Raw genomic sequence first — 123,782 nt, 5'->3', positions numbered from 1 at the left:
AATAATCCCCGGATTCTGTGTCAAGTGTGGTCATGCAGGTGGGCGTGGCCTGGGCTACTCCAAGGATGAATGTGAGGGTCTGGCGGGGCCAATGGGCGGGCTGTGAGGCGGGGTCTTGTCGTAGGGTGGGCTCTCTGGCCTGGAGAGGCGGAGGACATCCGTGGTTGGGACCTAAGCCTCCCTGTGCGAGAGCAGCCTGAGACACCCCCGTGTAGCCGTCTCTGGCTCCTCCCTCTGCAGACCTATGGGAGCATTGAAACCTCTTTTGCGAAATGGCTGGTTCACTGCCACTTTGTAAACAGACTGTTACCACCTTATGCAGGAAGAGTAGAAAGAAATCCAGGGCTGGCGCGGTCATCTTGTCCCATTTCTGGAATGCTGGAGTAAAGAATAGAGCGCTTCGAGCTGAAAAAAGAAACCTAGGGCCTCGGCAGAGGGTCACCGTGGGGCAGACACTCCTCAGGACTCCACTTTGGTCCTGGGCCCCTTCAGACTGTCTGGATACTTAGGCCTTTGCTCCATATTTGGCATTAGTCACGCATAATTTCGGAAAATAGTTGAAATTTCCATGATTGAGAGCCTGTTCCTGAAGTCTCTCATGGCCTGATAGATTTCAAGATCAGGTCAGATTTGGCCGTTGCTCTCCCAGCTCTAATGCCAGTTAGTCTCCACTGTACTCCTAGGAGAGCACCCCTGGGAAGGTGAACTATTAAACAACACAGTCATTAGCATATTGATTCTCAACTCTATGGGCCCTTTGCCCTTGAGCAACTGAATGTTTTATTGAAGATGAAATATACATAAATGAAAAAGGTAAGGACTGGGTGCATTAGGTGCCAAATTCATAGAGACAATAAATGTCATTAGAGTTGTGATGGGAAAGAATTGGTTAGGAGAAGTAGATAAGGGGAAGAGCTTTTCTGTTGAAACAATCTCACAAACAACGCTGGAAAATTAGCAGTAAGCAAGATTTATTTGTAGAATTGTAAGCAAATCTGCTTGACTATTAAAAGAGAAATAACAGGACAGGTATTAAAGATCAGATAAAAGAAGTTGACATTTTCTTCCTGTTAGTTGCCAAAGAATAAAAAGGCCAATCAATGTGAGTAAACATACTGGGGGGGGGTGGCACCCTAAAATTTATTATTTGATATGACCTTTCTTTATGTCAAAATTTAAAAATGGACATGACTTTTAAACCATTAGTTCCATTCAGGATTTATCCCAAAGAAATCATCAGAGTTGTGAGCAAAAATGTAGAGTTTTGGAAAAAAATTTATATCCTATGTGTCTAGTGAAAGTATTAAGGATTTTATGGTAGGTGGTTTATGGAATGGAACTGTGTGCAACAAGCAGTGTAAAAGTTATCGATGTGGGAAAATATGGTACATCCCTAAGCAGAAAAAGCAGACTCCAAATCACTCTATACCTTAAGTCTTTTTTTAATTAAAACAAAAGTGATATACTGATACACATAAAAAGAGATTAGTTGGACATATACCCAAATTAATCAATAGTTGACAGGATTATAGATATTTCATATTCTTTGTGTTTTTCAGATTTCCATTTAATGCTGTTACAGTTGGAATCAGGTAAAATAAAATTACATCCAACCTATATTTCAACTGCTATTTTGCTCATAGAATGGTGGGGATAGAATCTGTATCACACAGAGTTAACATATGAGAGGATGGTGAGGAAGTGGCTATTCTCCCTATAAACCTCAAATGCTCCAGCTAGAATTACATAATTATATGTATATTTAAATAATTTTATATCTGAGATGTGTTATAAATATTTAGTATATCTCAGATATAAAATTTAGTACATCTAGAGAACTCAGGTCCAGCTGCTCACTGCTCAAAAATCAGTACTTAGAAAGACAAATGTTGGTAGAAAGAAAAGTTACTTTTAATCAGAATGCCAGCAGTCTGGGGATATGGTGGGCTATTGTCTGCAAAAACTAACTTTGAAGATTCTGCTCAGCTGTGAAAGTTTTAGAGGGAAAAGGGGAAGTAATCTCAGTTAATCATTGAGATAGGGGATGGGAGTTGTTGCCATCCCAGACTGTGTGCAGACTTGTTGTGCAGGCATGTCAACTTCTTGTGATTTTTTAGACGCTGCCTTGTTCCTACAGTTTGCGAGATTACTAAAAGGGAAACTGTCTTCTGTTATCTGTTGATTACTTATTCTCCTTTTCTACTTCTTTGATCTCGGAGAGAACCAACATATTAGGCAAGGTACTGTGTGATCAAGAGATTTGAAAAGTGTGCTGGGGGAGAGATGAGTATGGGGGTTGCTGGCTTAAGGTTAGAGACAAGACAAAATGGAACTCCTGAAGAGAGCTCTTTCCTGTAAGGAGCCCTTTCCTGCCAAAAGCTGCTTACAAATCCCCACTTATCAGAATATCATTCCATTTCTATAGGACTATGGGCAAAGGTCCATCTTCTGTAACTTCTTCATGCTGACATATGGCACTATATTCTTTGGGTAGAAAATGTTAACATGGATTTGTAGCGTCTCTTTACTGACAGATGTAGTTGTCTGTTTACTTAAATGGGCGGAACAAGCTACAATTATTTTGATGCCCATATAGATCATTGTGAGCAACAGTGTTAATCCCATTCTCTTAAGGCCAGTTCTTGGAATTGTGCTAGCCATGGATTCAGTGCTGCTCAAGATGGAGCAGTTTTTGTGATGGCTGCAGTCTGGTCATCATGCAGTTAGACTTTTTCCCTCTGGTGGCATGTGTAGTGTTTGTGAAGCAGCGCATGAAAGGTCATCAAACAGATTCTGTGACTCTACTGTCCTAATCACCAGCTACTTGAGCCTACTCTTTTGTGACTCAGAGAGGCCTAGGGGACTTCAGCTTTCCTACAAACAAGATACAGGGTTTGGGGAGCCCCACAGGATCCTGCTTAGCTCCAGTATAAACCATGAAATTTCCTCTTCCTCCCAGACCAACATAATTTTTTTGAATTCTTGGAAGAGCATATAAAATACAAAGTATGGATGTAATATATAAAATAAACACCCTAGGTAAAAAAGATCATACTGTATAGCACAGGGAAATATATGCAAGATCTTGTGGTAGCTCACAGCGAAAAAAAAATGTGACAATGAATATATGTATGTTCTTGTATAACTGAAAAATTGTGCTCTACACTGAAATTTGACATAACATTGTAAAATGACTATAACTCAATTAAAAAAGTTTAAAAAATAAATAAACACCTTAGTCTTTTGAAGTATAAAATCTATTATTTTCCATGAAAGGAAATGCGGTGAGGAGGAATTATCATTTCTGTTAATTCTTACAGTTGTGAAGAAGTGATATAACAGAAATGTTCTGCATCTCAAAGTTGACATTTATTTATGAAAACAAAGAATCTACTTCTTGTTCTCTGCAACTATATAAATAATATTATATATCAATTATATCATAATAAAGCTGAAAAAAATTTTCCCATCTATTTTTAGGCTTGAAAGTTAATTTTTTTTCCTCATAAGAGAATTTAAAAGCAAGGAAAGAAATATAGCTAGTTTTTGGTTTCCTGGTAACAGGTGTATTTTAGATTCAAGGATTGGGATTTTATAGGAGATCTCTTTCAGTCAGTGAAATTTCTGTACTGGGGGTTCATCAAATCATTTCAAATATAATTGAAAATGTTCACATAGGTTTCTTTAACTTACTCTGATTTAACCCAACTGAGGCTCCATTTGAAAGGTTCTGAGCCTTGTTCCCTCTTTTTCTGGACAAACTCCACGGGGCAGGGATCGAGTTTTCTTGCTGTGTCTCCCATGAGAAGACAAGTCTAGACCTATACTAGGTCCATAATAAATACTCATTAAATGTTGAATGACATAAATGGGTGTTGCCATCAAGCGCATTTTACATGTTTCTGCTGAATCTCCCCAAGTGTGGATGTACAAACGCTGGGAAAATTCTGAGAGATTTTGATTTTAATTATTTTAGCACTAGAAACAAAGTAGGATTTGTCTCTGAAAGAAACAAGCTACAACTGTCTGCACAGAAAACTTCTAAATCAGGCATGGCAAGCTGACCTGTGAGGGGGGGCTACTGTCTACCTATGAGCCTCGAGGTCATTTTAGTATCTGAGTTCAAAGGGAGAGTATTGACTGTGAACTTCCTAACATCCTGAGAGGAATAGAACTCAAGAGTTAAGGCTTTGAGTGAAGTAGGGGCTTAAACATTAGTGGTTCCTCCAACTCCCCTAAAGATCTTGTCAACTGCCAAGAGACAATGAGGAGACAATGGAGAATATGCTTGTTTGTAGACCAGGTTTGGAGCTATGTGGTCGCTCTCCTGTAGCTTTAGGAATGGTCATAGCGTGGAGGTAGGTGTCTGGGATGTCACTGAACAGAAGCCAACTTTGTTAAATAAAACAGTGTTAGATGATATTTTGCTGCCTAAATTGCTATATTTACATTTTTGCTTTTAGAGGCAGGGGTAGCAGCAGGAAGGGGCCTGTGAATGTTCTCAGAAGAGGCTTTCCCTGTCATGTTGGTATCCAGGTTAGGTATTTGTGAAAACCTGAAAGAGAATGGCCAGAGGATATTTAAGCCATCTTTTTGATGTTGGTCCTGGGAGCTCTGCCACCTTTACTTGCATCTCATAGGCACCTGCCAGACGGTTGACCTTCTTATTTAGCTATTATTTCAAGGGCATTACTGTGATATGCCACACCCAACACAGGGATTCTGAACCCAGCCAAGTATAGAAAGGAGGGCTTTTCTCAGAAGGCACAGGTATTCATTTTGTTTTCTCTTGGCTTTTGAAGGCTTTAAAAAGTAAATATATTACAAACCTTATTCTGCAGATAGGTTTGCAAAAATAAAATCTTTCATTCTTTCTCATTGTAATGGTAGAGACAGAAAAGTACATTTAAATATCATAGACTTAAACTAATTTACACCTCACACTTAAGTGTACAAAAAGACAAACAAGATAAAATTAGAATGTTAGCACTGAGAATGGCTTTGGAGATCAATTGGCCCAGCCCCTACTTTTTGGATGAAATATGTAAAGCCAGAGGTGAACAGAATTGCTCAATAATACAAGTTAAGTTGGGCAATATAGTATTTTACCCATAGTTAGTTGTAAAGAAAAAAATCTTTGCCTGCCATCTCAGTTCTTCAAGGTTCAAACCATTAGCTACTGTGGTTGCTCATGGACAGTGCATCCTGTGGGGAATTTAGGATGGAGAAAAACAGAAAGTATTCTGTACTTTGGATTTACAGGCCTCTGGACAGTTAAGAAACATATCTAAAGAAAACTATTAATGTCCGCAGATTCTTGCATTTTTCCTTTACATAGAAAAGCACTAAAATAATTAATTTGAAATACCTGTTCATTGTGATTAGCAGTAATCTTTTGAGGTTTGATTACAAGTTTTTTTTCCAGCAAAAAAATTTATGTGTAACCTGACTCTTCTTTTACCTCTTTAGAGCAGTTCCTCAGAGCTGAGAGGCTGTTTCCTGGGCTATAATTCTTGATAAGTTCCCCAAATAAAACTTAACTCACAACTTTCACCTTGTGACTTTTTCTTTCAGTGGACAGTACATAAATTATTACATAGTGTACTACTGCATAATTGGTATATATAGAGTTAGTGTGTACATAATTTATACATACGAATTTCCCATAGCTAACTGATGTTTTAAAAATCTCAGATTTCTTGCAGTTAAAAAGTCACAAGCATCAGATATTTTTAATCACAATGCTCATTGACATAATACATTCTGGGGGGAAAATAATTCAGAATTTTTTTCTTGTGTTGGGAAATTTTGATTCTAAGAATGGTCAATTCTCAAAGAATTAATTTCTAGTTATCCTTTATTTATTTATTTATTTTAACTTTTTTTTTTTGAGTTATAGTCATTTCACAATGTTGTGTCAAATTCCAGTGTAGAGCACAATTTTTCAGTTATACATGAAGATATATATACTCATTGTCACATCTTTTTTAGCTGTGAGCTGCCGTAAGATCTTGTATATATTTCCCTGTGCTATACAGTATAATCTTATTCATCTATTCTACATTTTGAAGTCCCAGTCTAGTTATCCTTCAATATTTACTTCTTTAGAAACCCAGCAAATAATAGAGATTGTTAAAGTTTCGACTAAGCAAAACCATTGAACAACTTTTCATATATTTGTGGGCTATTTGTCTTTCTTTTTTTGATGACTTAGGTATGTGTCCTTTGCCTGTATTTTGCAAGGGATTGGGAAGGTTGTCTTTGAATTTTTAAGTCTCAAGTAAGCCATTTACCCTTTGCCTGTGAATAGGTTGTATTTTTTTTTCTTTCATTTTTCAGTTGACTTAACTTATGCTGTTTTTTTGCCCTATCTTGTATGATTTTAAATTGAAATTTAAATTGATATCCAGTTCACTCTTGATATTTAAGGTAAATGTTGAAAAAATATACATTAAGCCCAGAATTATAAATCTATTGTCAAATATCCAGAAAGATTTGTGTTTTCTAGAGATCATTAGAGTGTCTGATAATATCATTCCAGATAAATTTTTGATCTACAGCCTTCAGAGATTATAGGGGCTCTTAATTAGAAAGTGTCTGTACATGCTTATTGTAGGGGAACCAAGTTTGTCACCTGAAAAGTGTCTTTTTGCCATGAAGATTAATTAGGCTGATTATTCTGAAGAAATAGAAGACTCAGGAAATTACCACCCTCTTAGCTGCTTAAAAAAATTTTAGGTAAAGTAACTGTTCCTGGAATAGAACTATCACCAGAGATATATACAAAGAATACAGGTTAAGCATGGTGGTGGAAACCACAAGGCCTAGAAATCAGAGTCCACTCTGTGTCCCATTGTCTCTGTATGGCCCAGTAAACATTTATCAAACATTTGTTTTTCTACTTCCATGTAAATTGCCTTCCTCCCCTTTAAAGTCCCAAACCACTACCCTCAACATCCTGTTTTGTCTTTGGCTGAACACAGTATTTAAGTTGAGGGCTTCAACCATTTTGGGAGTTACTCAGTTTTCCTAGGTTTCTTCCATGTATACATGTTATTAAACCTGTTTTGATTTTCTCCTGCTAATCTGTCTGATGTCAGTTTAATTCTTACGCCAGTCAGAATTTCTAGAGGGAAAATTTTTCTCCTTGACATTACTAACTTGATAAATTCTTAATAGCCATAGTTAGTTTTCTGTATTCTGAACTGATATAACAGTAAGCTAGTTACTTTTATAATAAAAATGATTCTGTTATTTAAATTTTAGTTCTTTTATACAGAACATAGGTCAAAGTGCTTTTGAAATAGACCTTAGAAAATATCCAAAGCTTGTTTTTTTCCAGATATTTCTCTTAAGTAGTCTTGACCCATCTCCTCTATAATTATTTAATGTCTTTTTAATAAATAGAAATGAATTTATTTTCTTTTGAAAAAGTGAAAACTGATATAGCATATATTTTACTCCAAACTATCTAAAATGAGTGAATTCTACTTGATAAAAAAGGAGATATTTAAGAAAGAAAAACCTCTGTGTGTAAAAAGAAACATAAAAAGAAAGATTAACAGAACATGAATTAAAATTTTAACAGTGGTTATCAATGGGTAGTAAAATTATAGACATTTGTTTTTCATATCTTCTCCCTGCATTTCACAAATTTGCCTTAATGAACCATTCCTATTATAAACATTTGAAAATAAAGAAAAATGACAAACTTGTAGACAGAAATCTTAGGCAACATTTTCTTCCTTTGAGTAATTGAGACTATTTATATATCCTAAGTGTAGTTTTCCCCTGACTAAATAATGGGTGCTTTCAGCACAAGAGAAGAGAGTGTAGGAATGACAGCAGTCCAACCAAGAGAAGGGTGCTTCTCTAGATACTGGAAGAGCTTCAGCATCTTCAAGTGCACATATTTGCATCTCTGTGAAGTCACTTCAAAGATTTTATGAGTTTCAGACCTTATTCTGTTGAAATGAATTGGCTCCTTTCCAAGGCAAGGTGTTTTCCAGCTTTATAATAACTTTGTCAAGGAAGGACTCTGAAATAACAGGATATTATTATTTAGATGACAGCATGGTTAGCAACTAAACCCCCAGAATTTATATGCTGATAATCGTGATGCTAGAATTTTACATAAATTACAGACTTAAAAGAAGCATTTACTGCCCTCTGCTGTGGCTGCTATGTTGGGCACAAGAAAGTATGGCATAAATTGATAAGAAAGAGATTAATAAGTAACTTGAGCTTTCCGCATTGCTTCATCAAAGGAAAAGTGTTCCTGGAGGTGAGCAACTAAATAAAAAAAAAACCTTGTTCTAGAAAACATACAGGCCACTTATAAAACACAGAATGATTCCTCTTTTCTGCAGGGTGGTTTTGTCAGAGGAAAGTAAACAGGAGCTGGTAGTTTGGAGGTGAGTCAGCTTCAGATAGCATGTCCTCCTCTCCCAATTACCATCAAGATTGAAAGAAGGTATCATATAGTCCAAGATATCAGAATGCTCCCTTGGCCACGCTGAGGCCTCTCCTATTTTGTAAGGACAGGATCACTGTCCTTCCACCAATGGACAAACCCTGATGAGGCTCATGAGCTCACCTGACACCCCTACATCCCTCATCATTGTTCTCCTCCTACCTCACAAGACTTCCCAACAGCACGTGTTACCTGCATCAGCTTTGAACACTCTTATGTCCTTCAACATGGGGCTGTGTCTTTGGAGTCTCTTCTTTACCTGTATTGCTCTCTCTGCCCCTGCATTTGGCCTGGGGACACAGGTTTTAAGCTTTGTACAGACTGCAACTCATATCCTGTCTACCATATGTTGCCACAAATAATTAACCTTTCTCCTGTAAAGTATTGTGGCCCAAACTCCAATTTTAAAAGGGAAATTTTAGACCAATTCATTAAGGAATGTCTACCTTTTTTTTCAAAAGGTGGTTAACGTTCAATGTGCACAAATTGAGATGCACCTTGTTTCAAGTGCTTGGGATCCACAAGAAAAAGAAAACCCTACTATTCTCAAAGGTTCATAGCATTATTCACAAAAATATAAAAGTGCTTTGAAAAAATAAAACAGTGCCTGTGCACAGCACTGTCAGTCATTCCAAATCATTGGAAACAACAGTAATCCAAGAAAACACAACAACAACAATGACGTTTCCATCTCCTGAAATATGTCCCAACTTCTTTGGTATCATATCAGTGATCCAACTAGTGCAATATTTGAATTTTACTTTCATTGGAGTCACTGAAAATGTTTTGAAGTCAGTGTATGTATTAGGTACCTGCTGTTTTCCTGATTTGTTTGCAGAGTTTGAGGATGAATACCACAAACTTCCTCGGGGTGTACATAGATGTGTGCTTCTTTCAACTGTATTTTATAGCTAATTGGCAGAGGGGAAAATAGAGAAAATATTTTAAATATATAACGTTTTAGTTTTGAAAGAAATTAGTAGCTTTTATTTTGAAAGTTAGGGTTTATTTGGTTCAAGTTTCTCAAATCTTTGCAAGATAGCTAAAAAGAAAAACATAAGCAAACCCCACATTTCAAGATTAAGGAAAAACTTGTATTCAAAAATAATAATAAAAATATTTCATACATTTGTCAGAAGGCCTTAAAGTGATCATAGACAGCATTCATCACAAGCAAAGCCTGTGTTAAGAGAAGTAGAAATTATTGTTTTCTCTATTTTACAGGGAAGGAAAATAAAGTTTAGACAGGATAGGTATCTTGCTGAGGAACACAGGTGTTCCTTACTGCAAAGCCCAGGGTCTTTACCTGGAGTGCGTCTCTGCCTCTTTGCGGATTATTTAATGAGCACTTCATTTTCTGTGAATGAGATGATGAGTCACACCATACCAGTTCCTTTAGGTTTCAGGTATGGGCTGGCGTTAGGGATTTAAGATTGGAACACAGATTGTTCACTCACTCCACACTTACCAGTGCTTCCTCATTCCTCAGGTAGTCTTTACCTTCTCATGGAAGTTAGCTGATGGCCTCACTTGAGACAAAGAGGAGACTGTGAGTCAGAGCAGAAGTTTCACAGCATGAGGAAGGGCAACACTGAGACTCATGCATGAGGAAGAGTAGAGGGTTGTACGGCCACGCGATACGGGCCTCCAAGGAGAAGAGACTAAGTGGTTCCATGACTAATGGCCTGAAAGTGGTCTTGGATGATGAGTGGTCCACGGGCTGTGAGAGGATGCAACCTTAGTGAGTATATGGTCAGGAAACGGTTGTGCTGTTGGTTGATGGCGGTTAATGTGAACAGAGGGTAATGCAGGGAGCCTTTCCAGAGAGTGGCCTTAATATCTTTGAACTCCCCGCATAATTCCAGTGAAGATTTAAGGTTTTATCTGACTGTGGACAAGGAGGCTTTCTGTATAGAAATGGGAATAGATTAGAAGCAGAAACAAGAGGCAAGGATTAATGGGCTCTGAAGGGAGGAGTCAGTATCATTCCTCAGTGATCAGTGTGTGAGTTATCTTGTTTAACATTTGTCACAAATGACTGATGTAGTGAATACACAGTAAAATATCAAATGTGCAGATAAGAACATTTTTTTAAAATAGTGAAATGTCAAGCCAGTGATGCTAAATCACAGAAGGAACTTGTGTGAGCATAAAAACTGTTACTAAATCTTAACACAGGCAGAGGCCCTTACAGGGATATTGTAATTCTCTTATAGGCTAATCACGCAAAATAGAGTGAAAAGGAGAGTTTGCATATTGTTCTCTAGAAAGATACTGGCTCATTGTACCAGAGTAGATAAAGACAAGTCTAATAAAATAGAGGGAGAAAAAAGAATTATTGAGAGAAAAAAATGAAATATTTCAGCCTTGTACACTATACAGTTCTGGATACTGAATTTCTGTGATACAGAATCAGATTCAGAAATAGCAAAGAAAATTATCAACAGAATATGTGAAAGGGTTCAAGATTTTAGATCAGCTGGTTGGGACGAAAGCCTTAACTCTTTACAACTTTCTACTGGTATGATTTAAGTAAGTCCCTGAATTTCTCTGCATCTGAGAGTCTTCTCTGCTTTGGATAATACCATTATTGGGCCTACATACTTCACGGAGTTGCTTTGAGGACCAAAGAAGACCATAAATGGTAAAGCATTTTGTAAACAACACGTTAGCTGTCGCTTTTCTTATTATTAATCTTGACTACCATACAAGAGGATATCAAAAATCATTAAGTAAAAATTATTCTGAGTGCCCCTAGATGGCGCCTGCCCACAAGGAGCTCATTATCCTGGAGTGTAGTACAGACCAAGAAGACGAGAAAATTTTAACACAGTGTGAGAAAGGAAAATACAGGGAGAGGCCAGAAATGACTAGATTTCTTGCAAGAAATTCTGCTGTGATATTCTGCTTTTTAAAAAGTTTATATTGACATCCTCTGTGAAATATCAGAACTTCAATTTCTGTAAGACTTCTTTAGGATAATGCATTTTCTGAGAATGTTTGCTATAGAAAACTGTTCATTTAAAGTTATAAAGTGTTTCTTGTAGAGTTTATGAAGCTTATAGCATTGATCTCATTGATTATGACCTCACTGATTTTGTTATAGTTAAATCAGCTGATACAAAAGCTGTGTATGTTCTCTTCCCAGTCAAAAATGTACCTTTAAGTCTTAATGCTTTTAAGTCTTCGCAGTTTAAAAAGTAAAGGTTTTTTTTTTTTTTTTTTTTTTTTTTTTTTAAGATGTACTGCTTTTTTTAAATGTCCATGCAAAACCTCAATTCTTCCACACTGGAGCCCATGGTACATGTGCCAGTGGCACACACTATCTACCTCCTAATGCCCTGAGAAGGGTCTGTGTATAGAGGTTGGAGTCTGAAATATTTAAGCAAAACTAGGATACCAGCATTCTCATCAACACCCTTATAAAAATTCCTTCCATATTTTCTCTCTTGCAAAATGCAAATCCTAAAATTCAAAGCTTTTTAGAAAAGTGTTCTTAGTATCATATATATATATATATTTTTTCTTTTAAAAAAATAATAGACCCCAAATGAAATCATTTGACTCAGACAAAGACTTAACTGCAATTTTGACCTTCTGCAGAAATGTAATCTCAACCAACCACTCTGAAATTTTCTGGTCAGCATCAATGAGGAAATCTTTCATGTAGGCCCTCTCCATCTCCAGAGGAAGAAAAGGCAATCAGCTTCATAAATCCTTGCTATCCACTGCCCCCCACCCCCCACAAAGAAGATGTCTTTTTTTAACAACGTTATTGTGGTAAGATTTCTGTACAGTAAACTACGCATAATTCAGATGTACAATTCAATGCATTTTGATAGATGTATACACCAATGAAACCACCACCACAATCAAGATAGTTAACGTTTCCATCACTCCCCTAGAGGTGCAAATTTCAAATTCCTAATTTATCCCTCCCTACCCCTTTTACCCACTGGTAACCATAAGTTCGTTCTCTATGTCTGAGTCTGTTTCTGTTTTGTAGATAAGTTTATTTGTGTCCGTTTTTTTCAGATTCCACATATAAGTAATACCATATGGTATTTTTTTTTCTCTTTCTGGCTTACTTCACTTAGAATGATGATCTCTAGGTCCATCCATGTTGCTGCAAGTGACATTATTTTATTCTTTTTTATGGCTGAGTAGTGTTCCATTGTATAAATATACCAAAACTTCTTTATCCAGTCATCTGTCTGTGGACATTTGAGTTGTTTCCATGTCTTGGCTATTGTAAATAGTGCTGCTGTGAACACTGGGGTGCATGTGTCTTTTTGAATTATATTTTCCTCTGGATATATGCCCAGAAGTGGGATTGCAGGATCATATCGTAAGCTTATCATTAGTTTTTTGAGGAGCCTCCATACTGTCCTCCATAGCAGCTGCACCAATCTACATTCCCACCAACAGTGTAGAAGGGTTCCTTTTTCTCTACACCCTCTCCAGCATTTATCATTTGTGGACTTTTCTCCATTGTATATTCTTGCTTCCTTTGTCCTAGGTTAATTGAGCATAACGGTGTGGGTTTATTTCTGTACTTTCTATCTTGTTCCATTGTGTCTGTGTTTGTGCAAGTACCATACTATTTTGATTACTGTAGCTTTGTATTATTGTCTGAAGTCAGGGAGTATGATTTTCCCAGCTCCATTCTCCTTTTGTAAGACAGTTTTGGCTATTTGGGGTCTTTTGTGTTATCATACAAATTTTAAGAGTTTTTGTTCTGGCTCTGTGAAAAATGTCATTGGTAATTTGGTAGGGATGGCACTGAATCGCTGTATTGCCTTGGGTAGTATGGCTATTTTAACAATATTGATTCTTCCAAATCCAAGAACATGGTATGTCTTTCCATCTGTTTATGTTGTCTTCAATTTCTTTCATCAATGTCCTATAGTTTTTAGAGTACAGGTCCTTTGCATCCTTGTGTAGGTTTAGTCCTAGGTATTTTATTCTTTTTGGTGCAATGGTAAATGATATTGTTCCCTTAATTTCTTTTCCTGCTATTTCATTGTTAGCATATAGAAATACAACTGATTTCTATGTATTAATTTTGTATCCTGAGATTTTACCAAATTCATTGCTGAGCTTTAGTCCTTTCCTGGTTGCTTATTTAGGGTCTTCTATGTATAGTATCATGCCATCTGTGAATAGTGACAGTTTTATTTCTTCTTTTCTGATTTGGATTCCCTTTATTACTTTTTCTTCTCTGATTGCTATGGCTAGGACTTTCAAAACTATGTTGAATAAAAGTGGTGAGAGTGGGCATCTTTGTCTTGTTCCTGATCTTAGAGGAAATGCTTTCAGCTTTTCACCATTAAGTATGTTTGTCATATAAGGCCTTTGTTATGTTGAGACCTGTTCCCCCTGTGCCCACTTTCTGGAGGGTTTTTATCATAAATGGATGTTGAATTTTATCAAAAGTATTTACATGCAATATATATTTGTTTTGTAGGTATTTTTTTCTTCTTTTGTTCTCTTTTCTTGTGGTTTGATGACTGTAAGGTTACATAGGTTTGTGGTTACAATGAGGTTTTGGCATAGAAGTTTATATATGTATATAATATGTTTTTATATATGTGTGTGTATATATATATATACATATATATATATATATAATCATGTGTGCATATATATACACACACACACATGATTATTTTAAGTTGCTGATTGCTTAATTTCAAATGCATTTTAGATACCTTGCATTTATTTGTACCCTTCTCCCCTCATGATTACTTTTCTTGTTTCTAGCTGTGGCCTTTTCTTTATTTTTACCTAGAGTAATTCCTTTAACATTTGTTGTAATACTGGTTTGGTGATGCTGAATTCCTTTAGCTTTTGTTTTTCTGTGAAGCTTTTGTTTTCTCCATCAAATCTGAATGGGAGCCTTGTTAGATAAAACATTCTTGGTTGTAAGTTTTTCCCTTTCATCACTAAATATATCATGCTACCCACTTCTGGCCTATAGAGCTTCTGCTGAAAAATCAGCTGAGAACCTTATGACAGTTCCCTTGTATGTTATTTGTTGCTTTCCTCTTGCTGATTTTAATATTTTCTCCTTATCCTCAATTTTTGTCAATTTGATTACTATGTGCCTTGGTGTGTTCCTCTTTGGATTAATCCTGTGTGGAACTCTCTGCACTTCCTGGACTTGGGTAACTGTTTCCTTTCCCAAGTTAGGGAAGTTTTCAGTTATTATCTCTTTTAATATTTTCTCAGGTCCTTTCTCCCTCTCTTCTCTTTCTGGGACCCCCTATAATGTGAATATTGTCCAAAAGTTCTCTTAAACTATCCTCATTTGTTTCTTTTTGCTTTTTTCTGTTCTGTAGCAGTGATTTCCACTAATCTGTCTTCTAGCTCACTGATCTGTTCTTCTGCATCATTTAGTCTATTCTTGGCTCCTTCTACTGTGTTATTCATTTCAGTGATTTTATTCTTCAACTCTATTTAAGTATTCTTTATATATTCCAACTTTTTGCTAAAAACTTTGCTCTGTGCATCTATACTCCTCTTGAGCTCTCTGAACATCTTCACCATCATTACTCTAAACTCTTTCTTTAATAGAGTGCTTATCTCCTCATCACTTATTTCTTCTTCTGGGATTTTTATCTTGTGCCTTGGCCAGGAAGATATTCCTCTGCTGCCTCATATTGTCTAACCATCTACTTGTATTTTTAGGTAGGATAGTTATATTTCTCGACCTTGGAGAAATGGCCCTCTATGGAAGATGTTCTATGTATCCCAGCAGTCAACTCCTCTCTTGTCACCCAAAAGCCAGGGTCCAGCTGGTCCTATGGTAGAGTCTGGCCTGCGCTTGTGGATTCTTTCAAGCTTTGAGATTTTTTTCCCCAAGCTTTGGGATTATTGTTTTCTTATTTCTGGTATCTGCTGCCTAGTGGATGAGGCTGGACTAGAGGTTTATGCAGGTTTCCTGGCAGGAGGAGACACTGCCTGTCCATTGCTGGGTGGAGATTGGTCTTGGTGGGTAGGACCATGTCTATGGGTATGTCTAGAGTCAGTTGAAGGCTCAGAAGTCTGCTGATGGGTGGGCCTGTGTTCCCACCCAGTAAGCTGTTTAGCCTGAAGCTTCCCTGGGCTTAAGTCTACAGGCTATTGGGTGGGACTAGATCTTGGTGCTAATGACCCAAGCAAGATGTCAGCCCCCAGGAAAGCTCATATAGATGAATGCTCCCCAAATGTCTGACACCAGCTTTTTTGTCCCCAGGGTGAGCCACAGCTTCCAAAACCAGCAGGCAGGTCTGGCCCAGGTTCCTATGAAGTCACTGTCTCTGCCCTTGGACACAGCATGCGTGAAATTCTGTGTGCAATTCCCAAGACAGTGAAGTCTCTGTTTCCCCCAGTCCTGTGGAGCTCGTGGGGTTAATCCCTACTGGCGTTCATAACCAGATGTTCTGTTGTCTTCTCCTCCCAATGCTGGAACCCCAGGCTGGGGAGCCTGATGTGGGGCTCAGAACTTTTACTCATGTGGGAGGGTCTCTGCAACTTAATTATTCTTTAGCTTGTGGTTCACCCACCTGGGGGTATGGGACCTGATTATATTGGAAACACATCCCTCCTACCATCCCACTGAGGTTCCCTCTTATGTTCCCATTTGAAGAGGATATTTTTTGCTAGGCTCCAGTCTTTTTTTTTTTTTTTTTTTTTCAGTGGTGGTTTAGCAGTCTTGGTTTTGTTGTAGTCATAAGGAGAGATGAGCTTGTGGTCTTACTACTCCACCATCTTGACCAGAAGTCGAAGATGTCTTGATTTTAAAATAATCTTTTTTTCCCTAATAGCTCCCTTACTCCACCATTCTACATATAAAACCCTTCTATTTGGACAACTCCTCTATGCACATTTCTAGTTGCTAAGTGGGATGCTGCCCAACTCATGAATCCTTAAGTGAAGCCAATTAGATCTTCAAATTAACCCAGTTGAATTTTGTTTTTTAACAGTGTGAATACTTTTCTGTGCATAATGTGTGTCATCAGCTTTCTTTATAAGAAATACCACATCTGTTTATGTAGTACTTTTTTTTTTTTTGAAATTTTCTTTGTTAAAAAAAAATAAACAGAAACATCAATTAGATAGAATCAAAAGACCAAAAAGAGGTGCTTTCCTGCCCTGGAAAGACAGCATAGGCCAACTGGAGGAAGAAAGATTCCTATTCCTTCTGGGCAAAGACTCAGCCAATGAAAAGCCAGGGACTCTTTGTTTACTAGAGCCCTTCTAACTTCCTTTTCCTCCCAAGAAAAGTGCTCTCTTTCTCTCGCCATGCAGGGACTTGCATGAGGCTCCCCATGGTTGCAGATCTTCAACTGCAATTCTCTGCAGAGCACAAATAAACTAATTTGGGTAGAAAAATAACCAGCAGTCTGTTTTAGGTCCACATCATTTACTTTTCTTTGGCTTCCAAGAAGAAACAAGTACAGTTATAAACAATTTCTAGGTGAATAAGGCTCTGCTTACCTCTTTTTGCGTTTTAGACTTATCCAGCAGGGAACAGTGATGGTTAAAATAAGGAGGATCACACCAAAGAATATGCCTAGGCAGTAAAACAAGGTAATTGAAGGCATGGAAAATATAACTTATACGTTTTAAGCTCTATCTTAATATCCAGTCCCACTACAGGTTTCCAATGAGTTTTTTTTTTTAATTTAACTATAAATTCTACTATTAAACACTACCCTACTCCTCCCCGCCCCTCCACACACAGGGTTATCTTTAAAATTTCCCCTCTGCTCCTGGTTTAATCTAGCACATTAGTCTTATTACCACAGGGTTATAAATAAGCAAGGAGACAGCCGTTTGTAACCTTTGCCCAGAACAAGCCCTGGAGCCCTGCACATGTCTCTTGTGTGAGGTACACAGCACAAACTATCCTATGCAATGGACTCTGCTGACTCTCTGAACTCGGTCACAAAGCTGTTCCTCTCACATAGGCAGATCACAGAAATAGGATCACAATATCGGTCTTTACAACTTTTAATGTGTGCAGATGGTCACAACCACCATCCTGAAGACTATTCCCAGTTTATAAGCCAAAGAGGAAGTTGCATTCTCCTGCCACATTTAAATAGGAAAAATGATTTTTTTTTTTTGGTAATAGTTCAAAGGTAGTATAGAAAGTTCGATAAAGGACACTCCCTCTATATGCATATAAGGATACCAATTTTGCCACATTGTGGCCCGAATTCATTATTATTTTCTTTCTAATTGAAATTGCAGTGTAAGATATTTTGATCTCTCTTTTTACATTTTACTTATTATAAGTGGATACCTACTGTTAAGGATGCTAGGGTTCCTCAGCAAACCCTTCATAAAACTTACCAACTATGAGACCATCATGTGTGCCTAAAAGGGAGACAAAAGCCACAAAAACATCAGTGTGGGACACAACATGATCAAACAGGAACTCTCAGCCAGTGACAATTCATCCTATTTTTTTTTCAATACACAGTCTAATTTTATTTTAACATAAAAAGTCATTGGTTTTACTCACACAAAATCATTTTGTGTACTTGGCAAAATCTGTTTTTTCTTTTTAACTTAATATTTTGTCATAAAAGTATAATTAGAGCAGAAAATTAATAAAACAGGACAAAAGAAAAATATCATCTATAGTCTTACTATCCTGAAATGTTTTGGTACTTTTTCTTCTGGTACATTTTCCCCATGCATCTAAGTTTTTATATAGCTATAGAATCTCTGTATCTATCTAATCTTTGAACGGCAGAATTAAGTGCTCAATCTATGTTAACTTTTACAACCCTTACTACCACCACAACCATCACTACTGCTACATGTATTGTAACACTATTAACCCTTCATTATGTTTTTTATGCATTTCTCATTTGTCTATTGCTTTCTTACTTTTCAAAAGTCTTAAGTCCTAAATCAAATTTGTTGGCTGTTTTTAGTTTTTTCTATCATATCAAAAACTTCAAAAAATATTTTTTCTAGCTGTTTTATATTTTTTTCTTTTTTTCTTTTAGTTTTCCTATGTTGCTTTTAAAACTTTGCTTTATTACATCTGATATTACATCTGATATTTATTATATCTGATAAAAGGAAAGGTTCTAAATTTTTTTCAATGCGATCTATATTATTTGATCATCTTTTTTCCCCTTGGATTGATTATATCTCAGTTATTATATTTTTTTTCTATAAAGTATTTATATTTTATTTATACTTTTATTTTACTAATATTTTTAGTTCCATTTTTAATAAAAATAAGCTAATTTTTGCTGGTGTAAAGTGATTTGTATATTGTGGCTTTCTATTTTAATATCTGGTAGGGTCAGTCCACCCGAAATATTCTGTCTCTTACAGCCACATTGTTAGAATACTCAAAAGGCATTCAATCAGTTAGTGAGTTTTTGCCAAAGGAATAAATGTAATTTGATATTAAGGGAGTGTCAAGTTTATAATTTAGAAATATTATTTGTGAGTGAGCTTAGTTAACATGTTTAAGCTATTAACTGCAAAAAAACCCCTGCATCTTGGACAATCTTGGTATTCTACCATATATTTTAAATAAGAGTCAAGAACAAATGGAGAGGGAAGCCTAGCACTAATTTAGATTAAGAAAGGTTACTCACTGTTAATTTTGCCCATCTGATTCTTTATGTGTACAAGTTTAAGGTTTAGGATTTTGTACTTTGCATCACCCTATAGTTGCCAGCAGAGGGCGACTCTTCTACAGAGCTCAGTGACACATAGCTTCTAAGTCACTATATCCAACTGTACTACGTTAAAATCCTGTAGCCTACACCAATGAGGGAGACCAACCAGCTAGTCTTTGCAGTTTTGAGGGTGCTCCCTGACTCATGCTGAAAACATTCTTGAAGGCCTGCTATGACACTAATGTGCTGCTAAATTTTAAGGCCCACAGGCTGTAATCAAATTATTACTGTACAATGCATTTAACAATAGAGTGATACGGACATAAAAGGTTCAGAGGGGGTCCTGAAGAGAGATGAATGGGTTGAGAAGTGCGAGGAGTAAAGCTTGCCTTATTCTCACTGCTAAGGATTTTGGGGGAACAATTAGGGGCTCTCATTGCACTCCTTAGCTCTTAGCACATGCCATAAACTTCCACATGCCACATTCAATGACAGTATGGATGAGTGAATGAACAGTGATCATGACTGGGAAGGATCTACATTCCTTGCAACTGCACATACGAGATGTACATATGGCCAGAGGAGGGTCCCATATGTCATCTTCCTGGCACTGGCTCCAGGGACTGCCTTCCAGAGTACATCCATCTTCGCACTCCAAAGTTACATTATCTCCATAGTGATAAACTTTTCTCATTTCCAGTTCCTTCTGGATTACATTCATAGTCTGTGGGAGGCTACATTTTACTTCTGGAATCAGAAAAATCAGAAGGAAATTGGTATTTTATTGTTAATTGTTAGCTGAAACTTTGACTTCAGCAAAGATGAGTCGTGGTTTTTTTTGTTTTGTTTTGTTTTTTGTTTTTAATTTTTTTCCTTGGAAAGAGGAGGTAATTAGGTTTATTTATTTAAATGAAGGTACTGGAGATTGAGTCCAGGACCTCATGCATGCTAGGTAGGCACTCTACCACTGAGCTATATCCTCCCCCTAGGTCATGTTTTCAGTAAAAGATTATTGATAACTTTCCCAAAACATCTAATGATTTAACATTCTCTGACTTTCACTTCGTATGTAAAGTGAGGGAATATGTATTTATTGCTTAAAATTATTTTTAATTGTTATACTCTAAATTATTGACAACTCTTTAATGGGAAAGCTGTGGAAAGATTAAGGATTTGGAAAACCATGTTCCAGGACTGGAGTCACTTGGATCACATTATAAGAAAATAGGAATACCATCTTAACTCTAGGTATACAACTAATACTTGCATTTTGCCCCAGAGTAAATGCATATTTCTGACTCATTTCTATACACAGAACCAAGAAATTAATAAATCATAAGTCTGGATTTAAAGTATTATTTCTCTACGTAATTTACTTTACCTTATTTAGCGTGTAAAAATTAATAAACAGAAACCTTAATTAAAGACTAGAGACCAGAAGGGGAGCTTTCACACCCTGCAATGATAGTAGAACTCAATGGGAAAAAGACTCCTTTCCTGGCAGCAAGTCAGCCAATGAAAAACCATGGATTCTTTGTTTTCTAGAGCCCTCCCAACTTCCTCTTCCCAACATAAAAGAGTCCTTCTTCTCTTGCTGTGTGAGGACTTGCATATGGCTCACCATGGTTGCAGACCCCACATTGCAATTCTCTGCTGATCCCAAATAAACTGCAATAAACCTCACACATATCAGAATGGCTAATATCAAAAAGATAACAAGAGGAGATCAAGATGGTGGAGTAGAAGGACATGGAACTCACCTCCTCCTACAAATACACCAAAAATACATCAACATGTGGAACAGTTCTCACAGTATATTACTGTGAGATACTACTGAATGCTGACAGAAGATCTCATACAACCAAAATTGCAAGAAATATTGCCACATAACCAGGTAAAGCAAAAGAGAGAGAGAAAAAAATTTAGGACATGATCTGCATCCCTGGGAGGGAATTGTGAAAGAGGAAAGTTTCCCTCACCCTGGGAACTTTGTTCACTGGCTGGGAGAGCAGCTAGGACAGAAAGGGAGCTTCAGAGGCTCAGAGGAGAGTGCAGCAACCAGCTTACAGCAGGCAGAACAGAGAGACACCAGCACAGAGGGTCCATCTCACCTTGCTGCCTTCCCCAGGCCAAGATGCATGTCTGCTGTTGTGTGGGGGCTGGGAGCTAAAACTCAAGCTTCAGTGCACAGACCCAGGGAGAGGACTGGTATTGGCTGTGTCCAGGGCAACCTGAAGGGTCTGGAGTGTGATCCAGACAGCAACCAGGGGTGTTCACAGGATGGAGCCTGGATAAGCCATAAAAGCCCCATTTTTAGCATACATGCAAAGGGAGAGGTAGGGCCTTAACATAGCAGCCATTTTGGTCACAGCAGGTGCAGCTCCACCCCTGTGAGCTCTGGGAGTGTACAAGTGCCAGTGGGTTGCTCATACACAGAGGTGGGGCTGAAATCTGAATAGATCCCTGGGGGCTGTATTACTCTGGAAGCAGGGCTGGAATCTGAGCCGTGTCCCAGTGCCTGTGCAATCCATGGATTTACTCACCACCAGTGACTTTGTAAGGTTCACACATGTGGGACAATTGAGCACATTACTGATGTTCTCATGGCTGGGACAGGTCCAGTGTTAGTGGCTGTGGGCTTTGCCAGCACCTGAATATGGAGGTGGGGCCAGGGTCTGGACTCATTCCAGAGCTCCCATGGTGGGTCCAGGTGTGTGACTATAGCAGTCCTGGTACCTGAGTTCAGTGGATCTGAGCTGGTGGTTTTGTGAGCACAGTGCCTGAGGGACATACTGGCTGATTGCCTGCTTTCCCATGGTTGAGGTGGGGCCGAAGGCAGTGTCAACAAGAGTGTACTTTGTGAGTCCACACAATGGGTGACAGGTGACACCACAGAGGGCACGTCACAATGGATAGCCCCTACAGAGGAACATTCAGTGGCTCCTCTCCCACTGCAAGTGCTCCAATCCACCTACCTCACATCTGCTCAGAAGCAGACCTGGGGCATCTACTCCAAAACCTTGGGAGCAGACCCTGCCCCTGACAGGGCTAAGACAACCACAGAGCAAAGAGGAAGCCCTGCTCAACATCAAGTGCAGGCTCTGACCACCACAATGCCAATCATAACCCCCATCAAGGGGATAACAACCAGTATGCGCTGAGGAAAGATGTGTCAGACATCCATATTAAAAACAGCCTTTGCACCAAAAATATTAGACTCATGTGACCACACAAGGATGTTCCCACATAAAAACAGCCTTTCAAGACCTCAGTAGATAACTGTTTCTCCTAAACTCATAGAGTCAGATAAATATAAGTTAAATGAAGAAGGAGGATCAAATAAAAGATCAAGAGAATTTCCCTGAAAGGACAAACAATGAAACAGACCTGTGCAGTCTACTGGATCCTAAGTTCAAAAAGGGGATGATAAAAATACAAGAGAAATTAAGAAAGGCTATTGATAGAAGTGCAGATTACTATAAAAAGGAACTAGAAACAATAAAGTGGAGCCAATTAAAATTAGGAAACTCATTTACTAAGATAAAAGCTGAGCTAAAGCAATAAATAGCAAACTGAATGATGCAGAAGAACAAATAAGTCATCTGGAAGATAGAATTATGGAAATTATCCAATCAGAACAGCAGACAGAAAGACAAACGAAAAATAGTGAAAGCAATATATAAAATCTATAGGATAATATAAGGTGTGCCAATCTACACATAATAGGGGTCTCAGAAGGAGAAGGAAGAGAAAAGGGGATCAAAAAATGTATTTGGAGAAATTATGACTGAAATTTTCTCAAACCTAAAGGAGGAAATAGATATCCAGGTACAAGAAGTCTAAAGAGTTCCAAACAAGATGAATCCAAACAGACCTACACCAAGGCATATTCTAATTAAAAATGGCAAAATTTAAAGATAAAGAGAGGATTCTAAAGGGAGCAAAAGAAAAGCAAAGAGTTAATTACAAGAGATACCCCATAAGTCTATCAGCTGATTTCTCTACAGAAATGTTGCAAGCCAGAAGGAAGTGGCAAGATATATTCAAAGTTCTGAAAGGGAGTAATAATCTAGGATACTCTACCCAGCAATATTATCATTTAGAATAGAAGGAGAGATAGAAAAAATTTCTCAGACAAGATAAAACTAAAAGAATACGGTAAAACGAAACCTATAACAAAACAAATATTGAAAGATCTTCTCTAAATAGAAAAGAAACAAGAGTTTATAGGAAAGAGAAAATCACAAATGGAAATGTGATGATAAGTACAATGAACAGCAAAAGAATAAACTTGAATATGTAAAAGATAACTTCAAAATCAAAAAAGTGGGGAAGGGGAGTAAGAAGATGTAGACTTTTTTAAAAGAATGTGTTTGAGCCTACATGACTAGCAGTCTAAATAAAGTTGATATAGTAATAGGCTAACATAATTGAGAAAAATCAAAAACATAGAAATAATTACAAAGACCAAAAAAAAAAAAAGAGAGAGAGAGTGAGAAAGAGAGAGAGAGAGCACACAAGCATACTACAAAAGAAAACTGTCAAATCTAAAAGGAAAAACAAAAAGACAAAGATAGGAACAAAAAAGAAATACAAAATGAACTGACAAATAAGGTTTAAAATGGCAATGAATACATATCTGTCAATAATTACCTTAAATGTCAATGGACTAAATGCTCCAATCAAAAGACACAGAGTAGCAGATTGGATAATGAAACAAGAGCCTACAATATGCTGCCTACAAGAAACCCACCTTAAGGTGAAGGACATAAATAGATTGAAAGTGAAGGGATGGAAAAAGATATTTCATGCAAACAGAAATGACAAGAAAGCAGGGGTAGCAATATTCATATCACACAAAATAGACTTTAAAACAAAAGCCATAACAAAAGATGAAAAAGGACACAATATAATGATCAAAGGAGCAATACAAGATGAGGATATTATACGTGTTAACATCTATGCACCCAATATAGGAGCACCTAAATACATAGAACAAATACTAACAGACATAAAGGGAAAAAAATGAAGACAATACAGTAATAGGATACTTTAACACCCCACTGACATCAATGACAGATCTTCCAGAAAGAAAATCAATAAGGCAATATAGATCTTAATTGACATAATAGAACTGTTAGACTTAATTGATATTTTCAAGACAATACATCAAAAACAAACAAAAATCTAAACCCAGAATACACATTCTTTTCAAGTGAATATGGAACATTCTCTATGACAGGTCACATACTAGGACACAAAACAAGTCTCAAAAAGTTTCAGAGGATAGAAATGAATTCAAGCATCTTTTCTGATCACAATGACATGAAACTGGAAATCAAACATAGAAAGATAAATAATAAAAAATTATATGGAGACTAAACAATCTGCTACTAAAAATCAATGGGTCAATGATGAAATCAAAAAGGAAATTAAAAAATACCTTGAGACAAACGACAATTAAAAAAATACAAAATCTGAGAGGAAGCAAAAGCAGTCCTTACAAGGAAGTTCATAGTGATACAAGCCCTCTTCAGAAAACAAGAAAAATCTCAACTAAACATCCTAACCTACAACCCAAAATAATTAGAAAAAGAAGAACAAACAAAACCTAAAGTCCTTAAGGAAATAATAAAGATTAGAAAATAAAAAATAGAGATTAAAAAATAGAGATTATCAATAAAATCAAGAGCTGGTTCTTTGAAAGGGTAAAAATTGACAAACCTCTGGCCAGGCTCACTACAAATAAAAAGAGAGGATCTAAATAAACAAAATAAGAAATGAAAGAGGATAAATAACAACCAATACTGCAGAAATATTAAAAAAAAAAGAGAGAGACTATGAACAATTATATAGCAACAGATTGGACAACCTAGAAGAAATGGACAAGTTTCTAGAAACAAACAGCCAACCAAAACTGAATCAAGAAGAAACAGATAATTTGAACAGACTGATCACTATAAGTGAAATAAAATCTGTAATTAAAAAAAAAAAACTTCCTGCAAACAAAAGTCCAGAAGCAGATGGCTTCACTGGGGAACTCTACCAAACATACAAAGAAGAACTCATACCAGTTCTTCTCAAACTTTTCCAAAAGATTGAAGAGGAGGGAACACTCCCAAAGTCATCCTCTGAAACCACCATCTCCCTAATACCAAAACCAGACAAACACTATCAAAAAAGAAAATTGCAAGTCAGTATCTTTGGGGAACATAGATGCAAAAATTCTCAACAAAATACTAGCAAATCAACCCCAACAACACATAAAAAAAGATCACACACCATGGACAAGTTGGATTCATCAGAGTCACAAGGATGATTGAACATATGCAAATCAACCAATGTAATACGTCACATCAACAAAAGAAAAGACAAAGAAGACATGATCATCTCAATAGATGTAGAAAAAGCATTTAACAAAATTCAACATCCATTCATGATAAAAACTCTTACCAAAGTGGGTGTAGAGGAAACATATCTCAACATAATAAAAGCTATTTATGACAAACCTACAATCAGCATAATACTCAATGGTGAAAAGTTGAAAGCCTTGCCACTAAAATCTGGAACAAGACAAGGATGCTCACTCTCACCACTTCTATTCAATATAGTATTGGATGTCCTACCATCACAATTAGAGAACAAAAGGAAATAAATGGGATCCAAGTTGGAAGAGAGAGGGTGAAACTGTCACTATATGCAGATGACATTATACTGTATATATATAACCCTAAAGGCTCCACACATAAAACTACTAGAGCTGATAAAAGAATTTGGAAGGTAGCAGGATACAGGATTAACATACAGAAATCAGTGGCATTTCTTTACACTAACAATGAAATATCAGAAAAGGAAAGTAAAGAAACAATGCAGTAAAGAGAGTCTCTTCAGCAAATGGTGTTGGGAAAACTGGACAGCTGCATGTAAATAAATAAAGTTAAAATACTCCCTCACACCATACACAAAAATAAACTCAAAATGGCTTAAAGAGTTAAACATAAGACAAAACACTATAAATCTCTTAGAAGAAAACAGACAAAACATTCTCTGACATATGTCATAGCAATGTTCTCTTAGGGCAGTCTATCCAGGCAATAGAAATAAAAGCAAAACTAAACAAATGGGAACTAATTAAACTTATAAGCTTTTACACAGCAAAGGAAACCATAAGCAAAATAAATAAATAAATAAATAAATAAATAAATAAATAAATAAATAAATAAGTAAGTAAGTAAGTAAGTAAGTAAGTAAGTAAGTAAGAAAACCTACAGAATGGGAGAAAATATTTGCAAAAGGTGAGACTGACAAGGGTTTAATTTCCAGAATATATAAACAACTCATGCAACTTAATAATTAAAAAAAAAAAAACAAACAAATCCATCCAAAAATGGGCAGAAGAACTAAACAAGGAATTCTCCAATGAAGACACACAAAAGGCCAATAGGCATATGAAAAAATGCTCAATATTGCTAATTATCAGAGAAATGCAAATCAAAGCTGCAATGAGGTATCACCTCACACCAGTCAGAATGGCCATCATTCAAAAGTTCACAAATAATAAGTGCTAGAGAGGATATGGAGAAAAGGGTACCCTTCTACATTGTTGGTGGGAATGCAGTTTGGTGCAGCCACTGTGGAAAACAGTATGGAGATTCCTCAAAAAACTAAAAATAGACTTATCATATAATCCAGCAATACCACTCCTGGGCACATATCCAGAGGGAACCTTAATTCGAAAAGATACATGCACCCCAATGTTCATAGCAGCACTATTTACAATAGCTAAGACATGGAAACAACCTAAATGTCCATTGACAGATGACTGGATAAAGAAGATGTGCTATATTTATACAATGGAATACTACTCAGCCATAAAAAATAATAAAATAGTGCAATTTGCAGCAACATGGATGGACCTGGAGATTGTCATTCTAAGTGATGTAAGCCAGAAAGAGAAAGAAAAAATACCATATGATATCACTTATATGTTGAACCTAAAAACAACAACAAAAAAAAAGACAAATGAACTTATTTACAAGACAGAAACAGACTCACAGACATGGAAAACAAACTTATGGTTACCAGGGTGGGTGGGGTGGGAAAGCATAAATTAAGAGTTCAAGATTTGCAGACACTAACTAACATATACATATATAAAGTAGATGAGAAACCAGCTCGTACTGTATAGCACCAGGAACTATATTCAATATCTTGTAGTAACTTATGGTGAAAAAGAATATGAAAATGAATATATGTATGTTCATGTATGACTGAAGCGTTATGCTGTACACCAGAAATTAACACACTGTAAACTGACTATACTTCAATAAAAATACATTAAAAAACAAGGATACCAACTACCTTTGCCATAGCAATCAAATGGGCTTCAGGCCCCCCTGATGTGTACAGAAAAAGAAGGCCTTTCCCACTGACGTGTAGTCTGGGTCACAAGTGTATCTGACTATCATCCCAGGAAGATATGGAGATGCATGTCCTTCAGTGTGGTGGCTATTGTGAATCTTGGGTGGATGTGGACAAGCTAAAAACAAGTTCACCCAAAACACAAGAAAAGATATTTAATTAAACTTAGAAGTATGAACATGCCAATACATCTAATAACATCTCTGTCTATTAGAACCACATGAAGACTCAAGACAGGAAGTTCCCAAGGCACTAAATGTTTGCTGATCAGTGGGAAGACCAATTTCCTAGAAGAAATACAGTCTCTCTTTACAGAGGATGGAGCTTGTGTGGATTATCACAGCCATAAATGAGCCTGATTCTCAGGTACTGCCATTTAAAGCCAGACTAATACGTGAAAGGAATGAGCTTACAGAGGTTAGGAGCACAACTTTACGCTCATCTTCTCCAGGGCATCCTGAGTTCCCTTGGCTAAAGGTGAGATGAAGGGTCAAGAAAATGTGTTCACAGGCTAGATCAGAACTCTTAGGAGTAACAGAAGGAGGATGAGTGCTCACATCAGATTTTCCTTAGTATTTCTACAGTATTGTCAATTCTGAAGTAAATTACTGACATCAACATGTGCTTCTTGCTCTGCACACCCATCCATCTAGTATAAAGACAACTAGTAAAAGAGATGGCAAACAGACTATTTTCTATGGTATTTAAGTGCTTTGAAAATATTCCCTATAAAATCTGGGCTTCACCGATTCTCCGCACTCTCTGCCCCCTCCTCTCCTCACCATCCCACACTCCTCACCCCAGAAGGAAGGGTCATCAGAATACTGACAATCTGGGGATGGTGGGCCACATCTGGAGCCATCTGTTATTCATCTGGTAGGCAATTCTGTCTCTGATATTCATAACAAAGCCATGTTCACAAGCAAAAATAACTTCACTATAGAAATATGGACGTTTCACGTAGGTATGCTAATCTTTCCAGGGTGTGGGGAAATGTGCACTGACCAGCAGGACCAGAATGTTCGCAGAGAGGGGCAGGGCCGCTCCAAACCCCATTCCCCTGACTGTCATTTGTGCAGCGAATGGTGCTCTCCCCAGTGAGGCTGAAGGTCTTCCCTCTCTCTGGGTGAGAGACACATGTGTAAGTTATTTCTTTTCCAAAAGGAAAGACTTCCAGAGATTTTCCTGTGTGGTTCCCGTTAAGAATAGCTGGAGGATTTGGACAAAAGATTTCTAGAAAGAACACAAAAGTTTTAGATTCCATTAGTTTTGATCAAAATAATTATAAAATAATTATGCCCTGTGGCTGTTGCATTGATATCCTGTTTTTTTTTTTTTTTTATGAGAACATAACCAAGTGGGACGGAATTTAAATATGTAAGGCTCGCTCTGAGAAGGAACTAACTTAGGTAAGACAAATTGCAGTTCATTATGAAAGTCCAAAGTTCCCTCCAGGTAGCTAAGTTTTTAATCTGTTTGGCAGTTAATTAATTAGGTGTTTTTCCAGTAGCCATTTTATTATCTAAGTTATGTCAGACATCAAAAGAGTCCTCAGTTGACAATGGGGTACATGATAGGCAAGGTTTGGCCCTCAAAGATTTGAAGGTCCAGGGAAATCTTGGTGAAGCTTATTAAAAGTGGACCATCATTTACAGCAGATGTAAATGTTTCTTGATGAGTCAAGACCTTATCATCTGTACCAATACCAAATATATAAGTATGTCATCAGAATACATAATTCCCAGAGGGCTCTTTATAGCCAGATTAAAGGGCTCCACAGAGACTTTTTCTTCTTGTTTTGTTTTTTAATTTCAGACTCTCAGCTTTCATTTCTTTCTGTCAATGTTTCTTTTTCTAACAGTTCCCTCCCTAAAACTGATTTGGTGCTTTTAATTTTAAATCAACTTAGGAAGAGATTTCAGAGCTTTTCAGAAATGTGTGTGTTAACAAAATGAGGGCCTCCAGACATCAGACAACGGTTGACTTCTCATACCTGGATTCTAATTACATGCTTGTTTTTCCAAAGTTTACTCATATATTTATTTTCAGCTTTAATGTCACAAGAAGGTTGAGCTTGCTGGATATCTGAGTTTAATACATATTTAATGTTCTTATAAAGTTCCACTGTAATCCCATAAAATGTTCAAATAGATTTCTTGTAAGGCATTTAAACAAAATCCAAAATAAAATGAACATTTTCCAAAAATCAGAGAAAGGGTATTTTAAAATAGTCTAGCCTTGCTTTAATAAACAGAGTAGGATAAATCAGTATTGTTTTGGTATATATAACACTTTAATGTAATTATCAGTTTCTGAATCTTTTTTTAAGTGGGTTTTATTGAAATTTATGGCACTTTACCTAATCATTTCAAATACTGACATACCTTCCGGCACTGTAGTAATTTATCATATAACTCTGTTTTCTTTTCTCTGTAACACATCACATTTTAACAAATTATTTATATATTTTATTTTATAATTTGTTAAAAGATTTATTTCCTTGTTCATTCTCTGCCTTTCCAAATACAAAATGAACTTCATCAGAACAGGGACAAGACTTCCCTACTCGACACTCTCCCCTCAGCCAAAGTCCTGGCACATGGGAAACCTTCCTCAGTAAATACTATGCAGTAAATAACAAGCTGAATAAATAGCTCAGGTATGTGAGGGGATTAAAGGACATAAACATTTAAGAGAGATTCTGCCCTGGTGATAAAACTGAAAAAATAAATGAGCAAGTAAATTTTGTTGTAACTTTTATGTCATCTACTATCTCCCTACATCTTCCCCACTAAATTCTACACCAGAATTGAACTAATTACTTACAGATTACTAAAACATGAACACATGATGTATAAGACCTGCTAGTCCTTTAAAAACTTCTTCCAACAAAGGACTATTTTTGCCAATAATTTAGTTAAATAAAGAACCAGACAGTAAGTGATTTCATGACACATGAAACACACTTGAAAAAAAAAAAAAATAAGGGAAGCTATCTAGGCTGCAGAGTTATTCTTTCTACTCACGTTCACACACAGGAGCAGTGCTGTTCCAAAAGCTTTTCACTCCAACCAAGGCACAATGACTAGTTGAGCTGCCTTTTAATCGAAACCTAAGGAAAAAAGGGGGTAGCAAATGTGTGAGCAATTCCCGTCTCTCCTTCACCTCTTCTCTGATGGGTGCTCAGTTTTCTCACTTCAGACTAACCATCATTTAGTTCTTAGGCTCAGGCCCAGTTAAAAGTCAGTTCATTAGGGACCTGAATTCAGTACTTGGCAGAAATTTAGAAGCCAAGTTATTCTAAAGAATCACAGTAGACTGTGATGAGCACAGCACTCAGAACTTGTACACTTAATAGTCAAACAGACATCATAGCCCAGTGTCACCCCAGAAGTCCCTGAACTCTGGGCTGGACTCTCCCCTGTGCTCTAGACTCACACCCCATCCCTCAGACAGCCCCCTGACACCCCTCTTATCCTCCTTAGTGGGTCGTGAGGAAGAACAGCTCCTGATCCGGGTGAGCAAAGCAGAGAACACCTGGAAAGAGACCTGGCATTGTTCTTGCCACTGCAGTTGTAATGGCCAGAAAGAGGCTCATGCAAGTCTCTGCCACCCTGGAATGACCGGATTATTATTGGATCCTGTTGTCCTTCTGAAATCTGCTGATCATTTCTGGGTGGTAGACTTTGTAAAGTCAAAGACTCCCTGGCAATTATTAAAATTAACTGCTGTATTGCCCAGTCTTGTTACCTCCCACAGACAGTGTACACTAACAAGAGTGCTAGAGCCACAGAAACAACTAATAATGTCACCTGAGACAATAACATTGGCCAACAGGACCCCAATGTCAGACACTCCTGATGCAAAAAGATATGACTGGATTCAAAGTACTTACCCATATACTACTATGAATTCCACTATTGATTAGTTTTTTACTTTCCTAAAACAACCCTTGCCTGATTTATCACATTGCAAACAATTTTTGTCCTACATGTCAAATTTTTTATTAGCAAATTTCCCACAGAAGTATATTTTTCTGCTTCCAAACAACTATCTTCCTGTTTACTTCAAGTTCCAACTGTGAATTCAAGGTCGGTGTCTACATTTATGTGCATACTCGACATTGAATTACATGTGCCATTTTCTTTATTTCCTAGTAGTGGTTCCCCTGAGTCTTGACACATTTCAAAACTGCTTAGAAGATAGTCTCCCCAGGTACTTCCACAGGTTAGCCTCTCTTTTTGGATTAATTCCTGAATCCAAGAGAGTCACTCTCCAGCATTGTGTCTCTAGTATCTGCTCTAGGTCACACTCACCCTTCATCACAAATGAAGGTCACTTTGGCCCCAATTTGGAAATTAGGTGGAAGGAGTACACGTCCATTAGGGAGTTGGTCCAAGAAGTCAGCACAAGATTTCACTGGGGAAAAAAAAAATAAGTGAGATGTCCAAGTAAGAGACAAAGAGATTGATCTGTAAACCAGACAAGAGTACAGGCACTTGCACACCCAGACGCTGCTGGGTTCCAGTTTCCTTGGACCTCTAATCTCTTATTCAGATATTAAATTTACTTGTGGCCTTGTATCTTACCAGTATAAAAATTTTTTTCCTACCTTGTTATTCAAACAGTTTATCTCTCCCTGACAATTTTTTTCCTGGTAGTTGGAGTAATTCATTATTTACTTCCCTACAAAGAATGGACTTTTCTTGCAAATACTCTTTGAAACATTTTCATGCCATTAACATTTTAGCAGATAATTAGGGATGACCTACAAGACCAACTCTTACATCCACCTATCTGAACATATTTAGCAAACACATTTATCTTATCTCTAAAATTGGGAAAAATAAAAGAACACCCTACAGATACTTTGATAAACGTGGGACTGCTCCAAGGCAGGGTTTATTCACGTTTGCAGACATCTTTGACACTGGACCACGTGAGGTTTGCTAGACACGTGATAGAGAATGAGTAACCTGCGGTACTCAGGGTGGCATTCATACTTTAAAGATGTCCCAATGGGAAACTCAGATTCATTGGTTGGGATTTTCAACTTGGCAAGCTCAAAAGGATCTGGGGTGGTACAGCGACCTAGAGACCAAGAAATCAAGAACATCAGAGTGAACAAAAAAATTCCCAATGCCATACTTATTTGTCTTTTTCTTGTTAGATTTGATGTCTGATCACAAGAAACTGTTAGTTTCGGAAAGATAATTTCTTTGTAACCTTTGGAGGGGAAATTCCACTAGCATGTGCCCATTAGAGATTATACTATCTGAAAAGGCTCGAAGTTTCACTGAGTATTTTCACCAGAAGTATGCTGCAGGTGCTGCGGTTGGTGCTACCTCAAAACATGAAGGCCATGACAATATACGTTAGGCCTTTGATGAGACTGATGAAATGAAATAGCAGCCTATAATGAAACAGAATATCAAAAGCCATACACACACACACACACACACACACACACACACACACACATACACATACACATAATTGAATCACTATGTTGTATAATAGGAATTAACACAATATTATGAAATGACTATACTTCAATTTTTAAAAAAATTAAAAATAACAACAACAACAAAAAACCCACATGTCACAACACATGAAAAACAAAAAAAGCTATTTTGGCATGTTTTGTTCTCCTGTCCTCTGCTTCTCTCCAAATCCTATAAAGACAGTATAACTTATATTAAGGTTGACAGATATTTACTTTCAATTCTTACATTTTGAAAATAAGTTTTTTTCTAATTCTGACTAGGACTAGAGCCATCACCCACTGACTCCCTCTCTTTTCACCAGCCCTCTAGAAGCTAAGAGCATCAGAGACTTGCTGATTGATGTTCATATATCTTAAAACACTTTATTAATGATTTGGCATTTAATTGGTTCAGAAGCACAAATAAACAGCACATTGTAATGACAGAAATTTGGAGTCTGGTTTAGATATTCTGAAGCCATTTGGAATGCGGGGCAGTGAGCACTGACCAAGAAGTTCACAGCGAGGGGCAGAGCTGCTCCAAATTCCGTTCCCGTGACCATCACTGGTGCAGCGGATGGTGCTCTCCCCAGTGAGGCTGAAGATCACCCCCGTCTCTGGGTGCGAGTCACACGTGTAAGTCACTTCTGTTCCAAAAGGAAAGACTTCCAGAGGGTTTCCTGTGTGTCTCCCGTTAAGGATGTCTGGAGGATTTGGACACAAAATTTCTGGAAAGAAGACAAAAGACTTAAGTTTCACTGAAGAGTCTCACCAGAGGTACGCTACAGACAGGGTGCTAAGGTTGGTGCTACCTAAAAACACGAAGGCTACGACAGCGTACATTCGGCTTTTGATGAGATGGACAAAATGAAATGAGATTTCAGGCTCAGGGTATTTTTTTAATGAAAAAGTACAAAAGAACTTGCTTATCCTGAATCTTTCAGATTTTTAAGTTTTCTGGATAATAGGAACTTGACACCTTTAATGAAGCAGTAAAAGTTTTGGTTTTACTACTGGTATGAAAGATTCAGGACAGGCAAAGAGCACAGATGAAGTCTGTCCTCCAAGGTGCGTACATTCTCGGGAAATATTTCTACAGAGTATTTCATGTGTACTAATCACCTTAAACAGACGAAATCTCTCCGTGATAGCTTATCAATGCTGATCATCAGTCTTGAGTATGACAACAGTGCTGTCACAATGAGTTGAAACAAATATGGTTCATTGTAAAAACTCTAAATGATTCACTGCTTTTTTTTTTAAATGCATAGATTTGTTTATGATTTATTATTTTTCCTTTACTTTCTGTTAGGCTTCAAATTGTTGCTTTTTTTCAGGGCTCTTCTTGGGGGTTTAAGAGAGTCATTTCCTCACTTCTAACTGGTGGTTCTAATGAGGCTTGGGATTTGGAAGGAGCTACTTAAACTAGAAAGAGTCGAGAAGAATAAGAGAAAGAGTGCAATCAATAACTGACCTGAAAGGCACGCCATTATGACAGCCATCTGTCATGTTACTTCAGTGACTGTGGAGTTTCTCAGGTAGCAAGGGTCTATACATGTTATGTTTTTTGTAAAGTTTTAGTATTAAAAAGCACCATCTGATGACTGAGCAGATTTCTAGCAACATGAATATTTTTAGTAAAATTTGATTGTTTAAGAATGTTTACAAATTCCAATCTTTAGGATCAAGAGATGAAGCAAATTCCTATCTTCTATTAAGGAACGGACAAACAGCTAGCTTAGGAGAAATCAGTGCAGGCATTGCATACAGAAAATTCATGTTTCAAAGAGGTTATTTCTGAATCTTTCAGCATAATTTATTGACATGCATATTTTGAGAGTTTAAAGACTCTTAAAATGCACCCTATCTAATGTTGCTTCTCACATCCTCCTCATTCCTGCATTGCTCTGATCTATCATCTCCACATTATTTAATTTGTTTTCTTTTGTCCATCTCCCCCTTGAGTATAAATAACATGGGCACAGGGAATACACTCATCCTGTTAACTACTATAACACCAGTGCCTAGAAGAACGTTAAGCACAGAGTATCTGCTCAATAAATGATTAAAGGAATGAATGTGTCTTATTTGTATATTAGAAAATATGTAAGAAAATTGTAGAATGATTGCACCTTGATGGCACAAAAAACAAAAGGAAAGATGGAAGGGATGAAGAAAAAAAGAAATTTTTCAAAGTTTTACATTCTCTAGTCTCTACTGAACTAGAGGCAAAATATGAGAAGATTTATCACAAAGCATGTAACATTCAAAATGACAGAGACTGATTAGACGGTTCCCAAAACACATGATGCACAACAAAATGCATCACAACAAATTAACTAACAGTAAAACGCTATGAAAATAAGCTACTGATAGCAATAATTCAGATTAGAAGATAGAAAAACCACAGCTTGGGAGGCCATGGGTCAAATTATCAAACAGACTACAGGGAGAGATTGGCATGAGGTGCCAGCCCCTCTACTCACGCTCACACACAGGAGCACTGCTGTTCCAAAGGCTTTCCATTCCAACCAAGACACAGTAACTAGCAGAACTGCCTTTTAACTGGAATCTAAGGAAGAAAATGGTAGTGGATAGGTGAGTTTCTCAGCCAAAATGCCATCCTGTTTGCCAAGATGTCAGCATTTGGAGGATCTGAAGCCAGTAGGTGACAGAGGTTTAGATGCCACATCAATCTGGGAAAGTCACAGCCTCCACTGAAGGAGAATGTCCTTAGCACAGTCTCTTGGTTACATAATACTGTAGTCCTAGGCTAAACTGAAGAAGGCTGCCATCTCCTACATCCAGGACCCAGACTCAGAGAAATCAATCTCTCCCTGGTCATTCCCTAATAAAGGTGACAAATGTGCTCAAAGTCACTATCAAAATGCAACAGCCTTCCAGTGCTGATGCTGGAATAGCAAGTAAAACAGCTCCCAGTATGGACTGGAAGAGCAGAGATTAACTGGAAGGAGAATAAAGATTGTTCTTTTGTGCCAACATTTAAGACACATTTGTGCAGAAGGCTCACAACAGCATGTTGGGCTATGGAAGTGTGACTCATCCAGAGGGGAAACAAAAGGAGATTGGAAAGGACTTTGGCAGGTAGTCATCCAAAACTCTCAATGTACGTTGGATCCTGATGGCTCCTAAATTTTCTTGGGTGCTTGTATTTCATGCCTGCCAAGGACTCTGTGGGTCATTTTGAGATCAGGTGCTTTGTTGCTCATTTTTGGAACTTCTCAGGGAGAGGTGTGCACAGTGTAAGGAGTCTGAGGTTCACATAAACAAGTTAATGATCTTACTGAAAACATTAACATCAGCCACCATGATCTCAGTTCAGAGCCCTTGGCCCATTACTAACCAGGTGACACAGGATTGGATTAAAAAATGCTTATTCATATACTTTCACTCCTATTACAAAATTCATTTTAGATGATTAATCTTTTTTCTGAAATAAGTATTAAATGATTTTAGTTATTTTAATAAGCTTTTTGTCATATATAAAACTTATTCTGGAACTCTTCAAATTTCTTATTTTGCTTTCCTGCTTGGAAAATATAATTTCTTCACTTTATGTATCATCTATATATACCCATAACTAGTAGTTTTATTGGTCTTTGAACCTACTATTTAATTTATGTCTCAGTTTTAACTTCATATATTATTGGTTCTACCTATTCATTACATTTCTTTCCTATATACACTCCCCAAATTTAGCATCCCTGAATGTTTCCCTTTTTTTAAGTCACACTAAACCTACCCTTTTTGAATAAACCTCAATTTCAGTGCCTGGGAGATCAGGCAACTTCACACTCACCCCTCATCACAAACGAAGGACAATTTTGCCCCAAGCTGGAGATTAAGTGGAGCTAGCACTTGGCCATTAGGGAGCTGGTCCAACAAGGCAGCACATGATTTGACTGGAGAAAAAGAAGAACATACAGACATAACACTGGCACATGGACAATAAAAACAAAAGCTAAAAATGTCAGAGTGGCTGAGCATGTAGGCACCTGCACACATGGGGGCTGCCGGGCTCCAGTCTCCCTGAGGCGTACAGCGCAGAGAAGCAGCCCCTCTGAGATCATAGCCGGGCTCACAGCTGTAGAACACTTCCTGCCCAGTGGAAAAGTCATCCTTGTCGTTGGGGCTGTGATGACCATGCAGGATTTGGGGAGGTGGCTGACATACTGGGAAAGAACAGTCAAGTACTTGTCAGTTATAGGGAAATATCTTTTCCTAAATTTCAGCTTTTCCAAGGAGTTAGAGGCTCATGATTAAAGAGGATCAGATATAACAAAGGAATTCCAGTGATAATCCAGAGCCCCCTTGTTTCCATGTGGAAGTTAAGAGTAGGGAAGAGGTATGGCCAACAACCTCACAGATAGTGAGGGGTAGGTGGTTAGAACCCAGTTATCCCACGACCAGCCCTAAAACACATTCTTAAGTTTATAGGCATGGGGTCCCTTCTTCCACTGCTGATTATCCAGCACAGAGTAATAAGTATTGGTGGGCTGCTACCCCACCCACCTATGTGCTGAAGTGGCAATCCAAGTTAAGCCTTTATCTTTCCAGTCATGAGAAGGTTTCCTGAGCCTAAATCTGTTAAAAAGATTTCCCCTTAACTCTTTGCTTGCACCTCTATGATCAAAGCGCAGTAACAATCCTTATTTATATCTCTTGTCTTTTGTCCTCCAGCTGCTCTGTCAGTGATTTTAAGAGACTGATGTGGGTGGGTGGAAAGGTTGTAAGCTCCATCCCTGTCCCTAGGTATCAGCCGCATTTACCCATCCACCCATAAGCCAGCTATTGTGGCATGAGAAGACAGGACTAGTCATCAAGAACAAATTCCACTACACAAGCCTGTCTGTGTAAGGAGAGGGCACATTTATTAGAGAGTGTGTGACTCAAGGAGTGGCTGCCTCCACTCATAGTCCTTTGGGTGTGTGCTCGGGTACCATCAGAACTCATCTGAATTTCAACCTAAGCTGTAGTTAATTAAAGATGTACAGACTTATAAATCAATGGAACCGTGTAGAAACTCTGGAAATAGACCCTTGCTCATATGGTCAATTAATACATGACAAAAGAGACAAGAATATACCATAGAGAAAACACGGTCTCTTCAATAAGTGGTGCAGGCAAAATTCGACAGCTACATGTAAAAGATTGAAATTAGAACTTTCTTTAATACCCTAAGCAAATATAAAATCTAAATGGATTAAAGACCTAAATGTAAGACTGGATACTGTAAAACTAGAGGAAAATATAGACAGATTACACTTTGACATAAATTCCAGCAATATTTTATTGATTATGTTTCCGAGAAAAATAAAATAGAAATATAAAAGCAATAATGAACAAATGGGACCTAATTAAATTTAAAACTTTTGCACAGCAGGAAAACCATAAGAAAGTGAAAGGACAACACACTGAATGGAAGAAAATATTTGCAAAGGAAGCGTTTGAAAAGGGATTAATTTCCAAGATACACAAACAGCTCATTCAGCTTAATATTAAGAAAAATCCAAATTCCTCATACAAAAAAATGGGCAGAAAACCTAAATAGACATTTCTCCAAAGAAGACATACTGATGGACAAGAGACATATGAAAAGACGCTCAACACCACTAATTATTAGAAAAATGCAAATCAAGTCTACAAGGAAGTACCATCTCACAACGGTCAGAATGCCCATCATCAAAAAGTCTTAAATAATAAATGCTGGAGAGGGTATGGAAAATAGGTAACCCTCCTACACTATTGGTGGAAATGCAAATTGGTGGAGCCACTTTGGAGAACACTATGGAGGTTTCTTGAAAAACTAAAGAGTTTTTAGAGTTACCATATGATCCAGTAATCCAACTCTGGGACAATTATCCACAGAAAACTCTAACTGGAAAAGACACATGCACCCGATGTTCACAGCGGTACTATTTACAATGGCCAAGACATGGAAGCAACCTAAATGTTCATCAACAGATGAACGGGTGAATCAGGAAGATGGGGTGAAATCTAACCAAGGAGGTGAAAGAATTATACACAGAAAACTATACACCATTGATGAATAAAATTAAAGAAGACTTTAAAAATGGAAAGATATCCCATGTTCCTGGATTGGAAGAATCAATACTGTTAAAATGGTCACACTACCCAAGGCAATCTACAGATTTAATGCAATCCCTATCAAATTACCTAGGACATATTTCACAGAACTAGAACAAATCATAATAAAATTTATATGGAACCACCAAAGACATAGAGTTGCCAAAGCATTACTGAAGAAAAAGAAAGAGGCTGGAGGAATAACTCTCCCAGACTTCAGACAATACTATAGAGCTACAGTCATCAAGACAGCATGGTATTGGTACAAACACAGACATATAGACCAATGGAACAAAACAGAGAGCCCAGAAATGAACCCACAAACTTTTGGTCAACCAATCTTTGACAAAGAAGGCAAGAATATATAATGGAATAAAGACAGTCTCTTCAGCAAATGGTGTTGGGAAAACTGGACAGCAGCATGTAAAACAATGAATCTAGAACACACCCTTACACCATACACAAAAATAAACTCAAATGCATCAAAGACTTAAACATAAGATACAATAAACCTCCTAGAAGAAAATATAGGCAAAATGTTATCTGACATACATCTCAAAAATGTTCTCCTAGAACAGGATACCTTAGCAATAGAAATAAAAGCAAGAATAAACAAATGGGACCTAATGAAACTTACAAGCTTCTGCACAGAAAAGGAAACCATAAGTGAAACAAAAGACAACCAACAGAATGGGAGAAAATTTTTGCAAATGAAACTGACAAAGGCTTGATCTCCAGAATATATAAGCAGCTCATATGACTTAATAAGAAACAAACAAACAACCCAATCCAAAAATGGGCAGAAGACCTAAACAAGCAATTCTCCAAGGAAGAAGTAGAAATGATCAATAGGCATATTAAAAAATGCTCAATATCACTAATTATCAGAGAAAGGCAAATGAAAACTACAATGAGGTATCACCTCACACCAGTCAGAATGGCCATCATTCAAAAGTCCATAAATGACAAATGCTGGAGAGGCTGTGGAGAAAAGGGAACCCTCCTACACTGCTGGTGGGAATGCAGTTTGGTACAGCCACTGTGGAGAACAGTATGGAGATTCCTGAAAAGAATAGTAATAGACTTACCATATGACCCAGGAATCCCGCTCCTGGGCATATGTCCAGAAGGAACCCTACTTCAAAATTACACCTGCACCCCAATGTTAATAGCAGCATCATTTACAATAGCCAAGATATGGGAACAGCTTAAATGTCCATCAACAGAAGACTGGATAAAGAAGAAGTGGTATATTTATAGAATGGATACTATTCAGCCGTAAAACCTGACAACATAATGCCATTTGCAGCAACATGGATGCTCCTGGAGAATGTCATTCTAAGTGAAGTAAGCCAGAAAGAGAAAGAAAAATACCATATGAGATCACTCATATGTGGAATCTAAAAAAGAAACAAACAAACAAAAAACCCATAAATACAAAAGAGAAACAGACTCATAGACATAGAATGCAAACTTGTGGTTGCCAAGGGGGTAGGCAGTGGGAAGGGATAGACTGGGATTTCAAAATGTAGAATAGATAAACAAGATTATACTGTATGGCACAGGGAAATATATACAAGATCTTATGGTAATCACAGAGAAAATAATGTGACAATGAATTATATATATGTTCATGTATAACTGAAAAATTGTGCTCTACACTGAAATTTGACACAAAATTGTAAAATGGTTATAAATCGATAAAAAATGTTAAAAAAAATATGGAGTGTACACACACACACACACACACACTCAGGAATATTACTCAGGCATAAAAAAGCATGAAAAATGCCATATGCAGCAACATGGATGGACCTAGGGATTATCATACTAAGAGTGAAGTAAAAGTCAGACAAAAAAAGAAAAATATCATGTGATATCACTTACATGTGTAATCCAAAAAAAAAAGAGATATAAATGAATTTATTGACAAAACATAAACAGACTCACAGACACAGAAACCAAATGTATGGTTACCAAAAAGAAAGGATGGGGCCAGTGAGGGATAAATTAGGACTTTGAGAGGAAAAGATAAACACCACTATATATAAAATAGATGAACAAAAGTGATCTACTGTATAGCACAGAAAACTATATTCAATATCTTTAATAACTTAAAATGGAAAAGAATCTGAAAAGAAATTATATGTGTATATATACATATATACACACATATATGTATGTATGTATAACTGAATCACTTCACTATACACCTGAAATTAATAAAACATTGCAAAACAACTATATTTTAATTTTTAAAAAGATGAAAGAAAAATCTGCTTGACTTTGAGCAAGAAAGTTTCACTTTCAGATTCCTAATAATAAATGTACGAGGTGGAGCAGAACAGACAACCTCTAAGAGCCTTGTCCCTATTCTGAGGCTATGCTATCTTTCTTCATATATTACTTTCTTTCTGTGATAAATGCTGATAAAAGTGTGGCAAGAAGCAGAGCATCCCGCCTCTGGATTGACACACTGCAGCCTGTTCCTGGGTAAGCCACTCAGTAGGACATAATTTAGATAATTTACTAAACCTCTGAAAAGCTAAACTAATTTCATTGTAACACGGATGTAAGAATCACACAATTTAAAGGCATGTGGTAAAGAGTAGACCAGATTACTACCAAGCTATCCAGAAAGTCCTCATCATTCTTCAGTATAACTGAGAGATATTGGAGTTGGTCTTGTGTCTAGAGAATTGGTCAGTAGGAGAGGCCCTAATGTCCCCTTCCTTGATGAATTAAATCTTGCTTCTCAAATGAAAGCACATACACACGAGTGCACACATCGGTACATGTGCACACATCCCTTTAATTTCATGCTGCCTCTCCCCAAATGTACTCACACCACTCACCACACATCCTTTTCCCCAGAACAAGCACTAATCTCCTCATCCTCCTACAACTCCCGTCATTTAGGGGCCCCTTCAAAGCCTCAGTCACTCACCCCTGGAGCAGCTGGGCAGCTCCGGCACCCACTGGTTTGGGGCTTGGCATTGAACAGTGGAGGGTCCTTTCATGGTAAAGCCAGGCTGACACATAAACCTCACCATTTCATGTAAAAAGAATAAGCTTCTGTTCTCAGATATCCTGATGCCGTTTTCAACTTCTGGAGGCGTGCACTTGTTAATAATGCAGCGAGGGGGAGGGCCGCTCCAGATGCCAACTTGATTGTCTTCGCTGGTGCAGTATATGGATGGCTCACCCACGAGGTCAAACAGATTGATCCCTCTCTCTCCAAGGTTGCAGCGGTAGGTCACCACTGTTCTGTATGGAAAATATTTTCTATTGGTGCTAATGAACCCTCCATTGGCGATGGCTGGAGGTGGTCCACAAAGAATACCTGGGAAAAAGGACAGCAAGTTAAAACTCCAATTTCTTAAAGATATATTCAGTTAGACTTTTGCTAACCACTTAGAAAAATGACCCAAATGGCAATATTCAGAAGACTTCTGCTCTTCTCTAATCTTTACTAACATACAGACGTCTGCTCACACAACTGCAGACTAGATAACCACAATATCATGACTCCTGCTCTTCTCAATTTGGGTTATTTCAATAAATGTACTCATATATTATACAGTCCATATACTTTTCATTATAAATGAGAATTTTTACATGTTACTGAACTCTTTTTTTTAAAATTCAATTCCCTCTCCGTTGAAGGCAGTTTAATTTTCAATTGGTTATTAATACAGTACTGCATACAAAATGGATTATCAAATACATAAAATCCAAACTGAAGCACAAGAAATGAAAAATAGAGCACAAGCATACAAAAATACACATGGCAAACAGTCACAGATTCAGAAGGAATAAAAATAGCTGAATATCTGTTTTATTCTGTGCTAATAAATTTGAAAATGAGGATACTAGAAATAAAGATATATTTTGCCAATATTGACTCAAGAAGAGGCAGCATATTGAAGAATCAGGAAAAATGTACTGAAAACGCTGCTAGTAACAAGATATGAAGCATAGGTCATTTTACAGGCAAATTTAATTTAATCTACAAGTAACAGATAACTGCTTGGCATTGAGATCATTCCAGAGAGTATAAAATATTTCTGTCTTTCTTGGCAGGTATACCTCAAAATACACATTTGTTTATTTTTACTTTTAAAGGTATATTTAAGAAGATGCATATTTCTTATGGAAAACTTATAAAAGACCTTTTAGCCCGTTGCTAGAAAGAACCACTGTTGACTACTTAATGTGTAATCTTTAATATACACACCTTCACTTAGTTTTTACTACAATATCTCTGTTTCTCGGTTTGCTGAGTAATATTTCAGAGCAATAATATATTATCTGATTTCATTTGGAAGAGTTCCATGCCTTGCCTATGCATTCAGGCATATTTTAATCTATTCTTTTAAACAGAACATATGCCTTATTCCTTTTAGCAGATGATTTCCAGAACAGTGTTCATAAAATGCTCCACATTTAGATTCTTTTGACTTTTTCACTTTCATAAATAATAACGTAGGTAACATCTGTACATCAATCCTTGCAAAAACCCATGGTGACTACTTTTTTTAGGAATAATTCAAACTGTAGAATTTCAGAATTAAAAGCATGCAACCCCTTAAGGTTTTTGATACATGTTGAGTACTGGCCTGTGAGAAAGTTTCTTACCACTAATTCTACCAGTTGGGTTGGAGAATGTAGACTTCTTCAGATTAGCACCAAACCCAGCGTTACAGCCTCTTTATGTTCTTTGTGAATTTGCAGCTGCTCCCTCCTCTAAGTGCCTCACAGTGTAGGAATCTCATAGCCCAAACAACTTGTAGGAAATATGGCCTGTCACTGTTCAGACAGAGAAGAAGAAAGCAGGGAGGGCCCAGGACTTGAACACATGACCTGGGAGTAAGAGTTGGCAGAGAAGACGCAGGACACCTTCACCAATGTTGTGCTCCTTTACTTCACTAAAGAGAGTCACCTTCAACTGGAAGGTGTTCAACCAACAAAGGGACATTTGGGACTATTCGAATTGAGTTCAACATGACTGTTTAAACTAAATAAAATAAATGATTCCCCAGGATAAGGAAAAACCAGGAGGAACCGGAAGCTTGAAACATCGTGAACACTTTGAAGGATATGAGTGTTTTCTTCAAATACCATCAGGAGGATCCCGTTGCCAAGAGGGATGAAATGTGTTCCTTGTAATTCTAGGGGGCAGCTCTAGGATTGACCACGGAATAAACGGGGAAAGAGATTTCAACTCACGTTCACAAACTGGTCGCCCCGTGTCCCACATGACAGAATCGCCTGAGATGATACATTCAGCAGATGAGTGACCAATGAGTCGATACCTAAAAGCAAAAAGGGGAAAGATCACTGTGCTCTACACATCCCATCAACTTGCTCAGCTCGCCTGCATGGCACAGCCGAAAGGCTCCAATCTGAGAGAAGTCCAGGGACGCGCCGAAACTCCATCCATTTTATCTGGCTTTCCTACATCTGTTTTTCTATCCTCTCACTATTGAAAGGAATATTGCCTTTCTAACTGCTCATGGCTCCCACTGCTTCTTAATTTCTTGTTTTCATTTCAGATTGAATCAAGTGCCAATATAAAACAATCCTTTTGTAGACCTATCTGTTTTCTTCTTAAAGTCTGTTTTTTCCCCTCATGTTTTGCCATTTAAATTTATTTTGCATATTCTTGATATACACATATATACACATATTGCGTATAAACCCCTTATGTAATTTTAGTTTAGGCATGTTTCTTGTGAATATGTCAAGATTGTGACACTTGATCCCATGTGGAAGCTTTTGTTTTTTGGCAGGGAGATTAAACTATCCACCTTTGCTGGCATAAATGATATATTTGATCTTGCTTTTGTCATCACTGCCTCCTTCATAATGTCCAATGGTAAGGATGTCTGCCCCAAACATACTAGGGCTTATTTCTGACAGAACAGACAGATATAATCTCTGTTACTGCTTTCCCTTCCCCCTCATTTGCTACATGAAACACAGCTGAACATCTTTTGGGTGCTCTAGTAATTTGGAAGCTAAACACCCAAGTATGTTCCTTTAAAAATTTCATTTCATATGTGTATGCTATATATATACACAATGGATGAATTTAAACCTGTTTTCTCAATTTTGGTGTTCAAATAAGTATAGTCTGCCCGTCTCCTCTGCAACAGAAGTCTAGCGTGTGTTCTTTTGCTTTTTCTCATTTTCTAGTTTATGGATATGTTTTATGACTTTAGAAATTGTTATTACATTATGATTACATAGAAAAGTTTTACTTGGTACTAATTCATTCTGTCATTATATTTAATTTTATTACTTTGTTAAAATACTTGATCATGTGTTTTTAAATTTGTTTTTGTCTTTTTTATTTTGGCCAATATTCTACCTCACTGGTATTTATCATTCTCCTTTTTTAAAAAATGCTCATACACTGCCTGAGTTTATCTTTTTCTGTTTCTCCATAACTATGCTTCCTGGAAGTATACAGGTGTGGTTTGGGGTCCTTGTTTATACTTGAATGTACATCTGGAGCCCCCTGACGTGACTACCAGATTGGCTTATGAGGAAATCTTCTGCAGTTTAGCCACGTGAAAGATCAATGTGATGTCAGCATAAATTAATTTATTATGTAGGTTTTTTAAATAACTTTATTAATTTGCTTTCTGGATTCTTGAAGTTTTTTGTTTTTGTTATTATTATCTCTGAAATACGGAAGGACATTCCCTAGTGATGGGAATGCTAAGGGCTTATTGTTTCCCCTTCTGCAATTTTTGTTACATGGAATTTGAATCCTTGTACTTTTTCACACATATCTTCTCTTTCTCCTTTTCTACTGAATTCTGGAAGAATTTGATTAATTTTTCTTCTTACATTCTCTTTTAATTCTCTGCAATATTCAGTGTGTTTATCACAAATATTTTTAGTTTGACAATTGTGGTTTAAATTCATGTGAAAACATTCTCAATTTCCTAACTAGTTTCATAGAAGCAGTGTGCAACTGGATCTGGTTAAATAAATAAACAGGAGATTGTTTTAAAAGTGCCACCTATTTCTTGAAAGGAATTCTATTTTGTAAGTGGAAATTCCTTCTCATTCTTCATATTGATTCTTATTACCTTAATTTCCTATAACATACCATAAACTTGATGATTTTCTGTTCTGTACCATTTAAGTGTTCACCCATGTTCAGTATTACAGGATAAACAGGGAACAGTAATTAAATTACAGATTGCACTTAGAAATGTTCAGAGCAGTGACAAGTATATAGATTTACTCTAAATTTACTTTGTCACCTTATAGGTACTACCCTCTGTAAGGCCTTGTTTGGCAAATATGCTGAAGGCACAAGTTTCTTTTCCGTGTTTATCATGGCAGTCCACATTTGTCCTGTATTCTCTAACTGGCTCAGATGCTACAATGGGTGAGAGGCTGAAATTCCACTGTGTGCTGAGCAAGAGTAAGCATGGAAGGTGGGTCCGCTGCCCAGGGAAACCTTTACACCTGACATTTTCACAGGGGCTCTGTTATGGGTAGACTAGTGCTCCCCAAAAAGGTATGTAGAAGCCTTGACGTGAAACCCCCAGGAATGTGACCTTATTTGGAAATAGGGTCTTGAAGATAATATCACATTAAGATAAGGTCATTAGGGTGGGCCCATATCCAATATGGCTGGCATACTTTTAAAAAGAGAGAACTTTGGACATGGACCACACAGAGAGGACAACGCCATGCGAGGACAGAGACAGAGTGAAGATGCCCATAAGACAAAAACTGAGGAGTCAGTGCCACATGCCAAGGAAGGTCTGAGACTCCCATGAGCTGGAGAAGGCAAGGAGGGAACCTGCCTCAAGACTTTGGAGGGAATACGTCCTGCCAACACCTTGATTTTGGACTTCTGGCCTCCATAACTATGAGCATATAAATTTCTGAGGTTGTCCTAAGGCACCCAGTTTGTGACACTTTGTTATGGCAGCCTTGGGAGTCAAATAGTGCACTTACCTTTAAGATTTGCTTTCTCACCTCTTTGCTCCATGGCCTTCCCTTTCTTCCAGCAATGTCTCCTCTGGTTTGAGGATTTCATGTGGTTTGACCATGCACTTTCCCCACCTTCCTCCTTTCTACCTGGTGAATACCTGACTTTTCTTGTATGCACTGCCCTGTTCTCTAGCAATGATACAGATTTTCCTTGGAATCTTCCTGTATCTTTGTTCATTTCCATCAGAACTTAAGCACCTATGTTCAACCTTGATAAGAACAGATGGTAAGAGCCTATCTTTCCTTTCTGAGATGTGACCAGAAGGTAGTATTGTTGTTCTGCAACTCTTGACCCAAGTGATATTGCTGCCAACTCACCCTGTGTGACAAGAATAAGTAATTCTGGATCCGAACTGGGTGTTTGTGTCTATGTGCACCACGCCGTTGACAGGATCTGCAGGAGTTTCACATGACTTTCCTTGAAAAAGAAACAGAATTTGGAGCCAGGAAGTGTCATATGAACTCTTGTTAGTCCATAACACGTTAGTACCCACCTGACTGCAGCTTCCCGAAACGCATATGAAATTCTAGGGAGCCACAGATTTTGCCAACTTGAGGAGCTTCACCAGACTCCTCAAGATCAGCCTCCTCCCACCACCACGTTAGAAAATACCGCATTATATTTGCCTCAAATCTCTCAACCAAATATTAACATTATGTTTGAGTTTGTAGCCTACCAGTATAAAACTTTTTATCTTACCTTCTTATTCAAACAGTTTCTCTCCTGAAATTTTTTTCCTGCTTTGGAGTAATTCAGTATTTACTTGCCCATTAAAGATGGACTTTTCCCACACACAAATATTCCTTGAAACATTCTCATGACATAAATATTTCAACCAATCTTTCGGGATGACCCATAAGAAGAACTCTTACATTCACCTATCTGAACAAGTTTAACTAACAAACTTTTCTTATTTTGAAACTGGGTAAAAAAACATAGTAAGATGCTACAGATACTTTGATAAACATGGGACTTATCCAGGAAGGGTTTACTCACGTTTACAGACATCTTCGACACTGGACCACGTGAGGTTTGCTAGACACGTGATAGAGAATGAGTACCTGCGGTACTCAGGGTGGCATTCATACTTTAAAGAGGTCCCAATGGGAAACTCAGATTCATTGGTTGGGATTTTCAACTTGGCAAACTGAAAAGGATCTGGGGCAGTACAGCGACCTAGAGACCAAGAAATCAAGAATATTAGAGTGAACAAAAAGTTTCCCAATGCCATTCTTACTTGTCTTTTTCTTGTTAGATGTGATGTCAGATTTGGAACGGTGATTTCCTTGTGACCTTCGGAGAGAAAGATCCTTGAGCACAATCCCATGAGAAAAGAAACTATCTGAAGCACTCTTGCTCTCTGGGCATTTTACTCATACAATTTACTGTAAAACACAGTGCCAGTTCAATTTTCCACATTTTTACGGAGCCAGAAAGAGTGCTTCTGCCCAGGGTTCCTGTCTGGTTTCCTTGTACTTCAGTGCATCAGACTCCATTGGGGGGCTTAGGAGCAGGAATGGGGACCTCAAGGTGTTTATTTTTTACAACTAGGAAGCAATCACTGACTTTCTAGGTCTGATTCTCAAGCCAACCATTTCAACACAATGTGGAAAAAGGAATATCTCTTCAAAGAAAAAACAAATACAGTTCTTACTATAAGAAAACACTGTTAGAAGTGCATATGAGTTCACTCATATGTGGAATCTAAAAAAAATAAAGAAAGAACATAAATACAAAACAGAAACAGACTCCTAGACATAGAATACAAACTTGTGGTTGCCAAGGCGGAGTGGGATGGGAAGGGACAGACTGGGAGTTCGAAATTTGTAGATACTGTCAGGGATTATGTAGGCTAGATAAACAAGATTATACCGTATAGCACAGGGAAATATATACAAGATCTTGTGGTAGCTCATAGCGAAAAACAATGCGACAATGAATATATGTGTGAACATGTGTAACTGAAAAATTGTGTCTACTGTGGAAATTGACACAACATTGTAAAATGACTATAACTCAATAAAGACAAGGTGTTAAAAAAAAAAAAAGAAATGCATGTTAAATGATATTCTAGGTAGAGCTCCCACCCGCTATAGGTTGGAGCTCTAGGCTTGAGGAGTACAAACTCACTGTGGATTTAAGCAGTATGAGATCAAAACAGTGCACAGGCTTTGAAAACTAGAGATTGTTCCCACTGTTTTGGGAAATAACTTCTCCTGTAGTTTCTTCTGAAGCTGTCTTCCACATCCCTTTCAATTATTTCTTCCATTAGTAAAATTATGCTAGAGCCATCTGCACTGAAACAGTTTTCCATGTGAAGATTTGCAAATCAATTTCTTATGTCTTTAACATAAATGATAATTCTCAGAATGAACATGTGGCTTGGTTTCAAGGTGCCATCACATCTACTTTGCCTGTTTCTTATTTCTTTAGACCTTGAAATTTAGCCAACATATCTTGTAGTTGAAGGAGTCCCCCTTTATGACTAAAACCTACCAGCTAAGGCTAAATCACACATGAAGATGGTCTGGCAGGTCTCCATGTAAAATTCTAGCTGATAAAACTAGAGCTGCCATCTCACAATAGGGTACTGGTGAGAAAAAAATCGTAGAACTTAGGAGATTGCCTCTGCCTGTTGATTCAGTGAATCTGACAGGTCTCTGCATTTGTCAACAGGCCCAGAGGGACACCTATGTTGAAGCCATGGTGGTAGAGGAGGCAAATGAGGACAAAAATATCTTCTGAGTGTCTACACTTGGTACCTTTATTTTTCAAAACTCCTCTACACCGTTAGAGTTCCCCAGGGGTCAGTCTGTTATGCCAGGACCAGGGTCACTTCTACAACTTACTTCCTCCTTCTCAACTTTACATTCTGGTGTGGGTGTCTTAGCTCTGTTGGGTGCCTTAGGAAACCTTCTGCAGACCTTAGGAATACTCACTCTATTTTGCACTTTTCCTTCGTGTTCACATCCTTTGATCTTTCTTTCTACCAAAGTGGGAAGACATGAATGGCTAAATTACCATGGGGCTAAGGAGCAAGTAAGCTTCATTTTAGCTTAGAATTTAACCCAAGATGACTAAAGTAATTATTGTGGGGGTCTACAATGCAGCCCGATGTTCATAGACAGTGCACAGTGTTCTTAGGTGAAACAGGTTATTAAAAGCCATTTTGGCAGATTTTGTTCTCTGGGGCCTGTACTTCTCTCCAAAACCTTGGAAATGGTATAACATGGTCCTTTTAGGTTCCTAGGTAATTGGTCCAATGCCTATGCTTTGAAAACCTTTTCCCCCTAATTCTGATTAGAACTGGTGCCACTGTCCACAGCCTCCCTCTGTTTCACCAGCCCCCAAGGATGTAAGAGCGTCAGGATTTTGCTGATTCATGATCGTGCATCTGAAAACATTACATTACTGAGCTGGCATTTGATTGGTTGAATGGCACATTGTAATGACAGAAATTTGGAGAGTCTGGTTCAGATAATCCGAAGCCATTTGGAATGCGGGGCAGTGAGCACTGACCAGGAAGTTCACAGTGAGGGGCAGGGCTGCTCCAAATCCCGTTCCCATGACCATCACTGGTGCAGCGGATGGTGCTCTCCCCAGTGAGGCTGAAGATCACCCCCGTCTCTGGGTGCGAGTCACATGTGTAAGTCACTTCTGTTCCAAAAGGAAAGACTTCCAGAGGGTTTCCTGTGTGTCTCCCGTTAAGGATGTCTGGAGGATTTGGACACAAAATTTCTGGAAAGAGGACAAAAGCTTTAAGTTTCATTGAAGAGTGTCACCAGAGGTACGCTACAGACATAGGGTGCTAAGGGTGGTGCTACCTAAAAACATGAAAGCTACAACACAGTCCATTAGGCCTTTGATGAGATGGACAAAATGAAATGAGATTTCAGTCTCAGTTTGTTCTTTTTCTTGAACGAAAAAATACAATAGAATTTGCTTAACCCGATCCTCCAGTCCTTTCAGCTTTCTGCAGAATGTATAGAAGTTTGGCACATTTCGTGAAGCACCGAAAGTGTTAGAGAACTAAAAGAACCTATTGAAGGGTAACTCATTCATTTACTCAACATATATTAATTGAGAACTTACTCTGTGTGAGCCTCTCATCAGGGCCCTGAGGACACATGGCAAAGAACACAGATGATGTCCTTGTCCTCCAAGGAGCTTACATTCTCTGCAAACAGCCCTACAATGTCCTCCATGTGTGCTCATCACCTTACAGACTTGAAACCTTTCCTTTATGACTTATGGAAACTGACCATCAATCTTGATTATCATGGAAGTGCTGTCACAATGAGTGGAAACATGTATGGTTCATTGTAAATATTCTGAGTGGCTCAGACTGCCTTGTTTCTTCATATGCATAGGTTTGTTATGATTTATTTTTTATTCTGTACTTTCTATCTGATGTCAAATTGTTACTGTTTTCTAGGGTCTGCTTCTGTGTTTAAAACAGTTCCTCCCTCACTTATAACTGGGCTTGGAATTTGGAAGGAGCTACTCAAACTAGAAAGAGTCATGAATAATAAGAGGTAGAGTCCACTCAATAGCTGAGCTCTAACACACGGCAGTAGGACAACCATTTGTCATGATACGTCAGTGGATGTCGAGTTTCCTGAAGAGCAAGGGTCTCTAAAAGATTTGTTTTTAAAGAAAGTTTTGCTACACAACACAGCAGAGGATGACTGAGTAGTTTTCCAGCAACATGAACATTTTAGTAACATTTGATTGTTTAAGTATATTTATAGTTTCCAGTCTTTAGGATCAAGAGGTGAAGCAAAGTCCTATCTTCCATTGGGAAAATACAAATGGGTAGATTAGGAGAAATCACTAGTGGCATTGCCTATAGGAAACTCTCAGTTTTTAATGAGGTCATTATCTGAATCTTTCAGCATAATTCATTTAGATACATGTTTTGAGTATTTAAGGAATCATAAACTGTTCACTCTGTGTAATGACGTTTCCACTTTCCCCTCATTCCTAAGTTGTGTGATCTATCATTTCCTTAGCAATGACATTGTCGTTTGTTTTTGTTTTTGTTGTTGTTCTTGTTGTTGTTGTTGTTGTTGTTGTTTTTTGCTACTCGATTTCTCCACTTGACCAGAAATAAGACATGGATAAAAGTTTCACTCATTATGTTCACTGCTATAACACTAATGCCTAAAAAACATCAAGCACATACTTGTGCTCAATAAGTGACTAAACGAGTGAATATTTCTTATTTGTATATTTGCCAATATAAAAAAAAACTGTAGAATGACTGCACCTTGGTGAAAGAAAAAGAAAGAAGGGAAGAAGGAAAAAGAAAAATAACAAAATTTTCAAAACTTTATGTTACCTAATCTCTCCTGACCTAGAGGCAAAGAGCAACAGGATTTATCACAATGAAGGGGAAATTTAAAATGACACAGAATGATTAGATGGTTCCCAAAACACATGATGCACAACAAAGTACATCATTACAAATTGATTCCCAATAAAATACTATCAAAATATGTGACACTGTTTATCAATAATTCTGATTAGAAAATGGAAGAACCCTTGCCCTTCAGGTCATGCCTCAAATTACCAAACAGATCAAAGGGAGAGATTGGCATGAGGTGCCAGCCCCTCTACTCACGCTCACACACAGGAGCACTGCTGTTCCAAAGGCTTTCCGTTCCAACCAAGACACAGTAACTAGCAGAACTGCCTTTTAACTGGAATCTAAGGAAGAAAATGGTTGTGAATAGGGGAGTTTCTCAGCCAAAATGTCATCCTGTTTGCAAAAATCTCAGCATTTGGAGGATCTGAAGCCAGTAGGTGACAGAGGTTTAGAGGCCACATCAATCTGGGAAAGTCACAGCCTCCACTAAAGAAGAATGGCAAAGCACAATAACTTGGTCACATAATAATAGAGTCTTGGACTAAATTGAAGTAGGCTGCCATCTCCTACATTCTGGTTCTAGACTCAGATAATTCAATCCCTCCTAGTCATTCCCTAATAAAGGTGATAAATGTACTCATGGTCACTATCAAAATGCAACAGCCTCCCAGTGCTGACACTGGAACAGCCAGTAACACAGCTCCCAGTATGAACTGGAAGAGCAGAGATTAACTGGAAACAGAAGAATGATTGTTCTTTTGTGTCTACATTTAAGAGATGTTTATTCAGAAGGCTCACAACAGCATGCTGGGCTATGGAAGTGTGACTCATCCAGAGGGGAAATAAAAGGAGATTGGAAAGGACTTTGGCAGGTAGTCATCCAAAACTCTCAATGTACGTTGGAGCCTGATGGCTCCTAAATTTTCTTGGGTGCTTGTATTTCATGCCTGCCAAGGACTCTGTGGGACATTTTGAGATTGGGTGCTTTGTTGCTCATGTTTAAGAATTTCCATGTAGAGATTTGCACACTGTAAAGGGCCTGAGGTTCACATAAACAAGTTAATGCCCTCTGGAAACATTAACATCAGCCACCATGATCTCAGTTCAGAGCCGTTGGCCCATTACTAACCAGGTGACACATGACTGGATAAAGAAAAGCTTGTTCTCATCCTTTCACTCCTATTACAAAATTCACTTTTGATAGCTAAAAATTTTTCAGAAATAATTCTTAAATGATCTTAGCTATTTGTAATCAGCTTTTTGTCACATATCAAACTTTTTTGGAACTCTCCACATTACCCTTTTTACTTTCCTGCTTGGTACATGTGATTTCCTCCCTCTACGTGCCGCCTATATGTACTCATACCTAGTGATGGTATTGGTCTTTGAACCTGCCATGTAATACATGTCTCCATTTTTCCTTATTAGCTATTGGTTCCATCTGTTCTTTACTCTTACTTCCCAAATGCACTCCCCAATGTTAACATCCTTGAATGACTCCCTTCTTAAGTCACGCTAAACCTTCCCTTTTTAAAATAACCCCAATTTCAGTGTCCAGCAGTCCACACAACCTCACACTCACCCCTCATCACAAACGAAGGACACTTTTGCCCCAAGCTGGAGATTAAGTGGAACTAGCACTCGGCCATTAGGGAGCTGGTCCAACAAGGCAGCACATGATTTGACTGGAGAAAAAGAAGAACATACAGGCATAACACTGGTGCTTAGACAATAAGACAAAACCTAAATTTGTCGGAGCGGCTGAGCATGTCGGCACCTGCACACGTGGGGGCTGCCGGGCTCCAGTCTCCCTGGAGCGTACAGTGCAGAGAAGCAGCCCCTCTGAGATCATAGCCGGGCTCACAGCTGTAGAACACTTCCTGCCCAGCGGAAAAGTCATCCTTGTCGTTTGGGCTGTGATGACCATGCAGGATTTGGGGAGGTGGCTGACATACTTGGAAAGAACAGTCAAGTACCCGTCAGTTATAGGGAAATATATTTTCCAAAATTTGAACTCTTCCAAGGAGTTAAAGGTCCATGATTAAACAGATCAGATCTAACAAAGTCTAGTGATAATCAGGAAACCCTTTTTTTTCTTGTGGAAGTAAAGATCAGGGAAGAGGGGTAGCCAATGACCTCACAGAAATTGAGGGCTAGAAAGGTAGAACCCATTCTTCCCAAGACAAGTTCTAAAATGATTCATAAGTCCACCAGGCATGGGCTTCCTTCTACCACTGCTGCTACCTAGTCTAGAGTTAATAGTTTTGGTGGGCTTCTACCCCACCCACATATTTGCTAGAAAAGCAATCTAGTTCACAGCGTCACCTTTCAGGTAATGAGAAGTTTGCCTGAGACTCAAAATATTGAACAGATTTCCCATTAATCTTTTCTTGCACTTCTATGATCAAAGTGTAGTGACAATCTCCATTTATATCTCTGGCTGCTCTTTTTCTTCCCAGTTGCTCTGTCAGTGGCTGTAAGAGGCTGAGATGGGTGGGTGGAAAGACTGTAAGGTCCATCCTTGTCCCTAGGTATCAGCCACGACATTTATCCATCCAAACCTAATCCAGCTTGTGTGACATAAGACGGTCCATCAAAGACAAGACTGTCCGTCAAAAACAAAATCCTCTAAGCAAGCAGGTCCGTGAAAGGAGAGGGCACACTTCTTAGAGAGTGAATGATTCAAGGTGTGGCTGCCTCCATTCACAGTCTTTGGGTATGTGCTCGGGCATCAGACCTCATTTGAACTTCCACCTAATCTGTATCTATTAAGAGGAATGAAAATCTGTTGAATTTTCAGCAAGTTACTTTCACTTTCTTTTTCAGATTTCTAGTGATAAAATGTAGGAGGTGGAGCAGAACTGACAACCTCTGAGAGCCTTGTTCCTATTCGGAGGCTGTGTTATCTTTCTTCTTATGTCAGTTTCTTTCTGTGATAAATGCTGTGGCAAGAAGCAGAGCATCCCGCCTCTGCGCCAACACACTGCAGCCTGCTCCTGGGTAAGCCACTTAGTAGCACGTAATTTAGGTAATTTCTTAAACCTCTGTAAAGTTAAGCTAATCTCATTGTCACATCGATGTAAGAATCACACAATTTAAAGGCATGTTTTAAAGAGTGGGCAAGATTATCACAGGACTAACCAGAGAGTTCTCATGATTCTTCAGTATAACTGAGAAATAACGGAGCTGGTCTTGTGTCTAGAGAATTGGTCAGTAGGAGAGGCCCTAATGTCCCCTTCCTTGATGAATTAAATCTTGCTTCTCAAATGAAGGCACATACACACGAGTGCACACGTCCGTACACGCACACACGTCCCCTTAATTTCATGCTGCCTCTCCCCAAATGTACTCACACCGCTCACCACACATCCTTCCCCCAGAACAAGCACTAATCTCCTCATCCTCCTACAACTCCTGTCATCTGGAGGCCTCTTCAAAGCCTCAGTCAGACTCACCCCTGGAGCATCTGGGCAGCCCCGGCACCCACTGGTCTTGGCCTTGGCACTGAACAGTGGAGGGTCCTTTCATGGTAAAGCCAGGCTGACACGCAAACCTCACCATTTCATGTAAGGAGAATAAGCTTCTGTTCTCAGACATCATGATGCCGTTTTCAACTTCTGGACGCGTGCACTTGTTAGGCATAATGCAGCGAGGGGGAGGGCCGCTCCAGATGCCAACTTGATTGTCCTCGCTGCTGCAGTATATGGACGGCTCACCCACGAGGTCAAACAGCTTCCTCTTTCTCTCTCCAAGGTTGCAACGGTAGGTCACCACCGTTCCATATGGAAAATATTCTCTGCTGGTGCTGACAAAGTCTCCGTTGGCGATGGCTGGGGGTGGCCCACAAAGAATACCTGGGAAAAGGGACAGCAAGTTAAAACCCCAATTCCTTAAACTTGTATTCAATCATGACTTTTGCTAACCACTTAGAAAAATGACCCAAATGACAATGTTCAGAACACTTCTGCTCTTCTCTTCTCTTGGCTAATATACAGACATCTGTTCACACAACTGCAGACTAGATAACCACAATATCATGACTCCTGCTCTTCTCAATGTTATTTCAATAAATGTACTCACATATTATTACCGTCCATATACTTTTCATTGCAAGTGAGAACTTTTATATGCTACTGAATTCCTTTTTAAATTTAATTCTCTCTCTGTTGAAGGCATTGGTATTTATTCAATTGGTTATTACTGAGGTACAGCATGGAATATGGATTATCAAATACATAAAATCCAAAGCTCAAGCACAACTAACACAAAATAGATAGAGCACAAGCATACAAAATACACATGGCAGACCAGTCACAGATTCAGAAGGAATAAAAATAACTGAACATCTGTTTTATTCTATGCTAATGAATCTGAAAATGAGAATACTAGAAATAAAGATATATTTTGACAATACAGACTTGAGAAGAGGCAGCATATTGAAGAAGCAGGAAAAAAAAACATCAAAAACACTGCTAGTAACAAGATATGAAGCACAAGTCTTTTTACAGACAAATTTAACCTAATATGCAAGTAACAGATAAATCCTAGGCATTTAAAATCATTCCAGAGCACCCAAATATTTCTATCTCTATGACAGATACCTTAAGTAGATACTTATTGACTTATTTATTATAACTTTTAAAAGCAAATTTCAGAAGATGCATATTTCTTGTAGAAAATTTTTAAAATACAAATGTCAATCACCTTTTAGCCCATTGCTAGAAAGAACCACTGTTAACTACTTAATGTGTAATCTTTAATACACACGCCTGCACTTAGCTATTTCTACGGTATCTCTGTTAGGTGAGTAATGCTTCAGAGTAAGAATGTACTTTCTGATTCCATTTGGAAGATTTCTCTCTCTTGTCTATATCCATTCGGGCATATTTTAATCTTTCTTTTTTTAATAGATCACGTGCCTTGTTCCTTTTCTCAGATTATTTCCAGAACATTATTTGGAACAGGCACCACATACGGATTCTTTGAGTTTTTCACCATAATAAATAATAACGTAGGTAACACCTGTACATTAATCCTGGCCAAAACCTGTGGTGACTACTTTCTTTTAAGAGTAAGCCAAATTGTAGAATTTCAGGATTAAAGGCATGTTATTCCTTAAAGTTTCTGATGCATATTTGGTACTGACCTGTGAGAAAGTTTCTTACCACTAATCCTACTACCAGTTGGGTTGGAGAATGTTGAATTCTTCAGATTAGCACCAAACCCAGCTTTACAGCCTCTTTATGTTCTTTGTGAATTTGCAGCTGCTCCCTCCTCTAAGTGCCTCACAGTGTAGGAATCTCATAGCCCAAACAGCTTGTAGGAAACATGGCCTGTCACTGTTCAGACAGAGAAGAAGAAAGCAGGGAGGGCCCAGGACTTGAACACATGACCTGGGAGTAAGAGTTGACAGAGAAGACGCAGGGCACCTTCACCAATGTTGTGCTCCTTTACTTCAGTAAAGAGAGTCACCTTCAACTGGAAGGTGTTCAACCAACCAAGGGAAATTTGGGGCTGTTCGAATTGAGTTCAACATGACTGTTTAAACTAAATAAAATAAATGATTCCCCAGGATAAGGAAAAACCAGGAGGAACCGGAAGCTTGAAACATCGTGAACACTTTGAAGGATATGAGTGTTTTCTTCAGATACCATCAGGAGGATCCCGTTGCCAAGAGGGATGAAATGTGTTCCTTGTAATTCTAGGGGGCAGCTCTAGGATTGACCACGGGATAAACGGGGAAAGAGATTTCAACTCACGTTCACAAACTGGTCGCCCCGTGTCCCACATGACAGAATAGCCTGAGATGATACATTCAGCAGATGAGTGACCAATGAGTCGATACCTAAAAGGAAAAAAGGAAAGATCACTGTGCTCTACACATCCCATCAACTTGCTCAGCTCGCGTGCATGGCACAGCCGAAAGGCTCCAATCTGAGAGAAGTCCAGGGACGCGCCTAAACTCCATCCATTTTATCTGGCTTTCCTACATCTGTTTTTCTATTCTCTCACTATTGAAAGGAATATTGCCTTTCTAACTGCTCATGGCTCCCACTGCTTCTTAATTTCTTGGTTTCATTTTGGATTCAATGAAGTACCAAAATAAAACAATCCCTTTACAGACCTGTCTGATTATTTTCTTCTTAACATCTGGGTTTTCCCCTCTTATTTTTGTTGCCATTTAAATTCATTTTGTATTTTCCTGATACACACACACACACACACATACACACACACACGCTGTATATTAACCCTGTTATGTCATCTTAGTTTAGGCATGTATCTTGTGAATATGTCTAGATTGTGAAGCTTCTGATTCTATTTGGAAGTTTCTGTTTTACAACAAGGAGATTAAACTATCCACCTTTACTGACCTAAATCATGTGTTTGATCTTGCTTTTGTCATCACTGCCTCCTTCATAACGTCCAATGGTAAGGATGTCTGCCCCAAACATTTCTGACAGAACAGACAGATATAATCTCTGTTATTGCTTTCCCTTCCCCCTCATTTGCTACATGAAACAGAGAGTTGAACATCTTTTGAGTGCTGTAATAATTTGGAAGCTAAATACCTAATGTTCCTTTAAAAGTTTCTCAATGAGGAAATGTTAAAATAAATAAATAAATATAATTTTCATTTCATATGCATGTGCTATATGTATACACAATGCATGAATTTAAACCAATTTTCTCAATTTTGGTGTCAAAGTAACTATAATCTGCCCCTTTCCTCTATAATAGAAATCTAGCTTGTTTTCTTGCTTTCTCCCATTTTCTATTTTTATGGATATGCTCTATGACTGTACAAATTCTAATTACTTTATGATTACATAGAAATGTTTTTCCTTGTACCAACTCATTCTGTCGTTATACTTAGTTTTATTACTTTGTTAAAATATTTGATCATGTTTCTTAAAATTTGGTTTTGCCTTTTTTGTTTTGGCCAATATTCTGCCTCACTGGTACTTATCATTCTCCCTTTTTTTTCAATGCTTGTGGACTGCCTGAGTTTATCTTTTTTCTATTTCTCCACAAGTATGCTTCCTGGAAAGTATACAGGTGTGGTCTGGGGACCTTGTTTATACTGAATGTACATCTGGAGCCCCTTGACGTGACTACCAGGTTGGCTCATGAGGAAATCTATCTTCGGCGGTTTAGCCATGTGAAAGATCAATGTGATGTCAGCATAAATTAATTTCTTTTGTCGGCTTTTTACAAATTTATTAATTTCCTTTCTGTGTTCTTGAAGGTTTATTTTGGTGGTGGTGTTTTCTCTGAAATACAAAAGGACATTCTTTAGTTGTGGGAATGCTATGGGCTTATTGTTTCCTCTTCTGCAACTTTTGTTACGTGGAATTTAAATCCTCATTCTCTTTAACACATATCTTCTTTTCCCCCCTTTCCTTTATCCTATTCTACTGAATTCTGGGAGAATTTGATTAATTTTTCTTCTTGCATTCTCCTTAATTTTCTATATATTCAGTGTGTTTATCACAGATTTTTTTAGTTTGACAATTGTACTTTTAATTCATATGCAAACATTCTCAATTTTCTAACTAGCTTCACAGAAGCAGTGTGCAACTGAATCTGGCTCAATATGTAAACAGGAGATTGTTCTAAAAGTTCCACCTATTTCTTGAAAGTAATTCTAATTTATAAGCGGAGATACCTTCTCATTTTTTCACATTGATCTTTTTGACAGTAATTTCCTGCAACATATCATAAGCTCTATGGTTTTTTCTCTAATACCACAGAGATGTTCACCCTTACTCAGTATTACAGGATAAAAAGGACACAGTCATTAAATGACAGATTGCACTCAGAAAAGCTCAGAGCAGTAACAAGTATATAGATTTACTCTAATTTTACTCTGATAGATTATAGGTACTACCATCTGTTACACCTTCTTTTGCAAATATACTGAAGGTACAAGTTTCTTTTCCGTGTTTATCATGGCAGTACACATTTGTCCTGTATTCTCTATCTGGCTCAGATGCTCACATTGGGTGAGAGGCTGAAACTCCACTGTGTGCTGAGCAAGACTAAGCATGGAAGGTGGGACTGCTGCCCAGGGTACCCTTTAAACCTGACATTTTCACAGGGGGCTCTGTTATGGGTAGACTAGTGCTCCCCAAAAAGGTATGTAGAAGCCTTGACGTGAAACCCCCAGGAATGTGACCTTATTTGGAAATAGGGTCTTGAAGATAACATCACATTAAGATAAGGTCATTAGGGTGGGCCCATATCCAATATGACTGGCATACTTTTAAAAAGAGAGAACTTTGGACATGGACCACACAGAGAGGACAATGCCATGCGAGGACAGAGACAGGGTGAAGATGGCCATGGAAGATGGAGGCAAAAATTAGAGAGGCAGTGCCACATGCCAAGGAAGGTCTGAGACTCCCATGAGATGCAGGAGGCAAGGAGGGAAACTGCCTCGGGGCTTTGGAGGGAGTACATCCTGTTGACACCTTGATTTCCTTCATAACTATGAGAATATAAATTTTTGAGGTTGCCCTAAGCCACCCAGTTTGTCATACTTTGTTATGGCAGCCATGCCAGACCCACAGTGAATCTACCTTTAAGATGTGCTTTCTCATCTGGTTGCTCCATGGCCTCCCCTTCCTTCAGTATCTGTCCTGGGTCAGGGATTTCGTATGCTTTGACTATGCCCTCCGTCCACCCTCCTCCTTTCTACCTGGTGAATACCTCGCTCTTCTTCTACGCACTGCCCTGGTTTCCAGCAAGAATGCAGATTATCCCTCGAATCCTCCTGTAACGTTGTTCATTTCAATCAGGAGTTAAACGCCTGTATTCTAGCTTTTTAAGAGCAGATGGTAACAGCCTAGCTTTCCTTTCTGAGATGTGGCCCGAAGGTAGTATTGCTGTTCTGCAACTCTTGACCCAAGAGATGTTGCTGTCAACTCACCCTCTATTACAAGTATACATAATTCTGGATCCAAACTGGGTGTTTGTGTCTATGTGCACCATGCCATTCACAGGATCTGCAGGAGTTTCACATGACTTTCCTTGAAAAAGAAACAGAGTTTTGGAGCCAGGAAGAATTGTCTGAACTTTTGTTGGTCCATAACACATTAGTCCCCACCTGACTGCAGCTTCCCGAACAGTGTCTGCAATTCTGAGGGATCCGCACATTTTTCTCACCTTGAGGAACATCACCAGACTCCTCAGGATCAGCCACTTCCCAAGCACCACACTAGAAATACCTCCTTTCCAGATCTATCTTATATTTGCCTCAAATCTTTTATCAAACTATTAACGTTATGTGTGAGTTTGTATCCCACCAGTATAAAAATTTTTCTCTTACCTTCTTATTCAAGCAGTTTATGTCTCCTGAAATTCTGTTTCCTGATTTGGAGTAATTCAATATTTACTTCCCCATAAAAGATGGACTTTTCCCACACACAAATATTCCTTGAAACATTCTAATGACATAAATATTTCAACCAATATTTCAGGATGACCTACAAGACTAAGTCTTACACTCACCTATCTGAACAAGTTTAACAAATAGACTTTTCTTATTTTGAAATTGGGTTAAAAAAAAAAAGTAAGATACTACAGATACTTTGATAAATGTGGGACTGCTCCAAGGCAGGGTTTACTCACGTTTACAGACATCTTTGACACTGGACCACGTGAGGTTTGCTAGACACGTGATAGAGAATGAGTACCTGCGGTACTCAGGGCGGCATTCATACTTTAAAGAGGTCCCAATGGGAAACTCAGATTCATTGGTTGGGATTTTCAACTTGGCAAACTGAAAAGGATCTGGGGCGGTACAGCGACCTAGAGACCAAGAAATCAAGAACATCAGAGTGAACAAAAAGGTACCCGATACCATTCTTACTTGTCTTTTTCTTGTTAGATGTGATGTCAGATTTGGAACGGTGATTTCCTTGTGACCTTCGGAGAGAAAGATCCTTGAGCACGTGTCCATGAGGAAAGAAACTATCTGGAGCACTCTTGCTCTCTGGGCATTTTACGCATACAATTTACTGTAAAACACAGCACCAGTTCAATTTTCCACATTTTTACGGAGCCAGAAAGAGTGCTTCCGCCCAGGGTTCCTGTCTGGTTTCCTTGTACTTCAGTGCCTCAGACTCCACTGGGGGGCTTAGGAGCATGAATGGGCACCTCAAGGTGTGTATTTCTTACAATTAGGAAGCAACCACCAACTTTCTAGGTCTGATTTTCAAGCCGACCATGTCAACACAATGTAGAAAAAGGAGCATCTCTTCAAAGAAAAAACAAAGAAACAGAAAGTACAGTTCTTATTATAAGAAAACACTGTTAGAAGTGTATGTTGAATGTGATTCTAGGTGGAGTTCCCGGCCCCTATAAATTATAGCTCTAAGCTTGAGGAGTACAGACTCGCTGTGGATTCAAGTAGAATGAAATGTAAAAAGTGCATAGGTTTGGAAAAATAGAAGTTGTTTCCTTTTTGGTTTTGACAATAACTTCTCCTTTAATTTCTTCTGTAGCTGTCCTCCACCTCCCTTTCAAATATCTCTCCAAATAGTAAAAGTTATACTAGAGCCAATTTTGCATCCAGACAGTTCTCCGTGTCAAGATTTGAAAAACAGTTTCTCATCCCTTTAATACAGTTTAATACTTTACCTCACTGAAAATGTGCTTAATTTCAACGTGTCATCACAGGAAACTCATTCATCTACTTTACCTGGTTCCCTTTTATTTTTGACGTTGAATTTTAGCTGTAATGGCTTCTAGTAAAAGGAATCCCCCTTTACGACTAAAACCTACCAGCTAAGGCTAAATCACACATGAAGATGGTCTGGCAGGTCTCCATGTAAAATTCTAGCTGATAAAACTACAGCTGCCATCTCACGATAGGGTTCTGGTGGGAAAAAAAAAATCATAGAACTTAGGAGAAGATTGCCTCTGGCTGTTGATTCAGTGAATCTGACAGGTCTCTGCATTTGTCAAGAGGCCCAGAGGGACACCTGTGTTGAAGCCATGGTGGTAGAGAAGGAAAGTGAGGGCAAAAAATACCTTCTGAGTGTCTGCACTTGGTCCCTTTTTCTCTAGAACTGCTCTTGTCTCTCAGAGTTCCCCAGGGGTCAGTCTGTTATGCCAGGACCAGGGTCACTTCTACAACGTACTCTCTCCTTCCCAACTTTACATTCTGGTGTGCGTGTCTTAGCTCTGTCGGGTGTCTTAGGAAACCTTCTGCAGGCCTTAGAAATACACACTCTATTTTGCACTTTTCCTTAGCGTTCACAATCCTTTGATCTTTGTTCCATCAAAGTGGGAAGATATCAATGGTTAAATTAGTATGGGGCTAAGGAGCAAGTAAGCTTCACTTTATCTTAGAAGTTAACCCAAGTTGGCTAAAGGAATTTTTGTAGGGGACTACGATGCAGCCCGATGTTCACAGACAGTGCACAGTGGTCTCAGGTCAAACAGGTTATTAAAAGCCATTTTGGCAGATTTTGTTCTCTGCTGGCCTGTGCTTCTCTCCAGATCCTGTGAAATGATATAACATGGTCCAGTTAAGGCTCATAGGTATTTGCTTTCAATGCTTAGGCTTTGAAAACACCTTCCTTCTAATTCTGATTAGGAAGAGAGCCAGCCGCCACTGCTTCCCTCACTTTACCTCAGACCTCTAGAAAAAAGATCATCAGAATCTTGCATGTTCATGTATCTCAAAACATTTTGTTAGTGATTTGGCATTTAATTGGTTCAGGAGCACAAATAAACACAACATTATATGACAGAAATTTAGAGTCTGGTTTAGATATTCCAAAGCCATTTGGAATGTGGGGCAGTGAGCACTGACCAGGAAGTTCACAGCGAGGGGCAGGGCTGCTCCAAATCCCGTTCCCGTGACCATCACTGGTGCAGCGGATGGTGCTCTCCCCAGTGAGGCTGAAGATCACCCCCGTCTCTGGGTGCGAGTCACACGTGTAAGTCACTTCTGTTCCAAAAGGAAAGACTTCCAGAGGGTTTCCCGTGTGTCTCCCGTTAAGGATGTCTGGAGGATTTGGACACAAAATTTCTGGAAAGAAGACAAAAGACTTAAGTTTCACTGAAGAGTCTCACCAGAGGTACGCTACAGACATAGGGTGCTAAGGCTGGTGCTACCTAAAGACACGAAGGCTATGACATGGTCCGTAAGGCCTTTGATGAGATGGACAAAATGAAATGAGATTTCAGTCTTTTTTTTTTTTTTAATGAAAAGGTCCAAAATTTTGGCTATCCCAATCTTTCAGACCTTTAATTTTCGGCAGAATAGAAACTTGGCACTGTTAATTAAGTATCAAAACTGTTAAAGAAGAAAAAATAACCTATTGGAAGGTAACTAATTCATTTACTCAACGTATATTAATTGAGCACTTGTTCTGTGTCAGCCTCTCATCAGGGCCCTGGGGATACACAGCAAAGGGCGCTGATAAATTCTTGTCCTCCAAGGAGCTTACATTCTCTGCAAACAGCTCTACAGTGTATTCCATGTGTGTTCATCACCTTACAGACTTGAAACCTTTCCTTTATGACTTATGGAAACTGACCATCAATCTTGATTATCATGGACGTGCTGTCACAATGAGTGGAAACATGTATGGTTCATTGTAAATATTCTGAGTGGCTCAGACTGCCTTGTTTCTTCATACGCATATTTGTTTATGAGTTATTATTTTTTTCTAACTTTCTGTCCAACGTCAAATTGTTACTGTTTTCTAGGATCTGCTTGTGTGTTTAAAACGGTTCCTCCCTCACTTCTAACTGGTGCTTCTAACTGGGCTTGGGATTTGGAAGGAGCTACTCAAACTAGAAAGAGTCATGAATAATAAGAGGTAGAGTCCACTCAATAGCTGAGCTCTAACACACGGCAGTAGGACAACCATTTGTCATGATACGTCAGTGGATGTCGAGTTTCCTGAAGAGCAAGGGTCTCTAAAAGATTTGTTTTTAAAGAAAGTTTTGCTACACAACACAGCAGAGGATGACTGAGTAGTTTTCCAGCAACATGAACATTTTAGTAACATTTGATTGTTTAAGTATATTTATAGTTTCCAGTCTTTAGGATCAAGAGGTGAAGCAAAGTCCTATCTTCCATTGGGAAAATACAAATGGGTAGATTAGGAGAAATCACTAGTGGCATTGCCTATAGGAAACTCTCAGTTTTTAATGGGGTAATTATCTGAATCTTCAGCATAATTTATTTAGATACATGTTTTGAGTGTTTAAGGAATCGTAAACTGTTCACTCTGTGTAATGACGTTTCCACTTTCCCCTCACTCCTATGTTGTGTGATCTATCATTTCCATAGCAATGATGTTGTCTTTCGTTGTTTTGTTTTTTTCTTTTTTTGCTTCTCGATTTCTCCACTTGACCAGAAATAACATGTGGACAAAAAATTCGCTCATCATGTTCATTGCTATAACACCAATGCCTAGAAAAACATCAAGCACATAGTATGTGTTTAATAAATGAATAAATGAATGAATGTTTCTTATTTGTATATTTGCCAATATAAAAAAATGTAGAATGACTCCACTTAATGGAAAAAAGAAAAATAAAGAAGGAAAGTAGGAAAAAAGAAAATAATTGCCAACACTTTACATTATTAATGTCTCCTGACCTAGAGGCAACCCCAGCAGGAGTTATGACAAAGAAGACAAAATTCAAAATGACTGATACTGATTAGATGGTTCCCAAAACATGTGATGCATAGCAAAGTACATCACTACACACTGACTCACACTAAAATACTACTGAAATATGTGATACTATTCATCAATAATTCAGATTAGAATCAAACGCTAATGAAGCCATGCCTCAAATTACCAAACAGATCAAAGGGAGAGATTGGCATGAGGTGCCAGCCCCTCTACTCACGCTCACACACAGGAGCACTGCTGTTCCAAAGGCTTTCCGTTCCAACCAAGACACAGTAACTAGCAGAACTGCCTTTTAACTGGAATCTAAGGAAAATAATGGTTGTGAATAGGTGAGTTCCTCAGCCAAAATGCCATCCTGTTTGCAACAAACTCAGCATTTGGAGGATCTGAAACCAGTAGTTGCCAGAGGCCACATCAATCTGGGAAAGTCACAGCCTCCACTGAAGGAGAATGGCAAAGCACAATCACTTGGTCACATAATAATGTAGTCCTGGCCTAAACTGAAGAAGGCTGCCATCTCCTACATCCAGGACCCAGACTCAGAGAAATCAATCTATCCCTGGTCATTACCTGATAAAGGTGACAAATGTACTCATGGTCACTATCAAAATGCAACAGCCTCCCAGTGTAGACTGGAAGAGCAGAGATTAACTAGAAGGAGAAAGATTGCTCTTCTGTTTTTGCATTTGTGATGTTCATGTAGAAGTCTCACAACAGCACGTTGGGCTATGGATGTGTGTATCATCCCGGGGAAAAACAAAAGGAGATTGGAAAGGACTTTGGCAGGTAGTCATCCAAAACTCTCAATGGACGTTGGATCCTGATGGCTCCTAAATTTTCTTGGGTGCTTGTATTTCATGCCTGCCAAGGACTCTGTGGGACATTTTGAGATTGGGTGCTTTCTTGCTCATGTTTAAGAATTTCCATGTAGAGATTTGCACACTGTAAAGGGCCTGAGGTTCACATAAACAAGTTAATGCCCTCTGGAAACATTAACATCAGCCACCATGATCTCAGTTCAGAGCCCTTGGCCCATTACTAACCAGCTGACAAATGACTGGATAATAAATGCTTGGTCTTATACTTTCACTCCTATTACAAAATTCACTTTTGATGGTTAAAATTTTCCCTGAAATATTTATTAAATGATCTTAGTTGTTTTTAATAAGCTTTTTGTCATATATGAAACTTATTCTGGAACGCTTCAAATTTCTAATTTTGCTTTCCTAATTGAAAATATGAATTCTTCACTTTATGTTTCACTTATATATACTCATAGCCAGCAGTTGTACTTGTCTTTGAAACTACCATTTAATATAATAATGTCTCAGTTTTTACTTCATATCTTATGTTACTGGTTCTACTATTCATTACTTTTACTTCCCGTATACACTTCCCAAATTTAATATCCCTGAACGTTTTATTCTTTGTAAGTCACGCTAAACCTTCCCTTTTTAAATTAACCCCAATTTCAGTGTCCAGCAGGCCACACAACCTCACACTCACCCCTCATCACAAACGAAGGACAATTTTGCCCCAAGCTGGAGATTAAGTGGAACTAGCACTCGGCCATTAGGGAGCTGGTCCAACAAGGCAGCACATGATTTGACTGGAGAAAAAGAAAAAAACAGAAATAACACTTCCACATGGAGAATAAGACAAAACCTAAATTTGTCGGAGCGGCTGAGCATGTAGGCACCTGCACACGTGGGGGCTGCCGGGCTCCAGTCTCCCTGGAGCGTACAGCGCAGAGAAGCAGCCCCTCTGAGATCATAGCCGGGCTCACAGCTGTAGAACACTTCCTGCCCAGCGGAAAAGTCATCCTTGTCGTTGGGGCTGTGGTGACCATGCAGGATTTGGGGAGGTGGCTGACATACTGGGAAAGAACAGTCAAGTACTTGTCAGTTATAGGGAAATAGCTTTTCCTAAATTTCATCTTTTCCAAGGAGTTAGAGGCTCATGATTAAAGAGGATCAGATATAACAAAGGAATTCCAGTGATAATCCAGAGCCCCCTTGTTTCCATGTGGAAGTTAAGAGTAGGGAAGAGGTATGGCCAACAACCTCACAGATGGTGAGGGGTAGACAGTTAGAAGCCAGTTCTTCCCACAACCAGCTCTAAAATGCATTCATAAGTTTACTAGGCATGTGGTCCCTTCTTCCACTGCTAACTATTCAGCACAGAGTAAAAAGTATTGGTGGGCTGCTACCCCACCCACCTATGTGCTGAAGTGGCAATCCAAGTTACAGCTTTATCTTCCCAGTAATAAGAAGGTTGCCTGAGCCTAAATCTATTAAAAAGATTTCCCCTTAACTCTTTTCTTGCACCTCTATGATCAAAGTGCAGTAACAATTCTTATTCGTATCTCTGGCCTTTTGTCCTCCAGCTGCTCTGTCAGTGGTTTTAAGAGGCTGATGCGGATGGGTGGAAAGGTTGTAAGCTCTATCCCTGTCCCTAGGTATCAGCCGCATTTACCCATCCACCCATAAGCCAGCTATTGTGGCATGAGAAGACAGGACTAGTCATCAAGAACAAATTCCACTACACAAGCCTGTCTGTGTAAGGAGAGGGCACATTTATTAGAGAGTGTGTGACTCAAGGAGTGGCTGCCTCCACTCATAGTCCTTTGGGTGTGTGCTCAGGCATCATCAGAACTCATCTGAACTTCAACCTAATCTATATCTAATTCTGAATGAAAAATCGATTGGACTTTGAACAAGTTACTTTCACTTTCATTTTCAGATTTCTAATGACAAATGTAGGAGGTGGACCCAGAAAAAAATTTACCATCTCTGTCCCTATTCCTAGCCTAGGATATTTTTCTTTATGAGTCGGTTACTTTCTGTGATAAATGCTGATAAAAGTGTGGCAAGAAGCTCAGCATCCTGCCTCTGGGCCGACACACTGCAGCCTGCTCCTGGGTAAGCCACTTAGAAGCACGTAATTTAGGTAATTTCTTAAACCTCTGAAAAGCCAAGCTAACTTCATTGTCATATGGATATAAGACTAGCACAAGTTAAAGGTGAGTTGTAAAGAGTCACTGAGAGTATCATAGGCCTGACCAGAGAGTTCTCATGATTCTTCAGTATAACTGAGAAATAACGGAGCTGGTCTTGTGTCTAGAGAATTGGTCAGTAGGAGAGGCCCTAATGTCCCCTTCCTTGATGAATTAAATCTTGTTTCTCAAATGAAGGCACATACACACGAGTGCACACGTCCGTACATGCGCACACGTCCCCTTAATTTCATGCTGCCTCTCCCCAAATGTACTCACACCGCTCACCACACATCCTTCCCCCAGAACAAGCACTAATCTCCTCATCCTCCTACAACTCCTGTCATCTGGGGGCCCCTTCAAAGCCTCAGTCAGACTCACCCCTGGAGCATCTGGGCAGCCCCGGCACCCACTGGTCTTGGCCTTGGCACTGAACAGTGGAGGGTCCTTTCATGGCAAAGCCAGGCTGACACGCAAACCTCACCATTTCATGTAAGGAGAATAAGCTTCTGTTCTCAGACATCATGATGCCGTTTTCAACTTCTGGACGCGTGCACTTGTTAGGCATAATGCAGCGAGGGGGAGGGCCGCTCCAGATGCCAACTTGATTGTCCTCGCTGCTGCAGTATATGGACGGCTCACCCACGAGGTCAAACAGCTTCCTCTTTCTCTCTCCAAGGTTGCAACGGTAGGTCACCACCGTTCCATATGGAAAATATTCTCTGCTGGTGCTGACAAAGTCTCCGTTGGCGATGGCTGGGGGTGGCCCACAAAGAATACCTGGGAAAAGGGACAGCAAGTTAAAACCCCAATTCCTTAAACTTGTATTCAATCATGACTTTTGCTAACCACTTAGAAAAATGACCCAAATGACAATATTCAGAACACTTCTGCTCTTCTCTTCTCTTGGCTAATATACAGACATCTGTTCACACAACTGCAGACTAGATAACCACAATATCATGACTCCTGCTCTTCTGAATATTATTTCAGTAAATGTACTCACATATTATTACTGTCCATATACTTTTCATTGTAAGTGAGAACTTTTATATATCACTGAATTCCTTTTTAAATTTAATTCTCTCTCTGTTGAAGGCATTGGTATTTATTCAGTTGGTTATTACTGAGGTACAGGATGGAATATGGATTATGAAATACATAAAATCCAAAGCTCAAGCACAACTAACACAAAATAAATAGAGCACAAGCATACAAAATACACATGGCTGACCAGTCACAGATTCAGAAGGAATAAAAATAACTGAACATCTGTTTTATTCTATGCTAATGAATTTGAAAATGAGAATACTAGAAATAAAGATATATTTTGCTAATATTGACTCAAGAAGAGGCAGCATTTTGAAGAATCAGGAAAAATATATCAAGAATGCTGCTCCTAAAAACATATGAAGCACAGGTCATTTTACAGACAAATTTAATCTAACATGCAAGTAACAGATAACTCCTAGACATTTAAAATCATTTCCAAGCATTTAAAATATTTCAATCTTTTTTTAAACATTTTTTATTGAGTTATAGTCATTTTACAATGTTGTGTCAAATTCCAGTGTAGAGCACGATTTTTCAGTTACACATGAACATACATATATTCATTGTCACATTTTCTTTTTGCTGTGAGCTACCACAAGATCTTGTATATATTTCCCTGTGCTGTACAGTATAATCTTGTTTATCTACTCTGCATTTCAATCTTTTTTGACAAGTACCTTAAGTAGATGCTCATTGACTTATTTATTTTAACTTTTAAAAGTAAATTTCAGAAGATGCATATTTCTTATAGAAAATTTGTAAAATGCAAATATAAATTACCTTCTAGCCCATTGCTAGAAAGAACCACTGTTGACTACTTAATGTGTAATCTTTAATACACACACCTGCACTTAGCTATTTCTACAACATCTTGGTTGGCTGAGTAATATTTCAGAGTAAGAATGTACTTTCTGATTCCATTTGGAAGATTTCTCTCTCTTGTCTATGCATTCGGGCATATTTTAATCTTTTTTCTTAACAGATCACATGCCTTGTTCCTTTTAGCAGATTATTTCCAGAACATTGTTTGGAACATATTCCACATTTAGATTCTTTTGACTTTTCCACTTTCATAAATAATAACATAGGTAACACCTGTACATCAATCCCCGCAAAAACCCGTGGTGACTACTTTTTTTAAAGAGTAGATCAATCTGTAGAATTTTGGGATTAAAGGCATACAATCCCTTAAGGTTTTTGATACATGTTGAGTACTGGACTGTGAGAAAGTTTCTTACCACTAATCCTACTACCAGTTGGGTTGGAGAATGTTGAATTCTTCAGATTAGCACCAAACCCAGCGTTACAGCCTTTTTATGTTCTTTGTGAATTTGCAGCTGCTCCCTCCTCTAAGTGCCTCACAGTGTAGGAATCTCATAGCCCAAGCAACTTGTAAGAAACATGGCCTGTCACTGTTCAGACAGAGAAGAAAGCAGGGAGGGCCCAGGACTTGAACACATGACCTGGGAGTAAGAGTTGGCAGAGAAGACGCAGGACACCTTCACCAATGTTGTGCTCCTTTACTTCAGTAAAGAGAGTCACCTTCAAAAGGAAGGTGTTCAACCAACAAAGGGACATTTGGGGCTGTTCGAATTGAGTTCAACACGACTGTTTAAACTAAATAAAATAAATGATTCCCCAGGATAAGGAAAAACCAGGAGGAACTAGAAGCTTGAAACATCGTGAACACTTTGAAGGATATGAGTGTTTTCTTCAGATACCATCAGGAGGATCCCGTTGCCAAGAGGGATGAATTATGTTCCTTTTAATTCTAGGGGGCAGCTCTAGGATTGACCACGGAATAAACGGGGAAAGAGATTTCAACTCACGTTCACAAACTGGTGGCTCCGTCTCCCAAATGACAGAATCGCCTGAGATGATACATTCAGCAGATGAGTGACCAATGAGTCGATACCTAAAAGCAAAAAGGGGAACGATCACTGTGCTCTACACATCCCATGAACTTGCTCAGCTCGCGTGCATGGCACAGCCGAAAGGCTCCAATCTGAGAGAAGTCCAGGGACCCGCCTAAACTCCATCCATTTTATCTGGCTTTCCTACATCTGTTTTTCTATCCTCTCACTACTGAAAGGAATATTGCCTTTCTAATTGCTCATGGCTCCCACTGCTTCTTAATTTCTTGGTTTCATTTTGGATTGAACCAAGTACCAAAATAAAATAATCCTTTCATAGACCTGTCTGGTAATTTTGTTCTTAACATCTGTTTTTTTCTCTCATTTAATTATTGCCACTTAAATTTATTTTGCATTTTCTTGATGTGTGTGTATATATATATTGTATATTGTATATTAGCACTGTTATGTCATTTTAATTTAAGCATATTTCTTTTGAATATGTCAAGATTGTGATGCTTCTGATCCTATTTGGAAGCTTTTGTTTTTTGACAGGGAGATTAAACTATCCACCTTTACTGACCTAAATCATGTATTTGATCTTGCTTTTGTCATCACTGCCTCCAATGGTAAGGATGTAGCAATGAATAAAACAGATCTGCCCTGAACATATTAGGGCTTATTTCTGGCAGAAGAGACAGATATATTTCCCTGTTTTTTTTTTTCTTCCTTATCATTTGTTACAGGAACCAGACAGGTGCATGTACCGCTTCTAGTTTTTCTATTAACTTGGAAGCTAAATATCCAAATTTTGTTCCATTAGAAATTTCATTTCATGTATGTGTTCTATATATATGTATCATGTATATATATACATAATATATATACACACATACACAGGTTTAAAGTGTATTTTCTCAATTTTGTTGTCAAAATATGTATAGTCTACCCATCTCCTATGTAATAGAATTTTAGCATGTGTTTTTTGCTATCTCCCATTCTCTAGTTTTATGGATATATTTTTTGACTTTAAAAATGGTTATTAAAGTATGATTACTTTACAAAGTTTTTCTTTTTAATAATTAGTTCTGTCATTATATTCATATTCACCAAGGCTGAACCAAGAAGAAACTGACCACTTGAACAAACCGATCACTAGAAATGAAATTGAATTAGCAATAAAAAAAACCTGCCTACAAATAAAAGTCCAGGACCGGGCGGCTTCACCAGGGAATTCTACCAAACATACAAAGAAGAACCCATACCAGTCCTTCTCAGACTCTTCCAGAAGATTGAAAAGGAGGGAATACTCCCAAACTCATTCTATGAAGCCACCATCACCCTGATACCAAAACCAGGTAAAGACACTACCAAGAAAGAGAATTATAGGCCAATATCACTAATGAACATAGATGCAAAAATCCTCACCAAAATATTAGCAAATAGAATCCAACAACACAACTTGTTAAAAATATTTGATCTTGTCTTTTAAAATTTGGTTTTGTTTTTCGGGTTTTTTTGGCCAATTCTCTATCTCAGTGAGATTTACCATTCTTCTTTGAAAAAGAAAAAATATGTGTTCATTGCCTGGGTTTATCTTTTTCTATTTCTGCACAAGTATGCTTCCTGGAAAGTATGCAGGTGTGGTCCCGGGGTCCTTGCTTATCCTTGAACGTTTATCTGGAGCCCCTTGCTGGGACTGCTAGCTTCACTCATTGGAAAATCTGTCTTCTGCAGTTTAGCCATGGAAAGGACCAATGTGATGTCAGTATAAATCAGCTTCTCTTGTAGGAATTAAAGATTATTAATTTCCTTTCTGCATTCTTTCATTTTGTTGTTGTTGTTGTTGTTGTTCTTATCTCTGAAATACAGAAGGACATTCCCTAGTGATGGGAATATTAGGGGCTTATTGTTTCCCCTTCTGCAATTTTTGTTACATGAATTTTTAATCCTGGTATTCTTTTTCACATGTCGTCTATTTTCTCCTTTTCTTTATTCCTTTCCCCTGAAATCTGGGACAATTCAATTTTCTTCTTACTTTCTCCTTAATTTTCTACAATACTCAGTGTGTTTATCACAGATTTTTTTTTTAGTTTGGTAATTGTCCTTTTAGTTCATATGCAAATATTCTTGATTTCCTAACTAGCTTCACAGAAGCAGTGTACAACTGAATCTTGTTAAAAGTATGAACAGGAGATTTCTAAGAGTTCCTCCTATTTTTTGAAAGTAACTCTATTTTGTAAGCAGAAATTCCTTTTGATTTTTCCGATTGGCCTTTTTAATATTAATTTCCTATAATATATTATAAATTAAACTGTTTTCTGTTCTATACCATTGAGATATTAGTTCTTATTCAGTATTATATGACAAAGAAGGTATAGTCAGGGGAATTATAGACTGCACTTAAAAATGCTCAGAGAAAGAAACAAGACTGTAGATTTCTCTACTTTTACTTTGTCACATTATGCATTGTATAATCTGTAAGTCCTTGGTTAGCATATATGCTGAAGGCACAAGTTTCTTTTCTGTGTTTATCATGGCAATATATATTTGTCCTATATTTTTTTAACTGATTCAGCTGGTCACATTGGAAGAGAGGCTGATACTCCACTGGTGCTAAGCAAGGCTAAGCATGAAAGGTAGGACTGCTGCCCAGGGCACACTTTACATGTGACATTTTCACAAGGGGCTCTTTGCGAATTGAATAGTGTTTCCCCAAAAAGGTGTTTTGAAGCCCAACCCCAAACCGCATGAATATAATCTTATTTGAAAATAAGGCCTTTGCAAATAAAATCACATTAAGATAAGGTCATTAGGGTGGGCTCACATCCAATACGATTGGCATCTTTATTGAAAAAAAGAACTTTGAACATTGACTAAACAGACAGCACAATGCCATGTGAAGACACAGATACAAAGTGAAGATGGGAAGATGGAGGCAAAAATTGGAAAGGCACTGCCACATGCCAAGGAAGGTCTGAGACTCCCATGAGCTGCAGGAGGCAAGGAGGGAACCTGACTCAGGGCTTTGGTGGGAGCATGTCCTGCCGACACCTTGATTTCGGACTTCCAGCCTCCATAACTGTGAGAGAATACATTTTTGAGGTTGCCCTAAGCCACCCTGTTTGTCATACTTTGTTACGGCAGCCCTCACAGACCAATAGTGAATCTACCTTTAAGATTTTCTTTCTCACCTGGTTGCTCCATGGTCTTCCCTTCCTTCAGTATCTGCTCTGGATCAGGGATTTCGTATGCTTTGACTATGCCCTCCGTCCACCCTCCTCCTTTGTACCTGGTGAATACCTCGCTCTTCTTCTATGGACTGCCCTGGTTTCAAGCAAGGATACAGATTATCCCCCGAATCCTCCTGTACCGTTTTTCATTTCAATAAGGAGTTAAACACCTGTATTCCAGCTTTTTAAGAACAGATGGTAACAGCCTCATTTTCCTTTCTGAGATGTGGCCAGATGGTAGTATTGCTGTTCTGCAACTCTTGACCCAAGAGGTGTTGCTGCCAACTCACCCTCTATTACAAGAATATGTAATTCTGGATCCAAACTGGGTGTTTGTGTCTATGTGCACCACGCCATTCAGAGGATCTGCAGGAGTTTTGCATGATCTTCCTTGAAAAAGAAACAGAATTTTGAAGCCAGAAAGAGTCATCTGAACTTTTGTTAGTCCATAACATGTTAGTCCCCACCTGACTGCAGCTTCTCGAAGAGCGTATGCAATTCTGGGAGCCACAGATTTTGCCACCTTGAGGAACTTCACCAGATTCCTCAGGATCAGCCACCTCCTAAGCACTGCTTTCGTTTTTTTAATTTTATTTATTTATTTTTATTCTTTGTTTTTTTAGGTGTACTTGATTTAAAATGTTAGTTTCAGGTATATAACAAAGTGATTCATTTATACATATACATACATACGTTTATTACAATACATATATATTCTTTCCCATTATGACTATGCACCACTTTCAAAAAGACCTCCCCTACCGATCTTTCTCATTCCTATATTGCGCCTCTCTGAAAAATGTAAAACTTCACTTATTAACAAGTGTTTACGCTGTCATTCAACCAGTACAAGTTAAAAATCTTAAAGTCTGGGATTATCTCCCCGCCTACACTTTCCTTTCCTGACACATTTGTGAAAATAGGACGTCTCTAGTGAGTAGAGATGTTCCTTCAGTCCTGCCTTGTGGTGGTCATTTCTCGTGAAATGAGCTTGTAATGAACATGCCAGGAACTCAAGGCAGTAGGAAGAAATGACCGACAAGAACTTCCACATCTATTATAGACTAGGTGAACTTATCAAGACATGTCTCTGTTCCAAAATTTGAACATTGATCATATTTATGGATTTTTGACTGACACAGATGAGTCCTCAATCTAGGGTTACTTACGATTACAGCTGTATTTAGGTCTTGACCAGATGGAGTTTCCTTCGCAAATGATAGAGAACACTCTCTTGAAGTAGCTATGGTAACCAGGGAGGCATTTAAAATTCACAGATGTCCCGATGGGAAACTCATCCTTGTCAATCAGTTCTGTAGGTATGGCAAATGGAGGATGCACCGGGGCTTTGCATTGACCTGGAGAGCAAGACCACAGTGACATTAAAGTTAGTGGAGAAACCTCAACTCTACTTTCTCTTTCTCCTCCAATAAGCTTCATAGATATAGCTGTCACCACTGTTGAAAGTCTGTTCCCAAGTCAATTATATTATTCGGCACAAGGAAATTTGAGCACATGCTTTGTAGACAAAGATCAATAACTAAGACTATACTATATGAAAGGATATTGTTAAGCACATATTTTAAATACTAGCTTCAGCTACTTCCCCTTAAGCCCTCCCAGTTGTTAAGTTAAAGTAATGAAAATGCCATTTAGAGTCAGACTATGAAATCACAAAGAAATATCTGCTGAAAAAAATATCATTTTATTTTAGTTCTGGAAATTTCTTTATTGTTTTGTTTTGTTTTTTAAATCCCATGTTCCCCCACTGGCACACTCCCTACTAATTAATTCAAATAATGGAGGATATGTTGGTCAATTTTATTAGTCTTCAAAGAACCAACTTTCGGCTTTATTGATTTACTCATTTTTATTTTATCTTTACTGAGATTTTCTTTACTTTATATGCTGTTCTTTTTTAAAAAATAATTTTTTGAGATGATTGCTTAGACCTTTTTTGTTTTTAGATTTTCTGATTTCTAAATAAGCATTCAGACTATTATTTTTATTCTAAGTATAGTTATTTAGCTGTATTCCACAAGTTTTCACATGTCATATTTTCATTTTTCTGAGTTCAAAATATTTGATAAATTTTTAAACCAAAGCCATTGTTGTTTCATCATTGACCCATGGTTTATTTAGAAATGCTTTACTTAATTTATAAACATTTGAGGCAGTTAAAAAATTATATATTTATTTTCAAGTTTTGAAGTTGACCGAGTTTCTGGCTCAGCATATGACCAACTGAGGTAATTGTATCATATGTGATTGTAAAAACTGTGTTTCTGTGGTAGTGGGTGCAGTGCTCTGGGTATGTTAGTAAGGCCCAACCTGTTATTCATATTTATTTAAATCTTCTAATACTTACTGATTTGTGGGGGTCTTATTCTACCAGATACTAAAGGAGTTGTGTTAAAATTTTCCACCTATTGTACATTTGTCTTATTTCTAACTCCGTCTATTTTTTACTTTGTGCATATACTTTTTTTAACATTTTAATTTAAGTTCAGTAATGTACCTTTATTTTTTAAATCATATTTTCTGGTAGATAGACTCTTTTATCACTAGAAAATCTCTCTATCTCTAGTCTGTCTTTGCCTCACATTCTGTTTTGCCTGCTTTATTTGTAAGGCATATAAGAAACAAATAATAAGTTTGTCAATTTAATCCTCAATACATCTGTAATTATTATAAATATAAATACACAGTGATAATTTAATGACAGAGATCCTCATAATGCCACATTTGCCAAATCAGCTTTCTTTTGGTTCTGTATAGTATGTTTTTCATCCTTTTATATTCATCCATTCTGTCTCTGAACATGTACGTTGTTTGTTTTGTATAGAATGTTTAGTTTTAATTTTTAATTAATTGTGACAGAGGTTCCAAAACTTAGTTCACAGGGCTCTTATGGTCTCAGTAATTTTTTCATGTCATTCCTAGTCAAAAAAGAAATACTTAGCATTTCTATTTATTAAATAATTAGGCCCAAACAACTTAATAAGTCTTGTGCCCACCATAATTCTTAATATGGAATGTTGAGCACTGCTCAACTTCTCAAAGCTTGGAATCAGATCATAAACCACCACTTAATTTCCTATTCCACATTAATTTTCATTTGGTATTTTCTCTTTATTATGATCATAGCTGAAAACCCAGCTTTGCAAAGATTTGATGTCGACCAAGTGGAACCCTGGGAATCTAATGGAACTGAGCTAATTTGAGCCATTTTCACAATATGTGAGAGAATTCAAGTATTGCTGTGTAACTCACAGGTCCCCTGCGAATTCATAAACACCCCTAGGGCACCTCAGCCCACAGTGCGGGAAATGCAGCAGTATGACAACCTTTGTCTTTAAAGTGGAAATGTCTGTTTATATTTAATATAATTGTTGATGTATTTTGGACTCGATCTACCATCTATTTGTTTTTTTATTTGTCCTGTGTTGTCTATGGTTTTTATTCTCTTCTTTTGCCTTCTTTTTGATTATCAGTTGTGTTTATTATTTTACTTCTGTTTCTTTTATTACATGATTAGTGACACATTCCTTTAAAGAACATCCTTAATTATTAATATGCATCCTTAACACATTAACGTGTAACTAACAATTATAATTTCCCCAACAATTCATGAACTGTAGAAAATGCTAACTCCATTTAGTTCCCTCCTGTCTTTTGTACTATCATTATCATGTATTTAAATTCTACACATATGCTAAACTACCACAAGTCATGGTCAATATACACACTGCAGACTATGTCTTGGACTGTAACCATGTGCTACTAACCTGCACCTAATGTTAATGGGCTCCCTCAACAGACTCAGCTAAGGTTTTGAAAATCTGTGTGGAAATGTGTAGTAGGCTAAATAGTGAGCTCCCCAAAACATCCATGCCCTGATCCCTGGAAAGTGTGAACATTACCCAATGAGACCACAGGGCTTGGCAGATGTAATTAAGTGAAAAATCTTGAGATAGGAAGATAATCCTAGATTATTTGGGTGGGCCCTAAATTCAATCACAAAGGTCCTTATATGAAGGAAACAAAGGATCAAAGGAGGCAGAAGGAGCAAGAGTTTTGAAAATGCTACACTGCTGGCTTTGAAAGTAGAGGAAAGGGGCCATGAGCCAAAGGATGTAGGCAGCCTCTAGAAGATAGAAAGTGCAAAGAAACCTATACTTACTTCCCGGAGCATCCAGAAGGAACATCCAGAAGGAACACAGCCCTAAGGATCCACTTTAGATTTAGATCTCCAGAACCAGAAGAGAATAAATGTCTATTGTTTTAAGTCCTTAAGTTTGTGGTAACTTGTTATAGCAGCAATAAGAAACTAATACAAAAAATAATGGCATATGATGTTAAAAACTTTGGATTCATAGAGACCTGGCCTTGAATCTGATGTCTTCTACTTACTAGCTGTGAGGTCTTAGATGAGCTGCTTAAATTTCTCTGAGCTTCAGTTTCATCTTCAAAAAGCCAATGATAATATTTACCTAGTAAGTTTGCTGGAAGGGTCAAAGATACAAAACACTTTGTAGCATCTTACACATAGATGGCACTTGATTAATTGTAGTTACAGTTATTATCCCCAGAAAAAGGAAAATGCTAACATGTAGATTTGGATATTCTGCAAAAGTAGGCATGCTCACTTTGCTTCCAAGAGTTTATTTTCTACCTAAGTGTAGAGAGCTAGTTTGAAATAAACCTACTTTTCAGGAAAGCCCTGGAAGACCTCAGTGACCAGTGATCTCAGAAGTTCTGAATGAGTGTGTCCCAGATTCAACCTGGGATTTGATCTCTGCAGCCCATGAGCATGGTTCCCACTGGATCAATGACAGATAGGAGAATTCCTGAAGAAAGTGGATCCAGCTAGTCATTTGGCCTGCATAGCTGCTAAGTTGCCTTTTTCCTGTTTATTGGCTTTAATCAGAATCAAGAAATTTAATCTATGTAATTTACATAAGCAAAGGATGGTGATCAAAGAAAGCTCATATTTCTTACTTATTTTTCTCTAATATTAGACAGCCTTACATCTATCACTACACATTCTCATTATTAAACCAGCAGTTGTTAAGCAAGAGTACCCTTGTCTATGTTTCTTGCCTCATCTTGTACCACTGTGTCCTCTGACTGAGCTGAAATCCTTTTGTCCCCCTTCTTTAGGTTTAAGCTATATGTTCTTTCTTCTGTCTATAATATTCCTTCCATGTGATATACTTTTGTCTTCATTCTAACTTCCACTGTTCTTCCAAATCTCTGCTAAAATGTTGCTTCCTCATTGAAGCCTTCTCTGAGCTTCCCAGGGATTTCAAATCTGAACTACTTCCCTCTACCCCTCCCCATAATAATTTATAGTCAGACCATTTACTTTTCCTTTTAAATCACTTATTACAAGTTGTGCTTATTATATTTATGTGCTTTAAAAGATATATCTATTTCTCTCAATAGATATTAGACATGCATAATAATCTGAGGGCAAGAAACCCAGTGATTTTTGGTCCTTTAAACTAATACCTAGTCCAGGTGCTTAGCACTCGAATATAAGTACTCAGTGCATATTTGTTGCAATGAATAGATGAAAAATGAATTACCTATAAAACTTAAAAAAAAAATCAAGAGTCAAGGCTATATCCCCAAAAGCTGTTTCAGTGGGTCTGAGTTACAGCCCAGAAAACTGTATTTTGTGATTTCGATAAATAATAGCACTTAGGGAAACACTGCAACAAACAGAAAAAAAAAAAAAAGTTAAAAAAACAAACAAAAACAAAAAAACTCCTGTGATGTGATTTCAAATGTTATGTCTTCATCTTTTCTAGGTGATGTGTGGGATGAATGTAATTTTGATATTTGTCTTATTTAGTGATACTGGACAAGGTAAGAGGTTCCAAGTGGAGCTTCTGTTGCCAAGAGTTTTACCAGGAAAGGCTGAATGTCACAACGAAGTTCATAAGGAGAAGACAGAGATCTAAAACAACAAAGCAAATGGGACTATTCTTGGAATGGCATTCCTTTCCTTTAATTACCTAAAATTCTTTCCTGAGTCCTGGCTATGGTATATGTAATAATAAAAATGCAAATTTGAAAAATAGTCCAAATAAAAAGGAACACATGAGCCTTCACCAGAGAAAGCTTGATCAAGTTTTCTTTTCCTCCTTCAATACAAATCCCTCAAATTATGGCCCATTCCTATGATAAATATATTAATACGAACTCTATAAACTCAAGATCTACCATAGCTTATCAGAAAATCTTTTGGTTTAGCTTTATTAAGATACATTACATACAATAACTGAAAATATTTAAAGTATACAATTTGATGACTTTTGACATATGCACCATGAAACCATCACCACAATCAAGATGACAAACATTTCCATCACACTCCCTACAAGTTTTCTAATGTTTCTTTGTAATCCATCTACCTCTCTACCTCCTTTTCTAGGCAACCTCCAACCTGCTTCCTCTTACACAGATTGATCTGACTTCTGGAATTTCATATAAACTAAATCACTCAGTTTGTACTTGTTATTTTTGTCTAGCTTTTACACAGCATAATTATTTTGAGAATGATCCAGATCATTGCATATAAAAATTTGTTTTCTGTACTTTGTTTTTGCTGAGTAACATTCAGTTATAAAAATACATTTTAATTTAGTTTACTCATTCAGTTGTTCAAGGACATTTGAATGGTTTCCAGTTGTTGGCTATTACAAATAAAGCTGCTATAAAAATTCATGTACAAGTCTTTGTATGGACACAAGCTTTCATTTCTCTCGAGTAAATACTTAAGAGTAAAATGCCTAGTCATATGGCACATGTGCATTTAACTTTTTAAGAAATTGCCGAACTGTTTCCAAATTGGTTGTATCATTTTACCAATGAGCAATGTATGATTATTCCAGTTACTTCACCTTATAGCCAATACTTGGCATGGTCAGTTTTTAAAATTTTAGCCATTCTACCGGGTGTGTATTGTCATCTCTGTTATTTTTGTCCTGAATAACACAGTCTATCTTAAAATATTTCTGATTCAAATCTTCCATTCAAGGCAAGAATTGATGTATTCTATGCTATAAGCACAGTCTGCTCATTATTACTTGAATGTCTTCATACATGAGCTATCCACCTGGAGTATGCTCTGCCTTCCATTCTGCTCATTCTGTTCTTTATTGAAGGGTCCTGCAAATGCTTTCCTTAAGTAACTCTATCAGTTAAAGAAAAAAAGAGCATGTACTTTCAACTTTTATGTTTTATATTTAAATATTTAAACATACTTAAATATATATTATATATTATTCTATATATTTGGTGCATTGTATATAATATAATATGTATTATATGCTTTGGTATATAATGTAGCATATTATTTAATACATGTATCATTTATTATAAAGAATATTATATATTACATATGAACTATGTATACAAATTATAATTTACTATTAGATATTAAATTATAGTATATTATATAATTTAATGAAGCTATATAATTATATATTTGTAATATTTCATGTAATTGTATATGCTATATTATATAACAAAAATATCAGTACAACATAATATTATGTATGTCATATAATATAAATGTAGCATAATTTATGTGTATAAAAATTGTTATTATAACAATATAATTTATATGTGCTGTTACAGTATTTAATAATTATATAATATGTATAATATATGTGCTATATATATGCTATATAATGTATATAATGATATGCTAATATATATAAATAGAAATTTTAAGAAATATGATACAGATAAAAAACGTTTTAAATGCTTTGCTACTCACGGTGACTTAATATGACTTAAGATGTCAGAACTAACATCTAAATGGACAAAATAGAGTCACAATGAGTTTCTCTGTTAATAATAGTGGATATAAAGCTATCTTTCAACTAGTCTTCTTGATGCTTTGTAGATTTTTTGTTTTTTCAGTTCTTGATCAGTTGTGATTAAACTGACCGTGTTTCTCCCTCTTAATGTCTATATGTGTGGAGGGGACTGTCAGCTATGCCATTCAATTCTTTGCTTGAGTTGGCCTTAGAATTATCTTCATTCAGTGTTTACATGAAGGGAAATCTTGAAGTTACTTGTCCAACTGTTGAGGTCATATTTAAAACTAAGTAATACAAACCACAAATCTATTCATCTTGAGCATATGTAAACTTAAGTAGGTCACAAATTACCGAAAACCAACTGAAACACCCCTCTTTTCTACCTTATATCTTTACACACTCAAGTCACAGAGAGATCTGATCCGACCAAATGAGGGCGCCACAGTCTGCCCTATGTTAAAATAAACATGGGTCCTAGTAATGCTTAATCAGTGTGCTGATTTTTATGTAAAATGAATATCACTGTGAATCATCCTGTACAATCTTTTTTGGGGGGCTCACTCCTCAAGTGCTGTTGAAGCCATGCTCCTTCCACTCAGCCTTTTCCTATCATTGGATCTGAGATGTCTCCCTTTTCAGTCACCTTATGGCCTTCAGGGTCCTGTGTGACTTTCTAGTCGTGGTTTTGGAGATCCCCATGGGGATTCTGAGGTTAATGCACACTGTCACAGACATTCCCTCATCTGATTTTCACAATAACCCTCTCAGATAGCAGAATATCAATTATGTTCATTTTATACATGTGGACTCTGGGAATTACGCAGGGATGTTAATTGACTTGCTGGGTACAAGGCTCCCAGCTAGTAGGTAACAGAAGGAAGCTGGAAAACCAGAACCCTGGCCTCCTAATTAAGGAGATTTCATAAAACCCCATCACCATACTTCTCTACACATATATATTGCAGGCATAGCCCTCTCTTGCATTTCTTTCAAATTCCACAGTGCTGTGCACACTGTCAGCATTCCATCAGCATTTTCTTTACCTAAATTACTTTGGCAAATAAATACCAGACAGTTTAATTTAGGCTGCTTCATATTTTGAAGTTATTGTGATAACCTTAGTAAATATTTTTTTGCAATTAATAGTGTCTGCAATTGTACTCTAACAGTAACTTAATAAACATGGGTAAACTACAACAACATTCCAGTAAGAAGGGGCCGTATACTCACAAAGTCCACAAAAATTCTAAGCACAGATTGCTTAATTTACTTGACAGTCTTCTGAAATTAAAGCTTTAGGTTTTATCCCATCTCTTCACCTGACAGCTTCCTTTATGATGTCTTAGGAGATGAAATATTAACAACAATTTTTGTGGAAACTTGTTTTTCCCTATTCCTTGCTCTCTTAGAAGTGAAGGCCCAATCAAATAGTGAATGCAACACTTCTAGTGACAACAAAGCAAACTTGTCCAGAAGAGATTGGACAAAAATAAATACTGTCACTTCAACTAAGAAATTGACAACAGTCCAAGCAACTAAGAAGACTTCTAAGGGAAGCCAAAAATAGGAAGAGAAGGGGCCTCATTAAAGGTGTTTACCTATTTGGAGTTAACGGTAAGAAAGGGTGAATGCTGCCTCGAAATTTTCATAATATCTGTAAAAGGCTTTGTTTTGTTCTAAACAGTTGACTAAAATATGACAATATGTAAACATCTCTACACTTCCGTTCTACCTGCAACCAGTGACACTGAGGGTTCTAGAGCCTGGCTCGCTCTTCCAACCCCAAGCACCTAGGATCCTCTTAATATAGATGCTTGGTAAGTGCACATTCATGCTAGTGGTGGTGGCTTGGGGTGTGAGTAGGGTGAATATAGCCCGATGCAGGGCAGTTTTCAAGGGATAACTGCACCCCCTGGACTGCGTGTCCAAAAACAATCGTGAACAAAGGGCTGAAGTAATGGTTGGGGGATAGAAATTAAGTTGCAGGCACTGCATTAGACCTTTGACATGCTTTATGCCATTTAGGTTAGCAGCCCCATGGGGCCGAGATCTCAGCATTCCCCTTGTACAGATGAGGAAACAGTGTAGTAACTTTCCACACAATTAATCTATTGCTAGGATTAGAACCCAAGTTGGTCGAATTTCCAACCCGCCTTTCTTTCACTATGATCAGTGCCACACTCTGCCGTGGCCAGAGGCAAGGAATTCCGTGCAGCACCTGTTGAGCGTCCGCACCCTTCTCTGCACTACACACAACAGAAGTCCCCGCAGAGGGGAACTGACCAGCGCCATCAGGGTCTCCGGGCGCAGAGGGGATCCCAGAGCCGACCTGCCTACTCGCACACTCATCCCCCAAGAGCGACTCTGCGAGGCGCGAGCGCCAGCCGGGCCGTGCCTGCACCGCCCCAGCTGCCCCGCCCGCCCCGGCCGCTGCGCCGGCTCCCGCGCCAGCCAGCATCTCACCCCAGGCCGCCGGTAGCGCGAGCAGCGCCAGGACCGCCAGAAAGGCTCCTCCGGAGCAGGAGACAGAGGGCGCTGGCGGTCGGAGAGGCCCCGGACTCCTCTGGGAAGAAGTTCCCATCCTTCTCAAGCGCCTCTAATAACCTGACGCGATCTCGGAGAAAAGTCCAGATTGGGAGAAAGCAGAGCGGAGATGAGAGAGGTCCAACACTGGCTCTGCGCCCAGGTTGTGGGAAGTGCACCCCGCGTTATAGGAGGGGGAAAAAAAGCCCTTTGACCGCAACTTCCCCTTGGTGGGCGAGACCTTGCTTACTCCCAATTTGCATTATTTCTAACAAGTCTAGCACCTGGAGACCACCTTAGAGGAGAAAAATCTGGCAGTGCTTTTAGTTCCTTGAAGTATTCTGCGAACGAAGATGGGCAGCTCCTGATTCAGAGCTTCACGTCCACACACCCCTGCACATTCCCTCTTCGCAAGAATCCGCGTGGGTAGGGCAGTTAATGAAATTCCTGCTCTCTGTGTTGAAGACACACTTGCAGGCAACATGTACAGGGAATATGAGGAATCAATTTCTTCGTGTTGAATTGAGATATACCATGCCATTAAAAGATTTTTAAAAAGAGAATGGTTTAAGCAGATTTGCATGTTTAAAAAATATAATTCTGTCTATAGGATAGAGACCAGATTGGAATAACGCAATAGTGGCTGGAGAGACAAGCAAAGAAACTCTTGCCAACATGGGGTGAGATTTGTTGGTGACCCTGACTAGGGATAAAGTAGACAATTAAGAAAGATATTGGAAATGCAATGAACAAGTTTTGCTTCAGCATTGGGTTTTGGTTATTTCCTTTCTTAAAGTTAGTGGCCAGAAAAAGAAGGAAATTAGTAATTAGCCCTGGGATTCCAAATGAACGGTAGTGCTAGTTATTGAAATAAGAAACATGGGAGAGGGACAAGTTTGGGGCAGAGGATTAAGCATTCAGAGGTGAGAGAAATGGGGGTGGGTGGTAGGCAGAATAAGGTCCCCAAGATGTCCCTGCCCTAATCCCAGAACCTGTGATATGCTACCTTCTGTGGCAAGAGGGATTTCGCAGGTGTGCTTAAATTAAGGATTTTGAGATGGAGAGATTATCCTGCATTATGTGGGAGGATAACAGTCACAGGGGTACTTATAAGAGGAAGGCAGCAGAACAGAGTGGAAGAAGGCACTGGCTGAGGCAGACTGGAGTTATGCTGCCGTAAACCAAGGAATGCCCGCTACCTCTAGAACCCGGAAGGGGCAAGGAAAGGATTCTCCCCCGGAGCTCTCAGAAGGAGTCAGTCCTACCAACACCTTGATCCAGCCCTCATTTTGGACTTTGACCTCCAGAATTGTTTAAAAAAAAAACCAAAAAACAAAACCAAAACTGTGTTGTTTTAAGATTCAAGGTAATATGTTATGACAGTTAACAGGACAGGGGACTAATATGGAAGGGGGAGGGTACCCTCAAGGGAGAGTGTCAATGGTTTTTTGGATTTTTAACTGAGAATGATGTATTCAAGGGACAAATGGATTTTAGTGAGGGCCAGGAAGTGCGGGAATGTTATGGCAATATTCTAGGAAAAGGTTGGGAACACAGGAGTGGATAATGAAGCTGGACTCCCAGCAAGAGGACTTTTGAAAAGCACATGAGTGGAAAAGGCTCAAAAAAATCTCAGGAACTGATGGGTCTGTTGAAGAAGAACATGTCCAGTAAACAACAGGAAGGTCAGGATATGTTTATATGAACCACATTGATCCAGAGTTTTGTAAACTTTTTACCAAGGTATAGTGATATAGAGTATTATATCAGTTGCAGGTGTTCAACATAGTGATTAAAAAATTTTTAGGTTATACTCCGTTTATAGCTATTATAAAATAGTGGCTATGTCCCTGCGCTCTACAGGATATCCTTGTAGCTTATTTATTTTAGACACAGCAGTTTGTATCTCTTAATCTCTACCCTTGTTTTGCCCTCCCTCCCTTCCCTCTCCGCATCGGTTACCACTAGTTTGTTCTCTGTATCTGTGAGTCTGTTTCTGGGCCACTATTTACTATTGCACATCCATTCAGAACTTCCTTTCCTCTTTCTCTGCTTCATATAATTTTTAAAAATTTTACTTTTGTTTTCATTTAATTTCCATCTGACAATCTGCTTATAGTCTGTCTCTCCTCACTAGAATAAAAGCTATGAAGGGTGTGTCCATTTATCACTGCTCTCTCCCACAACCTAAAACACTGCTTAGCACACAAGAATGATTTTCATAGCTACCTATTAAGTAAATGAATAAATTATTAAATTAGCTAACATCAACCACTGTTTCAGAAAATTTGGTGGTTTGAGAAGAGAGATGGTTTAAAAGAGAAAACCTGGATGGTACGGGGGAAGATTTGTTTTCAGATAGAAGGTATGGTGGGTATTTGTTGCTTTAACTGGGCCCCTTCTGGAACTGTGGCCCCTGATTTTTGCTCTGGGAAGTCGCCTCTCTAGCAGAGTTCTATGTAGCCATGGTTTCTCAAATACAAAACTATTGACACACTGAACCAGATAATCCTCTGTTTGGGGGGCTGTCCTGTGTACTGTAGGATGTTAAGCAGCATTTTCGGCCTCTGTCCACCAGTAGCTCTTCCCTCCTCCAGCTGTAACAATCACAATGTCAGCAGACATTGCCCAATGTCCTCTGGTGGGGAAGGGAGGCGGGGTATGAGAGCCTCTCTTGAAAACAACTGAGGTAGCTCAGTCCTATCCCCAGCCCCAAGCCTAGGCAAGCAGCTCAAGCCTTGTCATCTGCTTGTTTCACTGCTCTCACCCTAATAAGTGGTTCAGTTGAGGGGGGGGAGGGGCAGGTGACCCTATTTGGACAAATCAAAGGTAATGAAGGGATTTTTGAAGGAGTTATTAGACAAGAGAAGCTCTTTATGCTGGAGTGTGTGTTTGGCATGGTCAGCAAATATTTTGCCAGTTTTCAAGGAGTGTCTACCAGAGAATGAGGCCAGCAAGGAAAAACAGAACCAAAGAATAGAACAGATTCCTGAGGATGTAATTAGGATATTTAATTCTCATTTTGACTGTAGTGAGCTGCACCGTTCACTTTTTCTGTCATGTAATATAATAAAAATCCCTTTTTTGCCTAAGCCGGTATGGGATGGATTTCTGTCACTTGCAGCTGAATGGGTACTGGCTTGAACAGGTTTGTAGGTGGGAGAATGAAAAGAAGAAGCCAGTAATAAGAGAGTGTATTTGATGGAGCAGCATCTTGGAAGAAACAGAGAGAGACGAGAGGAGAACTGTAGAGTCTGTGAAAAGTGGTTTGTGGAAATGAAGATAAGGATGAGTGGATATAGATAAGCTTGGAAGTAAAGGGAGAGGAAGTTGAGATATTTTCATCACCTGTTAAGATGAGAACAGAGATGAGTAGAGATAAAGTTATAATAAAATAGAAGGCTGGAGGGTAAGTTGGAGAAATGACAATGGTACCATGAGTGAACAGAAGATATGAAACAGCATACTACTTCTAGGTATATATTCAAAAGAATTGAAAAACATGCCTTGAAGAGATATTTGCACACCCATGTTCATAGCAGCATTCTTCACAATAGCCACAAGGTGAAAACAACCTACATGTCCATTGATGGATGAATGGATACACAAAATGTTGTATCCACATAAAATGAAATGTTATTCAGTCTGAAAAAGAAAGAAAATTCAGATACATGCTACAACATAGATGAAACCTAAAGACATACTAAGTGAAATAAACCAGCCACAGGAAGGAAAATACTGTGTGGTTCCACTTATGTGAGGTATCTAAAGTAGTCAACTTCATAAAAACAGGAAGTAGAATGGTGGTTGGCAGGGACTGAAGGAAGGGGGGAATGTGGAGTAGTTGTTTCATGGATATGGGTCAGTTTGGTAAGATGAAAAAGTTCTGGAGATCTGTTGCACAACAATGTGAATACGCTTAACACTTCCGAACTGTACGCTTAAAAATTATTAACTGTAAATTTTATATTACATGTTTTTTTTACCACAATTATAAAAACAAAACAAAAGATGTCAAACAGAACGCACAGTCTTGGAGAAGTTGGGGGCAGGGAGCAAATTTGTGGTGGCCAGTAAGCAAGATTTTATTTTCTCAATAATTTAAATGCTATAAAGAAAAAAACTGACAGCTGGATTTAGCGTGTGGTGGGGAAGAATGAATGGGCTAGGTGAAAGCGTTGGCTGGATAAATATAAAAGGAAGTCTCAAGGATGACTGCCTTGAGTCTGTGGGTTGAGAGTTTGACTAACATGACAATGTGGTGGGATCCGGAATGCATAAACGTTAAATCAGGAACTCGAAAAACCCTAAGACTATGTCTGTTTTCAGGAGTGCACTGACTCCAGGGGGAAAGAATAACATAGGGAAAATGTTTTTCTTTAAAGATAAAATTTATTTGAATGACTAACGTACATGCTATTACATGACATTTTACAAACAACTACAGCTTCTGACAAAGCTTTCAAGGAAACATTGAAATCTTGGATTGTACACCGAAACTTTAGAAATAAAACTTCACTCATGATTTTAAAAATAAAGTGCAAGTTGAAATTACTGAGTGATTATATATTATGAGAAAATCTCAAACCAAGGGGAAATAAGTGAAATGTTAAAACATATCAGAAAAAGATGCTACTGTAAAAATAAAACTAGACTCCCCATCAAACATATGCCCATGATAACCACAGGATATGCTTAATACTTTGCTTAAATAATTAAAAACACACTATAACTAAAAGAGTATGGTAACAGTAAGTATGCTGATTATAAAAGAAGAGTCTGGGCGTGAGGACAGCTCTTTTTAGTTCCACAAAAGGTAACACTTTTCAGAGTTATATAATTGTGTATAGTCAGAGCCCAGCTCCAGGCACATCACAAGTGAGGCTTCAAAAACTTCTTGAAGAGCGTGTGGAGGTAAAACTGGGCTCCCATCTTTATCATCAAGCACACTTTCTTTGTTCCGCTTGAGAATACGTGCATATAGGAGTTGAAGCTTATGATAGAATCTCACTGATGTTGAGGACATACAAAAAGACTTGCTGATATTAGAATGGCTTCTTTCCAACCGATGTTCAGTTGGGTTCCAAGCAACAAGGCACACTGAAATAGATTAATTTCTATTTAGGAAAGGCATTGCTGCAACTTGAAGTTTAAATATGAGTATCAACATTCTCTTTATATATACCAGCTATAAGTCCTATAAACAATGAAGCATCAAGCTTCAATTAAGCATCAATTAAGTGGTCCTTCTTTGGACAACATGAAGTGAAGCAACTAATAACTAAATTTTTTGTTGATAAATATGAATAAAATAAATGAGGGAGAAGTTGAAACAATGTTCTCATCCTGACTCATTCAAATATTCATTCAACAAATATTTATGTCATAGCTCTACTTTGGGCTCCCACTGCTTTGGACCTGGAGATCACTCTGCAACAGTCTCTCCTGTTTCCTTCCCTTTTGCTCACCAGCAACAAGGCATCCTTTATTCCTCAACTACCACAGCAGTTCTCCTGTGTCTTGTTTTTGGTACTTATTCTTACACTATGAAATGTATATGTCTTATTTTTCTTACTGAAATAAGTTCTAAGAGGGCAGAGGTGGTATCTTTATTTCATATTTTATAGACTGTGAAGGAGAAAGCAGTTTGAAGTCAGATTTGAGCTTGAATTCTACTTTTGCCAATTACTGACCCTGAGACCTTGGCCAAGAGAAACTTTGAGCCTTGGTTTCTCATCTGGGATATTATATTCTCACCTAGGTATTATCTTGGGATAATATACACCTTTCAAAGTTATACTGAAGCAAAATGAGATCAGGCATGAAAGACCCTCAGCATAATGCCTGGGTCTAATAAACCTTCACATGTTCACCCTTATTTTCTCCTGGGAAACTCGAGGGGACCCTTCACGTTGCGTGTCAACCTTTCTATACTTCCTGTCATTCAGTCTTCACCTCTCATGGTGCCTACTTAATACCTTCTTCTTTCTCCTTATATCTCTGATGTCTCAGTTGATCAATTTGCTTTTTATTCAGTGAGAAAACAGAAGCATCAGAAGAGAACCTCCACACATGCTTCTACGATCACATCTCCCTGTATGTTTTGCCGCCTCTCCTGTTGCTAATGCCACACTCCTATGTAAGTTCCCCTGCTTGAGTACAAGATCCCAGTCCTTCTAGCTTGCCCAGATGTGGCTCCAGCAATTCTTCCTTTTCTTTCCTGCCATCATTTCCCCCTTTCCTACTAGATCGTTCTCAACCACTTATAGGATTGGCAACATCACTGCTATTTCTTCATTCTTAAAAAAATACTGCCCTTTACTCTACTTCTTATCCTTGCCATCATTCTATTTATCCTCTCCTCTTCATAGAAAAACTCCTTGAAAGAGTTGTCTGTGGTTGATATCTCTAATTTCTCCCCTTTCATTCTCCCCCAGGCTCATTTCAATCAGGGTTTTGCATCCTTCCTGGTTTTGCATCCTTCCTGGACACCAAAACTGTTCCAGTCAAGTTCACCAGCAAAATTTGTGCTGCTAAACACAAATGTCGGTTTTCATTACTGATCTTTCTTGATCTGTATTTGACAGAGTTGATCACCCTCTCCTTCATAAAATTCTCTCTTCGCATAACTTCTAGAACATTGCTCTCTGGAGTCTTCTCCTGTATCAGAGCTGCTTCTTCACCCCTCTGTTGGTTCCTTCTCACTCCACGACTCTTAACGTTGGAGGATCCAGGGCTCAGCAGTTAGACCTTTCCTCTTCCCCAGCCTCTTTTGTCCCTTGCTGGTCTTATTTGGTTTCATTATTCTGTACATCCATATATGGAAAAGCTCAAATTTGTGTACTGATCCTAGATCTATTCCCTGAAATGCTGACTTGTACATCCAGCTGCCTTCTCGGCACTTCTACTTGGATGTCTATTAGCTATCTCACATTTACCATCTCCAAAGTGGAACCCCTTGTTTTTCTCTCTAATCCTGCTTTTCCCATTCTCAGTTGTCTTAATTAATGGCAATTCTATCCTTCAATTGCTCAGGCCAAAAAACCCAGGCATCATCTTGACTTTTCCCTTCCACTTTTATCCTGATACAAACTGTTGGCAAACCCCACTGGCAGCATCTCGAAAATGCATGCGGAATTTGACCTCTTCTCACTAGCCTGGTGGTAGCCACTCACAACTTCTTGCCAGGATTTTTGTGATAGAACACATATTGATTCCCCACCTTTCACCCCTGGCTTCCTCCATTCTCTTCTTAATCCAGCCGTTAAAGTGATCACTTGTTTTTCTGCTTAAAACACTCTAAGAATTCTCATCTCAGAATAAATACCAAGTTCATTACAGTGACCTAGCATATGGTCTCTCCAGGATCAGTCATCCTCACCTACCTCCCTGTACCTCTCTGATTTCATCTCTACCACTGTCTCCCTTGGTCAGTCCATGCAAGGCCACACTGGCTTCTTGCTGTGCCTCCGACACAGCAGGGACACACCACCTTATTGTGGTCTTTGTGCTTGATCTTCTTTCTTCCTGGAATGCTCTTCCTCTGCAAGGCTAGCTCCTTACGTCACTCTAGTCTTTGCTCAAATCTCATTTTCTGAGTGAAGGCTTCCCTTCCAACTACCCTGCCCCCTCTGTCCCCTTTTCCTGCTTTATTTCTCTTCATAATACTTACCATCTTCTTACTTATTTTATTCTTAGTTATTTTGCTGCTTATTTAAATATTTGTTGAATGGATGAATAAGTTTAAAAAAACCCCAGGGACAGAAGTTGGCAATGTGAATTAGGTAAGTTAAGAATTTCTGTGCATAATTACTAAAGACTTGTGCAACAGAACGTTATACACTGAGTACTATGCTTATTGAGAAATATAAATTTAAGGAAATATTGACATAGAAATTAATAACAATATTCCAAATTTAATTGGATACCAGTTTGTCTTCTGATTAGCTTGCTGGGTTGTATGGATCAACAGAATATACGTCTAGTGTTTCTAAATGAAGATCTTCTTTACGTCTTTCCTTTGTGTAGTAACTGCTAAATGGAAGAAAAAAAGAATTATTTGCTCACTGATTACTATAAAGGTGTAACAGTTGTTTTCTTTCCATAATCCCAACATGGCAAATACTTTTCATGGAAGATTTCATTTTATTGTCTTAAATATACTATGATGTAATCACTAAAACCCTCACTTTTTGGAAAGACCCAAAAAATAACTTGCTAAGCTGTTATGTGTCCAAGTCAGAAGTTGACATTAGGCAGCTTTATCCAAGATGTTTAATGACTAAAATCTATGACTCCCAGATCGAAAAAAAATTCATTTTAGAATATGATCATAAATTTACTTTTCTGGGAGCAATCTTCCAATATAACTTAAAAATTTTTTTATATTTGATGTTTACTTCAAAACCCTTGCAAAGTCATACAGCACTAAAAGCTTAAAATGATTTTTAAGATGTTTTTACTTTTATTCTTTGAAAGCACATATAGTTTGCTATGCTTCTAAAACACTTTGCCAAAATTAGCAAAGGACAATAAATATGTGATTGTGCAGTGGGGAAGGTAGAGCTCAAATGATAAAACACATGCTTAGCATGCACAAGGTCTTGGGTTCAATCCCCAGCACCTCCTCTAAAAATAAATAAATAAATAAGCCTAATTCCCTCCCCCCAAAAAATAAAAATATGAAAATGAATATATGTATGTATAGGCAGGACTGCTGTACACCAGAAATTGATCTATTATAATTGACTGTACTTCAATTTTAAAAAGTGTGATTGTGCTATAATGAAGAACTCTGAAATAAAGCACTACAAAATTACTGGTGAGAAAAATTACTATCAAAGCGTACTTACAGCATGTCACTCACTATCACATTTAAGAGGTCAACTTACTTATTTAAGAGGAATATACATTAAGATGACTAATAAATGGTAATTTTTAGGTCAATATGAAGTTTAGGTTTTATTAAAATATCTTAGACGACAAGAAAAGAATTACATAGTCTCTTCCTCAAATGTTTGGGTGACTTTTCAAAATATCTAATTTTGTTACTACACATCCATTTTAAATGATCCATTTCCCATCTCACAAAAAGTATTTAAGGCAGCTCAAATGTCTATGTCAACTATCAGAAAATGAACTGAAGTCAGTTAGAAATTGGACATAGAACAAATGAGTGATGCTTAGGAATTAAGTTCAACATAAATTTGGTTCCCATCAACTGCGACACTTAAATATAGTATTTGCTATAACTATGTTAATAAACTTAATAATCAGACTGCAACATTTTGAATTTTTTGAGTTTGTAGGCATTGCTGAAGTTTGCAAAGTTTTCTACATATGCAGTGCCCTGATAGCAAACTTAGTAGCTGGAAGGAAAGATATAGAGACCACATTTTCTATTTATTTAAAATTTTAATTACTCTAAAATTATCTTCTGACTTCCTGTGAGGAAAGCCACACAAATGACATCCTTACTTTTGTTTTCTTGGGACCTTTTTCTCTCTTGGATTCTATGAAACTATTTTCTCCCAAATTTCCTCTTCCCTCTGACTGTTCCTTCTCCTCCTGCCACTTAAACATTACTGCCCTTCTGAGATCTGTTCTCATCTATATTTTAAACTTTTATGTTCTTCTTGGTCCCAAAGTTTCAACTGTGATTTAAATGTCACCTACCTGAGTCCAAAGCCCCTCTCGAGTCCTACCTATGTCATGGGTGCTTCAAAGTAACAGGTCAGACCTGCGTCTTTCCCCCACAAACCTGTCCCTCTCCTTTTTTGGTGAACCACTGGGTTTACCCAGTGACATCAGCTTGAATCATTCTTTGTGCCTGCCTCCTTTTCCCCACATTCAGCAATTCACTAAATCTGATCTTTATGGTAAAGATACTTTGCACAGCTGTTTCATCTTCTTGATCCCCACCACTGCTGCTTTGGTTGAGACCCCACTACTACCCACTCTTCTGAAAATACAAATCTGAACATACTGTTTCCTTGTTTAATCTCCTACAGGGTAAAGACCCAACTCCTTGTCCTGGCACGCAAGGCTTTGGATGATCTAGCTTCTGGCCACCTTTCTAGATCTCCTCAATGTTAAATTAAACATTAGTTCCACGGGATGTTAAAAGCATTATGCAAGAAAAAAGAGTTCTGCAGTTCAGTTGAGTTAGTTTGGAAGAGTATTTTTTTTTTAATTAAACAGGCTTCTTTATTGTAGGACTTCAAACAGTCTCATGATCATTGCGAATCTCCGTAAGAAAAATGTAGTATGAAGTGTTTCCCAATCTCATTTGGTCATAGGACACTGTTACTCCTGAAATCAGTTATAGGACCAAGGATATGTGATGCACACTCTGATAAACACTGCAGCCTAAAGCTCATCCCAGTTGCAGACCCTTGAAAGACCTTCTGTGCTCAGGCTCTTCCAGGCTTTGAACAAACTATCCAGGTTCAAAGATACCGCCATTATACAGATTCAGTGTAACCCTTCAAGAGTTGCACTAGGCATTATAAAACCACAAACAGTGTAATTAGATGGCACTGGTGGCATACTAAATGATGGATCCAGGTGACTTGGCATGTTAAAGTAACTTTGCTGGAGTTTGCAGATGACAGGTTTGGGGTGACGTCATCCCCCATTGCAGGTTACCTAAGACCTGACAAGACTTCACGTGATTATCCTCCCTAATGCTAACATGTTCAGAGACTTAAGAATCTGTGTACAAGGAATATTTCCAGGCTGATGCTTGATGGTATCATTTGCTGAAAATGTATCCTTTGCACATATCACAATACTCTGTAATTTCCACAAAACTTAAGTGTCAGAGGGGTCATTTATGCCACTCTTCCACCTAAAATTATGCCACCTTCACTTTCAATCACCATCACATGTACTATTCCTTAGTCATGTCAGATGCTTATGCCATTCTCATAATATATGGTGGAATAACAAGCTCTGGGTCTTTACTCTAAATGCTCCTTCTACCTGGAATAACTTTCTCCCCTTGTCCACACTCTCTTGAAGCTCACCTGAAACATCTCCTCCACTATGGAATCCTTTCTGATCAAAATTCCCAAGTATTGACCATTTGCTTGTGTCCCCACCAAATATCACACAACCCACTACGGCAACATTACTTTATGGATACAAATGTTTAAAAATTAATAAATTAAAAATAAATGCTAAAAGTATGTCTAAGTTCTAGACAATAAAACATAACATAACGAAACATAGAAACCTAGTAATGTATTAAGTCATCATGAAAACAACAGCTGAGTGAGTTAAAGATTACTTGAACAAGTAGAAAGGCCTAGTATATTTCTGAATGGGAAAGCATTATAGAAAATATGCCAATTCTCAAAGACTAATCCATAGATTCAAATGCAATCACAAAATATCTGTTTTTAGAAAATGGCAAGTCATCTAAAACTCATCTGTAAGAACAAACAGAAGATAGTAGAAAGGAAAAGCCCAAAAAATAATAAACAGTGAGGGGCTTCTTGCCTTATCAGATATTAGGATAGGAGACTATTTAAACGCAAAGTGGTTTGTGATGGAAGAATGGATGGATCAATAAAATGAAAAAGGAGTCCAGAAACACAATATATCCAGATACATTAATTATTTGATATACGATCAAGTTAGACCTAATTTCCAGAAGGTCATATGGCAATATTTTTTAAGCATCTAACGTTCATACACTTATCCCTAGCAATTCTAGAAATCTAGGCTAAGAAAATAAGTATGAGAAAAGTTTATTCAGGTTTTTCTCATACTGTATTCATTATCAAAATAAATGTGGAAGCAACCTAAAATATCTACAGTACAGAAATACATATAATTGAACAATATGCTATTAAGTACCTAAAAAGAAAACATGATTTAAAGACACAAGAAAAACTGTACATTAAGCTAAATAATTTTTTTTAAAAAGGCTGGAGACTATAAAGCTAAAATTTCAGTTTTAAAGGGGAAAACGGAGAAAGAATATAAGAAAATGATCAGATAGGAATATACCCAGTATCTGCAGTTGTTATGACTGGGGATTTTTTTTTTCTATTTTCTAGATATTTTATTGCGTGTCATCTGAATAAACATCATTCAAATAAAATAAGAATTTGTTATTTTTTAAGTTCTTACAGAAAGAGTCTTCTATTTAACACAAGATACCTTATTACAGTTACCACATTGCAATATTTATTTCATATAATTTGTGCTTCTGTGTTTAGTTTCAGGCAAGGAGTCAAAACCTTTTATGCTTTTTGGTCAAGTATGCGCTGAACTTACCGGCGTCCTCTGTATTTTAGTATCATGCATAAGGAGACAATAACCAAGCAGATGAGAACCACTCCACCTACAGAAAGACCTAGAAAAGAAAACGGAGTGTCAAATGCTAGAAAAAATGTGATCATCATTGTTTGAAGTGATTGTGGGGCCTAGTCCTAGTAGGGGAAGATATGTTATGTGACTTTTATGCTTATCTTTTCTTGGCCATAAATACCGAATTCATGAATGAGCATATGTGGGCTTAAAGTTTTTCGGATTCAACCCTGGTTAACACTTAATCTAAAGCACCAAGCATTTGATCACAGGGTTCCAGTCAAGCTCGTGTTGAGCTTTTCTGTTCCTTTCAGTTTTATTAGTAATATTCTCATCACTGGGGTGAAATTAGGAGCTCAGGACATGAGGATCCTATCACCTTGCACAACATTTAACTCTCAGTTGTGAAATATATTTTGCTGCTGCAGAATAAGCCAGTCTATTTTGATAGTAACCAAATCATGCAAAAGATCAAGAGTTTAATGTAAACTAAGCTTTCAATATAGACACTGGGAATGGCTATTTAAATCATTTATTCCATTCTATCCAAAGGTGACAGTTTGTGATGTGAAGTGCACATTAAAAGATCCTTAAAACACCAAAAAAGATAATTTCTTATAAGTGAAAAAAAATTAACAGGCCAGATACAGGGCCTCAAATTATACTTTTTTTCATATATAAAACACCATTAGAAGTCTTCTTCAAGTATTTAAGAAAACTTACCACCAAGAAGAGGAGAAAGTGAGCCTACAAAGAATACAAAAATTACAAAAATGTTAGTTTAGCTGCGTGGTTCCACGCAGCTCAGAGTCCCAGGGTAACGTCCCCGAAGTTAACACACAGCTCCCTCCTCTCTAAATCTACTTAAAAAGATGTACTGGAAACCTGGATTATACCCAATCTTCCTTCATTTCTTGTGTAAAACTGCCATTGGATTAAAAAAAAAAGATTTTTTTTTTCACTTTAAGTTGGGGTAGTTCACTAATGAAAAAAACAATAAACTCAACTTTATAATCAGGGATTTCCCAGATTGGAATGCAAACATTAACTGTTACAACAGGTTGGTTAATGTATTTTTGGAGATCCCTGTCATATTAGTAAGCACTTGTTAATGAAGATTCAGGAATAACGGAAGTCTCAGCAGCCAACTGCTTTCAAAATACAGTTGGTTCTCCATATCTGTATCTGCAGATTCAACCAACCACAGACAGAAAATATTGGAAAAATCAAAAAATTCCAGAAAGTTCCAAGAAGCAAAACTTGAATTTACTATAAGCTCATTAACTATTTACATAGTATTTACAATGCATTAGGTATTATAAGTAATCTAGAAATGATTTAAAGTATATGGAAGGATGTGCACAGGTAACATGCAAATACTATACCATTTTATATAAGAGACCTGAGCATCTGCAGATTTTGGTATCCAAGGGGGTTCTGGAACCAAGCCCTCTGCGGATACCACGAGATAACGGCATAAGGTTGTTAGTTTTGCACCTTTTCAGTTAGTGCTCTTCTCTCTTTATGTTCTGTCTTTACTTCTCCCATCCTCAGAATAGACCACCAACTTCAAATTCGTCTGTTACTGCACCACTGGTCACAGTCCGAAGCCAGTTTAAAACCCAGGAGTCCCTAACATTGAGGGGTACCCCTTACTCTCTTCTCTCCAGTGAAACGAGTAGGAGCTTAGTGAAGCCCTTTGTACTCACTTGGTGATTTGCAAACAGCCAGGGGAGGGTTCCATCGGTGATCTTCCTGACACTGGCTCTGAGGACTGCCTTCCAGGGTATACCCATCTTCACACTCTAGAGTGACGACAGCTCCATACTGATACATCTTGCCAGGCTCTAGCCCATTCTGGATTCCATTTATATGCTCTGGGAAGCTACAGTTCACCTCTGAAATCAAAGGAATCGCGTTGAAGCTGGGTCATACTTTGGCTTTTTGCCATGAGCATAAATACTGCCCTTAATGGAAAGATTTATGAAACCAACTTAGTTTATTCTCAGTTAGTAAAGCTTCACTGAAACACAAAATGATGTCCTAGGCATAGACTTTTAGCATCAGCCATCTACATCAATAACTTCCAGGTAATTATGCCAGACTACATTCCTTCTTTGTGCTTTAGTTTCTAAGCCAAAATGATAATTTTAGTGGCTTCTTAGAGAAACTATGAGGGCTGAAAGGGTCATGTTAAGAACTCTGAATTATTGTTCCATCAACTTCTACTCTTATTATCTAATTCTTCTTACTTGTAAATGCTTCCTCATTTCTGCTTCCATCTTTTCACTGTAGGGGTCAATAGTGTGAGATTTTGGATTTGAACTTGACTCTAGGACTTCCTAGCTGTGTGACTTTGGGTAAGTTACAGATCTCTCCATTCTGCGGGGATCTCATCTACAATACGGGAATAATCAGGGCACCAGTTTCATATAGTTCTCATGAGGATTAAATGAGATAATGCATGCAAAGTGCACAAGGCACAGTATCCAGCATGTGGTAAAAAGTGCTTAGCAAGTGTTCGATATTAACTCACTACTCACATTTCATATGCATTGCTAATGATAATGAAAAAGATATTCTGAAACTTTTATAAAAAATATATCTATAATCTTACCACCACTTAGAGGAAATACACTGTAACAATCATTGTACTTTTTACTAGTATTTTGCCAGATGCACACTTACCATAATGTAACCACGGTGTAAATTCAGTTTGTACCTTAGTTTTTTAATTTATATAGACTTCAACTTTCCATATTTAAATGACTAAGTGATAGCTCAGATAGACTAGAGCCTCAGACACTTTCTTATTTTGCAATATTTAGATTACTTGATGTATTAATCCAATTAAATCCAATTAGATTAATTCAATTAAATGCATTTAACTAAATGATCCAATTAATGCATTTATTTGGCTATTTTAAGTGGAAAGTAGCTAACAAATATATCTATTTGGGACAAATTTGATTTAAAAATAAGGAAAAATAAATAAACAACAAACCTTTACAATAAGGGGCAGGTCGGTTCCAGGTTCCCTCGTATGTGCAAAGAAGGAGTGCTTCACCTACCAGCAGGTAGCCTTGGCTGCAAGTGTATAGGACTGACATCCCAGGAGAAAATCGAGCTATGTCTCCACCAGTATGATTCCCATTGGGGATCTTAAATGGATGCTGACATCCTGTGAAAGCTTAGATACCAATATAAAAGGACCTTTAATTTAGTACAGAGGAACACATAGCCAATGCTATCTGTGGGTCATAGCAATACAGAATGAAGGCAGGCAGCAAGCCAACTAACTGGTTTCTAGAAATATTCATTCCACCCAGATCAAGCAGGACTCAGGAGAGATTTGCATTTCCTACCTATATCATATATGATCTGGAGACAAATCTCAAATGTAAGATGATGAAACATCAATGGTTTAAGCCCACAATTTTAATCTATCAACCAATAATATTCTTTTCTTTTCTTTTCTTTTCTTTTAAATGGTAGAAAGGCTGCAGTCAAGGGTCACACACTCAAATGCTTACAGAAGCTGACAAGTGAAGCCACCAGATATGATAAGTCAGAAAGCATCTGTCCTTCTAAAAAGGGTAGCCACTGCGCATTTCAAGCTACTAGTGCCTTGCAGAAAAGCAATGGCTGCCCTTCCTATATCACAGATTCACCCTTTGTCTTGGGCAGTGGAGACTGGTTTCACTTTAAATAAGACTACTGTGCTAGCCAGAGAAAACAGTTTTGAACTCAGTTCTTGGGTCACCGACTGGCAGCCTCTGTTGTAGATAGATACTAATGGAGGTAAAATTACCAATGATAACTAAAATTACAAGAAAGACAATTCAGTGGGTTTGAAGGCCAGCTCCATTCTACAGAACATCCAAAGATCTCTTTCTGGCTAGTATCACAGCCTTAAATATCAAATTATCAAGTAATATTACTGCCAAACAATTGCACTCCCCAAAAGGTATGTGCATTTTCCTATTCTAAATTAATAAAAAATAACAAACTGGGGAGACTCCATCAATTTAGAAGTTAACCATTATCTTTTCATGTACTTTTGTTCAACACACTTAGAAAGGAAAGGGAAAAAATCATGAGGTGAGATGGTAAGGCAGGTATTTCATAAAATAATGATTACATCTTAACTTTTACTTAGTTTTCTTTAGGCAGAATGGCAAGTGCGATTCAAAACCATTTTTCTTTACTTTGTGCAACATCCCATATTTTATTCCTTAAAATATCTTACCCTTTTTGATACAAGTTGGTACAGCTGGCTCCCATTTGTTGTTGGTATTACATTTAATCAAGTTACTGCCATTCATGATGAAGCCAGGATTGCAGGCAACATACACTATGTCATTGTGGGAATATGAAGACTGAGTTTTATTTAGTTTGTATCCATGTGTGACTTCTGGGTTAGGGCAGTGAGTCACAGGGGGAGATTTTAAGCACCGTGGGGGAGGTCCACTCCAAGATCCACGTCCTTTAGAATCCTTTATGCACCGTATACTTTTCTCTCCCAGAAGATAGAATCCTTGGTCACATTCATAAGAGACTTCGTTTCCATATAGAAAGTGTTCTACCATCACACCTTTGTGTCTTCCATTGTTAATCACTGGTGGAGGTTGACAGTCGATAACTGCAGAAGAGATTTAGGAAATTCTACTTCAGCTGGTACACCAAGGTGGACAGTCTTCATTCAGGCACAAATAAAACTATGCAACTGCATGTACTGCACATAGCTAATAAAATTATTTAAATTTTAGACCCTGGATTATGTTTTCTGTAAAACAGCTTTATTACATTTTCTGACCATATGAGTAATACACACTCATTCACTAAAAATTCAGAAAATTCATTAAAGTATTAAGAAAGGGATAAATACAGCTATGTTCCCATGAAATAGAGAAATAGTCTACATTTGTTATTTTAAAAATTTTGAGCAATTATCAGGTATATGGCAAATACGGTCATTTCTCAGTATTCACAGGGGATGAGTTTCAGGACCCCTCCTGGCCATCAATAACAAATTCCAAGGATCCTCAAGTCCCTTATATAAATGGCATAGTATTTGCATATAATCTATGCATATCCTCCCACATACTTAAAATCATCTCTAGATGACTTATAATACCTTATACAATAGAAATGCTAGGTAAATAGTAGCCAGCACACAGCAAATCCAAGTTTTGCTTTTTGGAACTTTTGGGATTTGAAAAAATATATTTCTGACCTGCAGTTGGTTGAATCCATGGATGTGAAACCCACAAATACAGAGAGCCAACTATACTAATTTCCTACTTAATAATTTTGTTTCCCAAAACAAATGCTAGTGCCATCTAAACACTAAAAGATGTTTCTTAGTTTATGCACACTGAGCTGGAGTGCATAGACTGTTGACATATAGATTAGTTCTGCAGTGGCCTGTCATCTCTAACCCCTACTACCCCACTGACTTTTTTCTAACTTACCTTTACAAAGTGGACTCTTTTTGAACCAAACCCCATTCTTATCATCTTGACATTTCCAATAAGCATATCCAGTCAACTGGTACCTAGAGAGAGAGAATATATTTTCTCTTCCCAATATCAAATCTCTGAAACCTAGCCTTCTCAAACCACAAATACAGAGCCACTTCTAAATAAGAACTTCGGCAGAGAGAAATTAAAGCCTTCGGCCCTCCAAGTAAGAAAACTACTTTAAACTTAAAATCGCTCACAGCAAAGCCATGTCCATGTCAAAAAAGGACTGAGACGTCAGAGTTGCTGGTTAGATTTTGAAACCTCACATTCTCAGTTAGCGTGAAGATGAGGAACCACTAAAGGGAGTCATCAAGACAAGCTGAGGGTAGAATTAATGCACAAAGCAAGATGGAGACCCTTTCTCAGGGTGGATCATCTTGTACTCACCCATCTTGGCAGGATGTATTAACTGGTACCACAGATGCATCAACTGGAAGCTCTCGAAGATCTTCTTTCAAAGGCTGGCATGGTGCTTCTAGAGGAGCGAAGTTGGAGTTACTTATACATGCCTGATATCAAAGACAAAGACAACTCTGGAACTGAAAGTACCTTCACACCGAGGGGCAGAAGGACTCCAATTTCCTGAAGGCATACAGTGAATGGATCTGTTTCCCACAAGCAAGTAGCCAGGGTCACAGGTGTAGTCTACAGTCATCCCAGGGATAAAGAAGACCCTGTTTCCACCTGTATGCTGACCATGGTAGAGCCCAGGAGGTGGCTGACAGCTTGAAGATAAAACTTCCCACAGAGATACCAACAAAAACAGAATTTATATTCAAGAACATCAAGTATACAATGTTTGCCAATAGACAGTGTGAAACCTGGCACCTTCAAAAAGATCTTCTCAATTATTTACCCCGAATATATCCCAGATCCAAAGGGGCATTTGCACAAAGAACATATACAACAACACACAGAGAATATTCCATTAAACAATGGAAGAAATGGGACAGTAATCTATGCCCCCTTGCCTTTTTCCATGACTCTAGCTTTCAGTGAGCGATAATAAACAAGAACAAACAAGTTAATACTTGATTTTACTCCCCATTGGATTTTTACCTTTTTCGCAAACTGGTAATTCAGGATCCCAGGTGTTATTGGCTTTGCAACGAACCTGACTTCTGCCATTCAAAGTAAATCCATTATCACACTTGAATGTCACAGTGTCATTGTAGAAATACGGGGCTTCCTTGCCAAATATCTTGTATCCATTTGCAATGTGGACATGTGAGCACTGAACAGCAGGGAGGGAGAGTTTACAGAGAGGAGCAGGGCCACTCCAGATGCCTGTCTCTTGATCGTTGCTTGTACAACGGATGGTGCTCTCCCCAATGAGGATGAAATCCACTCCTCTCTCTGGCCCGGGGTTACATGTGTACGTGACTGTGGTTCCATATAGAACATCTTCTGAGGAACTCCCTGTGTGTGCTCCATTGTAGATAACAGGGGGTGGTGGGCAGGTGATTTCTGGAGAGATGAGAAGTTACTATACAATTCTGTTCCAGTATTAAACCCCAAAGAAGAGAAATGAAGCTGGTTATGAGTTATCAGGTTTCCTAGAGGATATGAGTGAGTCATGATGATATGTGTTATATCAAAGCTCACTGCATATGTAAAATCCAACTTAAAAGACTTCATAGGAAAGATACTTGTAAGTCTTTGTTAATAGTGAACATGTACATTGATATCAGATTGTGAGGCAGTAAAGTCTGGTGGTAAACTATTAATTTCAAAACAGAATTATTTCTTTTTAATAACTATTAGGTCAATAAAAAGCACAGGGAAATAGAATTAAGCTTTTTTGAGTATCATCTTTGTGCTGAGGTGATATGATAGATTAGCCAAGAATACTAACTTGATTGAACATCTACTTTTTGACAGGTAATTTTCTCAGCTACAGGGTAGGAATAGTACCATTTAATTATAATAACTTTGAGGTCTGCAGCCTTATGCTAAGGTTATAGATAAGAGGCTAGAGATCAGAGAAGTTGCACAAATTGCCCCAAGTCATGTGAAGGAGCAGAAATAGAATCTGAGTTTGGATCCCAACCAGTCCCCTTTCTCTCCCCTAAACTACAGTGTGCCCAAAATTAAGGATGGCAGCTCATATATTCACTGACCTCATTATTCGTATTCTCCTGTATCATAAAAAGAGAATCAGTAACTAAATTGCTATGTTTTGAAGTAGAAAGAGGTGACAACAGAAAGCAAATCTTGTGCAGCTGTAACTATTGACAAAGTGAATAGAACAAAATCTAATATTCTTTTTCCCATAACATGGAATCTCACAGGAAATGCAAAGAGCTCACATTATTTTAGATCCTCTATTACTTTTCTACTCACCTTTACAAAGACGAATCTCCATAAACCAAGGAATTGTGCCTTGACACAGCTGATAAACACTCTCACTTAACCGGTACCTAGAGACAAAGAGACATGATATTTTTCCATCTGGTAACCACTAACCTAAGCGAGAGCTGTTGGCTCAAAAGCAGACTCATTACTCTCAGGACAAGAAGCAATAGGAACAAAAATGTACACAGCATCAGCACGACCTGTCCATGGCATAAGCACAGGTTCCATTAATGGAAAAACAGAGTGATCAACGCTTCCACGAACACGTGATGGAGCAGGAGGTGGTCTCGGAGATGCACTTTTACACAGAGCTTGCGGTATGCACTGATGAGTCAGACCTAGTTCAAGCTGAAACAGCCCTCACTTACCCTTCATCACAAGAAGAGTTAACATCTGCTCTAATAAATTGGGCCTCGGGTTTTTTAAAGACTTGCTTTCCTATGGGTTCGCACTCTGCCACTAAGAAAAGAGACTAGGATAAGAAATCAACTCAAGGAATCTCAAAATAAAAAATCATCTGCATCCAAAGCCTGCTACCTCTGCACGTTGGGGCAGCAGGCCTCCACACTCCCTCAGAGGTACAACGTACGGATTCTTCTCCCGCCAGCACATAGCCAGGGTCGCAGCTGTATCTGATGGATGTTCCAGGGCCAAAGTGGATCATGTGTCTGTCTTTCGTTTGCCCATGGAGGATCCTGGGCGGAGCCTGACAATCTAAAGAAAAGGCAGAGAATTTTTCTGATGTAAACTACAACAGAGAGAAACTGAGCCAAAGAAATTGACATTAATGCTACAATTCCACTTTGGTGGCAGTTGTATGGTACAGAAGTTATCTTGCAGCCTCGTTTAAGGTAATTTTAAATCTGTGGTTTTCAATCTTTTTTTTAATTTTCTGCATTTAGGCTGCTGCAGATTTTGTTTAGTTCCCGCTATGTACACCAACTCCTCTCCTGTCTCTTCCTTTTTTAAGGAATCATCTTCCATGATTTTAATGTGAGATTCTGATCTACCTCTAGGGGAAAGTCTTTGCCGACATCTCTTTTAAGAAATCACTGTTAAGACAAACAAGCATCTTTGCCAGTTTTTTCCTTAAAGAAATGGGCAACTTAGTGACCCCTAATATTTTTTCCCCAATGATACTCCCACAAAATGAATGGAAGAGAGTGTTTAAAAAAATTCTATATAATTTATATTCACTATATTCAGTATAATTGAGGAGACTGGAAACTGGAAAAGGCCCTGCTGAAGTCCGTAACCCCTTCTCTAATGCTTCAAACGGATGAATAAGCAGCACCTGTTCCAATTATGGGGATACCTACCCTTTTCACAGACTGGTACCGATGGTTCCCATGTGCCTTGGGCATTGCATCGGATTTCCTTGCTGCCCTTCATTTTGAAGCCGGATACGCAAGCGAATACCACAGTGTCGTTATAGGAATATTGATCTTTCTGCCCAGATAATATTTTGCCTCTTAGGATCTGGGGAGGTGGGCAGTGAGCCTCAGGAATAGAAAGTTCACAGCGTGGGGCAGGGCTGCTCCAGATCCCAGTCTTCTGACTACCATTGGTACAGCGGATAGTACTGTCCCCAATAAGGATGAAATTCACTCCTTTCTCTGGGCTCGGGTCACAAAAGTAAGTGACTGTGCTTCCGTACGGAACATTCACTGAAGAGCTGCCTGAATGTCTTCCATTGAGAATAGGAGGAGGTGGTGGACAAAGAATTTCTAGAGAAATTATGGAGAGAAATGACAAGATTGCAGCAGTATTAAAAACAAAGAATACCTCAGGTGTTGCTTGACGTCATTTTCATCCTAGATTTGAATCTAATGAACCTGTCAAAGCAGCTGTATATTATTCAAAAAAAGTATGATTTAGAGCTTTATTCTTTTGGGGAGGTAGGAGATAATTAGATTGACTGATTGATTGATTGATGGGGGTACTGGGGACTGAACCCAGGACTTTGTGCTTGCTAGGCACATGCTCTACCACTGAGCTATACCCTCCCCACTAGAGCTTTATTCTTGAATATATATATATATATATACTTTGATGATCCTTTGATTTCTTTTACCAATATACAATCCCTTTATGTGCATGGCATGAACAGCAACTCTGCATAGCTTTCAGAGAAAGATAAGTCTAGGAACCCTGTTTCACTTGAGTAAGCAGAGAATAAAGAGGTAATTCGAGGCTACTTCAGTGAAGAACATATCCCTTAAAGATTTCTAGGAGAGATCTTCACTCTATAAGACCCTGTATAGTAACAACTGAACAAAAAGATTTCAGCTAAGCTGAGACTGCAGTGTCCTGTTGAACCTCTGGTCAATAAGCTAGTTACAAATCACATCAGCCTAACCTACCTTCACAAACTGGCATCTTGGTCCAAAAAGTATTCTGTCCAACAATTACACACTGGCTAGAAGGTTGGCCATGTAATTGATACCTGGAGACAGAGGGAAGTCATTCAGAGCTATCAGGCAGAACAAAAGCTTCTATTTAAGTCAAAATCACTTAATTTCTGTGTACCCCTTTTATCAGCATTCTCTCTCATAACCTCAAGCTGTCCACAGACCCTCACAGAAGAGCCTTCTGCAGGTTTCACGGTTCACACCAGGCACATGTAACTCAAGGGAATTAAATCTCATTGGCTCTCTCGACACTCACCCTTCATTACATGAAAAGTCCACAGTTACACCAACCCGAAAACTTGTGGGCCTCTTTATCTGCCCATTGAGAAGCTGTCCTGGAGGTTCACACAGTGCCTCTAAGAAAACAAGCCAAAGATGAGCAAAATGTGGCAAGTAACATTATAACCCAAATCCTTAAAATTGATTGTAAATTTAGGGTACCTTTACACGTGGGAGTGACAGCACTCCAGACTCCTGAAGACAAACAGCGAATGGTCTTTTCGCCAAGAAGCAAGTAACCAGGTTCACAGCTGTAGGTCACAGAAAATCCTGGGGCAAAGGAGCTAACACGCTCCCCTGTGTGATGTCCGTGAGCGATTGTGGGAAGTGATGGACACTCCAGGGGAAAATCTTTACACACACACAGTAGGGAAATCAGATGATAGCTTCTACCCAAACTATATTTTGACTTAGTACATAAATCCAAGTAAATGATACATGATCTATGGTAAGCAGATATCATTCATTTTCAACTCAGTCTTTGAAAGATCAAACAGGCGTGGTTTAACTGTATCCATTTTATATCATAAATAGTACATTATTTATTTTTAGTTACACCTTATGAATTATCTTTGCCACATCTCAATAGAAAAATTTCAGTTACCAAAAATAAAAGTCCATTTTCACTCATACCTTCATCTTACCCTTAAGCCTATTCTCTGCTCCAAAAGTGGCATGCTATTATAAGGGGTCATCCTGTCAGATATTTGTAATACAGTTTCTTCGGATCCTCTATGTGATTTATGTACACACATATTTTGGGTGTGTATGTATACTCAATACATATTTTCCTATGCCTTACTTTCTTTGCTTAATAATCTATATCTTTCCATATTAACACATACAGGTCTATCTAACACTTGATAAGGCTTAATAGTTTTCTGTTGTCACTCCATCTTGTGACTACCTTCAGATCTTCCCTACCTCCAAGATTACATATCTATTTATGGATAGATAGACTCCTATTTCTCTAATAATAATTTGTTCAGCTCTTAAATCAATTTAGAATTTATCAATAACATTCTTTATTAGGAAAATAAGTACCTAATTTTGATGGTATAATTTTTATCAAATATTGCATGGTTCCTGTCATTACATAACTGAAATTCAGATTTAGATTTCAGGAGCAACATATATCAAACCAAAGAAGAAGGAAATGAAGAGCTTATAGAAGTTCCTATTTTCAAACTTACTTGGTTTGAAATGTTATGGTTTAGGATACAAGTTGGGAAGATTAGCGGATCACTCAGAAAGTGTTCATGGAGGCCAAAGACAATAGGGCATCATAGCGGCCAGGTGATATTAACAGCTATTTTTGGACAAATTTTAAATCCACTGAGTGTGTTTTTTGTTATTAGAGCCCACATTTATTCTCATTTTAACAATAACCCAGAAATATAGTTTAAAACCACCCAATTCTCACAGTTCCAGTGAACTCTGGCCCCCATCCTTGTGACACTCATTCCATTCAGTTATTAGTTGTGATCAGTCAGATTTTTCCATTGTACTTAAGAGTCTTTGCTCCATTGATGTTTGTTGAATGAACATTTATACCCCCCCACAACTAAGAAAAAACAGGAAGCCATAATTTTCACCCTTTCCCTTGCTCCTTCCCTCCACCCCTACATTCACACATTCACAACGTTTTTACTTCAGAATGATACCAAACTTGATCTGCATAGAAATACAAGGATCCAACCTCCTGACTCAGTTTTATTTTTTTTCTACTCACCACTCTCACAGGTTGGCAGTGGTGTCGGCCCCCACTTTTTGTTTGCTTGGCACCAAACAGTTTTGTTTCCTTTCATGGTGAAGTTGGTATTACAGGCAAATGTCACAGAATCACCATGTCTGTATGGTGGTCTAGACTTTTTACTTCTGTAACCCCCTGGTACTGTGGGTTCAGGGCAAATAGAATTTCTATTGTAATATTCACAAATGGGAGCAGCTTTATCCCAGATTCCATTTACTTGGTCTTTACTTATACAAAAGAGAATACTTTCTCCAATGAGGCGGAAGGCACCCTGACAGCTGTACCTCACCACAGTGTTAAGAGGTGCGGGGCCAGAATAATAACTATTCCGTCCGTTCTTGACAAGAGGAGGAGGGTCACAAGAAATCCCTGCAAAGTAGAAAAGAAAATATGTGGTCACACTGATCATGACAAGAAGAAGATTCAAATTTAGATGAAGGGTCCAAACTTAAGTCATGCCCTTTTTTCAGAAATAGACTTAGAAATTTGTACAATTTGTTTCTTATTCATAGTCCCTACATAACCCCAGCCTCCTAAATTCTTACCTTTCTCTTGCTCCTCAGCAAACAAAGCAGTATAAGACTATAAGTCAACTTGACCAAACAGTAACAATGAGACAGAATTTATTGAATAGTTCTGTGTCTAATGAAAAACAAAAGGCAAACAGCACATGAAAAGAATATGTTAATGACACACTAATCACACGTGGAGAGACACCATGGACTAACGAAATTTGGGCTCAGTAGCCCTGGTTTCAAATGCCCACAGTCATTCAATAGCTGTATGGCCATAGGCAAGTCTTACCCTATCCTAAGCCTCAGTTTTCTAGTCTAGTATAATTCAAGGCTGTAGTGAGAATCCAGTAAGATAAAAGTACCTGAAAGGGGCAAGTACAATATCTGGAACATGCTAACTATGCAATGCCTGTTTCAAACACACAACTGGGACTATAAGTAGTGAAACCACATTCTGTCCTGCTATTGAAGATACTGCAGCCTCATTGCAAGTCATTTGTTATCTTTTGATGCTGGACCTCTTTGAAAAGCCACAGGAAGTTATCAGATGTTTTGAATAATGACCTCGTGTCCTTTATTTACTCATCCTAATGGGTATGAAGAATATTAATTGTTTATATTGGTATAGATACACCTTTCCTGAGTGGGTCTCAGAATAAAGGGAAAATTGCCAACCTCCAAAACTTCTGGTTGATTTCCATTTAGCTCCAAGAGTTGTTCATACTGGCATAAGAGGAACTGGCATAAGAAGACACAGCCAAACCACTGTAGCACATCAGTGCTACTCATTTTCAGTAGGGGTAACTTTTGAGAGCCTCTATCTTTATGCACATAGACTACTCAATGCAAAATGTAATCAGATGAATAAATTTAGTTTTAGTCTGCATTCTACAATGTACAGAAGAGCGGCATATATATGTTCAAAGCACCCATATAGATAAGATTTTATAATTGATAAGTGCATGAGAGCACACCAGAAATCAAGAGGCACAGTCCGCACTTGATTATTTTTGCTTTCTACTCACGTTCACAGACAGGAAACTTATTATTCCAGAGTACTCTCATTCCTTCTGAGACACACTGACTAGAAGACTGGCCATTTAACCGGTACCTTAAACAATAAGGGGCAGAAAATCAGCTGTAGAACAAACCAGTTCTTGGTTGTATGGAACTAATCACTTCTTTCAAATATAAGGTATTAGTGGGCTCTATTTTTGTAAGCATTTCTGGCTTAAGGAAAAAGTCCAAGATTGTGAATCAGCTCAGCTACGTGAAGACTTCAGACCAGCTAAAAACCAGAGGAAAAAGATCCTAATGATCATATTCTTTTCTTTAATTTTTTCTTTCTTCCTTGGCATCCAAATATCAAGATTCCCTTGACCATGTAGAAGGAAATAACCTCAGTTCCTAGTGAAGAAAACATCAAAGACCTCATTTCCTAAGCTCACCATGAAGATCCCCTCTCACTAAACACCCATTGTCCATTCATTCTCCTAATAGAAGCCTTAACTTCTGAGCCCAAATCTTGCTTTTTTAAATGATGAAAAGACAATTCCCAGCTTTGCCTGGCCATGTGCAATACATATACATGGAGAAAACCAGTGGTATTTGCGTGATAACAGAAGTCTTAATCGTAAAGTATAAAGAAAAGGAGAAAAAAAATCAGAGAAAGAAAAAAATTAACTATCTTTAGAGATCACAGTTTGCAATACTTAGCTATGGATCATTGACTCTAATTCAAACTCCATCAGCTTGCACTCACCCCTTATTACAAACAAATGAAACCTTTGCCCCAAGCTGGAGATTAGGAGGAGCTACCACACGACCGTTGAGAAGCTGCTTTGGAATGGCATCACATGATTTCACTAGGAGAAAACAGACAAGGCTGATACATAGAGTCAGGAAACAGTTGCATTTCCTTAAGATGGAATAAACCTTTAGGCACCTTCACATTTGGGAGCTGTATGGCTCCAGGTTCCCAAGGATGTACACTGCATAGTGTTTGTTCCAATGAGAGTGTAGCCAGGCTCACAGCTGTAGGACACTTCCTGTCCGATTAGAAATAATTCCTTATCCATGTTTTTATAATTGCCATGGTGGATATGTGGAGGTGGTAGACACCCTGAGGAAAGAACAGGACCAGAGGCCTTTTATTTCTGAAATAAGAGCGTTCTTCTCTACAACCTAAGCCAACTTGGGATTGGCAGGAGTAAGATGAAGGTCATGTCAATTCTCCTAAGTGTAAGGAAGAGACTCTCTTGGGTGAGGTGGAGTGGGGTGAACATGTGTTACATTTTTAGACATGATGCTCCATGCAACTGTCTGCCTTCTATGTCTTGATCTATACCAGGAAGCATTACTCCCACTCATCATTTTCCCATTTCTTTTAAGTGGATATCATCTCATTAAAATAGACAAGGGAACCAAACTATTATAGTGCATTTTTACCACCAAAATCTCCTCTTTCTTCCTGCTCCCCAAATCACTGATGAAGTTTCCGAGCCTCGTGGGACACTCCCAAGTTGCCAGGTTTTTACTAAGTCGGGCGTTTCTCAATAAAAGTAGGGAAGGGAGAATGGGAAAAGAGACTCAATCTTAAGTCTAGCCTAATTCCATAAAGGCTATATTTTTCAATAGGAGAAGGTATAATACCTCCAGTAATTTGAATCAAATTCTGATCAGTCAATTTACCCCATTGACTTAGCCAATAGGATTGAAAGTTTATTTTCTCCTCATTTAAATAAAATCTAATCATACATGATTTTAATCATATAAAAATCTCTGGTCATTGGCGCTGGTAGTATCTACTTTTTTAAAAGTGTCTTCCAATTTCCTCCACATTAATGCAGACCTAGCACTGTCCCAGAATGTAGTAAATTTCCCACCTTTTTAACATTTATATACTACTTTTAAGGTTTACTTTTTAATTCTTTAACCAGGATATCCAACCACATACACTATCTTTATCCTCCTCTTCTCATAAGTACCATTTATCTATTCCTCTAAAAGTCTCCTTTTATTTCTAGATCCCCAAAATTTCAGCCAGACTCACCCTTGAAGCACTTTGGCAGTGGAGGATTCCATGTGCTGTTTGGTTGACACCTTGCTATGTTGCTGCCTTTCATGGTAAAGCCAGGCTTACACTTAAACATCACAGAATCACTTAAGAAAAATGAAGGCCTAAATCCAGATTCCATGATTCCATTTTCAACTTCTGGAATTGGGCATTTGACTAGAGGAATACACTGAGGGGGAGGGCTGCTCCAAATGCCAACGTGATTATCTTTGCTGGTGCAATATATTGACTTCTCACCCACGAGGTCAAACAGCTTTTTCCCATTCTGTCCAACATGGCACTTATAAGTAACCACCATTCCGTAGTAAAAATTCTCTCTATTGCTGGTGTAAAAGTCTCCATTGGAGATGGCTGGGGGCGACTCACAAGGAATAGCTTTTTGGGGGGTAGATAGGAAAAGAGAGAAGTCATTTAAATGTTATACCTTCTGGGAATTTTGTCTGAACTCTTGCAAACCAAACCTCCACTTAACCTACAATTAACCCATATTATTGAAATTCTGGATGCTCATCTCAAAGATGGTTCTAAATGGGCAGTAGCAAGGTAGGCAAATACACAGAACTGGCCTGATAAAACCCCTGAAATATGATCTGGTCACCAGTCCCTACCCCCAGAATACAGATAAACTATTCCAAAAGACACCTAGGATGGTGTATGTTTTGCATGGAATAAAGTTGGCAGTGTGTAATCTTGTGGCATGTATTATATTTAAGCACTTTTTCACTATGAAATAACTTATCATCAAAGGACAGTAAGCAAAGGAAAGTGTTGTGGAATTGAGGGCACTGAATAAGATAAACCACAGGTCTGCATCCAGAACTACTCAAACCAAGTATAACCCTCTTGGGTTCTTATTTTGATTGTGTAGATGTCCACTTTCCTCCTAGGAGAGACAAGGGGTGCAAGAAAGGGAAAATTTTACTCACATTCACAAAAAGGCATGCCCTTATCCCAGACTACAGCATTGTCTGAGATAATACATGTAGCGGATGAGTCACCAATGAGTCGATATCTAAATACAAAGAGAGGAGTAATCACCTCCCAGCTGGACATTTTAGGAAAGCTTAGTTCTTTTTCCACTGAAAGAATGGCAAAGAATAGAATATCATATGTGACAAATAATGGAGACTAAGGACTCATACAAAAGATTCAATAATCTAAATAGAAATGAAAGTTGACCTCCTGGTCAGTAATACTGAAGATTTAAAATTGGAAGAAGAGTGGCCCAAACTCCTTTCTCTTCTAGGAATCTTCGCTAGCGGGTAATCCTGAAGAATTGTCTCTGGGGCAGATCAGAGAGGTGATTCTCTTTTTGCCTATGTTTAAGGGTAGGTGGCAATTACTTAAGACTGGTGATTTCTGGTTGAAATTATTGTGCTAACATCCATGTACTCTGGAGGTAGCTCTTGCCAACTCACCCTTTATCACAAGAATATGTAATTGTTGACCCAAACATGAAACCCCTGGGTGCGAGGACAGAGCCATGGAGAAGTTCTCTAGGATTCATACATGATTTACCTACAAGGGAACATAAACAAAACAGAATTTGGGACTGGGATTTAGGGGACATTTTGTGTTTTATATTAAACTCCAACCTGACTGGACTTGCTTAGTAACCTAAGTTTATTCAGAAAAAAAATCTGACATTTACAAAACTTCTATCTTCCGAAGGATCAAGTCAACTCCATAACACTTTTCATTCAAAGTACATCGTTTATATTTCTGAGCATGGATGCAAGCATTATTTGTAGTCAATCATAATTTATAATCTCTATTTCCCCTTTTTATATTCTGTAAGAGATGGCAAATTCTACCAAATCTTCTGGCTTAAGAAAAAACCTCACAGTCATCATTTCCTTTCTGTAACTGATTCTCTATCTGCTGCTCTTCATTCAATTGGTCATGAAGTTTTCGTGATTGGATTCCAGATCCCTCTCTCCAAACCAACTATTTTGCCACTGCTGTAATCTCTCACTGGATCATTAAGAAATAAAATTTAGCTTTCTAACTCTGGTTGCCATCAGTCCAGTACATCTTCTGTACCACTGCACACATTATCTTCCAGAAGCACAAATGTGGTCATGCCACTCCCCATATTTAAAAACTTACAATGACTTGCCATTGTTTATTGGAAAAGAATGAACGGCCCATCACAATTAAGCTCCAATCCACTTAATCAACTACTGTGCCTCACCACACACCCTATATTTCAACGACAGTGAATTTTTCTTTTTTCCAAAGACATCACGTTCTTCTACACCTTTATGTGTTGGCACATGCTGTTTGCTCTGTCAATAATGCCTAGATTTCCCTGTTCTCCTAGATAGCATTTATTATTTACTTCTCTATGATGTTTACAGACTTTTATCTCTACAAATAAAAAAAAATACATCATAGCATAGTATCTGTTTAAAGTCAGTATTTACAACTAGCAGAGGAGTTCCTCAAACACAGAAACTAGCTGATTAATTTTTATGTCTCTCCCTAGTCCCATCATCTAGCCTAATGTTTCATATCCAGTGGTTACTCAAAAATATTTCTTTGAATTGAATGGGGTGATAATGAGGTGAAACTAGCATTCCTTGTATACTAACTTCTTAGCTCACACTAACACAGTACAGAAACCATAGAACAAGGTCAAGGAGATGATAGGATAAACAGAGTTGATCAGCTCTGATGACTTAACCCCAATAACCAATACTCTTAGGAGTAAAAGAAAACATGGGAACCCAAGAGCCCCTTTATTGAGTCATCACTGACTAATTTGCTCATCTTTTATCTTGAAAATAACAGGTTAGCCCATAGAGACATGCTATAGACCCAAAGATTCCTCTATTACAGATTACTCACGTTCACAGAATTGCTGAGTATTTGACCATTTGGAGGTCTTTAGGCAGGTGATAGAGAATGACTTCTTCTTATACCCAGGAAGACATTCATATTCCCAAATTGTCCCAACAGCAAACTCAGACTGATCACTCTGAACTTTAGGCTTAGCAAAAGGATAACTTGGCGGGAACTTACACTGACCTAGAGACAAAGACCACAGGAATATCAAGACTAAGAAAGGCTAAGATCTCAATCTGTTTCTGTTTTGTCACCAGTTACACTAACAACTTTGATCTTTAGAGATTAAACCTAAAATGGCAATATTTTCTGGGTCAAAGAATATATATCTTGCAGTATGAATGCATATACAGAGAAATAAGCTCAGGAGTTCAAAGATTTTTAGGATAGAGTTTTGAGGAAAAGCTGGAGAAAATCATTTTTTAAACCAAAATTCCATGGAGACACTGGGGTTGTTCCATCTTCTTACAACCTCATAAATAAAAAGTTAAACCTTATCAATAAAAACTTTCCTGGGATAGCACAGGGAACAAATACATCAAAGGCCTTATAATCTCATCGCATGTATGACCTTCTAAAATTACTTCAATGAATTAATACTACTGTATTATTCATTAAATTTTAAGGTCGTAGCAAGAAGAAAATGAAGTTATTTGTTATCCTTCATTTATTTTATTCCATTAACCTAGTAGAGTAATATGCCCCCAAAATAGCTTAGTAAATACATCCTGATGGGTACCAGGTAAGATGAGCTAGCCATTTCAAGACACTTCCTTGTGATTTAAAATGATGATGATGATGATGAAGGAGAAGAAGAAACAAATTTTATTCTAGGAAATGGGTAAGAAACTATAACGCCCATACTGTAATACTTGAGGATGTACCTGAAAAAGACATTTTTCTAAGTATGAAAGAGAGGTAAAGATTCAACTCCAGAATGGTGGTATATTTGAATATCAAATTTATAAATCTCCTTTCTTAAAGAAGTCTGAAACAGATACAGGTGAAAGTCAGATAACAAACATGGACTAACTGACACAAAGGCAAACACGAGGCTCCCAAGCCAGACCCAGCCTTTTTACAGCCCAACACTTCTGCTGAGAAGCCACAGACTGGATCTAAGAATAGCCGTCACTGTTGGACACAGATCTCACTGTAGGTCTCCTATTTCCTTCTTCAACTTCTTTGGTTTCCTCCATTAACACCTACAAATGTCCCCAAGTGCATGTTTTTGCAAACAGCAAGACTCTGGAGAGAAAGTCTGAGTTTGTCTTCAACGAAGGTCAAGTTCAGGACCCTGCTGTTATTTGTACCAAATTCACCCTAATCAAGTGATTTAACCTGTAATTATCAAACGTGAATAAGGACAATCCCAAATAATTCTCCACAAATTGGAAAATCGATTTTAGTTCACAAGATTTAATCAGTTTCAATGACATAGACTAAGATGCAACCAAGATCTTGAAGCAGCAAAAGTAGAAGGGTACTTTATAACATGACATTCGGAGGCGAAAAGAGATAAGAATCACACTTTCTGGATAAGAAACAGTGGGAAGTTCTTACTCCTAATAAGGAGACTTAGGGACTCTACCTCTTTTGAGGGACACTAGCTCTTCTTAGTAATGAAATTGACAAAATCCCAAGTCATATGACAGAATTTTCAGCAATCATGTTCTCTTCCACATCAGAAAAGGGAAAGTCTATGAACCATTTAGTAACATAAATTTTCTTAAGGTTCACTGGACCCTCTTCACATCTTTTTTAAAATCAGGAGGAAAAATTAGTGTAGATCATGACTGGATCTAAAATAGAAGATAATGGCAAAGCACTGATATAAACATATCTATATACATGTCTCAAAACATGTTAAAAACTAAGGAGGCAAAGGAGTTTCTGGAAACAAGGATACATTTTACTCTTTATTTGGGTCCAAGGGGATTTACCTGGAATGGCTTAGAAATCCGTTTGAAATGAAGAACAAATACATAGGATAATAAAAATAAAACTGAAATTGAGAAAGCAGGTAGGAAGATAAACTATTATTGAGGATGAGAATTATTATAATCAAATACCATAACACAGGGTTTCCAGGCCACTTGATCATTTTTGAATGACGGTTATGCAGATTAACGAAGGTATTTTCTTAAGCACAGGATATGCATCAGTGAACATTAGACATAGGCTCCCACCCTCATGGAATTTATATTCCAATAGAAGGAGATAGATCATAAATAAATGCCAATAAATAAATAGATGGTATGTAGAAGAAATAAACAGAGTGATGTGTCAAAATGTAATCTAATGGAAAAGGGAGGGGACAGGGTGGCATACAATTTCAATTATGACGGTTAAGGAAGGCCTATGAGGAGGAGACATTTGAGTTGTGACTGAAGGATAAGGAGGAGTTAGCCAGGTAAAATGCCAGGTAAAGCCAGGTAAAGGTGAAGATAATAGACGAATGATCATAAACACAAAACAGACTCATAGACATAGAATACAAACTTGTGGTTGCCAGGGGGGGAGGGGGGTGGGCAGGGACAGACTGGAAGTTCGAAATTTGTAGATACTGACAGGTATATACAGAATAGATAAACAAGATTATACTGTATAGCACAGGGAAATATATACAAAATCCTGTGGTAGGTCACGGTGAAAAAGAATGCAATAATGAATATATGTATGTTCACGTATAACTGAATAATTGTGCTCTACGCTGGAAATTGACACAACATTATAGACTGACTATAACTCAAAAAAATAAAATTAAAAAAATAAATAAAATAAAAGATGAAGATAATGTCTTGGAGAAATGTTCAACTAAGGGTCAGGAGAAAGTTAAATGTCAGGAAGCAGACCACGTAAGTAGTAATGGAACCAAAGTGTGCAATAACCCTTAACAAGCTAGGGATGGATAAGCTTAGATGCTGGCTTCATAAAAACAGGTCCAGACAATAATCTTATTACTCCTATTTAGTAATAACATCCAACATCTAACTTTCATTTCTCTAATCTCATCTGATTTTCAGGGCAGCTCAGGAAGGGTAGGGCTGCTAATCCCCACTAGCTTCATTTTACAGGTGAAGAAACTGAGGCTCAGGGAGCTAAATGACTTGCCAAAAGTCACACAGGTATTGAGGTCTGTATGCAGTAAACTTCTTAATAAACTAGGAATCCACTGGTCTCTGGAAATTATTAGAAAGTTAGACCTATCTGGTCACCAAGAGACTCTAAGCTTAGCAAATCACAATACTTCTTCAAAATTAAGGCAATCTGGAGGGGGAAAAGTTATAAAAAAGGTAGAATGACACCTCCGAGACCCCTCGCCATTACAGAAAGTAAGTAACACAAAGTACTGTCATTTTTATTCACGTATCAGCTTTTCTAAATTACTCAGGTGTCCATCCTTTAGGATCTCTTTACTTACATCACATTAAAGTTAAAAAAAAAAAACAAACAAAACAGAAAACAAACAAATAAACAAAAAACATGAGCACCATGCCTGGGGAGTCAGACGTTATTCTTATTCTGGGAAGGCAGCGGGAAGCCGTGCTGCTTCTACTGGGCGGGAGCGAGTTCACTGTGCGCAGAAACTCCCGCGCTCAGCGGAGCATGCAGCCGAGTTTTGCACTCATCACGAGACTGGTTTTGAATACGTGCCTAGCGTTAGCACTAGCAGACCTCAGACCCAGAGCACAGAGCACCTGCTGAGTCCAGGGGGCGGGGAGTGCAGAGAACGCAGAGAGCACACACCACCAGCCACACAGGGTAGATCATATAGTGCCTCTCTATGGTGCAGCCTGCAATTCTGACGGTCTCTGCCTGGGGAGTGAGTGAGGACATTCAGGACCAAGAGATCCAGAGATCCCCCAAAGCGAGCGGGAGGCAGGGAAGCGTCCAGCACGGCCCCCACCCCACTTTGTCGCTTTTGATTCGCCTTTGCATCCCAGCACAGAGGCCGTCCTGGCCCCAGATGCTTTCCTACCTCCGCGCTCCCCTTCCCAGCTCACCGAGGACCCCTGGCGCGATGAGAGCCAAGAAAACCCCGAACAGGCCCGCAGCGCCCATGTCACGGCGGCAGCCCCAGCGGTGGGATGCGTTCCGAGACTCGCGAGCCTCCGGCAGCTCCGGGAGGGCAGGGTTGGAGGAGGAGACAGCGGCAAGCAAGGGGAGGTGGCCCCTTAAGTAGTGTCTGGCACCACGTGCTATCTTGAACGCACACCTGCGGGCTGCTGGGGGCCGGACACCGTGCTGTGAGGATGGCACAGGCTGGGAGGAAGGGTTGGCCGGGGGCGGGCAGACGGAGGAACTCTGACCCAGTTTTTGGCTCAGACTCCAGTCCTCAGTGCTACCAGCGACTTTCCAATTTCTTTGACCGCACAACCCAGTGTATTCACTTTTGCCTCTCTTGAGATCTGGAACAAAATTTGACAAAATAGTACTCACCGTTATTAATCTACAATGCTCTATTCTACTCTTTTTTTCTTTTTCTTTCCTTCTTAAAAATTCTGATTTGGATTCACTAAATTCATTTCAAAAGCTATTAATGTTTCCAACTCTCCGTTTGAAAACAGTTTACTTAGAAAGGAAACTGAGGAACGGCAGCCACATTTTCTTTTGACATAATTTCTGCAGAAAAGTTGCGAGAATAATAAAAAGAATTCCTATCACCTAGATTCTTCAAATGCTAACATCTTCTCTTTCTAGTTAGATAGGTACAGATAGCATAATACAGTTTTATATATATACACACACACACACACACACACACACATATATATACACACACACACATACACACTTATATGTGTACATAAATATAATTATATACGTTTTTTACTTTGGGACTCTGAGGTAAGTTACAGGCATGACACTCCTACTCTATATAGTTTGGTGTCAATTCCCTGAAAACAAGAACATACTCTTGCATAACTATAGGACTAGTATGATGAGCAAATACAGGAAATTAACACATTACCTAAGGGACAGACTGTGCTCAGATTTCTCCAGTCAGCTCAATATTCTTTATTATAGGAAACAGACACACACACACCCTTTTTTTTTTTTTTTTTTGGTCCAAGGTCATTCTGGGATGATGGGATGATGCGTTGCATTTGATTGTCGGCTTTTCTTATTTAATCTGGAAAAGGTCCTCCATCTTTTTTTGTTTTTTATGATCTTGACATTTTTGAAGAGTACACAGCAATTACTTTTGTAGAATGACTTTTAAATTAGTTATCTATTGCATAGTAACAAATTACCGTAAACTTATTGATTAAAAGTGGGAATAATATTTATTGTCTCACACAATTTCTGTGTGTCAGGAATCTGCGAGCAGCTTAATGAGGTGGTTCTGGCTTGGGGTTTTTCATGAGGTTTCAGTAGGGACATCCGCCAGAACTCCAGTCATCTGAAGGCTTGACTGGTCCTGGGTGGACGACCCATGTCTAAGATGACTCACTCACATGGCTGTTGGCTGGAGGCCTCATAGCCTCACCATGTGGACCTGATGTTAGGACTGTTTGAGTGCCCTTGTGACATGACAGCTGGCTTCTTGTAAAATAAGAGAGAAAGGCAGAAGCCACAATGTCTTTTATAATCTATCCCCAGAAGTTCCATTTGGCCATAAAGAAGATGAATGAATCTTGCCTATATTACTATATTACATAGTAAATTACTTCCACAATATCCTATTGGATACTGTGATGGTTAATTTTAAATGTTAACTTGACTGGGCTATGAGGTGCCCAGATATATGGTCAAACATTATTCTGGTCTTTCTGTAAGGGTGTTTTTGGATGAACTTAACTTTTTTTGGTAACTGATATCTTTATTTTAATTCTTTCCTTTTTTTCAGTTTTATTGAGGTACAATTGAGATAAAATATTGTATCAGTTTAAGGTATACAACATAATGATTTCATATATGTACATATCGCAAACTGACTACCACAGTAAGTTTAGTTAACATCCATCACCTCACATAGTTACAATTTTTTCTTATAACTTTTAAGATCCAGTCTCTTAGCAACCTTCAAATATACAATATTGTTAAGCATAGCCTTCCCGCCGTACTTTTTTATCTTATAACTGAAATTTGTGCCTTTTGACCACCTTCACACATTTTTCCTACTCCCCCACTCCTTTGGCAACCATCAATCTGTTCTCTGTTTTTCATGAGTTTGATTTTTTTAGTATCCAATTATAAGTGATATACAGTATTTGTCTTTCTCTATTTGACTTATACCACTGGCATAATGAATTCAAAGTTCTCCCATGTTGTCAAAAATGGCAAGATTCATTCATCTTTTTATAGCCAAATGGAATTTTTTATGGAAATATATATATATATATATATACTTTCTTATTCATGCATCCACCTCCTTGGAATAGTGATTTTTTTTCTTCTGATATATACTCAGAAGTGGAATTGCTGGATCATATAGCAGCTCTATTTTTAATTTTTTGAGGAACTGCCATACTGTTTTCCTTAGTAGCTGCACTGATTTATATAAGGGTTCCTTTTTATCCACATCCTCTCCAATACTTGTTATCTCTTATCTTTTGAATAATAGCCATTCTAACAGGTATGAGGTGATACTTCATTTTGGTTTCAATTTGCATTTCCCTGGTGATTAATAATATTGAGCATCTTTTCATTTTTGCCATGCAGAAGCTTTTTAGTTTGATGTATTCATCGTTGTTTATTTTTGCTTTTGTTGCCTTTGCTTTTGATGTCAAATTAAAAAAAAAAAAATCATTGCCAAGATCAGTGTCAAGGAGCTAATCCCCTATATTTTCTTCTAGGAGTCTTATGGTTTCAGGTATTACATTCAAGTCTTTAATCCATTTTGCATTGATTTTTGTGTATGGTGTTAAGACTGAAATTTCATTTCATTCTTTTTGCATGTGATGGTTCAGGCTTACCAACACCATTTATTGAAGAGACTATCCTTTCATCATTGTATATTCTTGGCTCCTTTGTTTTGAATTAATTAACCAACCATATGTGGATATATTTCTGGGTGCT

The 123,782-nt window shown here is 38.1% G+C and overlaps 1 protein-coding gene and 1 long non-coding RNA gene across 4 annotated transcripts; both read right to left on the bottom strand.

Moving 5' to 3' along the window:
- Positions 1-3,297: 3,297 nt before the first annotated feature.
- LOC135318782 (uncharacterized) lies at positions 3,298-11,368 on the bottom strand. The gene is made up of 3 exons (XR_010377125.1): positions 9,942-11,368; positions 9,286-9,384; positions 3,298-8,038 (listed from the first exon to the last, which is right to left on the bottom strand). It is a non-coding gene; the product is annotated as an uncharacterized LOC135318782 (long non-coding RNA).
- Positions 11,369-19,479: 8,111 nt separating this feature from the next.
- Positions 19,480-121,017, bottom strand: LOC105098600 (complement receptor type 2). 3 transcript variants are annotated; one of them, XM_064477133.1, is made up of 45 exons: positions 120,764-121,017; positions 116,760-116,939; positions 115,328-115,427; positions 114,836-114,921; positions 113,886-114,284; positions 112,779-112,955; positions 112,596-112,698; positions 111,859-111,944; positions 110,298-110,687; positions 108,728-108,916; positions 108,543-108,642; positions 108,239-108,321; positions 107,396-107,602; positions 96,527-96,541; positions 76,486-76,674; positions 75,607-75,706; positions 72,060-72,145; positions 69,559-69,957; positions 67,882-68,058; positions 67,689-67,791; positions 66,400-66,485; positions 64,340-64,558; positions 62,149-62,328; positions 61,448-61,547; positions 58,275-58,360; positions 55,971-56,369; positions 54,293-54,469; positions 54,098-54,200; positions 52,771-52,856; positions 50,667-50,885; positions 48,144-48,323; positions 47,465-47,564; positions 44,354-44,439; positions 42,072-42,467; positions 37,033-37,209; positions 36,837-36,939; positions 35,503-35,588; positions 33,526-33,744; positions 31,848-31,950; positions 30,558-30,643; positions 28,537-28,764; positions 27,503-27,649; positions 23,380-23,400; positions 22,498-22,506; positions 19,480-19,857 (listed from the first exon to the last, which is right to left on the bottom strand). In XM_064477133.1, exons 1-45 carry the CDS (start codon positions 120,819-120,821, stop codon positions 19,556-19,558), a joined length of 7,125 nt encoding a protein of 2,374 aa, XP_064333203.1. In that variant the 5' UTR covers positions 120,822-121,017; the 3' UTR covers positions 19,480-19,555. The 3 variants fall into 3 exon arrangements, with proteins under 3 accessions (XP_064333203.1, XP_010989617.2, XP_010989618.2); XM_010991315.3 differs by lacking the exons at positions 19,480-19,857; positions 22,498-22,506; positions 23,380-23,400; ... (27 more) ...; positions 76,486-76,674; positions 96,527-96,541 and adding exons at positions 90,112-90,777; positions 93,606-93,708; positions 97,963-98,041; ... (9 more) ...; positions 106,244-106,334; positions 106,413-106,589 and having other exon boundaries at positions 107,195-107,602; positions 120,764-121,010; XM_010991316.3 differs by lacking the exons at positions 19,480-19,857; positions 22,498-22,506; positions 23,380-23,400; ... (27 more) ...; positions 76,486-76,674; positions 96,527-96,541 and adding exons at positions 90,112-90,777; positions 93,606-93,708; positions 97,963-98,041; ... (8 more) ...; positions 106,244-106,334; positions 106,413-106,589 and having other exon boundaries at positions 107,195-107,602; positions 120,764-121,009.
- Between the last annotated feature and the right edge of the window lie 2,765 nt (positions 121,018-123,782).

The sequence above is a fragment of the Camelus dromedarius genome, chromosome 21 (assembly GCF_036321535.1).
Source record: "Camelus dromedarius isolate mCamDro1 chromosome 21, mCamDro1.pat, whole genome shotgun sequence".
Taxonomy (NCBI): domain Eukaryota; kingdom Metazoa; phylum Chordata; class Mammalia; order Artiodactyla; family Camelidae; genus Camelus; species Camelus dromedarius.
The sequence above is the reverse complement of the archived record's forward strand: the minus strand, read 5'-3'. Positions and strand labels throughout refer to the sequence as shown.

Bases quoted from the DNA above. Each gene is read 5' to 3' on its own strand.
- LOC105098600 (XM_064477133.1), bottom strand. From the start codon at position 120,821: ATGGGCGCTGCGGGCCTGTTCGGGGTTTTCTTGGCTCTCATCGCGCCA. The intron at 112,956-113,885 runs GTGAGTCTGGCT...TTCTTTCCTCAG, and splicing joins ACTGCCAAAGTGCTTCAAGG to GGTGTCTACCACCTCCACAT. The intron at 23,401-27,502 runs GCCTGAAGCCCA...TACATATTCAAG, and splicing joins TTTCTGTACACATCAGGGGG to TTTATTCTTTTGCTGTTCAT.